At 43.0% G+C, this 111,705-nt stretch overlaps 1 protein-coding gene across 4 annotated transcripts; it reads left to right on the top strand.

The window, feature by feature from the left end:
* Positions 1-13,866: 13,866 nt before the first annotated feature.
* On the top strand, positions 13,867-109,888 carry Yeats2 (YEATS domain containing 2). 4 transcript variants are annotated; one of them, XM_075968960.1, is made up of 31 exons: positions 13,875-14,025; positions 27,572-27,690; positions 29,710-29,807; positions 30,584-30,676; positions 34,221-34,466; positions 36,100-36,215; positions 41,132-41,293; positions 51,428-51,539; positions 55,258-55,306; positions 57,321-57,488; positions 60,007-60,246; positions 63,402-63,560; positions 68,529-68,632; positions 69,923-70,030; positions 70,415-70,597; positions 80,317-80,575; positions 82,102-82,263; positions 83,776-83,960; positions 84,809-84,967; positions 88,597-88,773; positions 91,348-91,525; positions 92,756-92,884; positions 94,058-94,156; positions 100,439-100,541; positions 101,662-101,735; positions 102,159-102,238; positions 103,229-103,430; positions 105,296-105,522; positions 106,036-106,110; positions 107,055-107,128; positions 108,309-109,888. In XM_075968960.1, exons 2-31 carry the CDS (start codon positions 27,591-27,593, stop codon positions 108,415-108,417), a joined length of 4,230 nt encoding a protein of 1,409 aa, XP_075825075.1. In that variant the 5' UTR covers positions 13,875-14,025; positions 27,572-27,590; the 3' UTR covers positions 108,418-109,888. The 4 variants fall into 4 exon arrangements, with proteins under 4 accessions (XP_075825102.1, XP_075825075.1, XP_075825093.1 ...); XM_075968978.1 differs by having other exon boundaries at positions 84,809-84,971; positions 88,601-88,773; XM_075968969.1 differs by lacking the exon at positions 13,875-14,025 and adding an exon at positions 14,259-14,377.
* The last annotated feature ends 1,817 nt before the right edge of the window (positions 109,889-111,705 follow it).

The raw sequence follows: 111,705 nt of genomic DNA, 5'->3' as shown, positions 1-111,705 counted from the left end.
TAATGTGCCTTGCAGCAACTGCTACACGCCCATTGCTCTCACTTTGAATCTTCACAGTGAAAAAGAATGTTTTCTTTGTCCTTGTTCTCAGTTCAGTCGTAGTACAGTAATGCTTATGTGTTTGTTTAATGGCACTTCTTCCATGGCTGAAAGATTTAAAAAGTTGTATCTAATGTCTTTTAAATATTACTTGACTATATGGTTGCATTAAATTTTGTTTACCAAAAATCTGATGAGTTTTCGTTTTGTTTTTAATATACCCAAGTGATTGTGTAAAAAGGGACAAGGGTAAAATTTTTTATAGATTTTACAGATTTTTATATTTACCAGAATCACCATAAAATAAGTCATGATATAAACAAGAAACTAAAATAGTGATTTGAGGAAGGGAAAGGGTGGCCAACAATACTAAAGTTGATGTGTGTTGAGCACGGTGTCCAGTGTAGCGGTGTTGAGGAACTGTTCAGATGAAACAGAGCTCGGGTTTAATAAAGATGTTAATACAGCTTACCTATGAATATGTGTGTAATATACATGTTAGTGAGTTTTTAATATCAGCGGTTGTCCCAAAATCATGTTCTGTTTGAAAGCTTAGATTCACCTTTTATAGGGAAAAAAAGGAGAAAATGGTAGTTCGTGTGGAGAAACCAAGGACCACTGACAATAAAAACATCTCGTGCAGAACTGGGAGTCCAGCAGGGAGTGAGTCGAGAACACTTGCTCCTCTTAAGTGGAGGACAGCTTCAGAAATTTGGGTTAAAGCAGCCTTAATAACTTGATACCAGGTGTCTGAGGACAACACTGTCTCTTAGAAGTTGGATAAATGGGAAAGATAGCATATGCTTTTTTAATGTTGCTAAGTTAGTTTGCTCTTCTGTACATGTTTGTTAACTGTTCGGACGTGGTAAAAGAAGCTTTCCCAGATTCTGTAAGTTGTAACAAAGGCAGTTGTTAAAAATAAAGTTTTGAATCTTTTTTTAAATGAAGCCAGATAATTATGTATTCCTGCCTTGTAAGGGAATGAGTAGGTCAGTTCTCACAAGAACAGATTGATGTTTAACCCTCAGCTCCTTCTCTGACTTTCTGTGACCCTCAGCCCTCATGCAGTCCCCACCATGATGCCGTCTGGGCTGAAATCAAGACAGAGACACACACACAAGGACTAATTGGTTGTCTTCAACCTTTATTAAAGCTGTGAGCAGAATCAGACTGACTCTGTATAAGCTACCCAGCCAGTTAATAAATTACCTCTCCAGTATCCAACAAGAGCTGAGTGTGGAGGTACAGCTTTAATCCCAACACCCAGAGGCAGAGGCAGGCAGATGTCTATGTGTTCCTGGCAGAAAAATAAATAAAACTAGACCTATGGCATGACCCAGCTATACCACTCCTAAACATATACCCAAAGGACTCTACCCTGCCACAAATATTCACACATCCATGTTCATTGCAGCTCTATACAAAAATTAGGGTTGGAAGGAGACATCAAAAATCGAACACATGGGGCTGGAGAGATGGCTCAGAAGTTAAGAGCATTCCCTGCTCTTCCAAAGGTCCTGAGTTCAATTCCCAGCAACCACATGGTGGTTCACAACCGTCTGTAATGGAGGCTGGGTGCCCTCTTCTGGCCTGCAGGCATACACACAGACAGAATATTATATACATAATAAATATTTTTTTAAAAAATGGAACACAGCATTGGACCCCAGATACTGTGATACTGACCTGCCGAGCGAGATGCGCCTGATGTGATAGTAGCATGACTATTCAGGAGTAATGGCTGCTACCTGGTCGGGTCTGAGGTCCACCTTGATGGAGGGAATACACGTGTGGTGCTTTAATTCTGGTCAAAAGCTGGTGGTGCCAGGCATGGTAGTCACAGCACTTGGGAGGCAGAGCCAGGCAGATCTCTGTGACTTCAACACCAGGCTGGTCTGCATAGCTATTTCCAAACCATAAATAAAGGTTTGCAGTGTTTGGGTGGAATGTTGTCTAGTCAAGCCTGTTAGATCTGTGCTTTCAATTAGTTTATTTCTGGATTTTGTTGGGAAGGCATATTAATTGGTGAGAGTATAGTATTGAAGTCACCCCCTGCTGTTGTACTGGGGTTATTGTGTGACTTTACATTAAAAACACTTGGCTGAACACCATGGCACATACCTTTCACGCAGCACTTGGTAGGCATGGAGACCTCTGAGTTCCAGGCCAGCCTTATTTACATAGTGAGTCCCAGGTCAGGGATACTTACTGAGGCTCTTTCTCAAAAAAACGGGTTGTGGTGGGGAGGAGATAAGGATGAGAAAAGTAGGAAGAAGTAAATGAGATCCAGGTTAGCAGTGTAATAAAGAATGATTTTAGACTAGATCAACAGACACATAACAGCGGTGATGAAAAGCAAACTCTCATGAGATAATGGGCACAGGGTGGAGATTAACTAGTGGAGAATAAGAGATGAACAGTGTTGTATGGAGTGGATTGCCAGCACAGCGGCTCAGAGTTAAAAGGTAAAGTTCTCAGATCCTACTGCTTTTAGCAGGCTCCACTTGGTGCTGTGTAGGGAAGAGGTGAGTGGGAGCGATGGTCTGTGTAGCTCCAGTGTCCGGTGGGGTTCTGGCTTGTGAGGACGGAAGTGTGGTGAGAATTCCCTCAGACTCTTGAACTCCACTGTGGCCTGTTCTGGTTCTGAAGGTTTGGGGAATGTGAGAAATATTTGCTTTTTCTACTTCTCTTCCAGGGCATCTTGATTAGGACATCTAGTGTGATTTTTGTATTTTAGTTTTTAAAGAAAATTCCACATTCATTCCCTTAGTGTCTGTACCAATTTCCATTCCCATCAGCGAGGAGTGAAAGTCTCCCTCCCCCATCCTCTCCTGTTGAAATAGGAGCAGCGGGCTGTGTCCCCAGCACCCGGCCGCCCGCACGGCTAGCTTTACCAGAAATAATTACACGGAAACTGTATTCTTTTAAATACTGCCTGACCCATTAGTTTCAGTTTCTTATTGGCTAGCTCTTACATATCGATCTAACCCATTTCTATTAATCTGTGTAGCCCACGAGCTGGCTTACCAGGAATGATCTTAACCTGCGTCTGTCTGGAGTGGGAGAATCATGGCAACTCACTGACTCAGCTTCTTTCTCCCAGCATTCTGTTCTGTTTACTCCTCCCACCTATGTTTTAACCTATGAGGGCCAAGCAGTTTCTTTATTGCTTAACCAATGAAATCAACAGATTGATATATGACACTCCCACACCACTCTCCTGCTTTTATCATCTGTTTCTTCTAATACTCATTCTCACGGGAATTACATGGGACGGCGAAGGAGTCTGAGTGACTAAGCATGCGGAAGGGTGTTTTCAGTATTTATTCTCATTTGTATGTCTTGTTTTGGTCACTGCTGAGTTCCTTAGCCCATTTTTGAACCAGATTCTATTATTTAGGGTTTTTTGTCTTTGTGTATTATTGGCACAGATGTAATCTGGCAAATATTTTGTCCCATCTTGTCAGCGGTCTCATCAGACACAGTACTGAAGCTCAGTCATTGCATTGGGTTCCATTTGTTGATTTGGGTTTTATTTTCTGCATGACTGGGGTCCTATCTGGAAAGTTCCCTTCTGTGCCTTTGTCTTGAAGCTCATTTCCTATTTTTTTCCTTTAATGGTTTCAAAGTTTCGGGTTTTATGTTCAGGTCCTGAATCCATTTGGAGTTGGTTTTTGTGCAGTGTGTGAGAGAAGAGTCTCACACGCTGAGGTGAAGAGGCTGTCTTTTTGGCCCTGGGCATTTTTGCCTCTTTCTGTTTCTCCCCAACTCCAGGAGGCCTTCTCACAAAATTTTTAATTGAGGTTGGAGAGATGGCTCAAAGGTTAAGAGCACTGACTACTCTTGAAGACCCAAATTAGATTCTCAGCACCCACGTGGCAGTTCACAACTACCAGTAACTACAATGCAGTGGGATACAGTGCCCTCTTCTGGTCTCCAGGGCCACCAGGAATGCATTGGTAGAGGTGTGCAAGGCAAAACATCCATACACGTAAAAATGAAATCTTTTTTTTTTGAATCACCTATTTTCTCAGTGAAATGAAGAGGAAATGGAATATACCCTCTTCTGCTTCTCTGCTGTTAACTGGTACAAGGCAGTTTGCTTCTGTCTAAGCCGAAGTCTTTTGGGAGATTAGAAGAGACATCTTATGATCATCTTTTGAGATGATGACATCTGTAGTTTTATAAAAGATTTATATGTCCGTGTAGGGTAAGAAGCCCTGTCTCTGCCCTTTGCTTGTTCCTTCTCCATTTGGCTTTTTTTTTCTTTTAGATATGGCAAGGTTAACACCCATTCCCAACTGTCTTGCTTCCCTGTTACTGTGATAAAACACTAACCAGAAGCAACTTGGGGAGAAAAGGGTTTATTTCAGCTTATAGGCTATAGTCAGTCATTGAGCAAAGTCAGGGCAGGAACCAGAAGGCAGTAACTGAAGCGGATCCACAAAGGAATGCCGCTTACCGGCTTGCTCAGCTCGCTACCCTTCTAGACAGTCTAGAAGCCCCCACCCAAGGATGGCACTGCCCACAGTGTACTGATCCCCCCGCATCAATCTGCAGTCCAGATCATGCCCCACAGACATGCCCACAGGCCAGTTCCTCAGTTGACCCTAGTTCGTGCACGGTAATAACTGGCCAGCTCCCCAATTCTTTCTCTTTGCCTATAAAGTTCACTGAATTTCCTGTCCTCCCCTCAGCCAGGGGTGACAGTCTTAACTGTGTAACTGATACTTGGCTCTTTCATCAAGTCCAGAGACCTGTTATCTTTTGATAAGTTCCTTATGAGAGTTGTTTTCAATTGCATTTCAGTAAGGAGCTTTGCCCTTAGGCCCCCCACTTAGAAACTCTCCCACATTGGAGATGATAAAGACCTGGACTGGTAAGGATGATGGAAAGAGAGTAGGGAGGTAGACAGACAAAATGAGACTGGGGCTAGAGATGGCTCAGCTGGTAAGCACACTGGCAGCTTTGCCAGAGGACCTGGGTTCAATTCCCAGCACTTACATGGCAGCTTAAGCCATCTGTAACTCCAGTTCCAGGGGACCCAGTGCCCTCTTTTAGCCTCCAGGCACACCAGTAGTGTACAGACATTTCACGCAAAAAAACTCCCATGCCTATAAAATATAAAATAAAATAGTTTTAAAAGGGAAAAGATGAGGCTGATTAGACAGTACAGTGAGTAAAACTACCAAGCTTTACAATATGAGTTAAATCCCTAGGCCCTACATGGTAAAAGGAAAGAACAGATTCCTACAGTTGTACACACGCACGCACATGCACGTGCACACGCGCACACACACATCTGTTAAAATAACCAAACAACAGAAATTTATAGAAGGCGGCATTTGATCTTTATCTTTTTTGAGACAGGGTTTTATGTAACCAAAGATGACTTTGAATGCTTTTTGCCCCCAACTCCCATGTGCTGTGATTCTAGCATCAGCTACCATACTCAGTTCTGTGCAGTGTGCTAGGCATTGAACCCAGGATCTTGTGCCTGTTAGGAAAGCAATCTATTAATTGAGATATGCCCCCAGTCTGGTATATATGGATCTAGAACACTTAATTTTTTAGAGGTGTCTAACACCTATAAACAGTGCTATAAAAGCAGGTTAGAGGCTGGAGAAATGGCTCAGTAGTTACGAGCACTGGCTGCTTTTGCAGAGTGCCCAGATTCGATTCTCAACACCCTCCTGGTAGTGAACAACTGCTTTTAACTCCAGTTTCAAGGGATCTGATGCCCTCTTCAGACTTCTGAAGGCAGCAGGTATACAGGTGGTGTGCAGACATACATGTAGGCAAAATATATCTAAGGAGCTACTGAGAGTCTAAGTCCCCAAAGAGAGTGGTGGTGGCAGTCATCAGCACAGGGGTCATTGTCTCTGGGAAGGGACAGCCCTGGCCCAAGTGATGAAGGTGAGCAAGAAGAATGAAGATGTGCCCATGAAAGCGGTGATGGACCAGATGTTCATAGAAACTGGAAAAAACACCAACAGTCTCTGAGAACTAAGCAAACTGAGTACAGTGGGATCAGTTGACGGCACAGTATAAAGGCAATGAAAGAAAAAGGACTAGAACACATTCCTCTTGACTTGGTGGCTGAAATCATCTCAAAAGGCAGAGTCCTGATACCTGACAGTGTAAGAAGGAACTCCTGCAAAGAATAAGAATGTTCCTGCTCTGCACACCAGTCATTAAGAGTGAAATAGAACGTATTGTTCTATGGATTTAGCCCTGAAAGTAAAGCTTGCCATATATTAGAAGTAGATTTTTCCAAAAGAAAGTCATTTCTGTATGATGGTAAAAAAATTAAAAACCTTTTGTGCCATGTATATATTACAGAGAGAGAGGGAGGGGGAACAGGGGGAGGAAGGGAGGGAGGGAGGGAGGGAGGGAGGGAGGGAGGGAGGGAGGGAGAGAGAATATTGCCTGTGGTAATTATCTCCATGGCAATAAGAGAGCCCAATGATTGAGAATTTAGGGTTGCAATGGAGGGCGAGCTCTTAACAGAAAACAAAAGGAAAAATATGTGAGCTTGTTGGGTTTTGGTCAACTTGACACAATCCAGGGTCATCTGGGAAGAGGGACCCTCAATTGAGAAAATGCTTCCATCAGACTAGCCTTCTGGCAAGTATGAGACATTTTCTTGATTCATGATTGATGTGGGAGGGAGCCCTGGGCAGGTATCCTGGAATGTAAAAGAAAGCAAGCTGCGCAAGCCACAAGGAGCCAGCAAGTAAGCAGCATTCTTCCCTGGTTTCCGCTTCAGTTCCTGCCTCCAGGATATGTTCCTTCCTGCCTTGGCTTCCCTGATGATGGACTGGAACCTGTAGGACAAACTCTTCCCTCTCCAAGTTGTTTTGAACATGGTATGGTATTTTTCATAGCAACAAAAAGGTGTACTGGTTGACTTTTGTCAAATTGGAGACATATGTGGGAAGAGAGAATCCCAACTGAGAACATGCTTCTATCAGATTGCTTGTAGGTAACTCTATAGGGCATTTTCTTGATTGGTTCGGATGGGCCTGTCCCATGAACATTGGTGTGACTCCTGGGCTGGTGGTCCTGGGTTGTATAGGAAAGCAGACCGTGCAAGTCATGGAGGAGGAAGCCAAGTAATCAGTTTTCCTCCATGACTTCTGCTTCCGTTCCTGCCTCCAGGTTCTTTTTCATCCCCAGTCTCACCCTAGTTTGTCACTGCCTTTAGATAGGTTTTATTTATGTATGTGTATATATATATACGAGCCTTTTGACCTGCAAGTATGTCTCTATGCCACATGTGTGCCTGGTGCTCATAGACACTAGGTGAGTATGTTGAATCCTCTGAAACTGGGATTGTGGATGGTTATGGGCAACTCTGTGGTGCTGTAAGTGAACTAAGATCCTCTGCAAGAGCAGCAAGTGCTCTTCACCCCTGAGCCAGCAATCTGGCATCTCTCAAGATGCTGTATGTGTCAGGGGTGCCTTTTCAAAATCAACAAATTCTCTCCTTTCACACACACACACACGCACACACACACACACATTTTCCTGCTTTACAAATACCCAGCCTGGATATGTAGAAGGTTTCTAAACCCTCCAGCTTTCTTTTCCTGCCAACAAGATCCTGACCCAGACAGGTTAGAGGTTCTGAGCATTCCACCCTGCTGTGTGCTTTTATCACCCTCATACAAACCTGCCCAGGCAAAGTGGAGAGAGGTCTCTGGACTCTCCACCTAGGGCAGAACTTCTGCCCCTGAGTTCACCTCACTGACGAAGCCAGAGGAGCTCAGCACCGCCGTTCTCTGTTGCCACCAGTACTCCTCACTCCTGCATCTGCAATGCTGCCTGACTAGGGAAGGGACAAGTTCTTGACCCATGTCTATTATCTGGAAATGTGCACCTGGCTCTGAACTCCTCTAGCTCCTTAAATGATAGCTCATGGGATTCCCCAGCATGCTCACACCTGAAATCAAAGGATACATGGAACTGTTGTTCCTAACACCACTCCTCCACTCCAAACCACCAGCACTCCTGACCACCCACACCTCCATACCCCTGTATTCCAGACCCCCAGCACTACTGAATACCTACACCTCCGTGACCCTAAACTCTCACACCTCCACAGACTCCACTACTCTGGTTATAAAGTAAGAGGACTGGGACACACACACACACACACACACACACACACACACAGTGGAGGAAAGACCACCACAGCAGAAACAAGATCCATGAAAAACAAGAAATACCAAAATTTGAAATAAATATTCAACTCAGGTGTTGTCTTAATCAGCAGACAGTTGGGCAAATTCCAATGTAAAAAAAAAATAGTAACACGAAAAGCTAAGACAGAATATCTCCTCCAAAATTACCTATCCCTTACTAATAGGCACCAGTGAGATTGAATTAGATGAAATTTCAGACAAAGAATTTTAAAAAAAAAAACAATTTTAAGTATGTTTAGAGATCTCAAAGGAATACTGGGCAAAATGAAGGCATCATCATAGCTGATTTAAAGTAATATGGTAGAGCTATAGTAATAAAAATAGTATGGTACTGGTATATAAATAGATACTTAGGTTAATGAAATAGACTAGAAGATCCATATAAATGGCTATGCAACTACAGCTACCTGGTTCTTTACCAAAAGGCAAAAGCACATACTGGAGAAGACACCATCTTAAATAAATGGTACTTAACTGGGTATCCACATGTACGAAATGAAACTAGATCTTGTTTTTCAGTCTGCAAAATAATCAACTCCAAATGGATTAAGGACCTCAACACATAACCTGCTTCTGCCTCCTGAGTGCTGAGATTAAAGTTGTGAGCCACCATTCATCAGCTGGGAGTGGAGGGGATTAAGTAGGGATTGGGGTGGAGGGACTGGGGAGCTGAGGGGGCAGACATAGGGGCTAACCAACATATATGAAGAGATTACTACTTTGTAAGTCAATTTAAAAAGAGAAGTGTGGATGTGCAAGCGTGCGTGTTTACAAAAGCAGCTAGAAGGGAGAAGTGGCTGGATGCTGCTGCTCCTAGAAGCAGCTGTACATTAAACAGAAATTCAAGAAATGAGATACCTCCCTATATGTTGTTAGGGACATACAGAAACACCCAAAATAATACAGTCTCTTGCATTCTTTTTGGTTTCCCACTATATAGAACCAGATGACCAGACACTATTGCTGAATACACTGTACACTTTGGATATTAGCGATAGAGAAATCAAGGTTTAACTGAGTTGAATGTTTCCTCCCAGCTGACAGGTTTTCATAGTGTACTCTTCTGCAAACCTTGAGAATCACAGTACAGACTGTGCCAGGAGAGATGTGCCTGCTGGTGCAATAGAACCACAACTGTTACGGAATGTGTGAGTCAGGGTTTGATAAAGGAACAGAGCTGAGGAGTGTGTGTGTGTGTGTGCGTGTGTGTGTGTGTGTCTGAAAGAGAAAGAGGGGGGGGAGAGAGAGAGAGAAGCAGAGACAGAGACAGAGAGGGAGATTCATTAGATCATTAGAATGGCTTTTAACCTGTGGTGTGGGTATCTCAACAATGGCTGTCTCCTGACAGAAAGGCCAAAAATCTGGTGGTTGTTCAGTCCAAAGAATGGATATTTTAGCAAACCCAATCTGGTGCTGGAGTTCCAAAGGATTCTTAAAGAGCTGAGGGTCCTCAGACTACACTAGAATCTCAAAGAAGTAGGTTCAAATACCAGTGAAGGAATGCCTCAGTAATAGGACATGTGAACTTGCCGGTGAGAGTGAAGGCAAGCAGCAAAAATACAAAAGCTTCTTTCTTCTGCGTCCTTTTATGTGGTTTGCCACCAGGTACAGCCCAGATTTAGGGTGGGTCTTCCCATCTCAAATAATGCAGTTTAAAAAAAAAATCCCTTATCTGGGTAGCCAGCTGTTTGGGTTTTAGTTGATTCCAGATGTGGTCAAGATGACAAGCAAGGTTTGCCATCACAGGGGTAGCCAACTCTTCTTGGATGGGCAGAGGAAACATGTGCCTGGTACGGTAAAGCCAGTCAAAAAGCCATGGCTGGTGAGGATATAAGCACTAAAGGGGAACTGACTGTTGTGTAGCTGAACTGACATGGCACCAAACTGCCTTCTAAGTATTTATGTTTATCCTCACAGACAGATGACACAGGCCTCATCGGAGAAACTTTTCTCGCAGTGAATGGTGGTGAATACAGAATCGTGGCTGTTCAAGGTGCTGAGAGTAACTGATGACACCGAGTCCAAAGCAGACATTTACAACACCTCCTCTACAGCTCAGGTAGCATCACCAAAGAATGAAGACCGGGAGAAGGGCTGTGCAATGATCTCTTCAGAAAAATATGGATGTCTATAGTTGTTTGAGTCCTAAAACCACCATGTATCTGGATTATCTTGAATCCTGATCCTACTGCCTCTGCCTTCCAAGTGCTGGGGTTATAGGGATGCACTACCATATTCTACCCAAAATCTGGGTTTCTGGAATGCCATCTGCAAGCAATCGAGAGCAGCAGCTCCATCACACACTACCTCCTTTTTTTCAATGCCACTGTTGTGACTTCTATACTAGGCAGTTTCCAACTAGACCAAGGGAAGTGGGCTTCCAAATTCCCGGGCACTTAGACATTTCTATGTGCTTGCCTTGGAGTTTGACCAAAGTGTGAACTGTGAATTACCTCCAAAATACTCATCCTGACGTCACCTTAACCTTTTCCCCATGCCTCGCTGCTCTGTTGCTGTGAAGAGACACATGACCAAGCAACTTATAAAAGAATGCATTTAATTATGAATTTCAGGGTTGGGGATTTAGCTCAGTGGTAGAGTGCTTGCTTAGCAAGTGCAAGGCTTTGGGTTCAGTCCTCGGCAAAAAAGAAAACTATGGACTTGCTAACAGTTTCAGAGGGTAAGTCCGTGACCATCATGGTGAGGAGCAAAGCAAACAGCAGGGCAGGCATGGTGCTGGAGCAGTAGCTGAGAGCTTACATCTTATTCAAAAGTTGAAAGCAGAGAGAAAGGGCCTGAGCCTGGCATGAACTTTTCAAATCTCAAAGCCCACACCCAGTGACACACCTCCTCCAAACAAGGCCACACCTCCTAATCCTTTCCAAAACAGTCCACCAACTAGTTAGCGACCAAACATTTCAATATGAACCACTGGGAGCCATTCTCCTTCAATTTCACGGAATTAATTGATGTCATAGGTGCTAGGGATGGAACCCAGGGTCTTACACATGTGCTGAGCTACATACACCTATCCGCATGAGCTCACTTTTTACCTTCCAAACTCCCATTCTCTGAATTTTCATTTCCTTCTCAATGAAGCATTTATTGACCTAAATTTAGATTAGATCCAGATTCCCTGTCAAGTGATAGTTCTGCTGAGGCTGCTGCATGTGCCAATAACCCTAGCATTTAGGGGGCTAGAAAGCATGAGTGTGCGCTCAAGGCCAACGTGGCTGCAAAGCAAGATTCTCTCTCAAAGGATAAAATAATAATGATTAGGGTGTAAATTTCTCAGGCCTGATTCTGCTTTATGTGCTTCTATATCCTCAGTTCATAACTAATGGAACAGAGTTTCAGAAAAATAGAAAAGCAATAAATGTCTTGAGAAAATAAACGAATTTTACTTCTGATAAACCTAAAAGTCAGAAGGCAAGAGGCAAGATAAAATGTCTCTAGTCTTTTGTCATTGTTCACACAGTTTTTTGGTTTTTTGTTTTGTTTTGTTGGTTTGTTTTTTGAGACAAGGTTTCTCTCTGTAACAGTCCTTGCTGTCCTGGAACTCACTTTGTAGACCAGGCTAGCTTTGAACTCACAGAGATCTACCTGCCTCTGAGTGCTGGGATTAAAAGCGTGTGCCACCACTGTCTGATGTTCAGAGTTTTTGAATCAATACTATAGGTCATGAGTGAACTTTTTTTCTTTTAAGGCAGGTCTCATTATTCAGCTTTGTCTGTCCTGGACTTACTATATGTTGGGTAAAAGGGCCAGCCAAAGAAACCCACCCTGGCTCCGAAAACAAAGCCCGTGAGAGAAACACACTCAGGTTCAAAGACCTGAGCCATTGAAAGAAATGCTTTAGTCCTGAACCCAGAAGCAAAGAAATACACCCTGACTCTGAAACCAGTGCCAAAGAAACACACTTTGGCTCTATAACCAGAGTCAGTGAAAGAAATATGCCCTTGCCTCAGAACTAGAGCCAAAAGCTAAAAAAGGCCAGTGAAAGAAACACACTTTGGTCCTGAAATCAGAGCCATCTCTGCCCCTGACCAACTAAACTAACCAATCCCTGAGCAGAGAAAACTAACCAACCCTTTTTTTCCCCGGGGAAACCCACCCCCTAAGAAACCCTATATAAGCCATGCATCTGTTCAGTTTGCTGCCGCTCTTCTTCCACCCTGGTAGAGGCCGCCACTCTCCTGGATTCTTCCCTCCTGAGACCTTCTCCCAGAGCAGAGACAGTGGGGGTTGGGCCAGTAATACTTTCCCTGGGAAAACTTTACCCTAGCAGAGAGGAGTTGTTAAACTCTGGGGTACTGCAGCCGAACTGTAACAACTTTGCTGCAGAAGCCCTCTCCTGCTAGAACACAGCTGTTATATTGGTGAAGCCTTTCCCAAGAGCAGGGCTGTAAGCTGCTATGCTTATGTGAAGTGTGGTATTCCCTGGTTCACAACTGCCAGAACACTCCTCCACCTGAGCTGTAACACTCAGTATTCCCTTGTCCCCCGACCGCCAGAATACTTTTTCACCCAAGCTGTAATACTCAGTATTCCTTGGCTCTCGAGTGCCAGGATCCCTTTCCAACAGAGTCACGGGCTTACACTAAGTAGAGCAGGCTGGCCTTGAACTCAAGAGATCCGCCTGCCTCTGTCTCCAAGTGGTGACCACTCCCACAGGCTATTTAGGCTGCCGCCCAGAAAGGGACCGTGCAGTCTCTGGATTTCATGTGGTCTCCCCTCTCTCTTTTCCTCGCCATGCTCACGGCCACCGGGTAGCGCTGCATTTATTAAACATGGGCATTTTTAATTCGGTCTAATTTGGTATGATTGGAATTATTTGTGTCGACAGGAGAGGCTTGTCATAAGAAATATACCTAACACTGGGACAGCTTGGAGGCTACAGTCAAAGACTTGGGTGGGTGGTATCGAAGATGGCTGGTCTCAAGTGATTTTAAAAGGAAAGCCCAGGCTTGATGGATTGTCACTGTTTTTAACATTTCCAAACTTCCTTCCTCATTGGTTTTCTTTCCTTGTAGATCTCAGCCTACCCAACATCTGGGGCCAGGGGAAGGGAAATCACTGCATCCCAGTCAGTTTTTGCATCTAGTAAAAAGGATTTGTGATGATTAATTCCTTCTTCCTGTCTTTCCTTCCTTCCCTTTTGATTTTGTTTTGTTTTTAAATGTTTTATGGTGCTGGAGGTTAGACCCGCGGCATTGCTCTAAGCAATTTTTACTTTGAATTAACGATGTTGCTAGGCAGGCTTTGTACTTGTGATGCTCCTGCCTCAGCCCCCAGACTCCCAGTATTACTGCACCATGCAGGTTACTGCTGCTTTGTACACCCCTATCACTTAGCAGAGTTGACGCAAGATGGCACGCTCAGCAGTACAGTCACCATAGTTACTATTGCCATGACTACGAGTGAACCAGTATTCTCTCAAACGTTCCGTGTAAAGACAGCGGACGACGGACGACGAGCTCACGAGAGGTCGAACCCCCTCACGGTGCGAAGCCCGGGGTCAGAGTTCAGGGGCTGCTCCCGCTACCCGGGCCGCGCCGGCCCCGCCTCCGCCGCGCGCGCCCGCGCCGCACCGCCCCCGAGCTGACGTGCGGGGCGGAGCCGCACGGCGGGCGGGCGGGCTTGTGTGTCGTGAGCTTCCGCGCGGGCGGGTCCCGGGCCTCGCGCGGCGGTTCCACGAGCACGGCCGCCTCGCTCCTTCCCTCCGCGTGTAGGTTCCGGGTCCCGGCGGGGTCGCGCTGCAGCCGGACGCACAGGAAGGGTGAGTGTCCGCGCGGGCGCGCGTCGCGTGCGGGGCATTGTCTGGCGCGGGCACGTGCACCCCTCCCCCACCGCGGTCGCGCGGACAACTCAGCGGCGCGGACGGGTGGGCGCCCTGGTCCGCGGGGTGCGAGGTCCGGCGTGGGGAGGGTCCTTCCCGCCGCGCAGCCTCAGACGGGGCTCCTTGCAGGCGCGGCAGCTGAGCCTGCGCGGTGACCTGCGGGTGGTCCTGAGACGAGGTGGCCTCGGCAAGTTTGGATTTGCCCAAAGAAATCTGCCCGGGCTGGGGAAGGTTGAGAGGAGTCTGCCCGAGGGCGTGCGACGGTGCTGGGTCCCGGAGGAAGCTTCGGAAAGTGAGGACTTGACCAGAAAGACGGCTCGGTGGGCTGTAGCCAGATTGCAGAGGACAATAAGGTTTAGAGCTCATCTCCATTATGCATGTGTTTATGTTAAACAGAAAATACTATGTCCTGCCTGCAGCTCACTCACATCTTACTAGTTTTGATATTGCTAGTGTTTTCATTTAGGCGCACTTGTTAATTACTGAAACAACCCACTTTTAAAATGCCATTTTCTCATTAATGTAAACTATAACATAAAATTACATATATTCAGCAGTATCGTTGCTCTTAAAAAGTAACAAGTATTCATCTTAAATTAAATATGAAGACAGGGGAAAAGTTTTAATTTTCACAAATAATTACTGTGGATGTATATATTTGTTTGTGTAGACTTTTGCAAAGGTAAGACCGAAACAGAACGCGTGAGAGGGTGCATGTCTTAAATGTTATACTTTTTCTTTGAGACAAGGTTTCACTGTGTAGCTCTGATTTTCTTGGGAACTCGCTCTGTAAACCAGGCTGGCCTTGAGCTCAGAGATTCACTTGCCTCTGCCTCCCAAGTGCTGGGATTAAAGGCACGTACCACCACACCTGACTGACCTTTACTTGTTTTTTTTTTTTTTTTTTTGGTTTTTCCAGACAGGGTTTCTCTGTGGCTTTGGAGCCTGTCCTGGAACTAGCTCTGTAGACCAGGCTGGTCTCGAACTCACAGAGATCCGCCTGCCTCTGCCTCCCGAGTGCTGGGATTAAAGGCGTGCGCCACCATCGCCTGGCTCTGACTTTTCTTTTTGTGCGACGCTTGTGTAAAGGTTTTGGAAGGTTGTAGCATAATCCAACCACTACATTGAAGAAGTCAACAGTGCTAACTGGAGAGTCAAGGATGCAGCCTCTCATGGGAGCCTGGACTAAGTCCACAGAAATGCACAGAGTGAAAACACAGTAAGATATTTTGGAGATAGAATTAGCAAGGTGTTCGTGTAGCCCATGTTGGCCTTGAACTTTGTCTTTTCAGCTGCTGAGAGCCTGGACTTGGAGGCACCACATGTTGAGGGATGCTTTTTGATTTGTTTCTTTTTAGAGTGGGTGTGTTTGTTTTGGGTATTTTGGTTTTGTTTTGAAATAGGGTCTCATTTAGCTTAGGTAGGCTTCAAACTCAATATGTAGCCAAGGTTGGCTTTGAACTCTGGACCCTTCTGTCCCCACCTCCTGAGAGTTGAGATTATAGGCTTTTCCCAACATACCTTGCATTGCTTCTTTAATTCCTGTTTTGAGCAACTTAATAGGTAGATAACTGTGTTGTATATTGAGATGGGGAATCTTGGGCTCTATTTTGAATGAAATAAATGCTAAGTACTTATTTGTTACAAGGTCAATATGTTGAGAAAACAGTTACATGTGACAGCATAAAACTCAGAATTAAAAGTTTAATCAAAGGACAGAAAAGAAACAAAATTGAATTTCCTCTCTGGAAACCAAGAGGGCTTTTTAAGTACCAAGAGTAGGAATTGATTCTTTTGGACTGGCAAGGTGGTCTTAGTTCCATCCGCATGACCCACATGCTAGAAAGAAATAAATAGCCCACTCGCTTAAGTTGTTCTCTGACCTCCCTGTGTGTGCCACTTACCCACACGTGTCTGCACACACACTTCCCCTGAGGCTTATCCCTAGCCCTTTTTGGCTACAGGCATATTTTAACCTTTTTTCAAGAGTTTAAGAATTTTAATTTTAAGTGTATGAGTGTTTTGCCTGCATGTATCGTACACCACAATCACGAGGCATCTACAAGGCCAAAAGAGGGTGTCAGAGCCTCTGGAACTGGAGTTACAGACTATTGTGAGCCATCGTGGGTCCTGGGATTCGGACCTGGATGAGTTCTGTGAAAGAGCAATCAATAATGCCCTTAACTACTGAGCCATCTCTCCAACATTCCTGTTCTGTCGTGAAGACCTTGTTTTGAGTGCTTGGAAATGAAACCCAGGGCCTTTTGTTTGCTGAAGTATGACTTTTTATTTTTTACTTTTTTTATTTTTATTTTATTTTTTATTTTCTACTTTTTTGTTTTCTGATTCATTGGTAAATATTCTTTAGCTATTAAACATGACTGACTTGAGAATAGCATGTCAAAGCTTCTCTGTAAAATCTACAGTTTTAAGTGCTGCCTGCTGTGTATTGTTTGGCGTGCTGTAGTTTGCTGGGTTGGTAACTTAATTTAGTTACTTCGAACAGGAGCCTTGAATTCACACAGCCAAGGGTAGCCGCAAACACTTGGTGCTTCTGCATATGTGATGGGATTAAGTGACATCACCATGCCCAGCTAGAATACCTTTTTATTATAGACTGTAAGAAGAGCGAGGCTTGTGGTGCAGGCCTGTAACCCCAGGTACTTGCATGATGAAAGCAGAAGGGTCACGGAGCTGGAGAGTTGGCACAGCAATTCAGCAATTTAAGAGCACTTGCTGCTCTTGGAGGTCCCAAGATTAGTTCCCAGCAGCCTTGTCAGGCTGCTCACAACTGTATGTAATTCCAGCTCCAAGGGATCCTATTCCCTTTCTGATCTCCAAGGGCTCCTGAATGCATATGCATACACACAGCTTATATGTGTACACTTAAATAAAAATAAGTCTTTTTAATCTAGAGACATGCCTCAGTGGTTAAGAACAGTTGCTGTTCTTGCAGGGGATCCGGGTTCGCTTCCCAGCACCCACATGGTTGCTTACAACCAACCCTTACCTCTAGGTTGAAGGGACCCAGTGGCCTCTTGTCTTCTGTGGGAATGAGGCACATATGCATTACACTTACGTACAGGTAGGCAAAACATGAATACACATTAAAAAACAAACAAGCAAAAAAGCTTAAAAGAGTCCAGGTGTAGATAAACTTTTTTTTTTTAAGCAGAAAATCACTAGCTCAAAGCTACAGAGTAAGTTCAAGGTCAGCCTGAGCAACTTAGCAAAGCCACGACTCCGAATAAAGTACGAAGTCCCAGGTGGAGGGAGGGATGGGGGATATATAGCTCTGTGGTACAGCAGTTACATAGCATGTGAGAAGCTCTAGGTCATGCACATGCCTGCTGTGTGTGCATGTGTGGAGAACTAAGATTTACATCATAGCTCTGTGCATACAGCCCGCCTAGGCTGTCCCTTACCCTCATTTGGGAATATTTCATTTCCTCTGCTTGCTATAGTCTCAGAAACAATGGGAATGACTAGTCCCATGCAATCATGCATTTAAAGAACTATTTATTTTCTATATTATCTGTAAATGTATATGCATGGGAGTGCCGCCTGTGCATCAGATCCCTCAGAGCTAGAATTAGAGGCATTTGTGGTACACCTAGGTTCTATGATTGCTTGGGTCCAAATCTGACTTCTGATCCTAATGGCTATGCAGGAAATGATCCACGGATCCTGGATCCATCTCTCTACCCTGCCATCATGGATTTTTCTTTTCTTGATTCTTTTTTTTTTTATGTGTATGAGCATTTTGTTTGTAGGTATGTATGTGTACCACATGAGTTCCTGGTGTCTATGGAGGTCAGAAGAGGACCCCTTGCAATTGTACTTAGACGTGGTGTGAGTCACCATGTGGGTTTTGGGACTCCTCGATCCTGGGACTTATGCAGGAGCAAGCGCTCTTAACCCCTAAAACAGCTCTCCAGCCCTCAACTGTGGATTTTAGATTTTATCTTTACTCTTGGTTGCCTCTTCTTTAAATCGGCCACTGTGACTTTAATCCACTCCTCTTGTCAGTCTGTATGCTACTGCCTGTTGGAGGATCAGGCCAGTGAACTTTTCCCTCGCAGAAAAACAAGAATGTGTTTTCATATCCTTTGGTCTGTGTGGCGAGGGAAAAACTGGAGGTGGAGCTCAGTGAAGCGCTGTCAAGGGCCTGGGTTCCCTTTGCAGCAGTACAAGAGACAAAAGTTGCTATTTGTTGTTGGTGGTGAGTTTGTGTAGGCTTATAAATTCGTATTTATGAATTTTAAGGGAGGGGTTGGAGGTGGGGCAGGCCTATACTCTGTAGCCCTGGCTGGCCTAGAGTTCCCTGAGTATGACAAACAGGCCACAAACTCTTGGCAATTCTCCTTTTTCTCTCCGCCTCCCCGGTGCCGAGGTTACCGTTGTGAGTCACCATGCCTGGCTATAGGGAAGAGAGAGAGGTCTGGATATGCAGCTCAGCCTGGCTTTGAACTCAGGATCCTCACAATCAGCCTGCCCTATTCCTCCCAGTGCTAGGCTTAGAGTCGTATGCCACTAGTCAACATATAACCTTAAACACTTGATTGGCGTGTCTTGGGATTGCGGAAGCATTCACCCAGGTTCTGGCTGGGCATTACAGACTTGTAACTTAAGCTGTTTAAGTTAAAACAAGAGGATTGTGTAAGTTCAAGGTCTGCCTGAGCTACAGAGGAGTTTCTAAGGTTGGGGTTTACAACATGGGTGAGTTGGATTTTCCTTTGATTCTTGAAGGATGAAGAGTGTTGTAATATGGAAAGGTCAAAGTAAAATCTGAGTCCATTGGAAGGTGGATTGTGTGTTTAGGCATGGGAACTTTAATTCTGCAGAGGTAGAATTCGCTTTCAGTAGGCAAGGGCTGTGCAATTCTTCTGGTCAGAGGAGTGAAGAGAGGCAACTATTAGTTACATGGTGGTAAAAAAATGCCAACACCAAGGGTAGTTGGTGTGGTCAGTCATGCCTGTACTCTCAGCACTTAGAAAGGCTAGGACGGGGACTTCTCATGGGGGCGGGAGCATACCTCTCAATTTTGATGGTTTTTTTTTCTTTTAAAGACGCGGCCACACTGTGTATTCCTTGCTATCCTGACTTATTGCTTAGACCAGGTTAACCTTGAACTCATAGAGCTCTGGTCTGTCTCTTCCTTTGAAGTACTAGGATTAAAGACTTGTGCCTCCAGGCTCTCCTGTAGTAGTCGTGTGTTTAAGGTGGAACATAATATAGATTTGCAAATGTGACAAAGGGAGCTGTGAATGCTAGTAGTTATGTTTGCTGTGGGAATTTCTACCGTGGCTGGTCTTTTAGCTACTTTGGAACAGTTTAGTGAATATTTTCAGACACTTTGGAGGAAGGGTGTGGAGAAGAAATGTTGGGTGAGGTGCTCAAGGAAGACCTTTTCAGATGAAGTGGGTGTTTGAGCTTGGATCTGATGAACGCTAACCCAGAGGATGAACTTCTAAGGCAGAAGGAACCAGAAACACAGAAGTGCAGAACATTCGAGAATATTTGAGGGACAGAGAAGGGCAATGTACCTTGTACCTGGATCTGAGATCAAGACTAGAAAGGGGCCAGGGCATGGAAGTTAGCAGGTCATGTCACAGCAAACAGGTAGTGACATGATAAGAAAAATCTTTTATAATGCTTATCAGGTATAGTTTGCATACAGTGAAACAGATTCTTAAATGTACAATTGGCTGACTTTCCTTTTAATTTACACTCTAACTAATATATAAGACATGGTCACCTGAAAGAGCCTTTATTCTCTCCCAAGTTAGTCATCACCAGCTACTTTCAAGTTTCTCTGATCAATCTAGTCACAGAGTGAGTTTCAGGACAGCCAGGGCTACACAGAGAAACTCTATTTTGAAAAACAAAACAAAAAAGAAGTTGTTCCTCTGACCATGCGTTTATTTGTCTGTTGAGGGATTTAAGAAATAGAATCCTAGCCGGGTGGTGGCACATGCCTTTAATCCCAGCACTCGGGAGGCAGAGGCAGGCGGATCTCTGTGAGTTCGAGACCAGCCTGGTCTACAGAGCTAGTTCCAGGACAGGCTCCAAAGCCACAGAGAAACCCTGTCTCGAAAAACCAAAAAAAAAAAAAAAAAAAAAAAAGGAAATGGAATCCTTCAGGATATACCCTTGTTTGGTTCCTTTCTCTGGCTTCAAAGACCGAGATTCATCTTCGTTGCTTGAGTCACTATTGAGTAAGTGTACCAGTTTTGCATTCTGTGCGGAGTTCTGGAGTGGGTTATAGATTTCTTGTTCTGATAGTTACTATGGGAATGCTGGTTGTCTTGTTCACACTGCAGAAAGTTTTGTCTGACCTGAAGAATTTGGAAAGGAGGACGAAGGAGCATTGAATCACTGCCTGGATCTTTAGGAACGTCCTGCCTGCAAGGGGTGCGGTTTGTGCTGTGTCCTACCACATCCCCACTGCCAAACAGAGAGTGTGCAGATCTCATTAGTTCCAAAAGTCTCATGCCCTAACGAATATAAAATTATTGACAAGATACTTGGTGTAGTCTATGGCGAGTCTCCCCAAGAGCCTTAATGTGTCAGATTTTACTTCTTGCCTTGAAAATTGGCTGCATCTCATGTGAGATGGCCAAATTCCGTATGGGTTCTAGGGTTCTAGGTCTTCCCTGAAATGAGAACTGAGACTTTTTTTTAATGCAGTGGTCTGTTTATTTAGATTATATTGCACAAAATGAGAAAATTTAAAACTGTGCCTTTCCGTTTTCTTTTTTGCTAAAATTCAAGAATCCGGGAACTGAGACCTTTTAGTCAGCGTTTCCAAGTCTAGCAGTGGTGATGCACATCTTTAATTCCAGTGCTCTGAAGACAGAGGCAGGCAGATCTCTGTGAGTCTGAGGCCAGCCTCGTCTACAAAGTGGGTTCCAGGACAGGCAGGGATGTTACACAGAGAGAGCCTGTCTCAAAAGACAAAAACAAAACAAGACAAACAAAGTTTCCAGTGTTGTGGGATATTTTACTCTTTTGACTTTTAGGGGTGCATACCACCCAGCTTCCAAAAAACAAAATCACACAAAGGCTTATTCTTAGCTTTTTCTTTTTTTTGCCAGCTTTTCTTAAATTACCTTGACTATCTTTTGCTTCTAGACTTTTACTTTCTTTACTTTCTTTCTCTGTAACTCGCTGTGTAGCTGGGTGGCTGGCCCCTGATGTCCTGTTTCTTCTGTTACTCCTTTTCCTTGGTTCTCCTTCTGTTTATACTCTGCCTGCTAGCCCCGCCTATCCTTGCTCTGCCTTGCTGTTGGCCATTCATCTCTTTATTAGGACCATCAAGTGTTTTAGACAGGCACAGTAACACAGCTTCACAGAGTTTAAAATGCAGCTTAAACAAACACATCTTAAAATAATATTCCCCAACATTCCAGTAATGGGCTTGGTGTGGTGGCACATGCTTTAATCCTAGCACTTGGGAGGCAGGCAGCTCTCTAAGAATTCAAGACCAGCCTGGTCTACATAGAGAGTTCCTATCTCGACAAATAAATAAGCAAACCTCTGTGGCAGTATTATGTAGTTAATACATTTTTATTTTAGTTTGTTTATCTTTGGGTTTTGACACAGGTTTTGCTGTGTGTCTCTTCATGGCCTAGAGCTCACACTACAGATGAAACTGTCCATGAACTTGCGGCAGTCGTCCTGCCTTCTAGTGTAGGACTGCAGGCATGCTCAGATACCTGGCACTTTTTATGTTTCCAAAGTATAGACCCCTAAATAAATGTTACCATTGTCAAAACTCACTTGTTTTTCTGCTATTTGAATGAACAGGATAGGTTTAAGTAGTAACATTTGTTTCATTATATTGTTTATGAAAAGAGTTATTTTTATATTTATTTTTAAAGTTTAAATTGGCAACATTTGTTTTCTATGATGAAGTTGTTTTAGTGAGATAAAAACTAAGTTGGAGGCCAGAGATGTGTGGTAACAGGCTTAGCCTGCCAAGTGAGGCATTGGGATTGACTCTCCAGAGGTATTGTGGGAGAAATTAAGTTGGAGGTATAGATGAGAGAAATGGTTTTATTTTAGTCTCAGCATTTCATTTCTCTGTATTTGATTTGGGTTTAGTAAATTCACTCCCACAGACAAACTGAGGATAAAAGATTCACATCTCCATCTCAGTGCTTGTTCCAGTTTCCCCTGATTGAAAGTTTGGGATTAGCAAACACTTTGTTTCCAAGTTGAATTGGCTCATCTAAGAACTCTGGGTTCTGTGCCTTTAATCCCAGTACTCAGGTGGCTAAGGCAGGCAAATTTCAGAGTCCCAGGCCAGCTAGGGCTACATACTGAAACCTTGTTCCCAAACAAAGCAAAGAAAAACCTACTTGAATATCCTTTCCATAAATTCAAAATGTAATATAGTAACTATGCTTAATTACACAGTTATACTCCCATGTAAGGGAATATGCCTCTGCAGATGTGCCTAGCCTTAGCTGTAATTTACTATACAGTATCTATTGTTTTTGAACCTGAATTATTCCAAAAATTGCAGGATAATTGCTAACTCCTTAATATGTTTTTTTAAAAAACTTATTTATTTATTTATTATGAATACAATACTCTGCCTGCACGTGTACCTGCACCCCTGAAAAGGGCACCAGATCTCATTATAGATGGTTGTGAGCCACCATGTGGTTGCTGGGAATTGAACTTAGAACCTCAAAGAAGAGTTAGTGCTCTTAACCGCTGAGCCATCTCTCCAGCCCCACTCCTTAATATGTTTAGCTGAAACTTAAATATACTTTAAGATGACAGTGGGAAGCTTCATTCCAAGGTTTTGGGGATTTTGTTGTTGTTTTCTGAGACAGGGTTTCTCTGTGTAGCCCTGACTGTCCTAGAACTTGCTCTGTAGACCAGGCTGGCCTCAAAACGCGGAGCGATCTGCCTGCATCTATCTCCTGAGTACTGGAATTAAAGGTGTGCGCTACCATCATCCAGCTTTTTCCAGGGTCTTAATGTAACAAATTACCTCCGTTTAAATTAACCCAGCGGAGGGTTTCTTCCTTACCACTCCCCTCTTTGATGGTTCACTTCTCCCTTCTCACCCTCAGTTTTGTACAGCAAGGGCATAGTTTGTTTTATCCTTGGAGTGAGAATACAACAGCCGGACTTTGTTTTCAGTGAACTTGCCTGTCCTCCTCATCCATCTTTCTTATTTTGTGATTGTTTGGGAAGTGGGAGGAGGACACTACCCATTATGAATCCCATAGATAGGTGAAAGTGATCTTCCGTCTGGACTTGTCTTTACAAGAATGCCGTATGCTTTATGGCACACTTTCCAAAAATTAGGTGACCATTGAGGAAATGATGGTTCAGGAATGGGTTTAAAGAGCTGCTGGGATTTGATTCCTGCGAGTAGATTTTTGTGTCTTGTTGTTTGGTGTTATTTGTAAAAAATTAGGGACTGGAGAGATTGTTCAACAGTTAAAGAGTACTGGCTGATTGTCTAGGGGCCCTGGGTTCAGTTTCCAGCATCCACATAGTAGCCTGTTAACTCCAACTCCAGAGGATCCAAAGCCTCTGTAGGCACCTGCACTCATGTGGATATACACCCCCTCCCAAACACACATTTATATGTAATAAAAATAAATTAGGCATCTTGTTTTTTAAAAAATCTGTGTTATTTCTTTTTCTTTTAATTTTTTTTAGGTTTGTTGATTTTTTTTCTGTATATCACCAAGATACTCCCAGATTGACAAAACTTAATTACAAAACCAAAGACAAAACAGTCTTTCTGACTGTATATCTGTCTTTTGAAGCAGGTTCTCTGAGGGTCCAGGCTGGCTTTGAACTCACTGTGTAACTCAGGATGGCCCCTCCTTCACCTGAGTGTTGTGATTGCAAGTATCTGCCGTCAGCTGGTTTGTTTGAATGTAATGCTAGGGATTGAACCCAGAACTTCATGCCCGCTTAGCCAGCATCCTACCAGCTGAGCTACATCCCTACTTAGCCCCTCTTTTTACTAACTTTAAAAAAAAAAATAGATCCCAGACTTCCAAAAGTACTTATGTTCTAAATTACAGCAGATAATTCATAGTTATGAACAAACTTTGCATGATAGGACACTCAAATGTTGCTTGCTTTTTGGAATATTTCAAAATTTAGTGTTATTACCCAAAACAGCAACTTTATAAACAAACAAATTGTTATCCAGGATTTCTGTATCTATCATATAATGATTCACTCTTGCCTGAATCAGGTGACTGTCTCTGGCATAAGCTAATTCAGTGCTCTTGAGTGCCCCCTTTGTTTTCTGTTTTATTTTTATTTTTACTGTTATTTTGTGTGTGTGTGTGTGTGTGTGTGTGTGGGTGTGTGGGTGTGGGTGTGTGTGTGTTGTCTGCATGTCTCTGTACTATTTGGGTGCCTGGTGACAGCAGGGGTCAGAAGAGGCCCTCAGATCCTCTGGAGCTGGAGCTGCAGTCAGCTGCAGGCCACTATGTGGGCGCTGGGAATCAGACTGAAGTCCTCGGGAAGAGCAAGCCGTGCTCTTGTGTGCGGAGCCAGCTGTCTGGCCCTGCATAGTGTTTGAGACAAGATCTGCTACACCTTAGTTGGCCTCCATTCTGATCTGTAGCGGAGGCCGGCTGCATTCCTGGATCCCCAAGTGCTGTGATTAGCGGCCCCACAGCAGGCTTTCTGTGTTTGTTTTCTTTTTCTTAGTGGAAGGACTAAATGAAGAGCTGAGGTGCTTTTAAATTGATGTTTTTGTCTTACGTTTCAATGAACACAACATTTAAAAAATATTTTTCGAGTGAAAAAATGAATTTTACTATCTTGTGTTTTAAGGCATTTCCATATAAAATAAGTAGCTAGGTCTTAGATCGGGGTGGACAGTTTAAGAGGACACTGAGAGGGATTTTTGGGGAATGATGAGTTTATTTGAAAGATTTTTAGCATCATGGACAGACAGACGGGGTGGGGGGCTTCCAAGAGAGGAGTTCAGGCCCAGCACCCGAGAGTCTCCCACATGGTAAAGGAAGGAGACACTAGGACCATTTTTTTTTTTTTTAGATTTCTTTTTGTTTTGTGTGTGTGTGTGTTTTTTTTCCCTGCATGTATGAATGTTTGTGCGGTGTCTGTGGAGGCCAGAAGAGGACATTGACTCCTCTGGAACAGGAGTTATGGACTGGCTGGCCACCATGTGGGTGCAAGTGCTGGGAATTAAACCCTGGTCTTTTGGAAGAAGAGCTAACACTTTTGGTCACTGGGCTTGTCCCCTGCTCCATCTTACACTTGTGAGCATACATAGCAGTTCATGACAGGCTCTCTGATTCTCAGGCAGGAAGCAAAGGACAGGGTGGAGAATAGAGGCGGAGTTTGCCAGCTGGGATGCAACAGTGTCTCCAGTTGGGTACCAGTCAGTATCTGTGAGACCTGAGCAAGGCTGGATTCTGATGTTACATTCTTAAGATCATTGATGTTTTTACAGGACCGCACCCTTTTTTTCATTTTCAATTCAGGTTCTTACTATGTTGGTTGGGCTGTCCTTACTCTGATGATCCACTTCCTTAGTGTTAGGTATATGGATATGTCCCACCGCACCTACCTTCCTTTAAAATAAGCACCCCAAGAAATAGGTAATGTGTATTTGGGTTAGTTTGTCTTAGCGGTGGAGCACAGGTTTGGGACTCATGCAGCAGTCTTTGGTGTTAAGTCATCAGGGTAGGGACCTGCTTGTTCTGCACCCCTTGTCTCCCTTTGCCTTGCTGTGCCACTGAGCTCCTTCTCCACCCCCCCCCACCTGTTTTCTTTATCTGCTCATTAGTGGTTCAGACTGCCCACTAAGGGAGCCCACTAGCCTCAGGCCATTAGTCGAGTCTTTGAAACATCTAGTGCAAATTAAGATGTGCTGTGCATGTACAAAACCTAAAGACCTGGTAAAAGTGCAGTAATGTAAAATCTCAATACTGACCTGTTCATATTGGTTAGATTAGTGAGATGGCAGTATTTTGGATATGCTAGGTAAATAAGATCAACTACTTTTACCCTTTTACCTATTTCTCTTCATATGTTGCTGCTAAAAATCTTTATGTGGCTACTGTTACATTTCTATTGCTGTTATTGTTTTTATTCTTAAGCTGGCTCATGTTAGGAAACAGTTTAGAAGAGGAACAGTGTCCAGCAGGTGTTATACGGTGATAGAAACATCCCTGTCTGTGCTGCCCGGTGCAGCAGTGTCTAACTTCTAATGGCTGTTGAGCACAGGCAATGTCAAAACTGCACTGTGGCCCAAAGAAAAGGAATTACATTTTTTAATTTTATTTATTCATGATTGTATTTAATTTTGTTGTGTATGGGTGGGTGTTTTGCCTGCATGTATGTCTGTGAACCACATGCACGCCTGGTTCTGTGAAAATTAGAAGGGGGAGTCAGATCCTTTGAAACTGTAGTTACTGGTTGTTAGCTGCCCTGTGAGTGCTGGGAATCCAACCTAGGTCCCCCAGAAGAGCAGCCAGTTCTCTTAACTGCTGAGCCATCTCCAGCCCCACTTTATTTAATTTTAATCAATTTAGTTTTAAGTAGCCACGTGTAGTTAATGGCTAATATATGAAACATTGTGAAATTAGAGGATTTGTGGGATTGTTTTATTCAAGCATTTATATGTAAGGCTGGCTTATTTACCATACTGCAAAGTTATCCAGTAATTTAATATAAGTACACGGTTGTGTTTATTATAGATAATACTAAAAGATCAGGGGGTATTTCATTGAGTAACTGATGTAGCAAGCACTGTAGAAGTACCAGAGGTCGGGTATGCATATTGGAATGAGCCCTGAACTATACTGTTCATGCTTTGAAATATGCTTATGTCAAAGTCTGATTTATTTTCTCTTTCTCATACACACACATAAACACAAGCTAGACTTTTTCTGAAAAGTGTCAACAGGGCCAGTCATGGTGGCATATGCTTTTAATCCCAGTACTTGGGAGACAGTGGCAGAGGATAGAGGATCCCTGGAGTTCAAGGTCAGCCTGGTCTACAATGGGCTTCAGGACAACTAGGGATACAAGGAGAGACCCTGTTTCAAAACAAAATAAAACAAACAAACAAGCAAGAAAAAAAATCAAAAACAAAAAAGGAAGAAAGAAAATGTGAGCAATGGAGCAATATGTTATGCAACTTAGTTAAAGAATTTTTCCTTGGAAGGGAGATCTGGTCTTTTGAACAAATAGCCATGCTGATAATGTTTCTGGAAACTTAATGTTGGCTAAGTATCCACAGACATCTAGAGTGGAGCATCTCTAACCAGAAAATCTAAAATTCCTGAGGTTGAAACATTTCTGGATTCAAGCTTTTCAGACCAGTTATATTCGTCCTGTGTGTGCACAGGCTTATAAGTACCAGTATTTATAGTGTTTATTGATTACCTTTGTGTGTGTGCATAAACATTTATACATGCCAGTATTTCATAGTACTATTCATGTGTTTGTTATTGCTTCACAGTGAAGAATTGAATGTCACCATGTCTGGAATCAAGCGAACGATTAAAGAAACCGACCCTGATTATGAGGATGTGTCTGTGGCCCTTCCAAATAAGCGGCATAAAGCGATTGAGAGTTCAGGTAGACATTGAGTTGCTTTTAGACTCAACTTCGCTGATGTTGCTATATACAGGATTTATAGAATCTACATGAACATCTGTCTTTGTACACAAGCCAAAGTGCTCTGCAGTACGCCATGTGGAGCATATCAAGTAGTCTAGAGGGAAAGCAAGCTGTGAGTCTTAGCTGTTGTTACATATAACTTAAAATCAGAGTTTTGGCATCTGGAGAGATGGCTCAGTGGTTAAAACTGCATACCTCTCTATTTTTAAAAAAATTTCTCCCCCTTTCGGTTTTTTGAGAAAAGGTCTCTATTATGTAGCTCTGGCTCACAGAGATTGACCTGCCTCTGCCTCCCGAGTGAAGGGATTAAAAGCATGAACCATCACACCTGACCTCAAATATTTATTTAATTATTGACAGGGTTTCTCTGTGTAGCCCTGCTGGAACTCACTTTCTAGAACAGGATGGCCTTGAACTTATGAGATCTGCCTTTGCCTCCCCAGTGTTGGTTGCTGGGATTAAAGGTGTACACCATCACCCCACCCATCCCTGGCTTTTTCCTTTTTTGTAAATTTTATGTATATGGGTATTTTGCCTTCATGTATGTCTATGCACCATGCACATGCATCTCCTGTGTAGAGCAAAGGAGGGCATTGAATCCCCTGAAACTGGAGTTACAGGAGATGGAGATTGTAAGTTGCCGTTGTGGGTGCTAGGAACCCAGCTCAGGTCCTCTGTAAAAGTAGTCAGTGCTCTTAAGTGCTGAGCCATCATTCCAGCCTAAGCTCTTGCAGAGGACTCAAGGTTGGTTCCCAGCATCCATGTCAAGTGGCCTAGAACTCCAGCTCAGAGAAGTTGATGCCGTCTTTAGCCTCCATGGGCACCTGCACTCACGCACATAACACATGATTAAAAAGAAAGTAAGTCTTTAAAAACAATAATATAAAATCAAAGCTTTTTGATGTCTGTTATGGGATAATTATGTGAGGTGATTGTAGGTGATACATAGATGGAGGTTTTTAATAGTTCCATATTATTTTCATGTGTATATAAATAAGAATGACCTTATCAGGTTATTTCATGGGTACTGTTTCTTAAATAGGATAAGATATTACTTTAAAATATTAATTGTGCTCATTAAGGGTTTCACTTGTGTATTAGCTGTCAAATGTCAAAGGAGAAGAGGTTTCCGTCAGAGCGCGGCTGACTGCATTGCTGTGGGCCTGACGTGAGGCAGGGTATCATGACATCATTCTTGTAGTAGTGGAGGCTGTTTACTGTGCAACAGTCCAGAAGCTGAAGGAGGAAGAGTGAGCCACGGGGGCGTAGGATAAGATGTATCTCTCTAGGCTTGGACTTCCTTCCTCCAACCAGGCCACACCTAGACTTAAGAAGACATTCCAATAGCACAGTCCGCTGAGGACCAATCTTTGATTACATGACATGAACATTTGAAAACACACTTTCAGCATATGTGAATCATGGGAATTTGGAAAACATTGATCAAGTCTAACCCTGCTCGTGGCTGCTAGTGGAGATTGAAGGTTCAGATGTATTATCATGTAATCTGTTGAAAATCAAATCGACAATTATATTAACATTTTGACTCATGATTTATTTATCTTTTTAAATCTGACACAAAAATTGTATGTATTTTGAAGGCTGGAGAGATGGCTCAGCAGTTAAGAGCATTTACTGCTCTTCCAGAGGACCTGATGTCTGTTTCAAGCATTTAGTGGGCAACTCACAACTTCATATAAGTCCAGCTCTAGAGTGTCTGACACCCTCTTCTGGCCTCCATAGAGAGAGCGAGCTTACCTCTTTCTTCTCTATCCTATATAGTTTCGTGCAGATAAAAAAGAACATACTTTTCTCTTGGAACCAATCAAGAATAGATTATACAACTGTGTACTTTTGTGTGTTTGCTAAGAATATTGTCCCATGAACCCAAAGTAATTTCTGTTCCTTGGGTTTCTTTGCTGATTTAAATCAAGGTAGCTAATGATTAATGGGGTATGCTTTGTGTTCTTTATGTAGCTCGAGATGCAGCTGTGCAGAAAATTGAGACAATTATTAAGGAGCAGTTTGCTCTTGAAATGAAGAATAAGGAACATGAGATCGACGTCATTGACCAGGTATAATACCGATAAATTGAAAACACTACATCCATGGAGGGAAAAGAATAGGTTTGATGAGGTTTCAAAAAATTTCTTGTGCAGGGCATGATGGCACTCCAGAGGCAGAGGCAAATGGAACTCTTGAGTTCTAGGACAACTGGGTCTCCATAAAAGTTCCAGGACAGCCAAGACTACATAGTTGAGATCCTATCTCAAAACAAACAAAGAATTACCCTGCTAAGGGATAGGACTTGGGAGGTGGAGACAGTAGGACCCGAAGTTTAAGGTTATCCTGCGCTACGTAGGGAGCTTGAAGCCAGCCTGGGATACACGAGTCTTTTTTTCTCAAAAAACAAAACAAAACAAAAACAAAATAAATAAATGAAATTGGAGAAAATATAAAACGTTTTATTCCAACTTCCAACCCTAAAATAATTCTTTTTGATATTCTCAGTATTTTATTGTTAATGAATATATTGATAAGTAAGCACATACACACCATGTGTATCAATGTTATTCTTTTAAGATGTTACTGATCAGGGAAGCGTGCCCACTGCTCCCATCCCCATTGTGCTCTGGGATAGAAGCATAGGCTCCAGGGATTTGTTTATACACCTTAGCTCTCAGTCACTGAACTGCATCTTCAGTTGCTATCTTTGCCAGTTTAGTTAGGTGAAAGTTATTTATTTATTGATATGGTTCAAGAACTGAGTTCTTGTTTGAGTTTATTCTGTGGCTGTATGTCGTCATTATTTGTCATATTTAAGCAACATTTAAACTCTCACTTGTTTTAGCGACTGATTGAAGCCAGAAGGATGATGGATAAGCTCCGTGCCTGCATTGTAGCAAACTATTACGCTTCTGCCGGTCTTCTGAAGGTTTCTGAGGTAAGTATTCATAGCCCAGTCTTTTCTAAGTCTTCATTTTCCTTCTCTGGGGAGAAGTCAAGCCAGTGTGGATTCCCTACCATTGAGTCATTTTTTGCATAGACCAATAGAATTTAATAAGCCTGCCTGCCTTTCTGAGGTATCCTGCCCTTTGCCTACTGACTGCTAGTGTTGTTCTACCAGGCTATTCAGATCCAGGAGGGAGACCTCACTGCAGCTCGCCCTAGTTCTTCCTCTTTGCTTTGTTTGCCTTATTATGCTTTCCAAATGCCACTTTATAATGATCGTTAATATGTTTGCATGCCATGTAGATTCATCAATTTAAAATTCTATTGTTTTCTCTAAAACATTTAAAAGTAAGTTCTAGATATCATAACATTTCAATGCTAGGTATTAAACATTTTTATTCCTTTTTCCCCCCTGGCAGTGGTGTATTAAGCCCAGAGTGCCAGTGAAACACACACACACACACACACACACACATACAACCCATACACACACAAAATTGGATACCATAATCTACAAGGAAATATCAGTAAGATAAAAAAAAATGTCTAAATAGGACGTACAGTTGTTGCAAAGAGGCCGCTTCTTAGTTCCCGGCACTTAGCTAGCTGAACCTGAAATAATCACACAGAAACTATATTAATTGGGCTGGAGAGATGGCTCAGAGGTTAAGAGCATTGCCTGCTCTTCCAAAGGTCCTGAGTTCAATTCCCAGCAACCACATGGTGGCTCACAACCATCTGTAATGGGGTCTGGTGCCCTCTTCTGGCCTATAAGCATACACACAGACAGAATATTGTATACATAATAAATAAATATTAAAAAAACACTATATTAATTGAATCACTGCTTGGCCCGTTAACTCTAGCTTTTTATTGGCTAACTCTTACATATTAATTTAACCCATCTCCATTAATCTGTGTATCGCCACGTGGCAGTGGCTTACTGGCAAAGTTTCAACATGTCTGACTCTGGCCACACGCTGCTCCATGGCGTCTTTCCTTCCGCCTTCCTTCTTCCAGCATACAGCCTAGTTCTGTTCTTCCTGCCATAGGCATAAAGCATCTCTTTATTCATTAACCAATAAAAGCAATACATAGACAGAAGGACCTCCCACACCAGACAGTGGTGGCACATGCCTTTAATACTAGCATTCAGGAGGCAGAGCAGGAGGGTTTCTGGGTTTTGAGGCCAACCTGATCTAAAGAGCAAGTTCCAGGCAGCCAGGCTACACAGAAAAACCCTGTGGGGAAAAGGGGGAGATGGTCAAGCAAAACATTATCCCTTGGGTGTCTTCCCTGGAGTTTTCTGTTTCTAAGGTTCCTTCAAAGATTTTATTCCTGGGTTGGGATTGACTTCAGTCTATTATGACCTCATTTTAAATTGATTTACATCTCCAATGACCCTCTTTTTTCACCCTCCTATTCTCTGTGTGTGCTTGTGCCTGTGATTGACCCCAGGGTCTCACATATGATAGGTAGATAATCTACGATTCAGCAATACCCACAGACCCTTAGGCTATTTCTGAATAAAGCCACAGATTCTGGGTGGATATGAATTTGTACAAGTTGTGCTATCTAGTCCAAGCACAAATTCTGATGTCGTTGATTAAATGACTTAGTATTGACTCACCGTGATAGCTACTTGGCTTGAAAAACTGGTTAGTGTTTTGTTGATTTACCATTAGGAGTTAGAATCTGGTGTTTGATAGTCTAGAAATGTACAGATTTTATCTCCTGATGTTCCGATTAAGATTTACTAAGGGGCCGGGCGGTGGTGGCGCACGCCTTTAATCCCAGCACTCAGGAGGCTGAGGCAGGCGGATCTCTGTGAGTTCGAGACCAGCCTGGTCTACAAGAGCTAGTTCCAGGACAGGCTCCAAAACCACAGAGAAACCCTGTCTCGAAAAAAAACCAAAAAAAAAAAAAAAAAAAGATTTACTAAGGGATGGGCTGGAGACATGGTTCAGTTGGTTTCTGTAGGGTTCAGTTCCCAGCTGGCTTGCAGCTGTCAGTAACTTCATTTTAGTGATCTTAAGTTTGGAGCACACATTGACAGCTCTGAAGAGCCTTGTTACTGAATTAATTAATTAAACAGACCAGTTTTTTTTTTTAAATAACACGGGGATTTTTATTTTGATAACTATGTAACTGGTGTGTGTGTTAGATTGAAATCTCGCTTTATAGCAGGTTTAGAAATTGCAATCCTCCTGCCTCTCCCTCCCAAGTACTGGGGTTATAGGTAGGGCACCATGCACAGTCAGTAATAATATTTGTTGTGGTTTGTTTTGTTTTGCTTTTAAGAGATTTGTTTTGTAAACGTGTGTTTGTGTCTGGGTATGCACACATGAATGCAGGTGTCAGTGAGGCCAGCGGTATCCTCGGAGCTGGAGTGTGAGCTGTCTGACATGAGTGCTGGAAGAGCAGCCAGTACCGTTTTAAAAACAACTAAATTTAGGCCACTGTACTAGCCTGTGGGAAAACATTTTATGCTACTGATTCTAAAACTTCTAATGCTATTTTTTTTTTACTCTTGTGTGGTGTCACTTTTTATACTGTATATTTGTATATTTTTGTTTTTGTTTTGAGCTGGAGTATAAACCAGACTGACCTTGAACTAAGTTCCCTACTTAGATTCCAGAACTCTTACAATTGTAGATATAAGTCACAATACCTGGCTTTGTGTACTTTTTATCTTACTTTTTTTAATTTTTAAAACTGTTATTAGTATATCTTTTTCTTTTGGTTTTCTCTGTGTAACAGCCCTGGCTGTTAGACCAGAGCTCTGTAGACCAGGTTGGCCTTGAACTCACAGAAATCTGCCTTCTTCTGCCTCCCAAATGCTGCGATTAAAGGCATGTGCCACTACTGCTTGACTTGTACTTTTTAAACTAAATCTTCTTGGGTTAGTGGCACATATCTTGAATTCCTGACCTTCTTGCTTCTACCTTCTGGATGCTAGGATTACAGGCATGTTCTACCATGCTGCATGTATGTGGTACTGGCTTGACTCTCAGGATCGCAGGCTTGTTCTGCAGTGCTGCATTTATGTGCTACTGGCTTCGTGCATGCTAGATTCTATCAGCTGAGCTACTTTAAAGCCCTTACTTTGCTCTTTCAGACGTTTTCTTGTCATGTAGCTTGGGGTGGTCCAGAACTTCAGATTTTCCTGCCTCAGCTGCCGAGTGATGCACTCACCGGTATGTGCCACCACGCCTGATCATTATTTGTCATTCTAGCTTTTGTTTGATGCAGGCTAGTTATAAGAATTTATGGGAGGGGCTGGAGAGATGGCTCAGTGGTTAAGAGCATTGCCTGCTCTTCCAAAGGTCCTGAGTTCAATTCCCGGCAACCACATGGTGGCTCACAACCATCTGTAATGAGGTCTGGTGCCCTCTTCTGGCCTGCAGACATACACACAGACAGAATATTGTATATATAATAAATAAATAAATAATTATTAAAAAAAAAAAGAATTTATGGGAATAAATTTATTTATTGGTGAATTTGATTAAGTTTGTCTATTTCATTTTTTCTAGGGATTAAAGACATTTGATACAATGGCTTTTAATCACCCTGCTATCAAGAAATTTTTGGAATCACCTTCTAGGTCATCATCTCCTACCAATCAGAGATCAGAAACACCATCTGCCAATCATTCTGAAAGTGACTCACTATCTCAACACAATGACTTCCTGTCTGACAAAGACAATAACAGCAACATGGACGTGGAGGAGAGACTCTCCAGCTCCGTGGAGCAGAGATCTAGCCGGAATCCTGGAAGGGTACAGTGCTGGACGGGAGCAGGATGGGCTCGGGGAGAAAAGACCCACTGTTTACTAAGTGTGGGCATTCTCACCATTTTCTGTTTTCCAGCGACTCTAGGAATGAGTTGTTTGATGTATTTTAAATAGCAGAGAACTGAATCTTTGATCCTTTGAGACAGGGTCTCGGTCTGTAGCTGACCTGGGTCAGGCTGGCCTAAAACTTGAGGCATCTCTTGCCTCGGCTCCCAAGTAGTGATACTAACAGGATTGAACCATTGTATAGGCCGGACTTGAGAGAGACTGAGTCTTTTTTTTTTTTTTTTGGCATCTTGTGCCATAACCAGGCTTGTCTCAAGCTAGCTGAGCCCTCCTTCCTTGGCCTTGTGAGTGCCGGGTTATAGGTGTGAACCATTATATCCAGCTGATGGTATGTGGTTATCACAGCTGGGAGTTAAGCCCCTGCTGTTCTGGCCCGTCTGTGTGTATTTTGACATTCTGACTTGCGAGTGCTCCAGAGTGCAGCAGAGCTCTTGGATGTCATCTGTACAGATGGAAAGGAACCCTTAAGGGTTGGAGTTCCGCATCTTGCTGAAGGTCTAAGTAGTAGCTGGTGCAGTTTGACATACAAAAAATAAAATACACAGTTCTTTTCTTGACAGGGATTGGCTATGAGGCCCTGACTAGCCAGGTGCTGATTGTGTAGACCAGGCCGATCTGGCACTTGTAGTGATCCCCCTGCCTCTGCCTGCTGGAATCACAGTGTGCCACTGTGCCCAGCTATGATAGTGTGGCTGCCCAGATTGAAGCTGTTCTGTACCTGGTTATTTGGTGTTTATATTTATGTGTAGAGTCACTATCAAGTTAGACCACTGATTTCACAGCCACTGCTTCTGTGGTAGAGGGAACTTTCAATCATTTCCCATATATTCAGTCATCGATAGTTGATTAATTTTTCGTAAAAATGTTTTTATTATAAGTTTATTTGTCCATCATTGAAAAAAATAAGAGGCCTTTTCTAAATTAACACATAGTTTGATGCCTCATAATCAGAGCTCCTAACATTTGAATTTACTTGTGTTTGACCAGTATTCTTCCTCTTTAAGTGCTAAGGTTACAGGCATGTGCACCATGCCGTGTTTGTATGGTGCTGGAGACAGAACCTAAGGCTTTTTACAAGCCAGGGAAGAACTCTACCAACTGAGCTACATCCCCAGACTCACTAAATTCTTTTTCTTACAAAAAGAAAAACAGGCTGGAGAGATGGCTCAATGCTTTAGAGTACTGACTACTTTTCCAGAGGACCTGAGTTTGGTTCCCAGGATCCACATGGCAGCTCACAGCTATCATAACCCTAGTTACCAGGGATCCCACACCCTCTTGTAGACTCCACGGGCAGGGCATCAGTGTGAGCACAAACTTCAATAATCTAAAACATAAATTTAACAAAAATCTAAAACAGCCCTACTGCCAGGTGTGACTGATGCCCATATTCCCAGCACTTGGGAGAGCAGAGGAGAGCTACATAGTGGGCCCCAGGCCTGCTGGGCTACAGAAGACAAAACGTTAGTTATTCATTCTTACCTTTCATTATGCCAGTACCCTATTGAATGTTATTTACATGAATACAAATATTGGTTGTCATGTCTTTCAGGATACTTCTAGTGTTAGTGGCTCCCACAAAAGGGAACTACGGAATGCTGACCTCACAGGAGATGAGACTTCTCGGCTTTTTGTAAAGAAAACTATAGTAGTAGGCAACGTGTCCAAGTGAGTATACATGAAATGTCTCCTGTCAGTTAGCACTTACACACTAATACTCTGCCTTCACTACCTCTTTATTGTGGTGTTACAGTGGGAGAAGGCTTGGGGATTCTTTCTTCCAAGCTCTTGTTTTAAAAGTAAGCAATGGTCCAGAGGCATTCTGAGGGTAATATTGCACCTTACTTAGCAAAATCAGAAAGAGAACTGAGAAGTTGCCCCCTTTTTTTTGGTTTTTCAAGGCAAGGTTTCTCTGTAGCTTTGGAACCTGTCCTGAAATTTGCTATGTAGACCAGGCTGGCCTCGAACTCACAGAGATCCACCTGCCTCTGCCTCGTGAGTGCTGGGATTAAAAGCGTGCGCCACCTCTGCCCAGATGAGAACTTTCCATCTTACAATTTCCCTGATCTTGTGATACTCTGTCTTGGACCATATCCATGACTATCCCTGGTAATCAGTAAAGCGTTTAATTTTGAATGTCACTAAAGAAACAGGGTAGTATACATTTTACACGTAGCTTTACTTACTTATTTTTACTTTACATATGAGTTGCCTGTGTGTATGTGTTCCACATGAATGCCTGGTGCCTGCAGAAGCCAGAAAAAATTATCAGCTCCCCAAGACTGGAGTCACAGAGAGTTGTGAGCTTCCATGTGGGTGCTGGGAACCAGCCTGGGTTCTCTAGAAAAGCAGCCTGTGCTTTTAACCGTGAGCTATCTTTCATCCCCTGCTTATTTATTTTTTAGCCAGTGTCTCACTGTTTTGCCAAGCTGGCCTCAACTACTGTATTGTTCATATTCAGTTGAACACACACCACCATGCCCAGTTGCTTCTTACACTGTCTTGTGAAATTTGTAAAGGTATTTTTTAGGTGTTTGTTTGGTTTTGCTTTTATATATTGTTTTGTTTTCTTGAAAACAAAAGGGCTAGAACTCTAGAGATCTGCTTGTGTCTGGGTCTGGAACGCTGGGCGGAAGAGTGTGCACTGCCATTCTCCGAGAGCCAGTAAGGTAGTAAGGTTTCTTCGCTGCCTTCTACTCTGGCTTGACACATTTTCCTCCACTTCCATAATCTCAACATTTCATATTTATCTGCCATTGTCTCCACCAAATTCTTTTTTCTAAAAACCCATTTATTTCTTTTGTGAAATGGAATGATTTAGGGGGCTAAAGAGATAGCTCCATGGTTAAGAACACTGGACGCTTTTCCAGAGGACCCAGGTTCAATGCCCAGCCCCCACAAGTCCCTTCACGGCTCTTTGTAACTCTGGTTCTAGGGAATACAGCATACTCTTTCTTCTGCAGGTACTGCACACATGTGATGCACAGACATACATGAAGTCAAAACATGCATACACAAAAATAATAAAATTTAAAGATTCAGTGATTTATGTGTGATGGCATTTTGTGATTTGCTCCCCCCTCCCCCAATTCCAACACTCAGGCTCTCTATGAGTTACAACTTTGGCTACATAGTGAGACTCCCATCTCAGAACTAAACAAACAAACAAAAACAAACAAAGCAACATTAAGATTTTAGTGACTCTGAAAGGAGAGCCAAAGAGATTTGACTTGTAAATAATAAAGTCACTGGTGTTTATCATCAGATCAAAAAGGTCTCATTTCTAGCTGCCTGATGAACATTTAACAGAAAGACTTTCTTTAAAAATAGTTTATTTATTTTTACTTCATGTGCCTTGGTGTTTTGCCTTCTTGTATGTCTGTGTGAGGGTGTGCAGACTTGTGGATGCTGGGATTGAAACCCAGGTCTGGAAGAACAGTCAGTGCTCCTGTCTGCTGAGCCATCTCTCCAGCCCGGCATAAATACTTTTAAGTCAGTTTTTGTTTTAATCATAGCGATATTTTCAGTGTCTCTAAATTTCTAAAATTTAGAAAATTTTAGTGTGTATGTATTTTTGTTTTGAGAAAGGGCCTCACTGTGTAGCCGTGGTTGACTAGGAACTCACAGAGATCACGCACCTCAACCTCTCAGTGCTGGAATTGGTATATAGCTTTGAAAACATCCTTTAAAAATGGAAGAGGAGCATACTTTGGGGGCTGACAAGGTAGTTCAGTGGGTAGAAGCACTTGCCAAGCTGGACTGGTGACCTGAACTCCACCCTGGAACGCACATAAAAGTCAACAGACCTGAGTATACAGAGGTCATCCTCTGACCTCCACAAGCATATGTGCTCCCTATGAGTGAGTGAGTGAGTGAGTGACTGACTGACTGACTGACTGACTGACTGACTCAGTCAACAAATGGAAGTTGAGAGTGTTCTGAAATATTCTTGTATGTGCATACATCTTTAAGATTTTAAAGTATAAAGTTTAACTTTTTAAAGTGTTTGTTGTTTATTTATTATTTGCCTTTGTGTGTCTCTGTGAGGTTGTCAGACCCCTGAAACTGGAGTTACAGGTATCTGAGCTGCATGTGGGTGCTGAGAATTGAACCTGGGTCCTCTGGAAGAGCAGTGGGTGCTCTTAACTGTGGAGCCATCTTTGCAGCCCCCTCAGTTTAACTTTTTTTTTTTAAATACTTATTTATTTATTATGTATACAATATTCTGTCTGTGTGTGTCCGCAGGCCAGAAGAGGGCACCAAATCTCACTACAGATGGTTGTGAGCCACCATGTGGGTGCTGGGAATTGAACTCATGACCTCCGGAAGAGCAGGCAATGCTCTTAACCACTGAGCCATCTCTCCAGCCCCCTAACTTTTAACCTTATATGTATTTCTTGGGTTTCCAGAACCTGCCTAGGTCTGATCCTACAGGAGTCTACACTTGGCAGTCCTTCCATAGTGTCTTTGTCCTCTAGTATCACTGGAGACTTTACAGAACAGTGTCACTATATCTCACAAGTTCTCCTTTGTGTTCAGAGGTTAGGACCGCTGTGTGATAGAGTTTAACATCCAGGTCCTTCTCAGTCTGTCGACAAAAACAGTGACTTGTCCGTCATTGTAGCAGTGTTCCCAGAGATTTCTGGGTCTTCCTTGACCTGACCTAGCTGTGAAAACGAACTGGATGTTTGAATTCTCTGTGGTGGATCTTAGTGCTGAAACTGTATTCTGGAGAGATCATTTGAAGGTGTAAGTTTGTTCACCTTGGTTGTTTAGTTTTCAAGCCCAAGACAGAAAACATGACCCTCCTTACTCAAACTGTGGAAGCCCGAGAGTCTACTTAGCAACCCCATTGTAATCTCTGAAATTGTCCAGAAGCTGATGAGGAACAAGAACGGGTGCACTCGCTCACATCTGTCTCTGGGCGGGAATGTTTGTGGAGAAGGCTCAGCATCCCTTGGCCTGATCAAAGCCAGCCATACAGACTGAGGAAAATGGCAGCTTCTGCCAAAGCCTGTTTGCCATAAATACTTTTTACTTAACCTGGTATCACAGTTGGGAGAGGACTCCAGGAACAGTTTTCCCAAACCTTCCAGTTACTTCAAAAGAAAAGTCATGTTCCTAAGGTACAAGACTTTACCTTAATGTGTCGATCAGTCTTTGATTTAGAGTAAAACTGTACTTGGCAAAAATTTCTAATATGATCTATTGCATAAATATTTTTTGCCAAGTATATAAGTTTGGGGAAACTTATATTTTTGTTGTTGTTTGTTTTTGTTCTTTCCAGACAGGGTTCTCTTTGTAGCCCTAGCTATCCTGGAACTCATTCTGTAGATCAGGCTGGACTTGAACTCAGAGGTTAGCCTGCCTCTGAAGTGCTGGGATCAAAGGCGTACACCACCACTGCCCACCTTGGCAAAACCTTTTTAAAAACTTTGTGTGTGAACACCTTGTGGAATCATTCTCTCCTTTCACTGTTACATGGAATGGTTTGAGTGTTCAGGGAGACGACAGTGGATGCTACCTGCAGTGATTAGGCACCAGAGGATCCCACACTGCCTACCTGAAACCTGACTGGAAGCCTGAAGCTCCCTAAATGCTAGTTTATTTCTTCCTCAGGTGCCCACTTGATATAAGAAAACAAGTGTGACTGGGCAGTGGTTATGCAAGTCTTTGGATCCCAGCTTTTGGGAGGCAGAGGGCGAATCTCTGAGTTCAAGGCCAGCCTGGTCTACAGAGTGAGTTCCAGGACTGCCAGACAGCTACAGCTATCTTTAGTAAAAATAAATAAATAAATAAACAGACAGACAGACAAGTGATCTCTTTTAACTTGGGATTGATAATCAGAAAATTACGGGAAATGAGTAGGCATGGGGACTAGGGAGGGTTTAGAAAAAGTAAAGACTGAGTCTGGCTAGGTGTGACCACTGTTACTGCTGGGGTTTTAATCTTGTTTTAAGCAGTAGCTCATTAGTAATAGTGGTTAAGATTTTTTTAATGTGTGTTTGTTTTGCCTTCATGTATGTATGTGTGCCGCATGTGTGCCTGATGCCCACAGAGGTCAGAAGAGGGCTCAGAACAGACAGCTGTGAGCCACACTGTGGGTGCTGGGAATCAATTGTGGACCTTCTGGAAGAGCAGTCAGCGACCTTAATTACTGAGCTGTCGTTCTAGCCCCAATTATCAGTTTTGAGGTTGTTGTAAATTTATCATTATTAATCATTATTGTATGTACATGTGCATCGTTTGTACACACCATGAACTTGCACACCATGGCGCATACATAGAAGTCAGGAAACTTCTTTTTGGTTTTTCGAGACAGGATTCTTCATGTAGCCCTGGCTGTTCTGGAACTCACTCTGTAGACCCGACTGGCCCTCGAACTCATAGAGAGCTGAGTGCTGGGATTAAAGGCGTGCACCCCACCGCCTAGCCTCAGGACACCTTTTTAAGGAATCTTGGGATCATATTCAGATAGATCATCAGAATTTTGTGGCGAAAGCCTTCATCCATTGAACCATCTCACAAGCACAAATGATTAGACCTTTGAAGGAAGAAATTTATGTCTCTTTTTTTTTCTCCAGGTACATACCTCCAGATAAGCGGGAAGAAAATGACCAGTCAACCCATAAGTGGATGGTGTATGTCCGAGGGTCCCGGAGAGAACCCAGCATCAATCACTTTGTCAAGAAAGTTTGGTTTTTTCTTCATCCGAGCTATAAACCAAACGACCTTGTGGAAGTTAGGTGAGCATGCCTGTTAATAAGGTGCTCGCTCGGTACCTGCTCTTGGTTATTAAGCAGCTCTAGCTGTGGTTTCCTCTGCAGGGTTTCACTAGCTGGACCTGTCAGCTCCTGTCATTGTCACTGTACTGTGTTAGTAGCCTTGAAGCACTGGTGCATATAAAATGTTACTGATAATTAAATACATCAATTTAGCATTACAGAAATGTTTAAAGTTCCTCATAATTTTGCTGTCTCAGATGTAATCCCAGTGATATCTCTTCTGTATGTAGACTTACCTAGTACAGTTTTCATTTTCAGAAAGATGGAATGGTTGTGGGTAGTTATGTGAAGTTATTTAGATGCATTTTGGACATCTTTATGTGATGTTAATATCTCCTAAGAACCTTTACTATCCTCTTGTGGTTTATTGTCAGTGAAATCCCTGTGTGCTACAGAACATTGTATTCATTCCTGACTCCTAAAACATGGCCCTGTGACAAATTCTCTCTCTCTCTCTCTCTCTCTCTCTCTCTCTCTCTCTCTCTTTTCTCTCTTCTCTCTTCTCTCTCTCTCTCTGTCTCCCTCTCTCTCTCTCCCTTCCCCCTACCCCCCCACTTACTTTGTGGTATTGGGTCTAGGAAGGAGTGCTGTGTGTATGCTTCTACCTCTGTTTAAGACATTGCTTATGTATTGATGTATATATTTACCATATTACAGTGTACATTTCTACCTCTGATCAAGATACATACATTGTTTACATTTGGAGGTCATTGTTCTCATTTATTACACAGTTGTTTATTGTTAGTCTTTAAGTTATATAGGTATTAAGAATTATAGATCAATGGTCATCTATGTTTTCATATTTATAGTTAGACTAATGAAGTTCTTTAGATACATAGAGATTATATTCTGTATAGATAGATAATCTTCAACCTCTTCAAAGAGCTGTAGAAAATGGCATTTAATTTAACTTAGAGTTCTGTGGTAGTGAGACACAATTGCTCCTGGCAACACCGATCTATTCCCTAGAGAATGTTGAGCACCAAAGACACTCCACTGGGAGCTTGTTTTCTTCTTGGCAGAACTGGGGACTTTGGGCAAAGAAATGCCCATACCTCGACCACTGACAGAGATATATATGATCTCTGTATGAAACAAAACTGTCAAATCCTGCCAAGACAGGGTAAGGTAGTTTTAAAAAGTTTCTTGCCTTTGAAAATGGTATGTCAGTTACCATAGGCCTTAGCCAAAGTTGGTTGTCTCAACATTGCAAATGAGACTTTGGGTGATTGTCCAGGTAGCCAGTTGTCTCTGTCATTTGTTGCACATTTTGGAAGTTGCTTGATTGCACTTCCTACTCACTCAAGTAACATTATTTCCCTTCTCGGATCTTTCATGGGGTTGAAGACTAAATAAGTGTAGTTACTTTCCTCTCATGACTTGGCCAAGTTATTTATTATACAAGACTTAAGCTAGTTAGAATAAGATATTTGTTCTTATTGTATATGATTTTATATTAGGCTTAGAACTCTTATTTTAAAAAAAAAGGGGAGGTGCTGTAGGAAGTATTACAGCCTGTATTAGCCCGCCTACTGGGGCATGGCCTCTCTTACTATTTACGGGGAAGCGAGTGTTTGTGCGCCCCTTCTCATTTGTTCCCCTTGCTTCATGCCCGGTCGGCTGCTCCTTTGGGTTGTGTGATTCAACCTGTCAAGCAGAGAATTCTGATTTGTGAGTTTACCCCTTAATAAATGCAGATTTCTTATTTCTGAGCTAGTGTGGGATTTCTTTTAAGTGTCTACCACCATAATTCCCGGTACAAAGGAGTGTCTTCTTTTTCATGTCTATACTTTCTGGATCATCTTTCCTCCTTCCTTTAAAGCGCCTCAATCCAGAGTCAGCTGGTGGTGCATGCCTTTAATCCCAGCACTCAGAAACAGGAGACAGAGGGCAGGCGATCTCTGAGTTTAAGGTCAGCTAGGTATACAGAATAAGTTCCAGGATGGCCAGGGCTACTCAGAGAAAATCTGTCTCGACAAACCAAAAGTCAAAACCGAAAACAAAGCCTTAAACACCTCAGTTCTGTTGCAGCCCCTCATGGCCTGCCATCCTCCTTAGTGTGGTTATCTATTAATTTCTCATGTCAGTACCTCTTTGAACTGTACCTTTAGAACCTGTTTTACTGATATTGCTCTTTACATAAGTAGAACCTTTAAAAAAAAAACTTGTATTCTTTTCTCATAGAATACACCCCAACTGCAGTTTTCCCTTCCCCAAGATCTACCTCCACCCCCATCTCTCTGCAGAAAAGAACAGGACTCCAAGGGACATCAACCAGACATGACCTATGTGTCATGAAACCCTCACATCAAGGTTGGGTGAGACAACTCAGTAGGAGGAAAAGGGTTCCAAGGACAGGCAAAAGTGTCAGAGATACCCTCCTTCCACTGTCAGGAGTCCCCCGCAAAACACCAAGCCAGCAACCATAATATATATGCAGAGGACCTACCACAGACCCATGCAGGCTTCAAGATTGCTGCTTCTGTCTCTGTGAGCCCCCATAATGTCTTCATCCCCTTTGGCTCTCACAGTTCCTCCTTCCTTTCTTTCTCAGGGTTCCCCGAACTCTAAGAGATGCCCTTCTGTGATGACCGTGTAAGCTGTGTCTGATTATTCCTTGCGGCTCCGTACCAGTTCAGTTAGGGAAAATAGTTATGTGTTGGGGCCACACGGGCTCTAACAAGAGGAGAGACCCAGTGGAGACCTCCAATTCTGCCTAATATCAGGCTGTGGGTCTCTGCATCTGTTCCCATCTGCTGCTGGACGAAGTCTCTCTGATGACTGGATAAGGCAGAACTGATCTGTGGATATAGCAAAATATCATTAGGAATGAATTCATTGATTTATTTATTCTCTCTTTTCTGTGGCCAGTAGTGTTTCCTTTTACTCTAGGTCTCTGGCAGTGTTGGTCGTGGTGGCATGGGCCTCAAATTAAACCAGTCATTGCTTGGCCATTACCACAAGTTCTGTGCCACTAAGCGCATCTTGCAAGTAGGGTAGATTGTAGACTGAAGGTTTTATGGCTGAATTGGTGCTTCAGTTCCACCATTGGGAGCCTTGCCTGGTTACTAGGGGGGCACCCTCATAGGTTCCAGGATGTTAACACTGCACCATATTTCCACATCACTCCCTGTATGCCCCCAATTCCAGTTGTCTCTCCCTCTCCCTCCCCCACACCTAATCACCCTTATTTCCATCCCTGTGCACTTCCCAGATCTTACCTGCAAAATTAATTCTATTTCTCCTTTTCTGGGGAAATATTCCCCAAAACCTTCCTTGTTATTTAACATCTCTGGGTCTCTGGATTGTAGCCTGATTATCATTTACTTAACAGCTAATATCCACTTATAAATGAGTACAACCATGTTTGTCTTTCTGGATCTGGGTTACTTTACTCAGGATAGTTTTTTCTTTTTTTCTAGTTGCAACCATTTGCCTGCAAATTTCATGATGTCATTGTTTTTTGTTTTTTTTAAGCCACTGAGTAAATACTCCATTGTATAAATGTACCATATTTTCTTCATCCATTTGTAGGCTGAGGGAAATCTAGGTTGTTTCCAGTTTCTGGGTATTATGAGTAAAGCTTCAATGAATGTAGTTGAGCAAATGTTCTTATGGTATGATGGAGATTCCATTAGATCTATGCCTAAGGATGCTATAACTGGGTTTTTTTTGTTTGTTTGTTTTTTGTTCTTTTTTGTTTGTTTGTTTGTTTGTTTTTGGTTTTTCGAGACAGGGTTTCTCTGTGGCTTTGGAGCCTGTCCTGGAACTAGCTCTGTAGACCAGGCTGGCCTCGAACTCACAGAGATCCTCCTGCCTCTGCCTCCTGAGTGCTGGGATTAAAGGCGTGCGCCACCATTGCCCGGCCTATAACTGGGTTTTGAGGTAGATTGATTCCCAATTTTCTGAGAAACCATATTAATTTTCATAGTAACTGTACGCGTTTGTGCTCCTATCAGCAATGAAGGAGTGTTCCCTTTTTTTCACATTCTCACTAGAATGAGCTGTTGGCTTGTGTTTTTGATCTTAGCCATTCTGGCAGGTGTTAAGATGGTTCTCAGAGTAGTTTTGATTTGCATTTCCTTGGTGGCAAGGATGTTGAACTTTTCTTTAGCCGTTTCTCAGCCATTCGAGTTTCCTCTATGGAGAATTCTGTTTAGATCTGCATCCCATTTTTTTTTAATATTTATTTATTTATTATGTATACAATATTCTGTCTGTGTGCATGTCTGCAGGCCGGAAGAGGGCACCAGACCTCTTTACAGATGGTTGTGAGCCACCATGTGGTTGCTGGGAATTGAACTCAGGACCTTTGGAAGAGCAGGCAATGCTCTTAACCACTGAGCCATCTCTCCAGCCCCTGTATCCCATTTTTAATATATCCCATTTTTAATGGGATTATTTGGTTTGTTGATGTCTGGTTTCTTGAGTTCATTCATTTTTGGTATACTCTATGGGATGTGGAGTTGGTGAAAATCTTTTCCCATTCTGTAGGCTGCCTCTTTGTCCTATTGACAGCGTCCTTTCTTACTAAAGCTTTTCAGTTTCATGAGGTCCCATTTATTAATTGTTGGTCTTAGTGCCTTTGCTAACAGTGTTCTGTTCAGGAAGTTGTCTCCTGTGCCAATGTGTTCAAGGCTGTTCACCACTTTCTCTTTTTATCGGGCTCAGTGTATTTGATTTTATGATGAGGTCTTTGGTCCACTTGGACTTGAATTCTGTTTAGGGTGATAAATATGGATCTATTTGCATTCTTCTACATGTAGACATCCAGTTAGACCAGTACTATGTGTTGACGATGCTTTCTTTTTTATCTGTTATATGTTTCTGGCTCCTTTATCAAAATTCAGGTGTCCATAGGTATGTGGATTTATGTCTGGGCCTTCATTCTAGTCTAGTGAACAACGTGTCTATTTTTATGCCAATAACATGTGGCTTTTATTACTATAACTCTGTAGTATAGCTTGAAATCAGGGATAGTGATTCCTTGGGAAGTTCTATTATTCAGGCTTGTTTTTGCTCTCCTGGGTTTTTTGTTTTTCCGTATGAGGTTGGATATTGTCCTTTCAAGTTCTGTGAAGAATTGTGTTGGAATTTTGATGGGAATTGCATTAACTCTGTAGATTGCTTTTGGTAGGATGGCCATTTTTACTATGTTAATCCTACCGATTCATAAGCGTGGGCAATCTTTCCATCTTCTGATATCTCTTCAGAGACTGGAAGGGTTTGTCATACAAGTCTTTAACTTGCTTGACTAGAGTTACCCCAAGATACTTTATATTATTTCTGGCTATTATGAAGGGTATTGATTCTCTGATTTTTTTTTTTCTCATCCCATTTTTCATTTGTATATAGGAGACCTACTGATTTTTTTTGACTTAACTTTGTATCCACCCAGTTTGCTGAAGGTGCTTATCACCTGTAGGTCTTCCCTCGTAGAATTTTTGGGATCACTTATGTAGACTATCATATCATCTGCAAATAATGATACTTTGACTTCTTTTCCAATTTCTATCCCCCTTGATCTCCTTCAGTTGTCTTACTGCTCTAGCTAGAACTTGAAGTACTATATTGAATAGATATGGAGAGAGTGGACTTCCTTGTCTTGTTCCTGATTTAGTGGAATTAGTTTGAGTTTTCTTCATTTAATTTGATGTTGGCTATAGATTTGTTATACATTATCTTTATTATGTTTCGGGTTCATTTTAATCCTAATCTCTCCAAGACTTTTCATGAAGGGGTGCTAGATTTTGTCAAAAGCTATTTTTGGCATCTAATGAGATGATCATATGGTTTTTTTCTTTCAGTTTTTTTTTTATAGGTAGATTAGATTGACTGATTTTCTTTCCTATGTTGAACCATCCCTGCATCTCTGGGATGAAGCCTACTTGGTCATGTGTATGATATGATGTGTTCTTGGATTCGGTTTGCCAGTATTTTGTTGAATATTTTTGCATTTTTGTTCATATAGGAAATTGGTCTGTAATTCTCTTTCTTTGTTTTTCTTTGTGTTCCTTAGCTATCAGGGTGACTGGGCTCATAAAATGAATTTAGCAGTGTTCATTCTGTTTTTATTTGTTGAATTGATTGGGGAGTATTGGCATTAGCTCTTCTCATTCTGGTAGAATTCTGCATTAAAACTGTCTGGACTTGGGCTTTTTTTTTTTTTTTGGTTGGGAGACTTTTGATAACTGTTTCTGTTTTCTTAGGGGTTGTGCTAGTTTGGGTTTCTGTTGCTATGAAGAGACACCATGACCCTGGCAACTCTTTTGTTTTGTTTGAGACAGGGTTTCTCTGTGTAGCTCTGGCTGTCCTGGGACTCACTCTATAGACCAGGCTGGCCTTACAGAGATCTGCAGGGCTGTGCCTTCTGAATGCTATATGCTTCTAGGGTTTACAATCAGAAAATCCTCTATTTTCCACCCTATGGATCCTGAGGAAGGAACTCATGTGTCCAGCTTGAAAGGCCGGGGCATATGGATCTCTGAGTTTGAGGCCAGCCTGGTCTACAGAGAAAGTTGCAGGATAGCCAGAACTATGTAGAGTCCCTGTCTCAAAAATAAAATAACTGGAGAAACCATTTGCTCTGATTAGTCCTAGTATACAAGTTTGTTATTACAGCTAATGATTTACATATATGTCACCCTTATTTGAATTTGAGCTTTCTTCTTTTTTTTTTTCCCCCAACTTTTTTGGCGGTAGGGTTTTATAATCCTTTTGTTTCTTTCTCCCAACTGTTGAGGTGACTGGCAGCACTGCCATTTCTGCTCTGTGTGGTGCTAGGAGTCAATCACAGAGTTTTCATACATGCTGAACAAACCGTGCCCATAGAGCCCCATCTGAGTCCTGAATTCAGGCTGCTGCTGCTGCTGCTGCTGCTTTTTATTTTTTGAGACACAGATTCACTATAGAACTCAGACCTGCTTCTGCCTCTGGAGTGCTGAGATTAAAGACCACCCGGCCTTGGCTTGAGCTCCTTGCTGTTTGTGACCTCTTACCAGTAGGAACATCCCCAAAGTCTGACATGGTTCCTGGAACTGGTCAGTACTCATTTCATGTTTGATGCAGAATGAGCTGCTGAGTTTGTGGGGTGGGCTATCACATTGTAAGTAAGCCTGCTTGCCCAAAAGTTTTAAATTAGTTTTGTGAGTTTTTTTCAGGAGGTAGGGTTGAGACAGAGTCTTACTGTGTAGATCAAATTGGCCTGTCATGTGATTTAGTCCTCTTGTCTCAACCTGCCAATGCTGATATTGCAGGTGTGCACTCTAACTGCTGAAAGTAAATTCTTCTGTGCCTTGGATAGGACGTAATGATAGTGCTTCTCTAGCAGTTCGGGTATTGAGAGAGGCTCGTGAGTCTGGTCCTGAGACCTCCAGGACACCCTTACTCCAGATGTCATTTGTGCGACTGTGTTGTACTCCTTGTCACTAGGTTGTCACTTCATGCAACTTTGTTGTGCCCCGGGTTACTAGGCTGTGGTCCCTGACACACTCCAGCTTAGCTGTCCTTTATGGAGCTGTGTTGTGTCCCCTGTCACTAGGCTATGATCCCTGGCACACTCCAGCTTTTCTGTATCCTATTAAAATATTCTTCTGAGACCTAACATACCATTCCAGATATGGTATTGTGTAAAGTGGGTTAAAATAGTTAGCCTGTGTCTTGGACTTAGTATGGTACTGTGTCTATGGTACTCCAAAGCTTGCTTGTGCCTGGTGTCAGGGTTAACTTGATGTATATTACTTTGATGTAATTTAATAACAGCTATTAAGGAACTTCGGTTTAATTTTTTTATTTGTTTTATTTTTTTCTAATTTTTTTAAATCAAAGCGCAAATGTATTTCTCATGATCACTGAACCTCCTCATTGTTGCACATTACCTGATGAAGAATACAGGTATTTCTATAGAAATCATCTTTTTCATACTTGGTTCACTTGTCATGACTAATCTCAACCAACTTTCTAAGAACCGTGATAGTAAACTTTATCAGCCAGTCACTAATTGCCCTGGATTCTGGACTTGGTGCGGAGAGTACAGAAAAGTGAACACGTGGTCCCTGCCTCTGAGGAGTGAAGTGGCCTCCCTAGCCGTGGTGCATGTGAGACTGAAGTGGGTTAGCGTGGCACCAGCCTGACCGCAGCACTGGAGGAGGGCTGGGTAATGGGGAGATCTGCTGCCGTGAGCACCTGTACTAGCATGGTGGTGAGAGCTGCGCTCTGTAGCCCAGGGCTTGAGTTTGAATCCTGGTTTTTACTGCTTGCTGCTGTGTGGCCTTTCAAGTTAGTTATGCAGTTGAACTGTGCCTCCAAATGATACTTAGTGAGGCTGTAAACACTGGCTTAGTTAATAGATCTAAAGTGTTTCGAACAGCATTTGTGTTATGGAAATACTCTGGACATTTGCCACTGTCTCCATGGAAATCAGAAGTGTCCATTCTAGGAAGACCTCGGAGAAACATTTTAGTGCTTTTGAAGGTCTTCCGTGTAGAAGAATGATTTATTTATTCTTTGTAATTCCATATTTAGAACTTTAATGCAGCAGACAGACCTACTGGCATCGGACCCATCCTTCCCTCAGCCTTCCCAGTGCTTTATTTACAGATGTGAGGCACGTCCAGCTGCAGCCTTCAGTAAGCAGTGCATCCTGCGTCACTAGAAGTCACTGAAAGACTGGCCGCTGCTTGTGGTTTTTAACAGAATGGTTGTAAACCTGTAGTGTCTAATATTACATCCATAGAGGTGACTGAAGGCCAAGAGAATAAATGTAAGACTCGGAAAGTTGTCTGTGTGTACTCCATCTTTGCCCTTAGAGATTCTGCTGGTTGGGGCAAACACCATCCAAGCCTGGTGGACGGCTCGTTTTGCTGTCATCTAGCGCATGGAGAAGCTCTGTAGTAGCTAGCTAGAAAGTGGAGTTTCTCTGATTCAGAGTAACTGGCCTTACTGTATTAGTGTGGGACATTTTCTCTACCTTTCATGCTGCTCTTAAATTCAGGATGGTTCCTGTCTTGGACACTTAGTTTCTGGATCTACTTGTTAATTCCCATGTTAGACTCCTCTCAGGCTGGGTTCTGAGACTCTGACCTAACTGAATTCTTGTCTCTGTTTCCCAGAGCACATCCCAGAGAGAATGCCCTTTCCTGTCTAATCAGCACCTTGTTACAGTAATTCTAACTCAGAGAGTCACAGACACTTCCAATTTTAAAACATTCTTTCTCATGTCTGTTACCTTAAGCTATATAGTCGGAATACTTCAAGATCTCTTAATTGTCTAAATTTTTTTTATTATGGAACATTTCACACATACACAAAAGCAAAGAATGGGATTAACCTTCACGTACCCACTTCCTTTTATTCTTTATTCATAAGTTATATTGTAACTGAACTGAAGAATTTTTTTCCTCCTTCCTTCCTTCCTTCCTTCCTTCCTTCCTTCCTTCCTTCCTTCCTTCCTTCCTTCTTTCCTTTCTGTTTTTAGGGATAGTGTTTCTCTGTTTAACAGCTCTGAACTCACTCTGGTAGATCAGGCTGGCCTTGAAGTCACAGAAATCCACCTGCCTCTCTCTGCCTCAGTGCTGGGATTAAAGGCGTGTGCCACCACCGCCTAGTGTGACTGAATTTTCTTTACTCCAGTTAGCATTCAAATATACACTCCTGCGCTCTGAGATCACAGCTACAACTTGCTTTCTTTTTATGAAGTTCTTTCAGCAGATAACCCCTATTAAATGACCCCTTTGAGATCGAATATGATTATGATTTATTTTGGTTTGGGATGTATGTCTCGCCTTCTGTGCCTGTCAGGTGTCAAGCAGGGTTTCTGACTCTGTAGTGGACCATTTTCACTCTGGTTCCACTTCAGAGAATGAACTTGAATCATGCAGTCTGTACCTCTTAGCTGTGATCCTTTAGTAATGTAGACTTGGATTACAGTTTTACTATTTATTATTTTGTGTGTGTGAAACTCAGCATGGTGATTTAGCAACTCAACCTCACTGATTCTTGGGGTGACGTGAAGTTCTGTTTTGTCTCTTAGAAACGCTCTTGTAGAACGAGAGTGTAAAACATAAGGTAAATGTGTAAATTTCTGCTTCTCCCTAGAGAGCCCCCTTTTCATCTGACTAGAAGAGGCTGGGGTGAGTTTCCTGTGAGAGTGCAAGTTCACTTTAAGGACAGCCAGAACAAGCGGATAGATATCATACACAATCTGAAGGTATTGTAGCAGAGCATTGCTCGCTGGAAACTCAGTGTCTCTTTTCATTACCTGTGGACCATGACTGCAGATGGTGGAATCGGGAATCCTGTGTACGTGATGCTCACTGCTACAGCACTTTCTCCTCAAAGCTGGGGAAGCAGTTACTCCACATCACATGTATACTCTTGAGAAAGGTGAACTAAGTCTGAGGAAACAAGACCTCAAACCTTCCTTCCCGATTTTCTGGTTTTTTGAGACAGAGTTTCTCTGTTCTCTATGTAGCCCTGGATATCTTGGAACTCACTCTGTAGACCAGGCTGGCCTCGAACTCAGAGATCCTCCTGCCTCTGGAGTGCTGGGATTAAAGGTTTATGTCACCACTGCACTTCAGTTCTTTATCAAACACACTGTTAGTGTGCTACTCGAGACTCTGATAGTGTAGTCTTTCTCATTGAATCTGTTTGTTTTCCTATGTGAGGCACAAACTTTGTGATGTGCGATCCCTAACACTGCAAATATAAGCATCACACAAAATACATAAAGATTAAGAGGAGTGAACATATTTGGACAATAATAAATAAGGTTGTAATAGTTTTGAATTGAATATCTTTCACTGGTCTACCTACGTGGTTTATTATACAATTCATACAGATTTTTTTCTCTACAAGGAGAAAAGCTACCTTTATAGTACATGTTAAGCAGAACATAAAATTGCATGCAGAAAAGGCTGAGCAGGTTCAAGCCCTAGGCTTCATCCCTAGCACCAATTGAAAATAAATACATTTTTAGAGTTATGATGCAGCTTAGTGGTAGAGCACTTGACTAGCATGTGCAAGAAATTCTTAGCAGCACATATAAAAAAAAGATCATCCATGATATTTAAAGAGTTAAAAAAAACCCAAAATGTTAGATTAATTGGAATGACATTGTGACCAGTTTTTCTGTTCCTTTTTGTTTTGTGTTTTGTTTCTGTTTTTAAACTTTTTTTTTTTTTAGAAAAAAAATTTATGTTACTGTTACAGTTGAAAAACAAATCATTTTTAAAGTTCTTCTTGGCAACTGGATGTGGTAACACTAGGGAGGCAGAGGCAGGTGGATCTCTGTGTAGGCCAGTCTGCCCTATAGAGCGAGTTCCAGGACAGCCAAGACTGTTACACAGAGATCCCTGTCTCGAAAAACCAAACAGCCAACCAGTTAAATAAACTAATTAAATTAATTAATAAATACAGTTTCTCTTGCCCCAAGTCACCCTCCCTTTGTGGTTATCATCAGTGACTCCAAAGAGTGAACTAAATAAAGCTGAATGCTTCGGTAGAGTTCTCTTTTTCGTAGCTCTGGGACACGCTGGAACCTAACTTCTGTTGATGGTAGACAGCACTGCCTGTTTCTGTTTCTTTGATGTTAGAGAAGAAGGGAAAGCAGCATTAAAGAGCAGGAGGGGCCACTTACCATTTCTTGGGAAAAGCTCTAAAATAGTTTTTTGCTTTTTTAAAACATTTATTTTTATTTTGCACAAATGAGTGTTTTGTCTGCATGTATGTATATGCACCACATGCTTGCCTGGTGTCCACAGAGACCAGAAGAGGGCCTCAGGTCCCCTGAACCTGGAGTTCTAGAGAGTTGTAAGCCACCATGTAGGTGAAGGGAACAGAACCAAGAGCAGCCATTGAGCCATCTCTCCAGCCCCAGTTTTTCCTTTCTTTTGGTCATTGCGTGTATTATTTGGGAATGGTCCCAGCCCTAATTTACATAGTGCTTACCTATTACATTTTTTTCAGTTCTCAGTGGAAGATTATTTGAGACACAAATTTTGGGTTGTTTTGTTCATGTTTGAGGCAGGTTCTCACTATGTAGATCAGGCTGACCTATGACTCACAGGAATAGCTCTGCCTGCCTCTGCCTCCTGAGTGCTAGGATAAAAGGTTTGTTTCACTACATCCAGTCATAAAACACGGTACTTTAAAATGATAGTAAAGTATGTTAAAAAAAAACCTTTATTTTTTAATAATGTGTATGTATAAGTAGAGGTGCACATTCATGCTATGTCCCTGGAGGACCCTGGATGCCCCTGGAGCTGGAGTTAGAAGAGATTGGGAGCTGCCTAACGTGGGTGCTGGAAATCAAATTTCGGTCCTCTCCAAGAATAGTGTACAGTCTTATACTACAGAGATCCTTCTCTGATCTGTAACTTCCTTGAAGTATGATTTTATTATTTTTTTGTGTATGAGCCTGATCTCAGACTCAACTGAGGAAATAGGGCGAGTCTGGTTTTCCCGGAACTCCAGCACCCAGGAGCCTGGTACAGATTCACGGACCTATCCTCAGTAGATCGTTTGTCAGTTGCTATGAGAAAGTGACTAGATTGGTTCTTAGTTTATATGTAACAATACAGATTATGAGATTTATAGATTATAGAGAGATTTATTTCTACCTTTAGAGGAGAGACATGGATTTAACCTAAAGATGTCCTATAGTCTTGGCCTCATCCTTAAATGTTAATAATTAAAATATTAAAAATATTAAAGATGCCGGGATCCAGACAGACCAGTCTTGCTGCGCAGGCCACAGAATCTGTAGAGTGCTTGCTTTCCTCTCTGTGGTGCCCATAGACACCTTACTGAGACATCTGACTAGCTAGCAGACTGCCAGGAGAAGTGGGCTTATATCAATCCCCGTCTCCTGCCAAAAATCAGCCCAGTTACAGGCCTGTGCTGTGAAGCTACTCCCATCCCACGAAGATAGCAGAAAAGGCTGTCACTTGTACCGCGTGGGCCCTGATTCCTCTCTCCATGCTGCTGTGCAGTCTGTCCACGGCATTAGGAACTCAATGATAACCTGTGTCTCGGTGAAGCCACACCTGCAGCCTCTCACCACCATTAATTGTGTCAGAGCACCAAAATATGGCAGAGCAGTTGCCTTGCCTATGTGGGCTACTACACAGCTTCCCCAGTTTGCACTCCTGTCTCTTAGAAACCCTAAAACCCACCCCCTGCTTACTGCTCTACCCAGCCTCACTTATTCCTATTTATCTTTGGTTTTTTTTTTTCCAACTTAGTGTTTTTCCTTTTAGTCTTACTGTATGTATAGTGTTTGTACTGATAAGGTGTTAAAATATTTTTCTGTTGTGGGGATATAAGTTGAAATGCTACAATAATAAGAATTTCAATGTAACAATAAACTGTTGTTGGTGACATAATCCCCTCAGTTTATGTTCCTTGCCTTAAAATAAATCTTTTGTGGTACTAATATATTTCAGGTATTTAATGTTGGCTGTAATGCTTAAATTTTCAGTCATGTACATTTCTTTTTCTTTCCTTTGGTTTTTCGAGACAGGGTTTCTCTGTAGCATTGGAGCCTGTCCTGGAACTAGCTCTGTAGACCAGGCTGACCTCGAACTCACAGAGATCCACCTGTCTCTGCCTCCCGAGTGCTGGGATTAAAGGCGTGTGCCACCACCGCCCGACAGTCATGTACATTTCTATAGACTGTCATTTGAAATATTTTCACACAACTTTTTATAAACTCACATCAGCATCACATAATACCTTAAAAACTGATGTGGTGTGATTTATTGAAACACTCTTTATGGTTTCTGATTATAGATAAGGCTGGAAATTTGCCTTTACTCAAATTTCCTCCAGAATATCAGCTTGCAGTTAACATGTGTTAGGTAAACCTTTGTCCTCAGGTTCATGAGTAGAGTGAAATCTAACGTTTCCCCTTTACTTTTGAATAGCTGGATAGAACCTACACTGGCTTACAAACCCTGGGTGCGGAGACGGTAGGTACCTTCCCTCAGCCTTGTAAGGGGGACAAGGCGTATGTGTTTGTGTGTGTGTGTGTGTGTGTGTGTGTGTGTGTGTGACGTTTACACACACTCTGCTCAGCTTACATATGTAATACAGGGTATCACCCTGTAGCCTAGGCTCACTTCAAATCCAGATTCCTTACCTCAACCTCTGTAGTGCTAGGATTGTGGGCATTTGCCACCATCCCAGAATCCTTATTATTTTGATTTAACGGGGAAAAAAAATGATTATTGGTCTTTTTTAAGTTAGATTTTCACTGCTGCTCCAACATTGTGTTTTCTTTATTTTCTAATTGTGCTTTAAAACATGAGAAAATTTTAGGATCTGGACCATATCTAGCATATAGCTCAGTGACACGAATTATGTTCAGGGTGATATCTGGTACCTCCTGAACTCCCCTCACCTAAGTTCGTACGTGTTAAGTTCCCCTACTACTTGCCTGCTTCGCATGATTAGAAATCAGCATTTGGCTTCCTAAAATCTGCCTTATTTGTAGTGCATATAGTATCCATCCATGCTGTAGATGCCATTCCCCCTTTGTAAGATTTATTTTTATATTTTTATTTGTATGAGTGTTTTACCTGCATGTGTATATGTCCACCCCGTGTGTGCCTAGTAGCTATGGAAGTCAGAAGAAGGTGTCAAATCCCCTGGAGCTGGAGTAAAGGGTAGTTGTGAGCCGCCATGTAGGTGCTGGGAGCTGAATCCAGGTCTTCTGCAAGAATAAGTGCTCTTTTGTTTATTTAAGATTTACTTTTAATCTTATGTATGTTTATATCTGAGTGTATGCCATATATGTGAGTGTGCCCAAAGAGACCAGAAAATTTCAACCCCTGGAGGTGAAGTTAGTGGGCCCTGGGAATCAAACTCAGGTCTTCTAGAAGAGTAAATGTATGCTGTAAGCCACTGAGCCATCTTTACAGCCACTAAAAATCTTTAAATTTTTATTTAATACATGTGAGTGTTTTGCCTTCATGTATATGCACCACATGTGTACAATGCCCACAAAGGCCAGAAGAGGGCATTGGATCCCTTGGAACTAAATTTACACACAGTAGTTAACTGACATGACGAGAGCTGGGAATTGATCACCTAGCTAAATCTTCACTCTTCAGAGAAGTGGACTTTATGTACCAGAAGATATCTATTGAGTACCTTCCTGTATGCTTTCACTGGTCCAGATGTTAGGAGAAAAGAGATGAGTAAGGTAATTTTTACTTGTGTTTTTGAGCATAATGACAGTGACCTAGTCTACTTTCTGTTGCTGTGCTAAATAAATACCATGACCAAAGTGATTTGGGGAGGAAAGGACTTACTTCTTACAGCTCTCAAGTCGTAGCCTATGACTGGAGAAAATCAGGGAAGGAATTCAAGCAGAGTCAGTGGAGGAGTGCTGCTTACTGGCTTGTTCTCTGTCGTGTGCTCAGCCTGTTTCCTTACGTAACTCAGAACCCCCAGCCCAGGGTGGTACTGATTACAGTGGGCTGGGCCCTCTCACATCAATTATTAATCAAGAAAACGCTCCACAGCCCAGTCTGATGGAGGCATTTTCTGAATTGAGATACCTCTTCACAAATGACCCTAGGTTGTGTCAAGTTGACAAAAATAACCAGCACAGACAGTGAACAGTAAACACTAAACAGAGGTGTACAACAGTTTCAACTACAGACAGATGCTGTGTGGAAGAGTGGCTGGTGAACGGGGTCTTACGTTAAGGTGCAGTGGATAAAGAAGGTCTTCCCGAGGAGGGTGACTTTGATGTGGACTGGTGGGAATAATGTTGAGCGGTAGAAGCAGTAAAGGGAGGGAAGGAACTCACCTGAGGCATCCAGCTGTTGAATCAGATGATGAAAATCTCATCTATAGGTTGCAATCGCCTGTTGAGGTGTGGTTTCATCTCTTAGGGCACCGTTTTCTGAAACAGAACTCGAGCTCTGTAAGCACTGATGATGGACTCATGAGCCTACTTGTTGCCCAACTGTGTAGGTAGTGGATGTTGAGCTTCATCGGCATTCTCTTGGCGAAGACTACATTTATCCTCAGTCATCTGAGTCAGACATATCTGATGCCCCTCCATCTTTGACCATTCCAGCCCCAGTGAAAGCTTCCCCAGTGGCACGGTCCCCTGAGCCGGCGTCTGCTGCCCCTGTGGGAGAAGGTAATGCGATACTCTTGCTTGAGGGAGTCACTCTGAGTGTGTTTCTTATGTGGACGACACCAGATTGCTGCTTTCATCAGCTTGAAGTCAATGGAAAACATTGTTTTCATAAATGGGCATGCTCCCTCTAGCATACAGCTCTAGTGTGAAAATAGCTAATCTTCTGCTCTTCTTGGAAATAAGTTTTTCATAAATTCTTATATTTTATTTTTTTATTGATTTTTATTGAGCTCTACCCTTTTCTCTGCTCCCCTCCCGGCCTCTCCCTTCCCCCTTCAAACCTCCCACAATTCTTACATTTTATAAAGGTGAAAAGGCCGTAAAAATCATTGGATTTTTATTCTTTTTCAACATTTTACTTTATTTTATATGTATGAATGTTTTGACTGTATGTATGTCTGTGTACCACATGCATACCCAGTGCTTATGGAAGCCAAAAGAAGGCATCAGATCCCCTAGAACTAGAGTTTCAGATGGTTGTAAGCCACCATGTCGGTGCTGGAAATCAAACCCAGGATCTCTGGCCAGCCAGTGCTCTTAACAGCTGAGCCATCTTTCCAGTCCCTGTATTTTTATTCTTTGCTGAAGACATTCTGGCTCAGATTCTGATTATGTAAATAAGAGACTTTAATGACAAATACTTAATCCTATGTAAAAAACTGACATTCACTATCAACAAATGTATTTTGACTGTGGCATTTTTATCATTTAATAAGACTAAACGTATTGTTTTTTATATAAGCATATGTAATTGTATATGCTATATATATTTAAGTTGATTCTAAATGTTTATTTTATGTGCAAACTGGTATTTTGTTGTGATACTATTTTAGTTTTTATATAAAATTTCAACTTAATTTGTCTTTAGATTTCCAGTGTACCCTCTATGGATATTACATTAAAAGAATGGTTTTTGTTTTTTAAAGTTTTTTTCTCTTCTCTGGTTTTTAAATTCATATACTAAAATATGAGACAATGGGCTTCTATTTTTTTTTTGTATTGTGTAGCTCTTGGTTAATGTGTTCTCCAGTTAATACAATTTTTTAAAAAGATTTATTTATTTATTGTGTACACAGTGTTCAGCCTCCTTGTATGCCTGCAGGCCAAAAGAGGGCACCAGATCTCATTACAGATGATTGTGAACCACCACGTGGTTGCTGGGAATTGAACTCAGGACCTCTGGAAGATCAGCCAGTACTCTTAGCCTCTGAGCCATCTCTCCAGCCCCCCCCAGTTAATACATTTTTTTGTATTAATTATGTTCACATTATTGTGACCCAGCAAACTTTGACTTTCACGTGGTGGAGTTTATTTTCGCTCACAGCTCAGAGAATACAGTTTGTCACAAGAGGAAAAGGATAGAGGTGGGAACAGCTTGGTGCATGCCAACCAGGAAACACAAGTGAGAAATGCCAGGCCTTTCTCTTTTTTCCTTTTTATTCAGCCCATAGCCACAGGCTGTTAGACTGTGTAACTGGCACATGGGGTGGGCGATGGGAGCTCAGGTAAACCTTTCTGAGGAGGGGAGAAAAGCTGGCTCAGTTGATTAAGTGCTTTCCATGCAAAAATGAGGACCCGAATTCAGATGCCCAGCCAATATAAAAGTTAGGTGCAGCGGTGTACATCCATAATCTTGCACCAGGCTCCAGAGATAGGGAGGCTCTTTGAGCTCACTGGCCAGCCAGTCTAGCCAAATTGGTGAGCTTCATGTTTAGTGAGCATCTTTCTCAAAAAATAAGGTAGAAAACAACCAAAGAAGGCATATGTATCGACCACGTTCGTGTACACACACACACATCCCTACCCCTGAAAACTCCCTCAAAGACTACCTCTGAAATACTTGTCCTAGTGATTCCAAATCTAGTCAAGTTGTTGATGGTAGTTCGTTTTAGCTTTGGTGTGTGTGTTTCCTTACTGCTAATCCAGCTCTCAACAGTCTTTAGTCCCCTCTGAAGCTCTGTGAACACAGTCTTTATGCCTGCCATCATTCTGGTTCTCCATCGTTTACCAGAATGGCCCTTTAAATTCGCTTACCAGAGCTTTTCTAGCCACAGACCCAAATGTTTTCACATCACTCTTAAATGCTAGTCCCAAAGGTCTGAGAACTACATGTTTAGGTTTATCACAACAATGACTGCATTCCTGGTACGTGGTACTCCTGGAACTAATTATTTGTATTAGTTGCTTGTCACTGACCACTCACATTCAGAATGGGTCTTCTCAGTTAAACTGGAATTCTCATAAATGTGTCTTAGTGACTTCAGATGTAGATAGATTATCAAAAAAGACCAGTGTCACATCCCTAAGATAAATCTTTTACCTAGGTGGGAGTCTATCACGAGGATTTATTTTCTACCAAAAATTTGTAGGGAGTAATCCGTATTTGTTTTATACCAGCAGTTGATCTAGATGGGTTTTGAACTAACATTGACGAATGTAATAACAGTTCTGTTCTCTTCCCACAGATGGAAGGTTCCAGAGTAGTTGATTTCATCATTTGTCATTCCATTTCAAACAGGATTCCCAGACAACCCAGAAGCTGAGAGACACCCTACATTTTATTCTTTACCATCTTCGTTGGAAAGAACACCCACCAAGGTGACAGCAGCACAGAAAGTTACCTTTTGTTCACATGGCAATTCTGCCTTCCAACCAATTGCATCAAGCTGCAAAATCGTGCCCCAAAACCAGGCACCCAATCCTGAGTCACCTGGAAAGTCCTTTCAGCCCATCACCATGAGCTGTAAGATTGTCTCAGGTATGCAGAGTGAGTGACATTGGCTGGTTGTTAGCATATTTTTGTTGTTGTTTTGGGAATTTTAAGGCAGGGTCCCAGACTGGCCTGGAACTAACTATATAGCACAGACTGGCCTTGAACACAGGATATTCCTCCTGGCTCAGCCTTGCAAATGCTGAGGTTACAGGTGAAGCCACCATTCCCAGCTCAGAGAGGTGCTTCTACACAGTCCTGTGTATCGAAGGAAAGGTTAATCCTGTTTGTTGGCAAGGCTGTCACAGAGAAAAGCACAGCTCACTATATGTATGGAAAGAATTTCTGAGTGGGCGGAAGAAATGAGGCCCAAGGTATTCTAGTTATTTCCTGGTAAATGTGTGCTCTTCTAGTGGGATTAAGATTGGAATTGAGTTTGCAGAGTCTGTAGAAACCAGAATAACAAGTAGTAGAAAAACAGAAGCCTTTGGCTTCGTTTTAAGGGTTGAGTTGGAGTAGAATTGGATTGCCATTTATTTTCTCTGACCGTGCTAGAAAACAGTTCATCTTATGGACAGTCATTCTGAGACTTCCTTTTTGCTGAGGGCCTTTGTCTAGTGACAATTTCACATTTATACTAACTAAGGTAATGGGAACATACTTATGTTGGCTGTACTTCAGGAAAGACAGGAAGGGCCAGTTGAAAACATCTGAGTAGGGGAACATATATTTCTGTGTACTTTTATGTGTATGAGTGTTGTGGCTGCATGTTTGTGTGCACCATATGTGTGCCAACGGAGGCCCAGAGAAGGCATTTATGCCTTGGAATTGGAGTTGCAGGCCATTGTGAAACACCATATATGTACTGGGAACAGAATCTGGGTCTTCTCCAAGAACAGCCTGTGCTATTAATCTCTGAGCCATCTGTTCAACCCCTCTGTATAAATTTTAAAAAGGAAAACGTGAATATTTGCTGCTGTACGCAGACTGCTAAGCTAAATAACTAAATATAATATGAATCTTTACAATCAACAGAAGCTAACAAACCTGTAATTTTATCTGCTACTAAGAATGTTGAAGTTTCCTGCTTCAGGGGTGGAGTAGGTTGTATACATTGGTTTGAGGTTTACAGAAATTTACAAATGACAGCTTTGATGAGGTAGGTGATTAAGAGTGTTTAGCAGTACATGAGTAAAATTTGGAACTAATCTTTGGGGTTCTATGATGTAGTCTTGATAAAGATTTCTGTCTCTGGTTAGTAAGCTTCACATTTTCCTATTCAAAATATATTCCAACTCAAAACACAAAATTCCTCTATCTAGCTATTCACTTACCAATTTTAGTGTCTTTGAATATTCAATATTATGAATATCAGCCTATGCTATTAAGAGATTTATCCTACTGAAATACAGCAGTTCCACATTGTTAGTATAAAACATTGCTTTTCAGATTTTTTTTAAAAATATAAATACATTTACATTATGTCTTCCTTCTCATCCCTTCCTCCAAACCTTCTCGTGTATCCATGCCCCCCCTTTCATACTCATGGTCTTCTATTTTTTAATTATTGTTTTGTGCGTGTATGTGTAAATAAATACATAAATGTAACCTTGAGTCTGTTTAGTATTGTTTGTGTGTATGTTTCAGGCTGACCACTTGAGATTAGAGAACAATTTAGGTGCTCATCTCTGGGGAAAACCAGTTCTCCTTCTCCTGACAGTCTTTAATTGCCTGTAGCTCTTCATCTAGGGGGAAGCCCTGTGCAGTTCTTCCCACCTGTGTTGGCATATAAACTGTTTATCTTTTTCAGGTCTTGTTTAAGTAGCCATGCTGTTGAAATTTTGCAGCCTAAGCTAATGACTAACTGAAATCTTAAATTATGTATTTTTCGTTTCTCTGAACCAGTATTGGTTGTGTGTTTCTATGTTTGTTGTTTGTGTGCATGTTATGATCATTTACCAAAAACAAAATATTAGTTGAAAATAATAACATAAAATGAGTATCCACCATAAATGCCTGAACAAAATATCTGAATCTTGCTTGGTATTGTTTGTTCTGTGGGTCAGTTGGAGTCAGTGACTTAATCCCCTATAAAACTTGAAGATTTATGCCAGCTGTGGTGATGCACACCTTTAATTCTAGCACTTGGAAGGCAGAAGTAGGCAGATCTCTCTGAGTTCTAGGCCAGCCTGGTCTACAGAGCGAGTTTCAGGACAGCCAGGATACAAAGAGAAACTCTGTCTCATAAAATAAAGAAAAACTTGAAGGTTTCATAAAGCATCCTTCATTCCTTCCCCACATGATGCTTTCTGTTCAGGAATGAGAAAAAAGACAGGGGCAGATTCAGACTCATCCAGCAGACAGCCAGTGGAAGACTGAAAGAACCCAGTAGAGCAAGCCAGTCTGGACTGGCTTGTAGTCAGTGACATAAGGGAGAATGTTTTCTAGATTTCTTTTCCTCCAGCTCACGGAAATCCTTGTGATTCCTGAGTGCTTGGATTAACAACATGTGCCTGGCCTGCTTTTTAGACTTATGTGCATGCCAGAGGGTCTTGTTGAAATGCGGGTTTATTTTCTGTAGGCATTAAAGATGGGCGGTCTCTCTCTCTCTCTCTCTCTCTCTCTCTCTCTCTCTCTCTCTCTCTCTCTCTCTCTCTCTCTCTCTCTCTCTCGTTTCTGACTAGCCTGCAACTCAATATGTAGAGCAGGCTAGATTTAAATTAAAAGATCTGTCTGCTTCTGCCTCCTGAGTGTCATCAAGGCCTGTGCTACCACACCTGATCTGAGAATCTATTTCTCTTTTTCTTTCTAAGTTTTTATGTGTTAGAAGTGTTTCGCCTGCGTGCATGTCTGTGAACCACACGTAAGCAGTGCTAGTAGAGGCCAGAAGAGGGCTTTTAATGCCCTGGAACTGAAGCTACCGGCAGTTGTGAGCTGCCATGAGGGTACTGGGAAATAAACCCACTTCCTCTAGAAGAGCACCAAGTGCTCTTAACTTCTGAGCCATCTCTCCAGCCCAAAAATCTGTTTCTAATTAGCTGTTCAATTTGCTGTTCTGGGCTGATTCCAAGTACACGATAGCTGGACCTGAACCCAGCTACACTGACTGAGCTTGGCTCAGTATCTGAACTTCCTGTTCTCCAATGCCCTCCTACTTAAATTATATGTGTACTTTGTTTCTCTCTTTTCCTTAATTAACAAAGGTTCTCCAATATCAACTCCAAGTCCATCACCATTGCCTCGCACCCCAACTTCCACTCCCGTTCATGTGAAGCAAGGTACTACCAGCTCTGGTATAAATAACCCTCATGTTATTGTGGATAAGCCCGCACAGGTTATTGGAGCCTCCGCTCCAAGTGCAGGTATGTATAAGCAATATTCATGCAATCTAAAGGTTTGATCTTTTACTAATGATAAAATCCTACCATGTACCAACCGTCCATCCATAAGTAAATGTGTATGAAAAGGAACCATTCTGTTTCTCTGAGGAAGATTCTCTTGTGTATGAAAGTTCAAAGTTTAGTTTAATTAGAAGCCTTTTCTACAGCCACCACACTGCCCTGTAGTCTGTGACAGCTGCATGGAGCCTGTCTGCAGCCACCACACTGCCCTGTAGTCCACACAGCTGCATGGATCCTGTCTGCAGTCACCACACTGTCCTGTAGTCCACACAGCTGCATGGAGCCTGTCTGCAGTCACCACACTGTCCTGTAGTCCACACAGCTGCATGGATCCTGTCTGCAGTCACCACACTGTCCTGTAGTCCACACAGCTGCATGGAGCCTGTCTGCAGCCACCACACTGTCCTGTAGTCCACACAGCTGCATGGATCCTGTCTGCAGTCACCACACTGTCCTGTAGTCTGTGACAGCTGCATGGAGCCTGTCTGCAGTCACCACACTGTCCTGTAGTCTGTGACAGCTGCATGGAGCCTGTCTGCAGTCACCACACTGTCCTGTAGTCTGTGACAGCTGCATGGAGCCTGTCTGCAGTCACCACACTGTCCTGTAGTCCACACAGCTGCATGGATCCTGTCTGCGGTCACCACACTGTCCTGTAGTCCACACAGCTGCATGGATCCTGTCTATAGTCACCACACTGTCCCTGTAGTCTGTGACAGCTGCATGGAGCCTGTCTGCAGTCACCACACTGTCCCTGTAGTCTGTGACAGCTGCATGGAGCCTGTCTGCAGTCACCACACTGTCCTGTAGTCCACACAGCTGCATGGATCCTGTCTGCAGTCACCACACTGTCCTGTAGTCTGTGACAGCTGCATGGAGCCTGTCTGCAGTCACCACACTGTCCTGTAGTCCACACAGCTGCATGGAGCCTGTCTGCAGTCACCACACTGTCCTGTAGTCTGTGACAGCTGCATGGAGCCTGTCTGCAGTCACCACACTGTCCTGTAGTCCACACAGCTGCATGGAGCCTGTCTGCAGTCACCACACTGTCCTGTAGTCTGTGACAGCTGCATGGAGCCTGTCTGCAGTCACCACACTGTCCTGTAGTCTGTGACAGCTGCATGGAGCCTGTCTGCAGTCACCACACTGTCCTGTAGTCCACACAGCTGCATGGAGCCTGTCTGCAGTCACCACACTGTCCTGTAGTCCACACAGCTGCATGGAGCCTGTCTGCAGTCACCACACTGTCCTGTAGTCCACACAGCTGCATGGAGCCTGTCTGCAGTCACCACACTGTCCTGTAGTCTGTGACAGCTGCATGGAGCCTGTCTGCAGTCACCACACTGTCCTGTAGTCCACACAGCTGCATGGATCCTGTCTGCAGTCACCACACTGTCCCTGTAGTCCACACAGCTGCATGGAGCCTGTCTGCAGTCACCACACTGTCCTGTAGTCCACACAGCTGCATGGATCCTGTCTGCAGTCACCACACTGTCCCTGTAGTCCACACAGCTGCATGGAGCCTGTCTGCAGTCACCACACTGTCCCTGTAGTCCACACAGCTGCATGGATCCTGTCTGCAGTCACCACACTGTCCTGTAGTCCACACAGCTGCATGGAGCCTGTCTGCAGTCACCACACTGTCCTGTAGTCCACACAGCTGCATGGATCCTGTCTGCAGTCACCACACTGTCCCTGTAGTCTGTGACAGCTGCATGGAGCCTGTCTGCAGTCACCACACTGCCCTGTAGTCTGTGACAGCTGCATGGATCCTGTCTGCAGTCACCACACTGTCCTGTAGTCCACACAGCTGCATGGATCCTGTCTGCAGTCACCACACTGTCCGTGTAGTCCACACAGCTGCATGGAGCCTGTCTGCAGTCACCACACTGTCCCTGTAGTCCACACAGCTGCATGGATCCTGTCTGCAGTCACCACACTGTCCTGTAGTCCACACAGCTGCATGGATCCTGTCTGCAGTCACCACACTGTCCTGTAGTCCACACAGCTGCATGGATCCTGTCTGCAGTCACCACACTGCCCTGTAGTCCACACAGCTGCATGGAGCCTGTCTGCAGTCACCACACTGTCCTGTAGTCTGTGACAGCTGCATGGAGCCTGTCTGCAGTCACCACACTGTCCTGTAGTCCACACAGCTGCATGGAGCCTGTCTGCAGTCACCACACTGTCCTGTAGTCCACACAGCTGCATGGAGCCTGTCTGCAGTCACCACACTGTCCTGTAGTCCACACAGCTGCATGGATCCTGTCTGCAGTCACCACACTGTCCTGTAGTCCACACAGCTGCATGGAGCCTGTCTGCAGTCACCACACTGTCCTGTAGTCCACACAGCTGCATGGAGCCTGTCTGCAGTCACCACACTGTCCGTGTAGTCCACACAGCTGCATGGATCCTGTCTGCAGTCACCACACTGTCCTGTAGTCCACACAGCTGCATGGATCCTGTCTATAGTCACCACACTGTCCTGTAGTTCACACAGCTGCATGGATCCTGTCTGCAGTCACCACACTGTCCCTGTAGTCCACACAGCTGCATGGAGCCTGTCTGCAGTCACCACACTGTCCTGTAGTCTGTGACAGCTGCATGGAGCCTGTCTGCAGTCACCACACTGTCCTGTAGTCCACACAGCTGCATGGATCCTGTCTGCAGTCACCACACTGTCCTGTAGTCCACACAGCTGCATGGAGCCTGTCTGCAGTCACCACACTGTCCCTGTAGTCCACACAGCTGCATGGATCCTGTCTATAGTCACCACACTGTCCTGTAGTCCACACAGCTGCATGGATCCTGTCTGCAGTCACCACACTGTCCTGTAGTCTGTGACAGCTGCATGGATCCTGTCTGCAGTCACCACACTGTCCTGTAGTCCACACAGCTGCATGGATCCTGTCTGCAGTCACCACACTGTCCTGTAGTCTGTGACAGCTGCATGGATCCTGTCTGCAGTCACCACACTGTCCTGTAGTCCACACAGCTGCATGGATCCTGTCTGCAGTCACCACACTGTCCTGTAGTCTGTGACAGCTGCATGGATCCTGTCTGCAGTCACCACACTGTCCTGTAGTCCACACAGCTGCATGGATCCTGTCTGCAGTCACCACACTGTCCTGTAGTCTGTGACAGCTGCATGGATCCTGTCTGCAGTCACCACACTGTCCTGTAGTCCACACAGCTGCATGGAGCCTGTCTGCAGTCACCACACTGTCCCTGTAGTCTGTGACAGCTGCATGGATCCTGTCTATAGTCACCACACTGTCCTGTAGTCCACACAGCTGCATGGAGCCTGTCTGCAGTCACCACACTGTCCCTGTAGTCTGTGACAGCTGCATGGATCCTGTCTGCAGTCACCACACTGTCCTGTAGTCCACACAGCTGCATGGATCCTGTCTGCAGTCACCACACTGTCCTGTAGTCCACACAGCTGCATGGAGCCTGTCTGCAGTCACCACACTGTCCTGTAGTCCACACAGCTGCATGGAGCCTGTCTGCAGTCACCACACTGTCCTGTAGTCCACACAGCTGCATGGAGCCTGTCTGCAGTCACCACACTGTCCTGTAGTCCACACAGCTGCATGGATCCTGTCTGCAGTCACCACACTGTCCTGTAGTCCACACAGCTGCATGGATCCTGTCTGCAGTCACCACACTGTCCTGTAGTCCACACAGCTGCATGGATCCTGTCTGCAGTCACCACACTGTCCCTGTAGTCCACACAGCTGCATGGATCCTGTCTGCAGTCACCACACTGTCCCTGTAGTCCACACAGCTGCATGGATCCTGTCTGCAGTCACCACACTGTCCGTGTAGTCCACACAGCTGCCTGGGGCCTGTCAGGGTTTCTGGGTTTGGTTTTTATTCTTTTACTAACTTTGTATCCATTTCTTTCATTTAATTTATGTTTATACACATGCTCTCAAAGTGTAATCTTTCCCTATTAAGGGAAATAGTGAAAAAAGAAATAAAATGAATGATATTAAGGTAATGGGGATGGTTTCTCTACCCCATGTATTACAGTTAACACATTACTATATATACTGGGCTTTTTCAATTAGGTGTTTTGTTTTCTTTTGAGTTTTAGAGTTGTTTACGTGTAGAACTGATTTGAGAAGTACTGCTTTCAGCATATTTGGGTATGCTGAGCATTTTGGGGCTACATATTAGTTTTAATAATCAGCCACAACTGTGAAGAGGCAAATTTGGTAGGTGAAATAAGTTGCTGAATATCACTTTAGAGCTTCAGTTAATATTTACTGTTGATAATTGTGCAGTTGTGGAATAACTTGTCATAGGGGTAGCATTTGGAGACAGGTGCATCAGAAGCTGGCGTTCACTGGATGTATGCATGTTGGCTCATTTGTTAAGTGACCTACACCCTTGTGTTATACTGTCGCTTCTTGTATAGGGAGCAGAGTATGTTGTATACGTCACCGCTTCTTCATTTTGTCCTTAGGAGTTTCTCACTGTTTTCCAGGCTGGGAATGTGATCTGCTTGTAGGGATGAAGTGTGTTTTGTGTGTGTGTGTCTGTGTGTGTGTCAGCCTGCGTGTGGGTATGCTCGTGTGTTTAGACTTTGAGTTCTGAATTTTTAACCCTTAGTAATTGAAAGCATGGAAGGGTGGTAGAAAATGATTTTATTTATTTTTTTTTAATATTTATTTTATTTATTTATTATGTATACAATATTCTGTCTGTGTGTATGCCTGCAGGCCGGAAGAGGGCACCAGACCTCTTTACAGATGGTTGTGAGCCACCATGTGGTTGCCGGTAATTGAACTCAGGACCTTTGGAAGAGCAGGCAATGCTCTTAACCACTGAGCCATCTCTCCAGCCCACAGAAAATGATTTTAAAATATATTTGTAAACTTTATTTTATTGATACATAATTGTTAAATCTGTTTTGCATATCAGGAAGTCCTACAAGCAAGCTCCCAGTGGCCTCTCAGGTTTCCCAAGGAACAGGGTCCCCTGTTCCCAAAATTCATGGAAGTAGTTTCTTAACATCTACAGTCAAGGTAAGCTCTCCCTGCTGTGTGCAGACTCAGAAGGTGTACCAACTGATGACAGTTATCTTGAAGATTATTTCCTCACTTAGTTTCCTCCCAGGGTAGAAGACAGTTCTCAGTATGTCTATCAAGTGATCACCCAGTATCAATTTGAAAGCTCAGTGTGGGGAAAGAGGCGGCCTTACTTATTTTGTGGAGGGGACAGTTGTATTAAAAATACTTCTATAGAGGGTGAAGAAATGACTCTGCCATTCAGAGTGCTTGCTGTTCTTGCAGAGGACCTGCACCTACTCGGCAGCCCACAACTCTCTGTTACTCCAGCTTCAAGGGTTCCAGTACCCGCTTCTAGCCTCTGTGGGCACTGCGTGCACACACACACGCACACACACATACACATTCACACACACTCTCCGTCGACAGCTGGGCTGGTTTCTGCTTCTTCAGGCTGGTCCCTGCTGTGTGCAGACTCAGAAGGTGTACCAACTGATGACAGTTATCTTGAAGATTATTTCCTCACTTAGTCTTTGCAGTTTCCCTTATCTGAGAGGGAATCTCTACAGTCCTTTTTACTTCTTAGAGGAAGGACCCTGGTGAATCTGCTCAGTTTCAGGGACTTCGGAAGCTATTTTGAGTTGTTTACCTTGTATTTAACAGAGCTTCCCTGGGAGATGGAATGTTTTTTTCTTCAGGAAACTGCTATACAACACTGGTAGAATACTTGCCTAATTTGCACAAGGCCCTGGATTTAATCCCCAGTGCCACATAAAACTAAGTGTTATGGTGTACACATGTAATCAGAGCACTCAAGAAGTAGAGGCACCAGGATCAGAAGTTCAAGTTTATCTTTGACTAGATAGTGAGACCAGCCTTGGCTACATGACACCCTGTCATAAACAATAAAGTTAATCACTAAAAATTTAAATAGAACTCTAACATTCATCAGGACATAGATGAGTTAAAACTTTTCTTAGCATTTGGTTTCCTTGTTTTTGTATTTTGAGGCAGGGTCTCACCATGTAGTCCAGGCTAGAGTGAACTAGCAGTCTTCCTTTGTCAGCCTCCTGAGTGCTGAGGTGTTACAGGAGCTCAGGTGGGAATGTATACCTCACTCTTTATTTGCTTTGAGAAGGGAATTACAGTGGCTTAATAGAAACTTGGAAGATCCATGAGCATTGTGGGTTTTTGTTTTCTTTTGTCTTTGTGTTATTGGGTGTGATGGGTTTACATTAAATGTAAGTGGCTGGAATATCTGAAATAATTTGTTTTGGCCTATTGTGTAATAAATGGTTTTACACACAGCAGGAGGATTCTTTATTTGCATCTATGCCACCTCTTTGCCCAATCGGTAGTCACCCTAAAGTGCAAAGCCCCAAAGCTGTGACTGGAGGACTTGGAGCTTTCACTAAGGTGAGTGTGTGCCACAGCGTTGCCCCTGGGCCAGTGGTCGTTTTCCACTGTTCAGACATAGGCCTTAGTTCTGAGGTCCACATCCTGGGAGTACAGTGAAATGGGATTTCGGAGGTCACAGACTGGGTTGTGTCTCTCTCCTGCTTTCCAGCCTTGTGACAAGTGACCGAAGAGTCATGGGATTGAGTTGAGAGCCTGTTTGGCCCCTTTACTACCTCTTAAGGACTATTAAAGCAGTATTTTTTCCTTTCTCATGAAGCCATCCTGTAATACCAAGCTTTATTATTAATATCATTGCAGAGAGACTAGATTCAAATGTTAACAGTAGGTTCTTCCTCCTACTCCCCCATCGGGTACTTACTCGGTGTCATTGTTTGTTGCAAGGTGATCATCAAACAGGAACCTGGGGAAGCCCCTCATGTGTCCACGACAGGAGCTGCCAACCAATCACCATTCCCTCAGTATGTGACTGTGAAAGGGGGTCACATGATAGCTGTATCCCCTCAAAAACAGGTCATAAGTGCTGGAGAAGGGACGACTCAGTCTCCAAAGATTCCACCCTCCAAGGTTTGTATGGTTTTTGGGGTAGGGGTGGAGTGCCAAGGTACAAATGTAGGTTATTTATCTGAATAGCTGACAGGTGCCAAAATGATTTAGGGTGAATGAGTTGCTGAGCCCGTGCAAACCTGTGGGTGTTAGCCCATTCAGAAAAGACTCAGTAACATGTGCCCTGTTCTGTCTGTCCCTGATAAGAGTGGGCGTGTTTAAACAGAAGCTCCAGGAATAGTCTAAGGGGCATAGGGGACATTGAAGCCTCTCTCCAGCGTAAAAGTAGCAGGCCTGTCGGCTTTCTACTTGATTTCAGTCTAAGTGTGCATTGTTTTGACCTGTTAATTTGTCCAGGCTGTGTGATTTGTTTTGTTTTGAGATGACCTTAGATTCAAGGCAACCCTAGTATCTCAATATCCCAAAACTCTAGGATTGCAAGTGTGTGCCATTTGGTTCATTTTATTAATAACTTTGAAGTACCAGAGAATAAGCATATAGGGAACTTTGAAGTACATAATCCATATTCTACCACGTCAGTCACATATTAAATCTATCTCCTGCTTGTATGCCATGCTCATATTTATACATTCCTTGTAGTTCTCAGACTACACGTTCAAGCAGGTATTTTTCATTCCCATTTTATGATGTGAAAACCATGAGTTTGAGGGGTTTGGAACCTTCCTGGAGAATATATGAACATAGCATATAGCTAGGGAGTGACAGGAGGCTTGAAACTTGTGTCTTTTTGCTCCAAATGCACCACGCCAGGACTGGTGAGATTTATAAGGTGTCTTTAACCTAAGCTTGCTTTTGGAACACGTAGTTATCCTGGTGTTTTGGCGGGTATGTTCTGAAGCTATTGGAAATGTTTTGTGGGTGTTTATATTTCAGCTTCAAAGCCCAGACTGTCTAGGAGAGTGAGTTGTTTTGAGAAGAATGCTCTAAAATGGAAGATGATATTACATAAACTGGGTTAGTTTAGATAAGTAGGTCTCTCTCGGAATAAAGATGAAAATTCAGTGTTACAAGTTGTTTTTAAATCTGTAAGAATCTGTAATGTTTCCAAAACTTATCTCAGCAGACAGTTTATCTTCTGATTTAAAACATAGCAATTCCTTATCTGTCCCAAATTTACTGCGTCACAATTTCCCCCAAGGGTCTGGGAATTAGTTTTTCATAAGCTGCCTGCTGCCTCATATGCCCTGGGCAGCTAGAAGATGTCGCAGCATTGCTTTGGCCTCAGGTGAGCTCTGCCACCCCTTCAGTGAATCATTTGCTGTTTGTAACTATTGTTCTGTGCTTGCCAACAACAGAGTAGAACCTGGGGCCTCACACGTGTCAGACAAGTATTCTGCAACTGAGCTCAGCTTCTTTTTACTCTGTATTTTGAGGTTAAGGTCAACCTTGTTACCCAGACTGGCCTGCAGTCCTTCTGCCTTTGCCTCTGGAGTTGCTCAGATGGCCTCTGTGGCTTAACTTCTATTCAGGCTGTCTTACACAAGCTACTTTTTTTTTTTTTTGTTTTTGTTTTCGAGACAGGGTTTCTCCATAGCTTTTGGTTCCTGTTCTGGAACTAGCTCTTATAGACCAGGCTGGCCTCAAACTCACAGAGATCTGCCTGCTTCTGCCTCCGAGTGCTGGGATTAAAGGCATGCGCCACCATCGCCTGGCGCATGCTACTTTTTAAAACCTCTTGTTTGTTTGTTTGTTTTATGTGTACATGTCTTTTGCCTAAGTGTGTGCATGCAGTGCCTCAGAGACTAGATGAGGGTATCAAATTCCTCTAAGACTGGAGTTGCAGCCAGCTATGAGCCGATATGGGGGGAGGGGAATCAAGCCCTGTGCTTTTAGCCTCTGAGACATCTCTCCAGCTTCTTACTCATTATTTAAAATATATTATGCTATATATGGGGAAAAGGACTTTTTCTTGTCCTTGTTTTTTGTTTTGTTTTTGTTTTTCGAGACAGGGTTTCTCTGTAGCTTTGGAGCCTGTCCTGGAACTAGCTCTGTAGACCAGGCTGGCCTCGAACTCACAGAGATCCACCTGCCTCTGCCTCCCGAGTGCTGGGATTAAAGGCGTGCGCCACCACCGCCTGGCTTGTCCTTGTTTTTTACATTTATCCATGTGTATAGGGACACAGATGTGAGACAGTTAGAGGACTACTTGATGGAGTTAGTTCTCTCCATCTTGTGGGTCCCAGAGATCAAACTCAGATGATCGGCTTAGTAACAAGTGCCTTTACCCGGTCAGCAGTCTCACTGGACCAAGGAAATATATGATTTTACCAACAAAAAAATAAAAGGCTGTATTCGTTTGTTTATTTTGCATTTATTTATGTGGGGTAGGAGAATGCCACAATATGCTTGTAGAAACCAGAGGACAATTTATAGGATTCATTTCTCTCCTTCTGTCATTTGGACCCAGGGATCAAAGTCAGGTGAAAGTTGCCTTTTCTGATTGAGCCCAGCTGGCCCCAGTGTAGGCTTTTAACACATTGCCAATGGTGCCCAGAAGATCTGCAGTAGGTTAGCCTCTGTTTTTAACCACCTTTTTGCGTCCAGCCAGTCCACTCTGAGAAAGTGGATGGGTTTGTGTAAGGATGCTATGAATAATACTTAAAGGTGCCTGAGAAAGAAAAGCAAGAGGAAGAACTGCAGAGACTCAGGAGAGCATGGGCGAAGACATCCCTGTCTGAGTAGTTTATACATGCATCAGACTCAAGATGAGGAGCTCTCTACACATGTGACTGCTGAAATGCTTCCCTCAAAGCTACCCAAACAGGAGGGTCCAAAAGTGTTAGCTTTCCTCCATACAACTTTTAGAACAAAAGAAATTGATTTATCTGTCACCAGGTTTTTGTTTTTAATGATAGAAAGAGGACTCAGCAGGCTTAATAGGACAGATGCAGTAAGGTGTAACCAGACGTCAGTGTCGAGATTTTTTTGTTGGAATTCTCAAATTCAAGAGAATTTAAATTTAAGGGCTCATTGCTTCTATAACCCAGCAAAGTTATGTGATATTCCAGGAAGGAATAATAACTCCTGTCTTTCAGGACTGAATAAGAATTAGCAAGAGTGAGACCAGTAAACAGTATCTAATATGGATCTTGTTTGTGGCACGCATACACACATATTGAGCGTAAGGGGCTGTAGCTTTGAGCATCTATTAAGCATGTCCAACCTTCAGCTCCCAACCAACTGTGTGCCCGAATAACTATGCATGCAGCCTGCATCTGAACTTGTGAAGTTAATTAAATTGGCATGAGACTTTTTGCAAATTCTTCTTAACTTGATTTTGGGGCTGATGAACAGGAACATTGTAGACGATAACATTGAGTTAAAGCATCAGAAGAATGGACACGTCCATGTATTGCCAATAGTTGTGAATTGTTACCTTGATGAGAGCCATTCTGGCTAGGTTAAAATGTGATCTTATTTTTTTTCCTTACATATGGTCTCACTATGTACCCCAGACTAGCCTCAAACTTAAAGAGGTCTACCTGCCTCTGCCTCCTGATTCCTGGGATTAAAGGTGTACACCACTACCCCTGGATGTTTGATCTCTCTCTCTCTCTCTCTCTCTCTCTCTCTCTCTCCCCCTCTCTCCCCCTATCTCCCCCTCTCTCCCCCCTCTCCCTCTCCTTCCCTCCCTCCCTATCTTTTTTTTGTTTTAAATGTGTATTAGTGTTTTTTATGTCTGTGTACCACATGTGAACCTAGTACCCATGGAGGCCAGAAGAGGGTGTCAGATCCTCTGGGTCTGGAGTTTCAGGTATTGTGAGCTACCATGTAGGTGCCAGGAAGTGAGTATGGGTCCTCTGAAAGAACAGCCTGTGGTTTTTAACTGTAGAGCCATCCATCCAGCCCCAATTTTTTATTAGCATATACTAAGTATACATAATGGGTTTGTTATATTTTCATGCATATATATTTTGGTTATATTTACCTACTCATTACCTTCCTCTTCTCACTCCTGATGATCCTGTGTGTGTATGTGTGTGATTCATTAAGCTTCATTAGTATTGTTTGCAGGAGAACTTAGTTTTATTAGGGTGACGTATTATCAACAGGAGAATGGGTACCTCACTAGTGACTGTACCAAGAAAGAAAATCTTTTTCTCTTCCCCAGCAACCACCAACTGCCTATGGATCCTCAGGGACGAATAGGCCTTTATGCCCCAATAAGACATTGAGGAGCCCAGTCTTATGCAGTATCATGACTTCAAGAATATAATGTTTGTTGGATCCCCTAAAACTAGTATTACAGGCAGATATAGATACTGAGAACCCAACTTGGGACGTCTGCAAGAACAGTATGTGCTCTTTTTTTTTAATTTTTTTTTTCTTAATTAACTAGAGCCATCTGTCCTGTCCCTCTACCTTTTAAGTTTTCATTGTAGAGCTCTTTGGTTAGATTGATTTTTTTAAAGCTTTTGTGAATTAAGATTCCCACCATCCAGTTTTTTGTTTTGTTTTGTTTTGTTCTTGTTTTTGTTAACAGGTTGGTTTGTTACTGGTATATAGAAAAGCTGCTGATTTGTATCCCACTGCTTATCTTAGGTATCTAACAGATCTGAGAGTTTTCTGGTGGCATTTTGAGGGTCTTTTTATGGTACTGTGTTGTCTACAAATGGAAGATTTGGCCTCTTCCTTTCCTATTTTTATCCCTTTTATTTTGTTCCTTTTGTCTAACTGCTTTATTTAACATTTCAATAAGGACCCTGAGTAAGAAACAAAAATCCAGTTGAAATCCAACCATTTATTCATAGATTGCTGCCTAGAGGCCAGTTAGGGCTAACCTTGCCTTCCCTAGCCACCCATTGAGCCCATCCTCCAAGTACCTGGGTTACATAACATCTCAGGCTGGTCAAGATCCATAGTAAGACTTGTCTCACAAAAAGGGCAGTGGGTATTGGCATTAAATCTTAAGACTCAAATAACAGTCTTGTATCCCCTTCTTCAGTTTTTTATGCGTTAAGAATTTTTTTTTTCATAGAAGCTCTTTGATTGCCCCTCAGAGGTATTCACCACGTAGGTTTGGAGAACACATGATGGGAAGAAAGCATCATTCTCATGGGTTGCCCCTCTTACCTCCATACCTGTACATATAAAATAAAGTGTTTTTATTAAGACTTTGAGAATTTCATTTTCTGGTATGTTCATTTTCCTTCTTCAGAAAGTTTTAAAGTTCTCATCTCAAAGTTCCTCATTGAAAATCTCTCATCATACTTGTTTGCTTAGAGTTATTCCAAGGTATTTTATGTTGTCTATGAAGGGTGTTGATTCTCTGATTTCTTTTTCAACCCATTTATCATCTGTGTACAGGAGGGCTACTGATTTTTTTGAGTTAGTCTTATATCCTGCTACAATTATTGAAGGTGTTTATGAGTTGTAGAAGTTCCTTGGTAAAGTTTTTGGGGTCACTTACGTAAACTATCATGTCATCAGCAAATAGTGAGAGTTTGACTTCTTTTCCAATTTGTATCCCCTTGATCTCTTTTTCGTGTCTTATTGCTCTAGCTAGGACCTCAAGAACTATATTGAGTAGATATGGAGAGAGTGGACAACCTTGTCTTATTCCTGATTTCAGTGGAATCACTGGGAGTTTCTCTCCATTTAGTTTGATGTTGGCTGTTGGCTTGCTGTATATTTCCTTTATTATGTTTAGGTATGTTCCTTGTATCCCTGCTGTCTCCAAGACCTTTATCATGTTGTATTTTGTTGAAGGCTTTTTCAGCATCTAATGAGATAATCATGCGTGTTTTTTTCCCTTTCAATTTGTTTATATGACAGATTACATTGACAGATTTTCATATGTTGAACCATCCCTGCATCTCAGGGATGAAACCTACTTGGTTGTGGTGGATGATTTTTCTGATACAATATATTCACATTTCCTTTGTTACCCATCTGTTTTAGTTATTTTTTTATTGCTATGATAAGATGACATGATCACCATGGTAGGGAGCATGGCAGTAGGCAAGCAGACTTGAGTATGGAGCAGTGGCCGAGAGCTTCCATGTTAGTTATCCTTTCCCATAGTTTCTTCTCTACCTCCACCCTCACATCCTCCATCCCAAATTAACCCTTCGTTCCATTATTCCCATTTAATCCTTTATAACACTGTGTTCTATTCTCCCCCCCCCCCCCCCCCCCCGTTACTTTATTTTTTTAAGTTTTTTGTGACAGGGCTTTTTTGTGTATCCCTGGCTGTCCTGGACATCACTCTGTAGACCAGGCTGGGCTTGAACTCACAAAGATCCACCTGCCTCTGTCTCCCAAGTGCTAGGATTAAAGGAGTGTGCCACCCACCACCAGCAAACCGGCAATTTTTTATTTTTTGTTCCCTTGATACTTTAGTCTGGTGCTTTACACTGCTCAGCCATCCTGACACCCTGCTTACCACTCTTATTTTCTTAATTTTGTGTGTGTGTTTAGTTACATCCAAGTGAGTACAGGTGCCGTTGGAGGCCAGAGGCCTTGAATGCCCCGGACCTGGTGTCACTGGCAGTTACGAGCTACCTGCATACGTGCAGTGAATTAAACTTGGGTCCTCTGAGTGAACAGTACTTGTCCTTAGTCTCTGGGCTGTCTTCACAGCACCTCTGACTTTAATAATTCAAATATTTCACTAAAATATTGAAAATAATTAATCACTATCTAACTCTTCATATATATATCACATAAAATAGTCAAATGCCTTCTCCTATATTAGCATATGCATATTTACTTTAGTGTGGTCTTTTTCTCCTCCAGATGAAGTCTGTTCTTTCTAGAAATAATTCCATCCATACCTTTTGAAAATCTTTATTTTGTTTTATGTGGGGTTTTTTTTTGTTTTTGTTATTTTGTTGTTGTTGTTTTTTCGAGACAGGGTTTCTCTATAGCTTTGGAGCCTGTCCTGGAACTCCCTTTGTAGACCAGGCTGGCCTCGAACTCACAGAGATCCACTTGCCTCTGCCTCCCTAGTGCTGGGATTAAAGGCGTGCGCCACCACCGCCTGGCATGTTTTATGTGTTTAGATGTTTTGTTGCCTGTGTGTCTGTGTAACATATGCTTGCCTGTGCTTGGAGACTGTAATGGTCTGTCCCGTCCCTTTAAGAGACAAGCCCCACCCACTCCCCCCCCTCCTCTGCTGAGGTGGGCGGATCTTTGCTTCCATTCTGAGCTCTTTTTCCTTTCCGGCTCTCTAGGAGGTAGCTGTTATTGTGGCTCCTCCCCTTCTCTGGTTCTCTCTTTTTCTCTCTCTCTGCCTCTCTTTGCTCTTCTCCCTTCTTCCCTTCCCCTCTTTCTCCTCCATAACCCACTAATAAATATCCAATATCCCACTGCATGATGTGCCTATTCGTCTCCGTCTTCACCCGCCGCACAGCTCCCTGCTTGGTACCCAGCTGCCTTTGTGGCCTACCGTGGTCTCATGCCCGCTGCCCACTGCCGCCACTTGGGGACCTGCGGCATTTCTGCCGCTGTGCCCCTCGGGGACCTGCAGCGCTTTTATTTTAAACCATAACAGAGACTAGAAGAAGGAGTCACATCTCCTAAAGCTAGAGTTACAAGGATGTGAGCTGCCCAATGTGGGTGCTGGAAACTGAACTCAGGGCCTCTGGCTGAGTAAATGCACGCTTAACAGGGGTCATCTGTCCTGCCATTGCTTTTGAAGACAGGGTCTCATGTAGCCCAGACTGACCTCCATCTCGTAATTTCTGTCTCCACCTCCCAAGTGCTGGAGGTGTAGGTGAGCAGGAGCACACACAGCCTGTAGGCAGAGACTGTCAAGACCTGAGTAATCACACAGAAACTATTAATTAACCCACTGTTTGGCCAATAGTCCAGGCATTTTCCTAGCTAGCTCTTATATCTAAAATTAACCCATTTCTTTTAATCTGTGTATCACCACTATGCTTTGGTTTACCAGCCAAGTTCCAGGTTTCTGTCTCCTTGTGCAGCTACAGGATGTTTTCTTGACTCTGCCTACTCTCTATCTCTATTCTGATTTCTGACCTGGTTTTACTCTGCTAAGCCATTGGCTGAAACAGTTTCCTTATTAACCAATGGTAATAAGACATATTCATAGCATACAGAGGGGAATTCCACATCAAAAAAGTGCTGCCTACTTCTATTTTGCCTTAGAAAGTGGAGGGCATTGTGATACTTAGGTAGAGATGTTAGACCCCGAGGCTGATAGGACCCACATGTGGGAGCGCTAACCCCCACAGGAGTCTTCCAGCCTTCTGCCCTCCACATACAATAAGTTAAATAAGGGCAGGAGGCCTGCATTTCTTGTGACTCAGTTAATATTGTTTCCTTCTTGAGCTGTTATTATTTGTGTTTATGGGCACGTATTTGGCAGGGCGTGCATGTGTATCCAGAGAGCAACTATGAAGTTGCCTCTCTGCTTCCAGCTGTATGGGCTCCCAGGGTCAAACTCAGGTTGTCGGGGTTATGAGTTAAGCCCTTTACCCACCGGATCCTCTCACTAGCCCTAATTATCTCTTCTAATTTAACATTTTCCTGCTTTATTCTCTTAGAACAAGCTGCTTAATTTTTTTTTAATTAAAAAATTACTTTTAGAAACAGTTACAATTTAATTTTTTGGGGTTCTGGATTTTTTTTTAAAGTAGGACTGGAGATGTAGCTCAAGTGGCAGCGTGCTCACCACTACTCACAAAACACTGAGTTCGGTACCCAGAATCAGATACTTTGGACTTGGTGGCACCGCCCTGTAATTCCAGCACACAGGGTTTACAGAATTTCCGGCTCACCCTGAACTATATAGCAAGTTTGAGGCTGACCTGGAATACATGGAACCCAGAGTAAATTTTTTTCAATTCAGTATTTTTATTTAAAACGGTTCCTTTTTTCTTCTTTCTTTTTCTTTTTTTTTTAAACTGTGTTTGTCCTCGAGGAGGGAGAGATGAGGGGCGGTAAATAAAAAGGTTCTTTTCCCTAGTATCGGGTGGAAAGCTGTCTCATGGTGAGGAAAGACAGGGCCACTCAGACGGGCAAACTACAGAGTTTACAGAACAGTCTGGGTGGGGTGGGGTTTGCAGTTTTCATAATGTGACGTTTGCAGCGGCACAGGATGCTTATATGGATGTTTATGTATTCCTGTGCTATACCTGGTCAACTGAAGATGGTTTGAAATACAACACTAGAAAACGCTTCTGTTATTTATTAATGTTGTAAAACTATGTGTAGTGTGATCCCAGTTCTAATTACAGAGAACATTGAATGGTATTGGAAATAAAAACATTAGGATTTTTTTTTCTTTTTGGTTTTTCATGACAGTTTTTCTGTGTATCTCTGGCTGTCCTGGAACTCGCTCTGTAGATCGGGCTGGCCTTGAACTCAGGGAGGTGTAACCCCCCTGCCTCTGCCTCCCTGAGTACTGGGATTAAAGGCGTGTGCCATCACTGCCTGACTACATTAGGGATGTTTTTGAGAATTGGGTTTTGTATTTATCTTTTCTAAGTTTGTATATGTATAATGCTTTCCTGTTATAGTGGAAATTTTGGGCCTGTCACTAAACTTTTGTTTTATGGCAATACTTAAACCATACGGGATATTTTTCTTGTGTGTCCTGGCACCTTTGTTTGTGACAGTTAGATTTTTGTGTGATACCACCCAACCCCAACCCCTGCTATTGGCTTTGTTTTTACTGGAGCAGAGTGCCTGCTTCGACCCCAGAGAACTCAACAGAGCTATGCAAAATAATAATTGTCTTTTGTCTTGAGCAGGTTGTTGGCGTGCCTGTGGGCTCTACCTTACCTTCCACAGTGAAGCAGGCTGTGGCAATCAGTAGTGGCCAAATCCTTGTCGCCAAGGCCAGTTCTTCTGTCACCAAGGCAGTTGGTCCAAAGCAAGTGGTCACCCAAGGAGTTGCCAAAGCAATCGTGAGTGGAGGTGGAGGGACCATTGTTGCTCAGCCAGTACAGACCTTAACCAAGACTCAGGTCACAGCTGCTGGCCCACCGAAGAGTGGCTCCCAGGGCTCAGGTAACTGATAGAAATTAATTGCCTCGCTATATGGAATTAACTATGATTCGATTTGCTGCCAGGTTCTAACTAGAAAAGTGTATTGTTGGTTTCTTTTCATGGATTTCTTTTTTTTGGGGGGGGGGGGATGGGGTTGAGACAGGGTTTCTATGGGTAGGGTAGCCTTAACTGTCCTGGAACCCGCTCTGTAGATTATGCTGGCCTTGAACTCATAGAGATCTACTGTGTGGGTGAGGAGAATCGAATCCAGACCACAGACCATTAGGAAAGTGCTGGTTAGCCACTACACCTGGACTGTTTTATATAGAGATATATAAGTAGTTTAAGTTTTATTTTATGTATGCACTGTAGATGTCTGTTGGAGTGAAATGAAAATCAAAGATTGTATGATGCAGGTCTGAAGTCTTTTTCAGCCATTCTTGTCCACTGTGAGGTGTGCTTCAGCTACATTTGAAATGTCTAACTAGTAAACACTCTACCAAGCTGAAGTTTGAACAACATGAATAAGCTATCGCCCTCAGTGTTTCTGAGAGCACGAACACAAAACGCCTTAGATCTTTTGTTTTTGAGGTTTATTTATTTTTATTTTATGTGTAAATCTGATGCCTGAAAGCTTTGTACAGTCAGTAAAGAAACTTTGTTTTCCTCATGTGGCCACAGTACCTAGCAATTAGTTAGCTTCAGTATTTGTTGAATATTGTCTACAAATTCTTCTCTGACTGTGACATTTGGGTCTATTCCTGCTGGAGTTGGTGGTGGCTGCTCTCTGCTGGTTCGTTTTGCTATTCCCATAGGAATCATGCAAAGTACCATAGTGACAGTAAAAGGGTGTCATCTACTCTCCCAAGTCTCTCCGGGAAAATCATTGTTCTCAGTTAAGAGAGAGAGAGAGAGAGAGAGAGAGAGAGAGAGAGAGAGAGAGAGAGAGAGAGAGAGAGAGAGAGAGAAGTGCCCTCAGGAGCCAGAAGAGGGAGACAAATCCTTAGGACCAGGAGCTAGAGATGATTGTGAGCCACTGTGTGGGTGCTGAGAACCAAACCTGGGAAGAGCAGTTGGTGCTCTTAACTGCCAATGCACTTCTCCAGCCCCTATAATGAATCTTCAAAAAAGAAAAAAAAATTGGCAAGTGTGTGTGAGTCTGACTTGGTGGTTCACACTTAACAACCTTGGTGTGTGGGGAAAGCATGAGTTCGAATCTAGCCTGATCTCTGTAGTGAGTCTCTTTACAAAGCAGGGGACGAGACAAAAGATAGAAGAAATCATCAGGACTGGGGAGATAGGCTCATTGTCATGCAAAATTAAGATGTAGGCTCAGCCTGTTTATATACAGCATTAACTTGTGGAAGGCTTTTTTAGTATGTAAATTATTTTTAGTTTAAGACATTTAGAAAATGAACTGAATTTATTCTTCGTTAGTGTTTTTTAAATATGTATGTTAATTGTTCCGTGTTTTAATTTTAGAATTTTATCCATAGTTGATCTTATCTTCTTGTCCTCCCCCTCCCCCTTGCTTCTTATCGTTTTAGTAATGGCAACATTGCAGCTACCAGCCACTAATTTGGCCAACTTGGCAAATTTGCCTCCAGGCACTAAACTGTACCTTACCACAAACAGCAAGAACCCCTCAGGAAAAGGGAAGCTGCTGCTAATTCCTCAAGGAGCCATCCTGCGAGCTACCAACAATGCCAGTTAGTCCATGTTTCCATCACTTGGTCCCTGGATCTCTGCATGGGTTCATCTCGTCCAGCTGAGGGACAGTTGGGTTGTTGTCTTTGGAGATTGGATCAGATGGGTTGTGGAGAGGCCTGGCTACTCAGGCTGTGTTAGCGAAGAACTGGGGAAGGGTTCATCTGCTTGCAGTGGCTGGGTTGTTTTCTAAAGCAGATGTGCAAGGGTAGGAGCCAGTTGTCTCTGTGGCTAGTCTTTAGTTGTATTGTTAGGTTTGAGAATTCTGGGTTCAAGCTAAGTATGTGTCTAAAGCCCCAAGGAAACCAGGTAGTTTATTTAGTTACGTAAAACATTGCTTTGACAATGGCAGTGTGGGTGGTGTTGAAAAAGTACATATTTTCCTCTGAGTTGAAGTATAATGTTACAGTAGCCAGGCTCCCTAGTCTGTTAACAAATTATCTCAAATGTGCACCATCTTGTCAGGCCTGGTAAATGCTTAGATGGGAGAAAAGAATGACTCAGTGCACTATGTAAGCCACTGCCATTTCTTTTTGTTTGTTTGTTTTTTCGAGACAGGGTTTCTCTGTGGTTTTGGAACCTGTCCTGGAACTAGCTCTGTAGACCAGGCTGGTCTCGAACTCACAGAGATCCGCCTGCCTCTGCCTCCCAAGTGCTGGGATTAAAGGCGTGCGCCACCATCACCCGGCGAGCCACTGCCATTTCTGTAGTGGGCCTTTACCGCTTAGTCTGGTCCGGCCTCCTCACCCCCAAGTAGTGCAGTGTCTGCGTAAGGAAAGGCCAGCCTCAGTACTCCACTGCTGAAGCAGGAGAACCTCTGGTTTACAGTGTCCTTGGGGTCACAAACTACTGAGAAGGGTTGTGCTCGCTGTAATCAAGCTGAGGAAGATTGAACACATGCTTACAGTCCAGGGAGATCTTACCTGTTACTCACCAACATGGAAGGAAGAGAAAAGTCCATCAGCTTTGGAATGAGATCTGAAAAAGACTTGGGAACTTAGAGCCAAAGACAGATAATTTGATTTAAAACCACTTATCTCTTAAACGTTAGCATCAGACGCTCATCTTACAGCATTAAGTCAAAATGCTGTCCAGGACGTTTGTCATTGTAGTCAGAGTTAAGATACAGTTGGCTGCGATCCTTTTGGAAGTACAAGTTAAATGTCCTCTGTCTAGAATGCTTGGGACCAGAGTTTGCAGTTTTTGGAATATTTATATAGATTTATTGAGTAGTCATCTGTAATCCAGAAAAATCTGAACTCTAATGTGCTCCACAATCCAGAACTTTGAGTATTACTTAAGTGTCCAGAAGTTTTTGAATTTAAGGTTTCCAGACTACAAGTGTTCAAGGTGTAAGTAGACTCAGTCTCGTCTTTAAGCTTGGGGGAGTTTTCCTCGCTCATCATAGGGTAAGCAGATCATAGAGGAATGGTAGCGTGGACAAAGCATCTGCTCAACTGTTCCTTCTGTCGAGCTACTTTCTGTGATGTTCCTGTCACTCATTGTGCTTGCAGACCTCCAGTCTGGCTCGACCGCTGCTGCTGGTGGCAGCGGCAGCAGCAGTGGTGGTGCAGGAGGGGGAGGCAGTGGAGGTGGCGGCGGTGGCAGCGGAGCAGGAGGAACCCCAAGCACCACTGGCCCAGGAGGGGTATCCCAGCACCTGACTTACACATCCTACATCCTCAAGCAAACTCCCCAGGTCTGGGAAGTTTACCTGATCTTGTAAATTATTTAATTAATTACCTGATAAATGCCTTTAATTACTGTTGATTTGCCTTTACCCTTCTAGGATCAGGGGTCAATACTAACATTTTAGCCATGTTATAAATCTGTATTTTGAGCTTGTTTTGTTTTGAGAGGTGAAAAGATATATTCAGAAATATTTAAATAATTGATGTAAGACCTTCCTGGAGGCTGGAGAGATGGCTCAGAGGTTAAGAGCACTGACTGTTCTTCCAGAGGTCCTGAGTTCAATTCCCAGCAACCACATGGTAGCTCATAGCCATTTATAATGAGATCTGGTGCCCTCTTCTGGCATGCAAGCATACATGGAAGGAATGTTGTATACATAATAAATAAATAAATCTTTGAAAAAAATCTTCCTACTAAGCTAATGGTAGAGTTTGCATTTGAATCCACATCTTTCTTCTCCAGAGAAAGCTTATGCTATGCTAATTGCCCTAATTCATCCATGAATTAATAAATAGTATTAAGGAAAACCAGAGGCAGCATCAGGCTGTGGTGTTTGGGTTGGATTTAATAAGGAAAAGCTCTGTTCCTTCTTTTTCCTTGTCGCTGAAGTGTTTATCCTCCAAAGGTGTAGTCAGATTTGGTCCAGACATTCTTCTTGAGAAGGCTGGGAATGAATTCCGTTGCATTTTTAAACCTATTCTGCAACTGCAGTGCGTAGGATAGGCTTCCTGGTGACACTCAGTTGGCTTTCACTTCAGGTACTTCAGAGTTGTAGCAGGCAGCTGAGTCATTACAGACTGTAGTCGAAAGTGATCAGATTCATTGTATTTCCATGAATTCTTTCCCCCACCTTAGGGTACATTCTTAGTTGGCCAACCATCACCCCAGACACCTGGAAAACAGTTGACTACTGCATCAGTTGTTCAAGGAACACTGGGAGTGAGCTCATCCTCTGCACAGGGACAACAGACATTGAAAGTCATCTCTGGACAGAAAACCACTTTGTTTACACAGGTAAGTGCGTACACACTTAACACACCTAATGCATGGCGATTATGCTGTTAATCTGCTTTTCTTTATACAAACTGGAGGAAATCCTAATGAAGCTAAGGTTATGTAAGAAACTAAACGAAACAGTTGAGAAAATTGAGTATAAACCTCAGGTTTAGGAACATATAATTCGAACGAGGAAAAAAGGCCAAGGGTTGTTGAGCTATGGGAGTGGTACAGCCCGGTGCAGCTGATAGAGAGGATGGCCATCTGCTTCCATAGGAGACACAGATTCCTCGACACTTAACTTTAAAGTTTCTGTGGAAGGGATTTCATGTGAGAGACCCCAGTTCGTAAACTATATGACTTCAGCCGTCACACCACACAGTAAATGCTGTGGCAGATTAGGACTAGGGACACATTTTCCACAGCATTCTGTAAACCAAAGAAACAGTCACAGGATTTTGACTGAGTCGGGACATTGTGATCTTCCATGAGAAGATGTAAATCACAGGAGCAGAGACGTGTAGAGCAGCCTGGCGGCTCCTATCTCAGAACATGGATACTGGGTCCTTGGTTCTGTTTTTGTTTTGACAGATAGACACATTTTTTTGTCCTTTATGCCAATAATAAGATTTTCAGCTTTTTAAGTTTGTCACATTGCTTTTTGCTGTTCCACCGTGTGTATAATTCTGGAGCAAGCCACATTTCGTTTTCATGTTTTATCCGTTATCAGTATGTTTGCAGGGCTCAATTTAATAGACTTTGTTTAGCATTTTTCAAGAGATATTGATCAGTAGTAGTTATCTGTCTGATTTGCTCAACTATTTTTCTAACTTATTTAATAGCTCGGCAGTTTAGGTTGTTTCTTCTTGAAGTTTTAGGGTTGTTTTTGTTTGTCATACATAATCACTTGTTCACTGAGGAGCTTTTGAACACAGTTGACGGTGTTTATTTTTATTTTCTTGTCTTTTTTTGGTGGGGGGTATTGAGATAGGGTTTCTCTGTGTAGCTTTGGAGCCTGTCCTGGAACTCACTCTGTAGATCAGGTTGGCCTCAAACTCATCTACCTACCTTTGTCTCCTGAGTGCTGGAATTAAAAGTGTACGCCACCACTCCCCAACTTTTTTCTATCATTGTTATAATTTTGGTACTGGGAAGAATGGAAAACTATGGTGGTGTTTAGTTCACAATTCTTAATTTTTGTACTTTTATTTCTGTGACAAACTGGCTGACAGACACAACCTCAGAGAGGGAAAGAGGGAGAAAGGGTTTATTATATATAGTTCACAGTTCTAGATTACAGTTCACCTTGGTAGGAAGTCATGGCAGCCAGAAAGGAGGCAGGTGAGCATGTTGCCTCCCCAGTCAGGAAGCAGCCTGGGACTCTAGATAAAGGGATAGTATCAACCACATTTAGAGTAGGTTATCTCACCTCAGTTACCATCACTTAAATCCGTCATAAACCTCCTCAGAGGATTGTTTCCATGGTAACTCTAAACATTTCAACATTATGAAACATAAACTTTGGGGGGATCAAAGCAAAGATCTGCAATGAAGATTGAATAGCATAAATATTCATCAAACTATGTGATGGCAAAAAGGTGTAAGGCACAAAGACCAATAGCAATATAAAGGACACTTAAAGGAGCTGCAGAGATGGCTCCGCAGTTAAGAGCTTGGGCTGTTCTTCCAGAGGACCTGGGTTTTGTTTCCAGCATGCACAGGACAGATTACAACTGTCTCTGATCCCAGTTCAGGGATCCAGTGTCCTCTTCTGGCTTCTGTGGGCACCACATGCACATGGTGCACATCTGCATATGACAGGAGGAACATTCAGATACATAAAAATAATAAAATAAAGGGAACTTAGAATTATAGAAGAGGAAACTTTGTTTTTTGAGACAGATTCTCTCTATGTATACTAGGCTAACCTTGAACTCACAGAAGCAGTAGTCCTTCTGCCTCTCGAGTGCTGGGATTAAAGGCCTAGCTTGAGGGGGAACTTGTTAAAGATGTCTCAGAATTTAGGTGATCATTTTGATAAATCTCACTATAGAGAGTTTGAGGCGCTGAGATTATGTGTGGCTCAATGGTAGAAGCTTCCTAGCATTTCTGAGAACCTGGGTTTGATCCTCAGCACCAAACCTAAAGGTAACAGTAATAGTACTTACTGAGGAGGTGAGTGAGCTAGGTGAGCTGTTGCATTTCTGTAGTGCTGACACGTGGGAGATTAAGGCAAGAGGATAGTGAGCTCAAAACTGACTAAAAAAACCAAAAACAAAAAAAAACTGGTTTGAATGGCATATAGTAGTGTTTTTATTGCACCTTTTCAATAAGAAGTTAAGGTACCAGATGTTTAGTCACACAAAACGTGATTGAGTCAGTGGCCTTCATATTCTTGTTTTAAGGAATTCAAAGAGTGAAATTTGTAGACACAGAGGTATTGTTGGACTGGATATGCTGACATGTTTAATCGCAGCACTTGGAAAGGAAAGGCAGGCAGATCTTCATGAGTTTGAAGCCAGCCAGTGCTACATAGAGAGACCCTGCCCCCCCCCCCAAAAATAAATGGATGGGTGGGTGGAGAGACCCTGTCCCCCCCCCCAAATGGATGGATGGATTGGTGGATGGATGGATGGATGGATGGATGGATGGATGGATGGATGGGTGGGTGGGTGGGTGGGTGGATGGATGGATGGATGGGCGGACATCAAATAAATAAATGGATGGGTGGATGGATGGATAGATGAATAGTTGGACAGGCAGCCAAATAAACAAACAGATAAGTGTTGGCCTTGTATCTGTCATGGAACACCATTAACTTTCCTGAAATGATAAATAAGATAAATAATAAATGCTGACTCTGTATCTGTCCCAGAGTACCACCAGAGTGAATCTTGCCCTACCCAGGTTTAATTTTTCCTGTTTGAAGCCTCCGTGTGGGGCTGGAAAGGCGGGTAAGAGCACTCAAGGAGGAAGACCCGAGTTCAGATTCCCAGGTATCCATGTAAAAAGAGGTAGAGGCACTTAGTGTAGCAACCTGTTCAGTCCTCATAGCCCATGGAAAGATGGAAAGAACCAACTGGCGTGTGCACAACTGCCCCCACCCAAGATAATAGTAATTAAAATTTTTTCTTACATTGGGTGCAGCCATGCTGACATAACCCCAGTGCTTTAAGGGGCAGACGCTGGAGAATCACGGGGTACTGGCCACTAGCCTAGGGTCAGTGAGAGACCCTGTCTCTAGGAAATGAGCAAAGTCTAGTAGAGCAGAGCACCTGAAGGCCTCCTGCAGCCTTTTCATGTGCACACGCATGTGCACATGCTCACAGATATGCACACATAATCTTATCACACACACACACAGACCACAGAAATACTCCATGACATTTAAGGAAACTTTGACTCAGTTATTTTGAAAGCAGGGCCTGATAGCTTTGAAGATACAGATTACAAATGGTGATTTGCAAATGCATTTGTTTATTTCTTCCACTTTAGTGTAAGGGAACCTCAGTAGTTGTAGAATTCAGCTTGTTGGAAAGATTCCTGCATCCCACAGTCCTGATTGGCACGACTTGCTTAAATATGTTTCAAATGCGGATGAGGAACAAGTTGTGCAGCTTTGTCACTTGGCCTTTTGATTGCTGCAGGCAGCTACAGCTGGGCAGGCCTCACTGGTGAAGTTACCCGACAACACCCTGAAGTCTGTGCCGGCAGCTTCACAACTTGCCAAGCCTGGGACCACGATGCTGCGTGTGTCGGGAGGAGTGATCACGGCTGCTCCCTCCCCTGCTGTGACCTTCTCAGCAAATGGAGCTGCACATCAGGTGTGAAAATGAGGATGGGCAAACAGGATGTCCCCAGGCACAGCAGTGGGGCTTTTTAGAACCTCTGAGATGCTGGTCCTTTTTTAAATTGAAGTATAGAATTCACAGAGCATGAAATGTACCATTCCAAAATGTAGCTCGGTGGTTTGTATTCTATTTACAGGGCTGCCTAACTCCTCTCATCAGCTCTTTCCACATCGTTGTCATTGTCCCCAAAGCTATCTCATAGCAATCCCCTTTCCCTCCAGCCCTGTGCAAAACACCAAGCTTCCTTTTCTGTGTTTTTGTTTTTACTTTAGGTATGTGTTTGTGGGTAAGGGTTGGGGGGTGGGGAGGATGTTAGGGATCAGAAGCAACTTGGAGGAGTCTGTTCTCTCTCTTCACTGTGGGATCTTGACATTAAACTCCAACTGTTACTCATGAGCCATCTTGACTGCTCAAATCTTTCTAAATGGATTTTCCTATTTGGAGAATTTTATAATTTTATAAATGCAGCTATACATATGGCCTTTTATGTCTTCCTAGTTATAGTTACTGTTTTTTGTCTTGTTTTGACAGTCTTTCTTTGTAGCCCAGGTTGGCCCTTGCCTCTGCCTCATGGAGTTACAGGCATTCACATAACATTTTCAAGGTTTATCTACATTCTAACATTTATCAATCTTCTATTTTTTCTGTATATGAATAATACTTAGATTTATGGATATCTAGTTGGGGTTTTTTGTTGTTGTTTTTGTCTACCACTTAATGGAACATCTGTGTTTCCAATTTTTTTACTGTTAGGAATGCTTCTAGAAACATGTATGTACACATTTCATTTTTCTTATTTACAGAGGTAGGAGTAGAATAGCTGGCTCTTATAGTACCTCCTAATATTTTGAGGAACTGACAAAGTAGATGTGTTCCACTTTCTAAATCCTCTATGTGTAATGTGTGGATGAGTGCTTTCTGCTGTATACAGATTGATTCTCTGCTCCCACTTCGGGTTCTTGGAATTGAACTCAAGTCAGCAGACTCGTGTGGCAAGCACCTTTACCCGCCCAGCCATCTCAGCAGCCCACCTTCTCTTGGTAGTATCCTCTGAACCACAGACAGCACTCATTTGGATGAAGTTCTGTTTACTTGGTTTGCTTTCATTGCTTATTTGATGCCATGTGTGAGAAGCTGTGGCTAATCCGTGGTCCATCTCTTTTAATTTGGTCCATCTTGAGTTGGCTCTAGTTTGTGGTGTCAGATTTTAGAACCAAGCTTCGTTCCTTCTGTATAAATACCTAGATGACCTAACATTTGTTGGAGAAATTTGTTTTCCTTTTAAACTATCTATTTCTCAAGCCTGTGACCGCCTCCTGTGCCTGATCACGGTTGTGCTGCTGTGCCTTGCAGCCCTGTATGGCATATTCGCCCATGCTGCTTTCTTTCTACATGCTCTCTGATCAAGTATTTTGTCTGCTGTGACTCTTGAGGGTCCTGCAGCGTACAGTTGTTCTGGTCGAAGCTTTCTGCAGTGATGTCCCTTTCAAGTCTTCATGGTACTGTTACTTTTCCTCTCAGTTGTTTTAATGAAGGTCATTTTATTCTATTTATACATTTTGAAAGTATGTCCTCTCTTTTGGTATTGAATGGCCTTTCATAAAGTTACATAAGGCTGGCTGTATGGCTCAGCAGGTAAAGCGTGTGGGTTAGCAAGGCTGGAAGCCTGAGATGGATCCCGAGGTAATGTTCTCCACGTGTTCAGACTCTCTCACACAGACACACACACTAATAATAATTTTTTAATTTAAAAAAGTATATCTTATCTAGTGGACCTTTTTTTCTTTAATAACTGAAAAAATAACTTTCTTGGTCTGTAAAATGTAAAAATACAGGAACTACTAAATTAGAGAAACCATCCTTTTTACCTGTGAGTGAGATTACAGTTATGCGCCACACCCAATTTATGCCATGGGAGCAATCAAAACCAGGATTTTATGCACAATAGGTAAAAGTGTTCTACCTAGTGACCTACATCCCCAGCCCCGAGAAATCATCATTTTATGGCTTGAAGAGATGGCTCAGCAGTTGAGAACACTTGCTGCTCTTCCAGGTGACCTGAGTTCAGTTTCCATCACCCATGTAAGGTGGCTCACAGCCTCCTGTAACTCTAGCTCTAGGGGATCTGATGCCCTCTCTTGGATTCTGCAGGCAGGCACCTGAACAAACATAACACACACGTACACACAAACAAATAAATAAAAGTAAATCTTAAAAAAAAAAATTAAAGGAACTATTTTTTAAAAAACAAAAAACAAACAAAAAAAAAAAACATGGGGTAGGAGGTGGTTTAATTTATAAAGGTGTCTGCTGGCAACCTGAATTTAATTCTCAGGACCCATGTGGCGGGAGGAGAGAACTGACCCTACAAGTCGCCCTCTCGTACCTTCACATGAGTGCTGTGGTACACGTGCCCTCATATGTAAGCAGGCGTTTTTAAAATAATAATGATAACTGAGACTTGCTGTTTGTTAGTGTACCGTGTGTGAGCCACTGCACTGTGTACGTTACACTGCTCGTTCCTCTTTTGTCTCCGTGACTGAACAGCCTGAAGCATCGGCCACTGTGTCATCCTCTGTCGGTTCTATAATCAAAACTCCTGGGCAGCCACAAGTGTGTGTGAGCCAGGCCACCATGGGCACTTGCAAGGGCACAGCTCCCTCTGTCAGTACAGCATCCCTGGTGTCCACACCAAGCTCTATCCCTGGGAAAGCCACAGTGTCAGGTAAGTACCATGATGTTCCTTCTCTTTCTTTCACTAGGCCTCAATGTGTATGGAAAGTATTCATGTTTTCAATTAAATATTATTATATAATCCAGAAATATTTTCCAAATAGCTACACTTAGTGTGAGGGGTGAGAGAGTGAGTGGGCAACTTGAAGGAGTTGCTTCTCAGGTCGTCAGGCTTGGCAGCAGGTGCCCTTACTGTGTAGCCCTGGCTGTCTTGGAACTTGTTATATAGACCAGGTTGGTCCAAAGTCAAAGAAATCCTCTTGCCTCTGTTTCCTGATAGGTGGGATTAAAGGTTCGTGCCACCATTCCCATTACTGAGATAGGCCTTTTGAGGCACTTCCTTTTCTTTTTTCCTACACTCCGAGTCCTGGCTCAAGAACAGACTTTTCTCTCTGTCTTTGGCCCAAGAAGGTTAAGGAAGCCAGGCCTGCAGTGCACACATTCTCTCTATTTATATAAACGCTGAAATAATGAAAAACAAATTGTTGAGGTAATTAATCAAAGAGGATTGCAAGCAGTGACAGCAGGCACTGGATGAGGACAGCGTTGGAATGTTTGGTCAGAAACTTTGTCCTCTTTCTGCTTTTCAGCTGCTTATTGTACAATATTTGGATGAAAATAGGAATTTGAAAACTACAAAGCAACCAGGTCATTGTTGTCTCCAAAGGACCTGTCTCAGCAGTGGTTGCTGTTTGCAGAGTGGCCCTTTGCCTCGCTCTGCACCTTTCTGTTAGGTTTGCAGAATTTCCTCTGTTCTATTTTATGTGTTTGCAGAATTTTCTGTCCTATTTTTCTTTCTTTTTTTTAAAATTTATTTTAGGCTAAGGATACTTGAAAAATTATTATATCATATCAGAGTTTATTGTAAAATCTCCATTATCCATTGCCTCCTGTACCCAACTTTTTTTTGTTTTGTTTTTGTTTTGTTTTTAAAGATAGATCTATTTATTTATTTTGCAGTATTCTGGCATGGAGGGTACCAGATCTCATTACAGATGGTTGTGAGCCACCATGTGGTTGCTGGGAATTGAACTCAGGACCTTTGGAAGAACAGCCTGTGCTCTTAACCTCTGAGCCATCTCTCCAGCCTCCCAACTTTTTTTTTTTTAAAGGGTGATTGTCCTCGGAACTTCCTTGTGGGAGAAAGTAAGAGTGGCAGAAAGGGCAGGAGCTTGAAGGAAGTGTCTGACTTTACTCGGCCTTGTCTTCCCAACTACTGTAGGATTGTTGAAGATTCATTCTGGTCAGTCCAATCCCCAGCAGGCTGTCCTGACAATTCCCAGTCAGCTCAAGCCACTAAGCATCAACACCTCCGGTGGCGTGCAGACTGTCCTGATGCCTGTGAATAAAGGTGCGTCCCAGCCTTGTCCTCACACAGCTCCAGCTCGGGAGACTCTCTCTGCCAGGTGCTGATGCCTCTTAGCTTTTAATTTATAGTGTGTGGGGGGGTGCACCCAGGTTATTATGATGCCTGATGGCAACCGTCTATGCCCCCTGAGTGTAGACAGAGATTGAGCCTTTGTTTCCCAGCCACCCAGACCCAAATAATCACACAGAAACTATATTAATTACAACACTGCTTGCCCAATGGCTTAGGCATATTCCTACCTAGCTCTTACAACTTATATTAACCCGTTTCTATTAATCTGTATATTGTCATGAAGGTGTGACTTACCGGTAAGTCACCTCCATGACTCCACCTTCTTTCCTCTTCTATCTCTGCTTGGATTTCCCACCTTGCTGTATTCTGCCCTGCTGTAGGCCAAAGCAGATTCTTTATTAACCAATGATAATAAAACATATTCATAGTATACAGAGGGGCATCCCACATCATTTGAGCCATCTTGCTGGCCCTAGCTACCAATTTCTAAAGATAAGTAAAAAAGGAACACTTTGAGCATGTGTGAGAGTTGAGTTTCTTTGGTTTTTATTTTCTTAGTTTCCTGACATACCCCCATGACCATAGTGGAGAATGTAGCTCAGTTATCCTGCCACTAGCAATTAAAATGAATTGTCTCTCAAGGAAGATGGTGTAGAAAGAATGTAAGAGCCCCAGGTTGGGGAGTAGGGCCATGACACTCTGTCTTCTGACACACCATGGCCATTGCACTCAGGAACTTGTAGTCACTGTGGTTGCCTAGACAGGACTGGGTCTGTCAATGCTCAGTCGTGGATGGGAGAGAGCCTCACAAGCCCAGCCCCTGCACTGGGGTCACCTATTGGCAGACGATGGCTACTGAGAGAGGGGGAGTTGTGTCTTCAGTGGTTCAACCACTGGCAAGTTACCGGTGCTCCCGTAGATAGCGCCATACCAATGTCTGTGTGCAGTGCTTCCTGGTTAAACTAAGTCTCAAAACAAAAAGACCATAGTGGGAGGGGCTTGCTGGAAGAAAGAGGAGCTGGTAAAGGGATAAGAGAAGGTGGAATGAGTGTGGCTGGAATAATTAATTATGCATGTGTAAAATTGTTGAAGAATAAGTACTAACTTCTGTCACTATTCTGTCTGCCTTTCTTTCTGCCTTAGTGGTTCAGTCATTTTCCACCAGCAAATTGCCTACCGTCCTGCCCATTGGTGTCCCAAATCCAGCTGCCCCTAGCTCTGCTCCAGTAGCTATTGCAAAAGGTATGTAGTACTGCACAGAGTCTTTGTCCCAACGTTTCATGCACGACTTCCTACTGTAGTCTTAATGTTTTAAATTCAGGCATCTGTCAGCTAGCCACTTGACAGCTATATGACAAAAAACTAAATACTTAATGTCACAGACATTGAGGGGCATCGGGCATCATTTTGCCCTCCAGTTTTAACTGGGTTGAGACAAGTTGCACAAATAGCAAACTGCTTGGTAAGTGCAGGACAAGTGATCTGGACAGCGATTACTAACGTACTACAGTTCAGAATGTCTGGTCAGGGCTCCTGGGGTCAGGACTTTGTGGGGCTTTTGTTGTTTTGTTTGTTTGGTAAGTTGGGTTTTCCAGACAGGTTTCTCTGTATCACCCAGACTATTATGGAACTCACTCTGTAGGCCAGGCTGTCCTCAAACTCACAGAGATAGGCCTGCTTCTGTCTCTCGAGTGCTGGGACTAAAGGCGTGTACCACTACCACCACCACCACCCTATTGGGGACAAACTTTCATGGGCCTTTATAAACCAGACTTTTTTTTTTAAGAATAGAGAACCCTTCATCTGTATAGCGGTCAAGGGCTATGGATTAAGGGAACAGCAGAGACAAGACTTGAAGGGCTTATTTATGGAAATTGACCAGTTTGGGGCAACATAGTTGTGAGGAAGGAGCTTTCGTGGGGAGCAGACAGCACCAGCAGAACATTCCTGGCAGTAATAATAGATGACTAGAAGGTGGAGTACAGTGGATCAGAGCAAACCTTTATCTATAGCAACTCTAGCAGTGATGACTCCATATGCTCAGGTCCTAGTACCTCCTGCTATGTGTATGTAATTCTGACACTAACTCTTATGTCAGTCCTTCAGCATAGCTGTCACATCCTAGAGACTGGGTTTGGAGATGTATACACTTCCCAAATAGAGGAAACAGTAAAGCTGAAATTTGTGCTAGACTGCCTTTCAGGCATTTTGGTTCCCATTGTCTTGGGAGGTGAATTTAGAGTATAACTGACAGGGACCTAGTTATGGTTTTATTGGTCTGGGTTTGGTTCTTGTAGAGACCATATAAAGCCTCCATCCAGTGTTTATGGATTATCCTGCGTAGGGAAGCATTTGTCTGCCCTTGAGCAAAATATAGCTGTGAAAGCATTGGTACCACTCTGCACCAGACTGATTCATTTAATCTCAGACTAGGGCAGAGCATCTTTTGGTTTTGTTTTTTATTACATTAATTGTATGTGTGCATACTGGCATACACACACTATAGGACAGCTTGTAGGGGTCATTTCTGTGCTTCCACAGTGTGAATTCCAGGGGCTGAACTTGGCAGCAAGCGCCTTTGCCCACTGAGCCACTTCACCAGCCCTCTATTTTGATTTTAAGGAAAGTAAAACATGCAGTGAGGTATAGAGATAATAAACATACCACTTGATGTACCATCCAAGATAAGAACATTTCTGTGGTCCTTTTTTTTTTTTTTTTTTTTTTTTTTTTTTTTTTTTGAGACAGGGTTTCTCTGTAGCTTTGGAGCCTGTCCTGGAACTAACTCTTATAGACCAGGCAGGCCTCGAACTCACAAAGATCCGCCTGTCTCTGCCTCCCGAGTGCTGGGATTAAAGGCGCACACCACTGTTCGGCCCTTTTTTTTTTTTTAACCCTTATCCAGTTTCCGGCCTCTGTAGCCAACCAATATTGTAACTTCTGTCACCATAGATTATTTCTAATTTTGAAATTGAGAAAATGAAAGCATACACATTTTTTTGTGCTTGATTTTGTTCATTGCTTTTTAGGTTTGTTCATATTGTTTATGTAAACCGCCTAGCAGTGGTTTTACATTGAAGGGCATATATTGTAGTTTTTGTTTTCTTCATTGAGAGCATTTGGTGGCTTCCAGCTAGCAATAAATTGTTTGTTTGTTTATTATTATTTTTTGGCAATAAATCTTAAAGAACACATTTTCATTTCTGTTGTGTTTCCCTAACCTGAAAATGTTTTGATTGGTTATCAAGTGTGGTGGCACACAGCTGTAATCCCAACATGTATGAGGTAGAAGCAGGAAAACCATGGGGCCAGAGAGATGGTTCAGTGCTTAAGAGTGCTTGTTCTTCCGGAGGACCCAGGTTCAATTCCCCACACCCACGTGGCAGCTCACAACTGCCTGAAACTCCAGTTCCAGAGGATCCAGTGCCTTCTTCTGGCCTCTTCAGGAACTTACACATGACTGCACAGACTACTCACAAGCAAAATAGCCGTGCACATAAAATCCAAATAAGTAAATGAACAGGCAAAATATCCATATAATAAGATACAAGTGAATGAATGCATAAATATTAAATAAAGCGAGGATCTTCCTCAGCTATTTAGCAAGTTTAAGGCCAGCCTGGGGTGCATGATACCTTCATTCAAAAATAAAAAGATTCTAAAAGCTTTGGTTATGTATTTCTCTAATTATTCAAATGACAGATTTGTGAAGTTGGAGCGATGGTTCAGTAGTAAGATAACATGCTATTTTTGCAGAGGCCTTAGGTTCAAGTCTCAGCACCTACATGGCACTTTAACAGCTGTCTCTGTAAAACTCCAGGACCAGGGGATCCAGTGCCCTCTGCTGGTGTCTGCGGGTACGTGCGTGTGATACACATGCATACAGGCAAAACACTCAAACAGAATATTTTTAATTTGTTAAAAGCCAAATTCAAAGGACTATTCTTTTGGGAGTGGGGTTCAAGACAAGGTTTCTCTGTGGAATAGCCCTGACTATCCTGGAACTCACTCTGTAGACCAGGCTGGCCTTGGTTACAGAGATCCATCTGCCTCTGCCTCCCGAGTGCTGGGATTAAAGGTGTGCACCACCACCTCCCGCGCCAAGAGACTATTCTTTGAACTTTTTCTTAGGGCCTCTTCCTGTTTCTAGAAGTCTCAGAATGGCTAGGGATTGGGGAACCATGCACTGTTAACTATGGCATTGCCGATGTCACTCAGTATGAGTCAGTATGCATCAAGAAATCATTTTAATTTCTATAATTTCTACATAGTAACCTCAATAATTAAAAAATTAAAGGCAAGACCTGAAGCTATGGCTCAGCAGTTAAGAACACCTGTTGTTCTAGATAGGACCTGAGTTCAATTCCAAGTACTCAACATGGAAGCACCCAACTATTTCTAATTCCCGTTTTAAGTGATCTACAGTCCCCTTCTGAGGGGCACCATGCACATACATGGCATACGTATATACATGCAGACAAAATGTTCATATATAAGAAATAAATCTTAAAAATAGAATTAAAGGAAACATTTTATATGAGGTATTATAGCTTACTTTGGTGATACCAACATTCAGAAGGCTGAAGCATGAAGTCTGTGGCAAGTTCAAGACTAACCTGAGCTATATAATTAGATCCTTTCAATAAACCTAAAAGGAGGAGGGGGAGTTCATACATATCAAATGTCAGTTAATGAGGAACAGGAAAGATGGGACAAAAACAATGGTTTGGGGCCATTGTTTGGTGAAGTACTTTACCCCAAGGCTGAGGGACCTGAGTTTGGGCGCCAGAGTCCACACGGTAGAAAGAGAGAACTAGTTTTCACAAGTTGTCCTCTGCCCTCCCCATGTGCCATGATAAGTGTGTGCCCACACACTTACCAGACAAGGTTAGAAGAGTGGGCAGACAAGGCACTAGAGAGTTATCAGCTCAGCGTTAAGAACTCTTACTGTTCTTGCAGAGAACCTAAGTTTGGATCCCAGTACCTGTATCCCTAAATCACAGCGACCTACAGCTTCAGCTCTGGGGGATCTAAGTCTGATGCCCTCTTCTGGCATCACACCCTCACAGTCCTGGCGGACATACATGCACACACATAAATAAAAGTAATAAAGAGTAAAAATTAGTGTTAAAGTCTAAACACATAAAATAAAATAGCTAAAGTCAATGTGGTGATGTACCCCTATAACCTCAGCATTCTGTCTTCCCTCGCACCCCCCTCCCCCCACCAAGCAGAGGACCAAACCCAGGGCCTCACACATACTTGGCAAGTGCTAAATCCCCAACCCCAACCTCAGCATTCTGGAAGCAAAGGCTGGCCTTGACTTTTAGTGAAACAGTAATGAGGTAATTTATTAATCAGGTTTTTCAGTAGCAGAGCAATCTTGAACAAAAACCAGGAAAACTAGGGTAGCAGATATAAATACGAAGGAGCCTTGGCCTTTGAAATAGTTGAAGATTAGACTCATGGAACAGGAAAGAATAGCCATGATGCAGTCAGCTGGGGAGGGGTGATCTTTACTTTGACTGGCATGAGAAGTGGGCCCATCGTGTCTGAAAGCAGGAAAACTTCTGCCTTACATTAAAGGTAACAGCTAACTTGAGGTAGAATATAAACTTGAATGTGAAAGGTTAGAAACACTTTTCTTTTTTTTTAATGGAAGAAAATGTGAGACACAAGATGTCGGAAAAATGAAAAATGTTAGACTTTATTATAATAACCTTACTCCATCAGAAAATATTAAAAGAGCAAAAAGTCCAGCAATAGACCATTCAAAGTCAGTGTGAAAAACAACACTTTACAAAAGAGGATGTCCAATAACACAAAGCCCTAGAATTACTCAGATTTATTAGTTATGAAGGAAATACAGATTATATCCTAGCAGCAAAACAGAATCACCAGGAATTCAAATTTTCACAATACAGAGGCTACTGGGGACCTAAAGTAATGGGAACCTGGGTTATCCACAGTGGGCTACAAAATGGTAGAATCACTTTGGAAACCAGCGATCAGTTTTTAAACTAAGAAGTGTTCATCCTGGGTTCTGGGGATCCATTTGAGGGAAAGATTGTAAATGTCTGTCAAGAAACATGGATGACCTGTGTTCTTAAATAACTACAGTGGTGCTGACTCCACAGGAGCCAGGCTTGTCGAGGAGGACCTGATAGAGACAGGCAAGGCATAGAGCGACTGGGCTGAAAGAAAAACGGGTGTATGACGAGGAAACATTTATCAAATAATGCTTACTGAATACCAGTTACGTGTCAGTGAAAACAGAGAGAGACGACGCTGTTATGTGAGACTGGACAGGACTGAGTAGGAAAATAGCAATAAGTGCTTTTAGTGCCAATGTACAAGACAGATTCAGTCTAGGAAGAGAGTGCAGCTGTTAAAAGCAAACACTACTCTTGCAGAGAACCTGAGTTTGGTTCCTAGCACTCACTATGGGTGGCTCATAGCCCCCTGTCCCCATAACTGCAGCTGCTGGGAACCAGTGCCCTCTTCTGATCTCCTCAGGCACCTGCACTCAAGTGCACATACCACACAGACATGCACCTGTGCACTTAAATAAATTAATAAAGGCTGTCTGAGAGAGTAAAGGCGGCGAAGCTGTGCAGACACAAGAACCGTGTCAGCATGGTATTTTAAGAAAACGCTAAGGAAAGAAAGGCATATCTCCTGAGACATTAATGTTTATGTCAGTAGAGTTAATACATCTCCTGTCAGGACAGAAGTGTTTTTCAATTTTTCAGTATTTACATAAATATATAAACATGCATGTAAATAAGTATGTAATAAAATATTTTGGGAATGAAACTCAAATATAAAGAATTTATGCTTTATGTGCACCTTAGACATATAACCTGAAGATAATTTCATGTATTTTTAACTAATTTTGTATGCATGATAGCCAGGTGTAGTGACTCACATCTGTAACTTGGGAAGCGTTCTGTGAGTTTCAGGCCAGCTGGACCACAGAGGAAAAACTCGAGGCCAACCTGGCTGATAAGACCCTGTCTCAAAATACCCAAAACAGTATAATAGAAATAATTTTGTATACATGTGGAGCTGCATGTTGGCATTTGAGAAACTGTGATTGTTGAAGTACTTCAGTTCAGATTGGAGATTCTCAACCTATGGTATTGAAAGCCAGATAAAAATACCTTGAAAATTGCCATGCACAACAGATCTGCCTTTCTCTCTCTGTCTTTGTCTCTGAATACTAGAATAAGACGTCAGGTCGGTAAACTTGGCTGGAAAGATGACACCAGAATAGACGTATCGTGTGCTAATCTCAGTCCCAGGGCGGAGCTGAGAGCGGTACAGAGCAGTGTGGTGTGGTGTATAGTTGGCTACCCTGAGACCTAAGCTTACAGTTGTCTGTGTGCTGAGGCTGAGAACAGGAGCCATCTGCGTCTCTTGTTATGTCCACACACCTTAGCTGGCAGTGCCCTCAGTTGAGTACAGTTGTTTTGCTGGCACAATTAGCTCCTGGCAGTTCTTTTTGTTGATCTTCCTTTGTAGTGAAGACTGAACCAGAAACCCCTGGGCCAAACTGCCTCTCCCAGGAGGTCCAGACAGCAGTGAAAACTGAAGAGAGCTCTGAACTGGGCACCTACGTCATTAAGTAAGTGTTCTAGTTTCTTCTAAGGGGGCTCTGCTTTTGGTGTCTCTGTGACGCTTTTTCAAAATCATTGTGATAGCTGAGTGTGTGTGGACATAGTGAGTTAGTCCTCTGGGGGTAGGGGCATTGTTGTCTTTCAGGGCTGAAGAGTTTATTTTTTATGTGTTTGGGTATTTTGTATGGTTGTATGTCTGTACACTTCCTGTATACCTGGTATCCAAGGAGGCCAGAAGAAAGTGTCAGATCCCCTGGGACTAGAATTTCAGATAGTTGTGAACCACCCTGTCAGTGCTGGGAGTTGAACGTGGGTCCTAAGGAAAAAGTCTTAATTAACCACTGAGCCATCTTTCCAGCCTCCAAAGAGTTTATTTTAGCCAGTGGTATGGCTTAGGGGTAGCACTTGACCAGTAATCATGGAAGCCCCAGGACTCCCTTGAGCTTGCTGATGTACAGCCTCTGTTGAATGGGGATAGCATACCCAAGTGTAATCATTTTGTTCCTGGGTATTCACAAACCCTGCCTGTGCTTCACAGCTGCCTCTGCATAGCCATGTCATCTTGCTTCCTCTAAAAAACCTTCTTCATTGATTTCTCATTTCCAAATTAGGAACCTCCCTTTGAGTTGCCAGGCACTTCTAGAGACAATAGAAACATTGTGTCTCTTAACATGACAGATGGAGGCATCAATCAATAACCCTAAGACAGGCATTTGTGTAGTAGCAGTCACCTTGCAGAGATTCTTACTCTAATTTTCAAATGTAGATAAAATGTCTGAGATGGTTGTATAATTTGTTAAAATCTGTTTGTTCTTAGATTTCTTTTTTAAGTATAAAATGTTTTATAAAGAAGACCTAGAACCTTATATGGTGGTTCACACCCGTAATTCTGACATTGGGCAGGGTTGGGGTGCAGAGATAGGAAGATCAGATACTCAAGATCATCTGCAAATTTGAGCAGCCAGGGCTACATGAGAACCTGTCTTTAAAAACAAAGAAAGGAAAGGAAGCTTTTTGTTAGCAGAGGGAACGGTCGGGGTGTGTGTGTGTGTGTGTGTGTGTGTGTGTGTGTGTGTGTGTGTGTTCGACAAGCCTATACAATTTAGTGTCATTGTTTACACTTCTCAGGGTGGACCATTTGGAGACTATCCAGCAGCTCTTGACAGCAGTAGTCAAAAAGATTCCATTAATTACTGCGAAAGGTAAGAGGGTTGTTCTCAACCTGCACGGACATTTTGTTAAACTGTAAAGTACTTGGAATGATGCAGTGATTGTGACTTAGCCACTTGCGGGGGTCTGGGAGTCACAGGATCTTGGTCACATCTGGTTAGACTTGGGTGCAGGCTGTGCTGGCAACGAAACCAAGAGCCCTGTGCGTGCTAAGCAGATGCCTCGCTTCTCAGCTGCTTTACCCCAACCCCTCCCTTAGACCAGGCAGGTGTTTTAGGCGGGCAGAGTAACAGCTTCCTGGAGTTGAACAAATGTAACATAAAAGAATGTAACACATCTTTGCATCATTAAACCAATATTCCATAGCATAAACAAATGTAATCATCTTCAACTAATATTTCACAACAATCTCCAATAAGCAAAATTTGTCTAAACCACAGCAATCTTTCTTCTAGGTGAAGATGCCAGCTGTTTTTCTGCCAAGTCTGTGGAGCAGTATTATGGCTGGAACATTGGGAAAAGGAGAGCTGCTGAGGTAAGGCTGTTTGCCGCCTGGATTTTCAGCCCGCCACCAAAAGCCAGGCAGCAAAGCGGAGTCAACATCTGTATGTGCTCCACCTGTAAGGAAAAATGAGACAAATTTGCAATCTATTTCTTTAAGGTACTTGGTGGTGGATATATTTTTCAATCACAGATGTCATTCTCTGGATCTCAGATACCTTTGAAAAGGTGTACTCTCCTGTACCAGAGGAAGTATCTCAGGCTTTCTTTGAGAAATGTATATATTCTGGGGTTGGAGAGGTGGTTCAGCAGCAAAATGGCTGCTCTCACGGAGGACTTGGGTTCATTTCCCAGTGTCCTTCTCTAGCTCACAGCGGTCTGTAACCCCATTTCCAAGAGACCAGTCTCCTCTAGACTTCAGACATTAGGCATGCAAGTGGCACACACGTGCACATAAAATTAAATTTTCTAAACTTGTAAATTTCAAAATAATAATAAATCCAGATTTTTATGGAGTACTTACAACAGTGTTGCCAGATGCAGTTGAATCATGAGAAAAGGCAGGACAGTGTATGCAAAAGTAGCGTCGTTGTGGTTGGTCTGGAGAGAATAAAAAGTTAGCTCATGACCCAATAAGAAGTTGTAAATAGAATAGAAACCTAGGAGCTTCTATTTTATTTTGTAAACATTAAGACCAGTGGAGATTCTTTGTATTACATTTAAAGTTTCATTGTGTGTGTGCGTTTGCATACACATACACGCCACTGCACACTGCTGAAGGCTAGAGGACAGGTGGAATCAGTTGTCTTCTGCTCTTCGGGTTCTGGGGACCAAGTTGGGCTCAGCTGACTTGGCAGACATCTTTCCTGAGCATCTTACTGGTCCGCAGAGAAGCTCTTCTGTATGTTCTCCTTTTGCTGGTATAGAGTGATAGAATCTGACTTTTTATTGCTTAGTTTATTTTAGTGCATAGCAATTGATTTTAAAATTTAATGATTTAATTTTGGTTCAAAACCTTTTTAAGTGGCAAAGAGCAATGACAGTACGAAAAGTGTTACAAGAAATACTGGAGAAGAATCCAAGATTCCACCACCTGACACCCCTAAAAACCAAGCACATTGCTCACTGGTGCCGCTGCCACGGTTACACTCCACCAGACCCTGAGAGCCTGCGCCATGATGGGGACTCCATTGAAGATGTGCTGACCCGAATTGACAGTGAGCCAGGTAGGCCTTAGTGGGCTGCTGGAAGCTGCTGTAGATGGCAAGACCGTTCTTCTTACCATGACACCCCAGACGACATGGCCCTTCAGAAATGTTTATACCCAAGTGTTACAAGCGTTTCCAGCCAGGAATGTTTACTTCGTGCCGTCTGGTAGTCATGCCCTGCTCCCATGAGTCTCCTCCTCAGCATTACTCTAAAGATTCCTAACTTATACTCTCCCTCAGATAGAAGTGACTTCCCTTTCTTTGTGACCTTAGAGAACCCCCAAAAGGCAAGTCTGCCTTTTCCCACGAAGAAAGGCCAGTATCTTGGGTGTTTTTGAACCCCAGGCGAGGGTATTGGAGGCACGTGAGAATAATCAACAGTAGGAAAGAAACAATATATATACTGCTACAGTTTGTATCAGTATATATACATATATGTGGTGTATATGTTATGTAATACACATGTATATAAACTGTATATATAGTAAAGAAACAATATATATACTGCTACAGTTTGTATCAGTATATATACATATATGTGGTGTATATGTTATGTAATACACATGTATATAAACTGTGTATATAGTAAAGAAACAGTATATATACTGCTACAGTTTGTATCAGTATACATACATATATGTGGTGTATATGTTATGTAATACACATGTATATAAACTGTATATAGTAAAGAAACAGTATATATACTGCTACAGTTTGTAACCGTATACATACACATATGTGGTATATATGTTATGTAATACACATGTATATAAACTGTATATATAGTAAAGAAACAGTATATATACTGCTACAGTTTGTAACCGTATACATACACATGTGGTATATATGTTATGTAATACACATGTATATAAACTGTATATATAGTAAAGAAACAGACAACTGCTGAATGATAACGTTAGGATCAGAGCAGCGTCTGATTGTGCCTTAAAGAATAAGTTCAGCCAAGTCCCCTGTCCATCTGAGGGAACCTGGAGACAAGTGGGTAAGTCCCTACCCCATCTACATAAGTTTTGCTCTCTGCAGAAAACTTCCTGGGTGCCTGGTGCTCAATGGTCATTTGTCTCATCTGCTATGGCATGTAGTGTCTGTGCTGAGAGAGTCTGTCAGCTTCTAGATCTGTGGCCTTGGTGAGCAGAGACTACATGGTAACCCAAGTTTCATGGTACATCACCAACACTTGTAGTCAGTAAAACAGGAGCCAGGAGCTGTTGAGCCACCGCCATTGTACCTGGCCTCACATCCTCTGTCGTGTGTATGGACCTGACTTTATTGTCCTGATACTCCGGGTACACAGCCCATTGAAGGCTGTGCACATTACCCTGTCAACAGCGCTTCCCTCAGAGCAGGGAGACAGGGATGATTTAAGCCAGGATTCTCAGATAGTCCAGGCTGGCCCTGAACTTACTGTGTAGCTAAGATGAATTTGCACTTCTGATCCTCCTGCCTCTACCTCCCCAAGCTCTGGATTTATAGCATGTGCCACCACACTCAGTGCAGTACTGGTAATCAGACTTGGGACTTCCTAATCCCAAGACCTCCTGCATGCCAGGCTGGCGCTCTAACCAACTGAGCCACATCCCCAGCCTGAATAGGAATGACTTTATGTTCTTCACTGCACATTTCTACATTTTCCAGATTTTAATAAATGAAGAAAATTAATGTGTTGATTCAGGAAGAGGGCAGTGGGGTGAATTATGTACTGTCTTTGCCTCACTGGCAGATAGATTCATTTAGAATAGGATGGCTGTCTGCATGTCTGCCTCATGAGGCTCTGGTTCTCGTGAGAGGGCTACAGAAGCTGAACTGGACAAGAATAGCTGCCAGCAGACTCCACCCTCCTCAGCCTGCTTCCTCTCCCGCAGAGTGCCTGTCGTCCTTCTCCACTGCCGACGACCTCTGCCGGAAGCTGGAGGACCTGCAGCAGTTTCAGAAAAGGGAGCCTGAGAGCGAGGAAGAAGTGGACATCCTCAGCCTCTCAGAGCCGTTGAAGACGACCATTAAAAAGGAGCAGGAAGAAAAGCAGGAAGAAATGAGATTCTACCTACCGCCAACTCCAGGCTCGGGATTTGTTGGTGACATTACACAGAAGGTAGGACGCTAAGGCTGTGGAGCTGTCCAATCATGGGCCAGGTACAGAGTCCAGACTCAAACACCAGTCTGCCAGGGTGATTGTGATTGGCTCCTGCCCATAACTTAGGTGTACTCCCACTTTCTCATATCGGAGCCTTCTGCGAGGGCTGTAAGTGCATGGGGAAAGGTTGCGTGTTGAACATGGCTGCAAAGCCGAGGGCTAGACACGGGCTTTGTCCTGGGTTCTTTGCTCCTCTGCCTCAGGAGAAGCGTTTCTCCTTCACAAGGTATATCATGTCACAGTTCCTACTTGAGGGAAGTCTCCTCCCAGCCTGCTGCAGTTGCAGGGCACACCCTTGTTACCATGGCATCTAGCAGCTTTTAATTATTGCTGGCACCATTTTGAGTTCTTCAGAGACTCCATTCGTGTTCCACGATCAGAGCTTTGGGGTGAAAACATGATTCCATGTTATCGCTCGGGAAGAGGTCTGCTAATGTTGATGGAACACATGACTTTCCTCCACTCTTCCAGATTGGGATCACCCTGCAGCCCGTGGCACTGCACAGGAACATGTACGCATCCGTGGTCGAGGACATGATCTTAAAGGTGGGTGCCTGCTGCCCGCAGAGGACTTGAACTGTGACCGCGGCTGACCAGGTTAGATTCTAGGCCCGAGGGGAGCAGAGAAGACAGCTTTTAAGTCCCTTGTCATATTTAGGTTTTAAGTTTCTTTTCTGTTGAGTAAACAAAGTCATGTCCCTCTAAGAGCTGAGGTTCGTTGTTGTGTTGAGGGTGGACCCCAGGCCTCATGCTTGCCAGGCAGCTGGTCTTCCCCAGAGTTCCCGAGCTCCAACGGATGTCAGTGCCTTGTTAGTGCCGTTTTGTATTCTCATTAAGAAGTATCCCAGCGACTGGAGAGATGTCTCAGAAGTTAAGAGGACTGGCTGCTCTTCCAGAGATCCTGAGTTCAATTCCCAGCAACTACATGGGATTGCTCATAACCATCTATAATGGGATCTGATGCCCTCTTCTGGCATAAAGTTGTATATGCAGATAAAGCACTATATACATAAAATAGATTTTTTTTTTAAATGACTAAGAAGTATCCTATTATGAGAAGTATCTTTGTTCTTACCATTTTAGAGAGGGCAAAAAAAACAGAGCCTTAGGTTTTCCCTGTCTGACAACAGAGAAGCAGCCACAACTGTCTGTCTCAAAGGGTTAGAAAAGCAGCAGCTCCTTCGCCTGCCTGGTCCTCACCTCAGCAGTTCTTGTCCATTCTGCATCCCCCGCAAAGGGAGGCTTCGGTAGCAGCCCTCACTCAACACTCTTTTTTCCTTAGAAAACCATGTCTGGTTAATGAAAACCACTTCATCCAGTTTATAATTTCTCTACATCATGGCCTCTAAACAGAAATTCAGTTTTTCCTGAGACCTTTGTAATATTTAATTGACAGTTATTTCAAAGGTTTTCGTAAAAGATGAGGTCAATTGCATCTTTTCCACTAGCAAGCAGGTGACTATTTTGTCAATACCAGTCTTCTGTTGTAGGCCACGGAGCAGCTGGTAAGTGACATCCTGAGACAGGCACTGGCAGTTGGATACCAGACGGCATCTCCCAACAGGTACTATTGCGCAACTGATAGCACAGGCTTTGCAATTTAGTTACTCTTGAAGATGTTCTGTCTTAAATATAGGAGGAGATAGAGTTGCTGTGCTTGGGACATTAGAAGCAGACTGAGGGTCCATCCTGTGGTTTTCAGAGAGCCTCTGTAGAAAGCCTAGCTGTGCCCTCCCAGCCATTACTTCAGAGACACCCAGGTCTGTAGTGGTAGTCACAGGGTAGAGCAGGCAGCAGGTTCTTCCATTAGAGACAGGAACCTCTCAACAGGAGACTTTAGGGTCGAGTTTGATAAATATTACCTAAGGTTTTTGTCATTGCAGACACATTATTCCTCTCAGAAACTGGGAAGCTGAGCTCCAAAAGGGAGTCGTCTCCAGTGTCCCAGATCACAGGCCCCACATTTAGACTGTCTCACTGGCTGGGGACCCTTGAGCTCACTGCCACTTCTTTTCTGATACATTCATCTCTGAGTGGAATGCAGAGTTCCCGGGCCTTAAAAGAGCGATAGTCCACGTCCTCTTTTCCTTCCTGTTCCACTGAAGGCTGTCATAAAATCCTGACAGGTATTGCAGTACCTGAGGATATTAGGTCAGAAATACGGAGACAACATAGAGGTCTTGATTTTTTTTTTTTTTTAAAGAAGTGGGGATAAACATTTTCAGGCCTGCTCTCTGTTACCTTGCTTGTAAATTAGGAGGAGCCATGCTCTTTTTCTCCATGTTCCTGACTGGAGATGTGGCACCCTCGGTAGTTTGAATGAGAGCCTGTAACCTCACATTGGCTGGCCAGGACTCACCTCCTGTCTTCTAAGATGAGAGAGATAGCCCATATCTTCATGCTGTTTGGAAGCAAAAGAGACTGCTAAGACTTAGAAACACTTAGAAGAAGACTTAGGAACATTTTCTCCTACTGTCTCCTTTCTCTGTCGGCTAATCATTGAGCCAACATGAAGTTGTTGTTCCTGTAACCGGTGGTAAGATTTGAACCCTGGGTAGGACTGTAATTGCAGTTATATCTTTGATCAGAAAGGAGAAGAATTCATAAAACGTGGGAGAGAGCATGGCCTTTGTCGTCACATCCTGCTATGAAGAACGGTCCTTTTAGTGAATTAACTGACTAAATGATTATTGAACGCATTTGACACATTATACCTAATTATACTTTTGGGTCTTTTGGACTAGGGTTCCCAAAGAAATCACAGTGAGTAATATTCACCAGGCCATTTGCAACATTCCTTTTCTGGATTTTCTCACAAACAAGCACATGGGGAGACTGAACGAGGATCAGTGAACACAGTGAAGATGGTCCCCGAAAAGCAGGATGGGGAGCTGTGTCTGAAGTATGAAGACTGTGGTGACGCTTGTGTTTGGGGAAAGGTGGTTTCTGTGCGGAAGAAGGCCATGGCTACCATACCATTCCTTCTGTGTAACTGCGTGTATCACAAGGGCATTGAGTCCCGGGTGCAGCCCTTTGGAGACTGAGTTGTTTCCCAATTCTGGAAGGAAGCTGAATAGACACAGCTTTGTCAGTTTGTATTTCTTAGTGTGAGACAAGGTGCTCCCTCTTTGGTGTGTGTTTGGGTTCACATGGGGCCTGCTTCCCAGAAGGCGGAGATAAATCTGACGCTGGCCTAGGGTACCCTAAGGAAGAACAGCAAGGACGTACCTTCTCCTACCTTGGCTGCACTCTTGGCCAGTGTGAGTCAGCTACAGAAGGGGTAATATGCCATGTGGAAAGTCAGAGACCAAGGCGGCTTCAGACTGAGACTTTCTCATGGAACCCCAATGCCAGTGCTTCTGTGACAGCCAGTGTCAAAGCACTGTTGAGAATCCCAGCAGAGATCAGAAGGCATCAAGCCTGTGCTCATGAGACCCAGGAAACTATCACTGTTGGTGTAAGCATCATCTACAGAGTCCGGCACTTGGCCTGTGGTAATATGAGCACTGGGTCTTCATATCCGTGATGGCTGCAGAAGCTTTTCCTGCTGCCTCATGTCTAGGGGCTGGGGAGGCAGCCTCAGGGCAAACCTTCCTAGGATTGTCCCCTTGGTGGACCTAGGGTCCTGTCCTTCTCTGCCAAAGAGTTATCCAGATGAAAAGGGTTGAAACACCTGTGAGTGCCTTACCGAGGGCAAGAACTGCTCTAGCCCAGTGTGCCAGCACTAGAGTCGCTCTGTGAGGGGCAGAGTCTGCAGACCCTAGGGCCTCTCCAGTCCTATTCTCTCTTGTGGGGGCAAAGGAAAGACCTTAGTTCCAGTTGGAAACATTCTCTTACTCTGCTCAAAGCAAACTTGAAAGGTCTGAGTCAAAGTCAAAGACACTTAGGTAAGCAACAGAAAATCTGTTCTCCCAGGTCCCGTAGATTGGTGTGTGAGTCAGGAAACAGCAGGAAGGTAGCTGGATAAAATATGACTGAGAGCTACAGGTACAGAAGGGATCTTTCCAGCAGGAATAGGACAAGCATGGCTTAACAGAATAGTTGGTATATAAGCCTTAAGAATTTGGTCTGGAGACCACCCAGCAGATTGATAGGCCCACACACAGATTTCTTTAGAAGTGGACGGAGACCTACGTGGTAGGTTATTCAGATGAGAGCAGATTCATTTGTTGTGATGAAAACCTAAAGAATTTGCTTTTTGCTAAAGAAATATCAAATGATTTAAGAGTCTCTGTGTATGTTAATGTTTCAAGTGTTTTTCTATTATAATGTGTAACATAATTGTGTATCATTTTGTCTACAATAAAACTTTTAGTATTTGTGATGTTTTCTGAGTTGGAAGCGCCATACTTGGAGGGCTCATTGGGATGTGGCCATGGTATGGATCTTTGTGAATTTAAACTACTATCTCCTTCCTTCAAAAAAGTTCTGCAGCCGGGCAGTGGTGGCGCACGCCTTTAATCCCAGCACTTGGGAGGCAGAGGCAGGCGGATCTCTGTGAGTTCGAGACCAGCCTGATCTACAAGAGCTAGTTCCAGGACAGGCTCCAAAGCCACAGAGAAACCCTGTCTCGAAAAACCAAAAAAAAAAAAAAAAAGTTCTGCAACCATGTAATATAAAAGGATCACAGAAGCCGGGCGGTGGTGGCGCACGCCTTTAATCCCAGCACTCGGGAGGCAGAGGCAGGTGGATCTCTGTGAGTTCGAGACCAGCCTGGTCTACAAGAGCTAGTTCCAGGACAGGCTCCAAAGCCACAGAGAAACCCTGTCTCGAAAAACCAAAAAAAAAACAAATAAAAGGATCACAGATACATTTAGGTCACATACAAAACAGAAGACACTTTGCTTGGTGACCATGGACATAATTATTTCATACAAGCAATTTAAGGAAGATTCATAAATGGGTTCAATTTCACAGACACAAAAAAAAAGCAGAGACAGTCAAATAAACAAACTGGTTTATCTGCTGAGTTAAAGTTGGTCTGTGCTGAGGTCTGAAAGCCACTCCTGTGACGGTCCTTTTATTGTCATCTGGTATTGTGGCTTTTAAAGAATTGAGGAAAGGTGAAGACACTACAAAACTAAAGGCTCTGAAATCTGTGGCTTTTGAAGGGAATTTCTACAAGGAGGCTTAGGAATACAGTCCACAGAGGTAGCCTGCTGGGAAGCAACTTCACAGAGAGCCAGTGAAAAAGCAGAACCCCAGTTAGCTGGGGCATAGGTCAGGGTGGGTGCTGACAGCCCCTCCCTGGGCCTCAGGTGAGTGGCATATTCCATCCAACAGAAGCCTGGAGTCTTGGAGTTCTGTCCCGTACAGCATAGTGAGGGAAGACTTCAGCATGTGAAGGAACTCTGAGGACTTTGGGTTTAGTCGGCCTCATAATGTCCAGACAGCTGATTGGGGCAGTTTTCAAATTGGTCACTGTGGTTATGGGATAATTAATATTGAACACTCTTTGCTTAAATTAACAGATTAAACTGCTCTTTATTTTTCAAAAACTTACAGAATATAAAAATCATTAAATTTTATAGTAATTTTAGGTATGATAAAGTATTTTTAAAAATTAGGACTGGAGAGGTGGCTCAGTTGATGAAGTGTGTGCAGTACCTGAGTTCAATCACTAGAACCCACATAGAAAAGGAGGCATGGTGGTGCACACTTAGAATCTCAATGCTAGAGAGACAGAGAGAGGCAGATCCCTTGAGGCCTGCTATAGACCCAGCCTAGCTTATTTGGTGACCTCGAGACTAATGAGAAAAAGGAAAGATACCTGAAAAACACTTTGGGTGTCCTGTTCTCTACATGTGTACCCTGCACATAGAGGAACACACATGCATCCTTACATTCTGGAATATATATGTACCTGCATGTACAGGAACACACATACATACCTGCACAGAGTGAAACACACACATATGTATCCACACATACTGGAACACACTCGTCAGAGATGATCCCTGCTGATCCTCCAGTGCATCTCGCTGGTCTTTGTGCACATTGTGTGTATGAGATGGACTCGGGACTAAGAGAACATGACTGATACTGGTCTTAGTTGCTTCTTGGGTTGCCCATGGAGCTTTGTGTTTTAATTCCCATCTGGAATGAGGAGGGCCGGTGGGCAGAGCTATGTGGCACATTGCT

This window comes from Microtus pennsylvanicus, chromosome 1, assembly GCF_037038515.1.
Source record: "Microtus pennsylvanicus isolate mMicPen1 chromosome 1, mMicPen1.hap1, whole genome shotgun sequence".
NCBI lineage: Eukaryota > Metazoa > Chordata > Mammalia > Rodentia > Cricetidae > Microtus > Microtus pennsylvanicus.
The sequence above is the reverse complement of the archived record's forward strand: the minus strand, read 5'-3'. Positions and strand labels throughout refer to the sequence as shown.

Coding starts and splice junctions, on each gene's coding strand:
- Yeats2 (XM_075968960.1), top strand. CDS start 27,591: ATGTCTGGAATCAAGCGAACGATTAAAGAAACCGACCCTGATTATGAG. Junction 41,294..51,427: donor AACGACCTTGTGGAAGTTAG/GTGAGCATGCCT, acceptor GCTTCTCCCTAG/AGAGCCCCCTTTTCATCTGA. Junction 106,111..107,054: donor TCGAGGACATGATCTTAAAG/GTGGGTGCCTGC, acceptor CTTCTGTTGTAG/GCCACGGAGCAGCTGGTAAG.